This window comes from Phocoena phocoena, chromosome 1 (genome assembly GCF_963924675.1).
Source record: "Phocoena phocoena chromosome 1, mPhoPho1.1, whole genome shotgun sequence".
In the NCBI taxonomy this organism is placed as follows: Eukaryota; Metazoa; Chordata; class Mammalia; order Artiodactyla; family Phocoenidae; genus Phocoena; species Phocoena phocoena.
This window is the reverse complement of record NC_089219.1, coordinates 163,484,980-163,628,327: the sequence shown is the minus strand read 5'-3', so window position 1 is coordinate 163,628,327 and position 143,348 is coordinate 163,484,980. Positions and strand designations below refer to the sequence as shown.

At 48.7% G+C, this 143,348-nt stretch overlaps 1 protein-coding gene and 1 pseudogene across 2 annotated transcripts; one reads left to right on the top strand and one right to left on the bottom strand.

Annotated features, from left to right (window-relative positions):
- Window positions 1-17,988: 17,988 nt before the first annotated feature.
- Window positions 17,989-18,351, bottom strand: LOC136118439 (cytochrome c oxidase subunit NDUFA4 pseudogene; annotated as a pseudogene).
- Window positions 18,352-71,323: 52,972 nt separating this feature from the next.
- STUM (stum, mechanosensory transduction mediator homolog) lies at window positions 71,324-132,335 on the top strand. 2 transcript variants are annotated; one of them, XM_065894666.1, is made up of 4 exons: window positions 71,324-71,792; window positions 127,100-127,279; window positions 130,640-130,648; window positions 131,949-132,335. In XM_065894666.1, exons 1-4 carry the CDS (start codon window positions 71,585-71,587, stop codon window positions 131,981-131,983), a joined length of 432 nt encoding a protein of 143 aa, XP_065750738.1. In that variant the 5' UTR covers window positions 71,324-71,584; the 3' UTR covers window positions 131,984-132,335. The 2 variants fall into 2 exon arrangements, with proteins under 2 accessions (XP_065750738.1, XP_065750746.1); XM_065894674.1 differs by lacking the exon at window positions 130,640-130,648 and having other exon boundaries at window positions 71,585-71,792; window positions 131,949-131,983.
- Window positions 132,336-143,348: the final 11,013 nt, after the last annotated feature.

Here is a 143,348-nt window from a genome sequence, read left to right as displayed (position 1 = left end):
AGTCCATATGGGCTTCTGGTAGGGGACAAGTTTTGCCATTACCATCCAAAATCCTTTTGCATCCCTGTGCAGTTGTTTGCAGGGGATATCATGCTAGGGATGTAGGAAGCCTGACAGTGTAGGAGACTGCATTCCAGATGTTTACAAGCTCTGTCCTTGGCTGCGGGGAGGGGAGAACTGACTAGCATCCGGATTCATTTCCCACTCATTGAGGAGCTTGCTGGGAAGGGGCAGCTTGAGAAGAACTAATGGGACTGACCTTAGAATTTTGGTTCTGTGCTAAGGGAGACTAAAGCCCATCTGTGTAGAGTGTATGAATTATGACTCAGTACCAGCTCATGAGGGCTGCAGGCCATCTTATCCTATCTACATTAATATATTTGGTTGCCTAATTCGCAGGTACATAAAACCTACAACCAGCTTGGGGTAGGGGATGACCCGCCGTCCCAGACACCCACCTAGAAGTTAAGGTACGTGTGGCCTTTTACCCCAACTCCAAAGAAAGGTGTGTGTTTTACATAAAAAGAGTTTAGATAATTTTATACTGGGTAATCTTTGTTGAGTTGAATAATCCTGTAACAAATATAAGTAATTTGAAAAGCTGCCTCTGGTTGGTTTCCACTAATGACATCAAAGCTGGTGACTGTAACGGGGTTCCTGTAGGTTGGCCTACGCCAGGCTCACCCCATTTTGCCTCAGGTTGGGGCCCACATTACAACCACTTGGCCCCTTGAGGGAGTGCAGAGGAGGAGAAAGGTCCCCTCAGCAGGGCTGGAGTTCATCCCCAGCACTGCTGGTGCCCACGCTCCCCTCCCAGGAGGGCCAGCTGCACAAAGGCCAGGATTGTCTCTCTGGTTTTCCTGGAGGCTGAGGGCAAAGCTCCTCCCACACCTGCTTCCATACAACTGGCTGAGGACAGTCTGTAATTCCAACAGTTTTTTATTACTCTGCAATTGTTGCTCAGAAGAGTGGGAGGCATTTAGAACACCTGCCCCGTTTGGCTTCAAGGCAGTCCTTAAAGGAGGGTGGAAGGGCTGTCATTTCAGATCTGAGACACTGAGGGCGGGGACAGAGCCACCGTCCCACAGGCAAGTCTGGGCTGTGGCTGCACTGGATCCCTGAGCCATCCCAGGCTCATTACCGCCCAACCACCAGGGCGGGAGAAGTCCCACCTGCAGCAGACAGCCTTTTGCAGAAGGATCTTAGCTGAGAGAAGTTTTTGAAAAGTAGAAAGTAGCCTCCGGGCCTTGGCTTTGGCTGTGCACCGCTCAGCATAGGGGCCCAGGCAGGGGGTCTCCTTGAGATTACTAGGATCACTTCTGGCGCTGGACCCCATTAGCTCGTCCTAAAGAGTGCGAATAGCAGCTGGTGAATTGCAGAGGGCCAGAGACATTTCAGCTCCGAGAATCCCTTTTTCTGTTTTCAGTACTGTTAGGACTTCCAGAAGAGGGCAGCACACTTTAGGGCTTATTGCATCAACTATTTTTGCTTCTCCCTTGCTAGCTTTTAGGGCTGCAGAGCATTTACCTTAATAATAGTCATAATAATCCTAATGCCAGCAGTTTGCCTGTGCGAGGGGCCTGTGTTTTTCGAGCAGGCTCACATCCATCATCTTGTTTGAACAATCCTGGTAATCCTCTCTGAAGAGTCTCCAGGGCATCTGGAGCCAGCACTTCTGAGGCCCTTTGAGGCCCAGAAACCTGGGGGTGAGGTGGGGAGCGGGTGTGTAATTTGATGAGGGTAGAATCTTCCCTGGAACTCTCAACCCCAGCCCCCAGTGCAGGGCCTTCTGGCTGACTGATGGCAGCTTAACAGGCCAAGATGTATCTTTCTTCTTAGGCCCTGCAATCCTTCAGAGCAAGGGTTGTGCGGTTTCTGCTCCACATTTTGTTAGATGATGTATCTGCTCTGGGGGCTGGGTGCTATCAGCATGGAAGGCTGGCTGTGCAGCGCCTACTGGGACAGTGTCGGTAAGGACTCCGGGCTGGTGGGGAAGAGAAGGCGAGGGGTCAGGGCTGCCCACCCACCTGCCTACTGTCACTCTGCACTGCAGACTGGGCAACACTGGAGATGGGTGGAATACTCTTTTTTGGGGGCTGTGCCACGTGGCTTGTAGGATCTCAGTTCCCCAACCAGAGATTGAACCCAAGGCCAGGACAGTGAAAGTGCGGAATCCTAACCACTAGGCCGCCAGGGAGCTCCCAAATTGGAATACTGTTGAGCCAGGCCTGGGCCAGGCCCTGACTCTGGGGCCACCAGGCTCTTAAAGATAAGTCAAATAAACAAGTTCAATTAGAAGGAGTAGAGGAGATTGGTGGAGAAATTCTTTAAGTGCATTTTTAAAAAGCAGGTGAGTGTAGGTGGTTAGGCGGGCGAGTGAGCAGGAAACAGTGACAGGTTCAAATAAGGTGGCACTCCCCCCAGTGACAGTTGGAATTCGTGCTTAGCAATCACAAAAGGAGGCTGTCAGGCAGTGGGGACAAAGGCATGCTTTCCCTGGGAGGGGAAGGGCAAGATTCCACGGTGGGTGGGGATGAAATACAAGTGATTCTCAAAGCCTGTGCAGAGATGCCCCCGTTGTATGTATCCGGTGCAAATGAACTTGAGACCTTGTTTCCCACCTGTCCTGGACCCTATGGAAAGTCCTGGAGGTAATCAGGAGCTTCTTTGGAGCAGAGCCTGGCTGGGAGGGGGAGTAACTTTTAAGGAGTGTGTGTGGGGGTAACCCTGTGTCTGTCCAGGGGCCGGTAGCAGCTCATGCAACCTGTCAGTGCAAACTGAGCAGCCAGCTGGGCTGAGAAGTTTCCCCACAGAATTCCTCTGCTGGGTCAGCCAGGGCCCCATCCAGGTTCTGTTCTGGTTTCCCATTTGACAGAACAGCCCCCGCAGGTAGAGAGGCAGATGACCATAGGCTTGGTTTACTAACAGTTACACCCCTGTATCTACAGCTCTGGTGCCCCCTCATCAGCTCATCAGGTGTAGCTGAATGGCGCCAGGAGCGCTCACTTAGGAGTCCAACTAGGTGGGCTGAAGCCTCAGCCCCACCACTCCCGAGGCTGGTCCCTCCTCTCTGGACCTTGGCGGTCCAGGCAGAGCTAGAGAGCAGTGAGTCATCCCTCCCTCTCTCTGCAGCACCTTTAAGGGAGACGGACTAAAAATGTCTCCCTGTCCAACTCCCTTTCCCGGCATTAGAGCTTTGGGAAAGGTGTAAAATACCTGAAGTTTCTTGGACAAGCTGTTATTACATTTCCTTCATCAAGTTCAGGCCTGTAAAGCATGTGAAATTAAAGACAGCAGTAACAACGTGCACTGAGAGAGGTTTTTTGCTTTCAGGGCACCCCTATTATTTCATTTGAAACAGTCACGTGATTCCACAGGTATTTATGGGGGAGGGAGTAGGCGGCTCTGGAGCTTTACTTGGTCCCAGGCAATTGTGCTGGTGCCTCACCTGTGTTCTCGTTGCATCTTTGCAGCCTCACACCTGGTCACCTGGACACCTGGACCCTTGGCATCAGGAGCCCAATCTGTTAGATGAAGAAAATGAGATTCAGGGAGATTAAATGTACTTGCTTACTTCACCTCTGGTCCTTTTTTCTGGTGCTCTTGTTGCAAAGAGGCAGATAGAAATGAATCAATGCTAAATTAAGGCCATCTGCCCATGGCAACCCTGTAGACTCCTTGACCCCTGCGATTCTGACCTGAAGCTGCGGCACGTGCGAAGAATCACAACAGGCTGTAAATAATTTAAGAGGATTGCACCCTGTACTCAAATCTCCTGAAGGGCATTGAGGAGGGGCCAATTTGTAATTCCCAGCTGTACCTCTAGTGATTCCTTTCTTGGTTCCCTAATTCCATCCCGGGTTCTCCTGGGCTCCACCTTCAACACCCGCTCCCGGCCCTCTACTCTCACCCAGCCCAGTGAGAGTAGCCCAGTGGCTTTTTCTCCCCTCTTCTCTTCTCTGTTTTGTACTCTTCTTATCACTTAGACTTTTAAATTTTATACTCGCTGAAAGAGGTCGTTCGGATTTAAATTTATGGCCTGTGTAACTGTGCATATATAAAAAGGAAAATATAAGTGAAAAAAATGTATTAAGGCATGTTCCAGGCATTGGGACTCCCCTGGCGGTCCAGTGGTTAAGACTCTGTGCTTCCACTGCAAGGGGCACGGGTTCGATCCCTGGTCGGAGAACTGAGATCCCCATGCTGCACGGCACAGCTGAAAAATTAAAATTTGAAAAAGAATAAAGGTATGTTCCAGGCAACGACAGCTATGTCATCATTGCCATCTGCTGACAGCAATTGTAAGACATTCTCATGTCAGAGTTACACCCCTGTGACCCACCATCTTGCTGAAGAAACAGAATCATTGCCAACACTATTGGAGGCCTCTGGGCCCACCTCCGTGACCACGCCTCGGTCCTTTCCACCCCAGAGGCAGCCATTCTCCTGGATTTTGTGTTTATCATCCCCTTGTTTTCCCTCCCTACAGTTTTACCAAATATGTAACCTACACAATACATTGTTTGGTCTTGTTTTTGATGTGCTTCATAAATGGAATCATATTATATATATTCTTCTGTGACTTGCTTTTTCATTTTATTTTATTTTTAAAATATTTGTTTGTTTTGGCTGTGCCGGGTCTTAGTTGCGGCACGCGGGATCTTCCTTGTGGCATGCAGGATCTTTAGTTGTGGCATGCGGAGGTCTTTTAGTTGCGGCATGTTGACTTCTTAGTTGCGGCATGCAGACTCTTAGTTGCAGCATGCGTGTGGGATCTAGTTCCCTGACCAGGGATTGAACCCAGGCCCCCTGCATTGGGAGCGTGGAGTCTTACCCACAGTACCACCAGGGAAGTCCCTTCATTTTATTTTAAGACAGCCATATTGAGATATAATTCACATACCATATACACAATTCACCCATTTAAAGTATACATTTTAATGGTTTTAGTATATTCACAGATATATGCATCCATCACCACAGTCAATTTTAGAGCATTTTCATCACCCCAAAAATAAACTCTAGTTATCACTCTCCTTTCTCCCCAGCCCCAGCCCCAGTCTCAGTTCTAAGCAACCACTAATCTACTTCCTGTCTCTAGGACAGAAAAAATAGGACTTGCCTATTCTGGCCTTTCATAATATGTGGTCTTTTGTGACTGGCTTCTTTCCCTTAGTGTGATGTTTTCAAGATTCAGCCATATCACAGCATGTATCAGTACTTCATTCCTTTTTATCACGAAATAATATTTCATGGTATCGATATGCCACATTTTGTTTATCTATTTGTCCGTTGATGGAGACTTGCTTTTTTTTTTTTAATAAATTTATTTATTTTTACTTTTGGCTGAGTTGGGTCTTCATTGCTGCACACAGGCTTTCTCTAGTTGCGGTGAGCGGAGGCTTCTCTTCGTTGCAGTGCACGGGCTTTAGGTGCGTGGGCTCAGTAGTTGTGGCGCACGGGCTTTGTTGCTCCGTGGCATGTGGGATCATCCTGGACCAGGGCTCGAACCTGTGTCCCCTGCATTGGCAGGCGGATTCTTAATCACTGCGCCACCAGGGAAGGCTGACTTGCTCTTTTATTTTATTATTTATTTATTTTATAAGTTTATTTATTTTTGGCTGCGTTGTTGGGTCTTTGTTCCTGCGCACGGGCTTTCTCTAGTTGCGGCGAGCAGGGGCTACTCTTCGTTGCGGTGCGCGGGCTTCTCATCGCGGTGGCTTCTCTTTTTTTGCAGAGCACAGGCTCTAGGCACGCAGGCTTCAGGAGTTGTGGCACACGGGCTTAGTCGTTCCATGGCATGTGGAATCTTCCCGGCCCAGGGATCGAACCCGTGTCCCCTGCATCGGCAGGCGGACTCTCAACCACTGCGCCACCAGGGAAGCCCCCTGACTTGCTCTTTTAAATTGAACATTATGTGAGATTTATCCACACAGATGTGTAACGATGTTATTAATTTCCATTGTAGTCCATATAGTCTGTGCATAAGATGAACATTGAAGCTGTTTCTAATGTTTTGCTGTTATAGATTATTTTGCTATAAAGATTCTCGTGGTTTCTCCTGGAACACATATGTGAAGGTTTCTCTAGGGTATAACACTAGGAGTGGAACTGCTGGCTGATAGAACCTTCTATGATGATGGAAATGTTCAATTCTGTGTTACACACTGTCCGGCTCAGTGACTAGTAGCCACATGTGGCTCCTTGAACACTTGAAATGTGGCTCATGTAGCTGAGGGGTTGAAATTTAAACTTTTTAAACTCATTTAAATTTAAATAGCCATTTATGGCTCGTGACTGCTGTATTGGAGGAGCAGCTGTCTAGATAGACTTTCTTATTCTATTGCCAGCAAAGGCTGCTGGTCTTTCCTTTCTACCCTGAATATACTGAGGGAATGAACATGAGTTTTGTTCTTGCTAATCTGTGGACTGGACTGAATATCTAGGTTCAGGGACATTCAAGGGGAAGGAAAGGAGGAGGAGGGAGAGGAGGGGTCGTGGTGGCAGTCCCTAACCTTCAGACTGCGACTTCAGCCCTAGCCCTGGGGAGCCAAAGCCAGAAAGCAGTTGAGGCCGGGGACACTCACGTGGTTCTGCCGAGCAGGGGTGTGAGGTGGGCTCCGCTTCACTGGACATTGGGGTCTCAGACACGGCTGACGTCACAGAATCCACTCCAAGGTCATACTAGGCTGTGGAGCATGGGATTTCAAACATCCCACTCTGAGACTGCAGGCTTCTCTTGTTATTTAGTTAAGCTGGGATGACAGAGCTGGAAAGTGTTCTTTAGGGACAAATGCTTGAGACCTGATACCCTTTGCAGCTTCCTGTTCTGGCACCAGAGGTCACTGTGTCCTTGGTCTCAGATGTCACGGTACCGAGATCTCCAGCCCTCGTCACTGTGTCTCCCTGACTGTATCAGGGTTGCTCTTTCCACCACCTTAGACATGATGTCACCTCTGTATCACGTGCTGGGGACACTGTTTGGCTTTGAAGTTCCTAAGAAAGAGCCAACCCTGATGGATCTCTCTTTTTATTTTATTTTTATTATTATTTTTTGGATCTCTCCTTTTAAAAAAAATTTTATTGGAGTGTAGTTGATTTACAATGTTGTGTTAGTTTCTTCTGTACAGCACAGTAAATCAGTTATACACATACATATATCCACTCTTCCTTAGATTCTTTTCCCATACAGGTCATTACAGAGTATTGAATAGACTTCCCTGTTGGTGGGAGTGTAAATTGGTGCAGTCACTATGGAGAACAGTAAGAAATTCCTTAAAAAACTAAAAATAGAGCTACAATATGGTCCAGCAATTCCACTCCTGGGCATATATCCTGAGAAAACCATAATTCGAAAGGGTACGTGCACCCCAATGTTCATTAAAGCACTATTTACAATAGCCAGGACGTGCAAGCAACCTGATGGATCTCTTTCTTGCAGAACTTGAGCGAACTGTAGACAGTCTCCTTGTGATTGTGTAACGTCCCAGATGCCTCTGTGGAAGGACCACGGTGGCTGCTTTCTTGAGGGGGTGGCTGTGTTCTCTGTCTCCTGTGCTGCTCCAGCCTTTTTTCTTTTTGTTACCTTGAGTGGGTCCACCCCACTGGCTAAGGGCTGGAGGGAAGATGATTTGGGGGTTGACTTGTCCCTCTCCTACTCCCTCTTTTTCTCTATCTATCTGTTTATTTATATTGAATTATAGTTGATTTACAATGTTGTGTTAGTTTCAGGTGTACAGAAAAGTGACTCAGTTACATATATATATATTTTTTTTCCTTTTTCGTATTCTTTTCTATTATGGTTTATTACAGGATACCGAATATAGTTCCCTGTGCTGAACTCCCCTTCTCCCTTTCACATCATCTGCCCTGTCCTGGGGATGGCAGATGCGCCTCCTCCTGGGGGTTCTGTCCTTCCCGCTTCTTTCCCTTCTTTCCTTCCAAGCCTGTGGCTGTGAGGAGTGGCCTGTGGTCGCCATCCAGACACGGTTATCCACATGTCACATCAACTTAGAGTGGCCCTCAAACACAGGTGTCCTTGATAGTCACCCTCTGACATTGTGGTCGCTGCGTCTTCCTGGACATACTGGTCACGCCCACTGCACGACCGCATTCATCCTCTGTGGCCCTCGGAGACCTGCTGTGATACACATCCCTTATCCCTCAGCCCCCAACAGCTGCTGTCCAGGGCAGGGTAAGGATCCCCCCCACAAGGCCTCCACTGCAGGGAACAGGCCAACCCTTGGAGGGCAAATGGGTATTTTTCCTTCTCTTTCTGCAGGTTGACTTGATCTCTCTCTTCCCATCTGCCCCATCTCCCAGGGCCTCTCTGGGCTGTCTTTCTGGTCCCTTCTCAGATTTCTTCTGCAGCACAGAAAGCCTAGGAGTCAGTCTCGAGTCAGACCCTTCATAGAGGATGATGATTTCAATTAGCAACCCCAAGGCTCTCTCTGGGGCTTGGGGAGAGTCTCTGTGAAGACTCCCATCAATTTCAGTGGAAATTTATTCACACCCAGGTGACTCTGACCTAAAACTGAAGGTCTCTTCATTGCCCTCACTGTCCCTGTACTTATGGAGCCCTGCAGTATGCTCAGGGCCAGGCTGAGAGGGAAGAAAGGGAGAGGGAGCTTGAGGGAAAAAAAGATCGTTTCTGATCTTGAGAACTTTCCATGCAGCTGGGGACCCTAGACTAACACACAGTAAAAGAATATGAATAAGAATAACCTCCTCTGTTTGCTAGCGCTTAGTGGTTTGCTGAGTGTATTCACACGATTCAGCTCGTCTCAGCCATTCCCCAGGACGTGCCCCTAACGGCCCAAGCGCAGGAGGGCAGAAGGTGGTGGTTTGTTCTCAGGGGTCTGTGGTGTAGCCCCGTGTGGCTTGTGTGAAGCTTTAAAATCTGAAGTCTGGTGCCCTCTTAAATCATCATGAGGACTTCTCATTCTACTCCATACTAAGTCTGTGTTGACACAGATGTAAAAACAACACGCTAAATGATGTTCTTGGAGTAAAACAGAGGCACCTGTTGATCCTGCAGTCAGAGAGACAGGGACGCCTCCAACTAACCTCAGCCCAGCCCGGGGGGGGATGCTTACTACTGTTGAGATGCCAGGGAGATAGTGCAAGTGATCCCTAGGGGCTCCCTGGGTGAAGTACGATCCCTCTCCTGTGAACAGTGAGGAGGGACCAGCCTAGTTCCCTGGCTCCGGAGTGGTAGGGCTGCCGCTTCATTCCAGCTCTTTGGACTCTCCTGATCCAAGGCTTGTGCAACTGGCCTGACCAGCAGGGAGCCATGGGTACGAAACAGAAACACTCTTCCTCTTTCTGCCCAGCCTTGGGAGTACAGCAGGGAGGTTTTTTTGCCGAGAGATGGGCAGTAAGTGGCTTTTTCTTCCATGGTTAGAGCAAGTTGCAAAGACAAAGAACAAACCCTCAGTAATTTAGTTTTGATCATCTTGGGAGTTGCCAGTGGACTTCTGGAGGCCTGAGTGACAGCTGCAGAAGGGCACCCTGCCCCACTTCCCTCCCACCAGCTCTGGTCTTCTGATTTTATCCATTTTAGTTAACCCCCAGCCTCCAAAACACCTTGGGAGAGCCTTCTGTGGGGCCTGCAGGCCCTGATGCCCCAGCTACACTGGCTTGGACCCAGGACTTCTTTGGGTATGCTCTCATGCCAAGGATCTGTAGAGGCCCTCTTACCATCCTCTGCTTAGCCCACTCACCTAACTCACCTTCACTCCCCATGCCCTCCATAAAGCATTTTCGACCAGGGATCGAACCTGCACCCCCTGCAGTGGTCTTAACCACTGGCCCTCCAGGGAAGTCTCGTGCCCTCTGTAAAGCGTAACCACCCAGAACCCACCAGAACCCTGCACACTTTTGCCTCCATACTTGACATGTTTTTTTAAAAATATTTGTTTATTTATTTGGCTGCATCAGGTCTTAGCTGTGCACGCAGGACCTTCGTTGCGGCATGCGGGATCTTTCGTTGCGGTGCGTGGGCTTCTCTCCAGTTGTGGCATGTGGGCTCAGTAGTTGTGACACGTGGGCCCTAGATAGAGCGCGCAGGCTTAGCTGCCCCACGGCATGTGGGATCTTAGTTCCCCGACCAGGGATCAAACCCTTGTCCCCTGCATTGGAAGGAGGATTCTTAACCACTGGACCACCAGGGAAGTCCCGACCTGTATTTCTTACCCAGAATCAGTTGTTCCAAAACCTGATTGTGATTTGTTATTGCACTTAACGTAATTTAATTAATATCATGTAAACTGGTAAAATCTGAGTGCAAAAGGTTTTTTTGGAAAATTAACCTAAATGCTTTGGAAAGATTTAATAAAGGCAAATCATACAAAAAAATTTTTAGATGTAGATGAGAGGAAAAGATAGGGGGAAAGATACTGAAGAGCCAGGATTCTGAACTCAGATTGCCTCACAAGCGTCTTTACCACTTCCCCTCACTTTAAAGAAATGGAGACTGGAAATCCTCAGGGATAAATTACGGACATGCTTCCTGTGAGAAGAGGACTCATAACTCCCAATGGCAGATCTACAAGCACAGCCTTGACTCCACAGTAAAGGAATGGAGGAATATTTATGTGATTTACATAAAAATAAAATGTTTAAGGGACACTTCATTTTAAGTAATTTCGCTCTTTGTTTTGATTAACACAACGGCTTCCAGGTTTGAAAGTGTTGGATAAGAGGGCTCTGACACACTGCATTATGGGAGGATGGCGGAGTGCTGCCTTGCCAGACCGCTGGAATTCAGAGAATGAGGCCCATGGGAGCCTGTGGAGTCAGTGGTACTTGGACTAAGTCTTAAAGGAAGGTCAGCTCTGGGGGCCACCATTTTCATAGAGCCACGTTCCTTTTCTTACTGGTCCTCATTGTGCAGGGTCTACTCCTCCCATTCAGGCATGAGCAACATCAAAGCAGGGACTAGATGTGGTTTTGCCCCCCATTGTGTCTCCATAGCGCCTGGCACACAGGCTCTCAGCTAACATCGGCCCATGAATGAATAAATGAAAGGGTCTCATGAACACCAGAGAGGTTCCTAGGTCACCTGTGTGTGTTTTAAGAGGGACTTGATTTTTTTTTAGAGCAGTCTTAGGTTCACAGCAAAATTGAGAGGAAGATACGGAGAGTTCCCACATACACCTGCCACCACACAGGCTTGGCCTCCCCATTACCTACATCCCCAGCACAGTGATGCATGTGTCACAACTGATGAACCTCTATCGACACATTATCATCACCCAAAGTCCATAGTTTACATCAGGGTTCATTCCTGATGTTGTATATTCTATGGGTTTGGACAAATGTATAATGACATGTATCCATCTGTAGAGTACCATACAGAGTGTTTTCACTGCCTTAAAAATTCTCTGTGCTCTGCCTATTTATCCCTCCTTCCCCCAACTCCTGACCACCAGTGATCTTTTTACTGTCTCCATAGTTTTGCCTTTCCCAGCACGTCATAGAGTTCGAATCACACAGTATGCAGCCTCTTCAGATCGTCTCTTTAACTTAGTAATAGACAGTTAAGATTCCTCCCTGTCCTTTCATAGCTTGATAGCTCCTTTTTTTTAAGCATTGAATAATATTCCATTGTCTAGATGTACTACAGTTTAGTTATCCATTCACCTACTGAAGTTTTGTTGCTTCTAAGTTTTGACAATTATAAATAAACAGCTTTACAGTGCTATAAACAGTGTACAGGTTTTTGTGTGGACGTAAGTTTTCAACTCATTTGTGTAAATACCAAGGAGCGCGATTGCTGGATCATATGGTGAGAGAATGTTTAGTTTTGTAAGAAACTGGCAAGCTGTCTTCCAAAGTGGCTGTACCACTTTGCGTTCCCACCAGCAGTGAATGAGAGAGTTCCTGTTATTTTTACATTCTCGCCAGCATTTGATGTTGTCAGTGTTCCAGGTATTGGCCATTCTAACAGGTATGTAGTACTGTCTCATTATTGCTTTAATTTACACTTCCCTGATGGCATGTGATGTAGAGCATCTTTTCACATGCCCGTTTGCCATCTGAATATCTTCTTTGGTGAGGTGTGGTTACCTGTGTTTTAATGAGTCCAAATCTTAATCTTCTGATGGTAGAACAAGAAGGAATGTTCTGAGAACTCTCCCTTGGAGCTACCTGGAAACTGCCTGATGAAGTGGCATCGTCACTGATGTTTACTTTACCTGTCCTGTTTCACTTATCACATCGGGCACCCACACTGCCCCCGACTTAGCATGTAGAGCATAGGAGCTAATATAGACCAAAGTCTCTTGGTCAATATGAAGTGTTAAACAAAAAGGTAGAACAGATATTAGGTATTAGTATATTATAGTACCAGTGGAGTCCCTGATTTTAAAAAAAACCTCATTAAAAAGTCAGCGTTAAGGTACAGCTAGACTAGGGAGCAGTTATTTGCATTATAAGAACGTCTTCTCTTTGCAAATAAAACCTAAAGAGGTGGATTAAAAAGTAGTCTTCTCTAGCAACTTTAAAAATGCAGTGTAATTTACAGTTAAAAAAATATTTTCTGAATTTAGGAGTAATTATTGTAAGGCCAAATCTGTCGGATCAATCTATGTTTGTGTGTGCTTGTATGTGTGTGGTGAGTGCGGGGTTGTTCCTGAACAGGCTTTTGGTTCCTCTGATAGGGGTCATAGACTTGACCATACACATCCAGAGCTCAGATCATGTCCCTCAGAGCTGGGTATATCTGTAAAATAGGCATAATAAAACTGTGAGCAGTGTTGGGAAGATATATGTGAAGTGGGCTGAATAATGGCCTCCAAAGATATTAGACCATAATCCCTGGAACCTGTAAATTTTAAATTATTTGGGAAAAGGATCTTTGCAGTTATGATTAAGTAAAAGATCTTGAGCTGGGGAGACTATTTTGAATTACCTGAGCGAGCTCTAACTATGATCACATATGTCCTTATTAGGGGGAGACAGAGGGAGATTTGATCACACACAAAGGAGAAGGTGATGTGAAGATGGAGGAAAGAGATTCGAAGATGCTGGCCTTGAAGATTGGAATGATGTGGCCACAAGCCAAGGAATGTTGACTTGTGGATTCTCTCCTAGAGCCTCTGGAAGGAGCGTGGCCCTGCTGACACCTTGATTTTGGCCCAGGGACACTGATTTCAGATGTCTGTTCTCCAGAACCCTGAGAGAATACATTTCTGTTGATTTAAGCCACCAAGTTTGTGTCGTTTTTGATAGTAGCCATAGGAAACTTTATACAATATATAAATCAAATAGCACAGTGCCTGGATGCAGAAAGTGTTTAGGAATCCAACAGATCTTGGTTTGAATTATCTCCTCATCCACTTGCTATGTAACTTTGGAGAAATTATTTAATCTCCGTCTAAACCTTAGTTTTTTCACCTGTAAAATGGGAATAACAGCAACTGTTTCACAGGATTATTATGATGATTAAAGCAAAAAATGTACAGTGTTTAGGATAGAGCAGAATTTCCCAGCCTTGGCACTATTTTGGGCTGGATAATTCTGTGTTGTGCTGGGCATTGTAGGATGTTTAGCAGCATCCCTGTCCTTGACACACTCAGTGCCACGGTACACCTCACCACAGTGGTGATACGCAAAAATGTTCCCAGACATCGCCACATATTCCCTGGGGGGAAAAATTGCCCTAGTTGAGAGCCACTGGTGTGGAGCCTGACTCATAGAAAGTGCTCAACAGACAGTAAATATTATTATTTGCTGAATGAGTGGGTCTTTTAGGAGGGAAGTGGAGCATGGTGCTTAAGAGCATGGGCTCTGGTCTCAGACTGTCCGGGTTCTGATCCCAGCTGTTCCACTTACCAGCTCTGTGACCTCAGGCACATTACTTAACATCTCTATGCCTCTGTTTCTCATCTGTAAAAAGGGAAAAGAATATCTACTTCATAGGGCTACTGTAAGGATTCGATGAGATGATCCAGATCCAGCATTTAGAATGGAGTCTGTCATGTTGTAAACGTCAATAATAATAATAATAACAATTGCTACCGTTATTTGCTATCTCTGAACAAGCAGTTGGGAATCAGAATGTGAGCACAGCTTGGGTTGGTCTTGCCCAAGAATGTGGCAGCCCTTCCTAACTTTACCCTCAATCCCAGCTCTGCAGTAAGTCTGTGCAGCTTGCCTCCTGTCCCAGCAGCTTCTTGGGGGCCTGGTCATGGCAATTAATTGATCACTGCATTTAGAAGGAGTCCGTGTCATGGGTAGAATTTGCCCATACTACTGTTTTCATACTGGCCTGGTCAGCCCTCTGCAGAGGTAGTGCATGGGCAGAGGGCAGTCCTGTCCTCCAGGCTTCTCATATAGAGGTGGCTCTGAGGATGCTTGAGGCCAGACATATGGCCAAGGGGGCCAGGATTCCATGTTTAATAGTAAAGATAGGGACACTAACGTTCCTTGCGGGGTACTGACCCAGGCACTATATGTGTGCTGGGAACTTAAATTCCTGCTGTCTTGTACCTCAGAGCCAAATAGGAATACAGACAAAAAAACATGTACAAGTGCTCGCAGGACCGTGATCTAAATATGCTGATGGCGGAGGCACAGGTGCCTGGCATGCATGTAGGGCAGTAGGTAACCCCATTCTGGGGTGCTGGATTAATCAGGGTCTGGTTCAGCTGCATAAAACAATAATATACAAAATAACAGAGGCTAAGAAAATTTATTTCTCTCTTACTGCAAAAGCAGTCTTGAGTTAGGCAGCCCAGGGTGACAGGATGCACCGTCAGCTGTTAAGCCCTAGTCCACACCTTAATGTTCCTTAACCCCAGGCATTGTTTAAAAACTAAACATTGTTTTTAATTGGTAGCTATATTCTTTTTTTGTTGTTATTTTCTTTTTTTTTTTGAATTTTATTTATTTTATACAGCAGGTTCTTATTAGTTATCAATTTTATACATATTGGTGTATATATGTCCATCCCAATCTCCCAATTCATCCTAAAAACTAAACTTAATTTTAACTGACTTGATCCCTATCCTAAACTTAACCCTAACTCTAACCCTAACTTCAACCCAACCCTAATCCTAACCCTACTCTAACCTGATTCCTAACCTTACCCTTCATGCTAACCCTACCCCTACCTCAAACTCAACCTGAATGCCAACTCTAGCCCCGATCTCCCTCTAATATTAACCCTAACTGTAACCCTGCCCTAATGTTAACCTTAACTTTAACCCTAAATCCAGTCACAACTCCAACCTTGTATTAGTCAGGTTCTCCAGAGAAACAGAACCAATTAGATGTATATATATAAAGAAAGATGTATTTTCAGGAATTGGCTTACATGATTATGGAGGATGGCAAGTCCAACATCTGCAGGAAGAGCTGGTGCTGCAGCTCAAGTCCAAAGGTTGTCTGCTGGCAGAATTCCCTCTTGCTCAGGAAAGGTCAGTCTTATTCTATTCAGACTGTCAACTGATTGGATGAGGCCCACCCACAGTATGGAGGGCAATCTGTTTCACTCAAAGTCACTGCTTTAAACATTAATCTCATGCAAAAACACCCTCACTGGGACTTCCCTGGTAGCACAGTGGTTAAGAATCTGCCTGCCAATGCAGGGGGCATGGGTTGCATTCCTGGTCCAGGAAGATCCCACATGCCACAGAGCAACTAAGCCTGTGCACCACAACTACTGAGTCTGTGCTCTAGAGCCCACGAGCCACAACAACTGAGCCCACATGCTGCAACTACTGAAGACCACATGCTCTAAGGCCCATGTGCTGCAACTGTTGAAGCCTGCACTCCTAGAGCCTGTGCTCCACAACAGGAGAAGCCACCACAATGAGAAGTCCATGCACCACAACAAAGAGTATCACCTGCTCGATGCAACTAGAGAAAGCCTGCATGCAGCAACGAAGACCCAATGCAGCCAAAAATAAATAAATAAAACAAATAAAAAATTATATAAAAAAACAAAACCAGAAACACCCTTACAGACGCAGACACATTCAGAGTAATGTTTAATCACATATCTGGCCCACCATGGCCCAGCCAAGTTGACACATAAAATTAACCTTCACAAACCTCAACCCAAATCCCAGCCCTAATCCTAATCTTCTCCACAAAGAGTCCATTCTCCCTACCAAGCTGATACCTCTGCAGATAGGCTGGTTGACATGACGAAAGAGGTCCACTTGGTGGGTGAAGTGAGTGTGGATACAATGGGTCTCATGAAGCCAGCCTGCCTTGGCACAGAGGGTTAACAGCCAGCGGGGAGGGGAGTGCAGAACCACAGCAGGAATGTTATGTTCTCAGACCCAGGCCCACCAGGCAGCATGAACACTGGTGGTATTGCTGTATAAAGTGGTGTAACTTCAGAATGCTATGTTACCATTTGGCCTTCATGTTGAGTTTAAGTACAATCGTAGCAAACTCTGCTGATTTTTATTTCACAGGCTTAGATTTAATGGCTTTTGAATTCATCTTCTCAACCTATGTAAATTATCTACTGTGGCCTCAAATCCAGCAATTTTTATAAGAGGACTGTGGTGTTTTTTGTTTTTTTTTTTCTTTTGAGGACTGTAATTTTTGTAGGAGGATTTTATACCAGCTTCTGTTAGCACTGGCTCACTGGGCATGGACCCAATAGAAGATTCAAATGAAGAATGAAAGAGCATTAGTGAAATTCATAGGAACAAGGAACACTTTTTAGAGAGCAGAAGAAAAGCAATAGATGGCCCTGTTTTGGTACAATTCAACAAATGCTTTTTTGGATACATGCAAAGAACTGGGATTGGCACTGCTAGAAATCAAATACAAGAGAAATGGTTACCAGGCATGGGGATGGGGAAACTGGAGAGGAGGTGGCAGGATCAACACACGAATCACTTCCCACACCCTCATTCTGTGCTTCAGTGTTACAGTATCAGAAAGGCCTTCCTGTGCACTCTACGGAAAAAGACAACCCTCCTGTATGAGTCCGGGTCCCACGGGAAACAGAAGGTACATTCCACAAGGATTTTGAAGAACATTAATGAAGAGCTGGGAGTAGGGAAAAGAAACTAGGGATAGTGAGGCACCCAGGGACCAGCTTCACTGAGAAGCTGTTCCCAATCCCAGGCCTGAAGAGGTAGGAGGAGGGAATGGGAGTCTCAGCATCTCGTTGGAGCTGGAGTGGCCTGAGAGGCACTGTTGTCTAGAGCTGCAGTCCTGAAGGGATGCAGCCCCTACCAGGACCGAGGACAAGAGGAAGCTGAGAAGACATTCCCTCTCCTCTCACCAATGGTGTGTTGAAACTGGCTTATCCTGATTCATCAGGGCCCACGGTAAGCATCTCTTTCCAACTCCGACATCAAGATGGCTGTTTGAAATCTCTCAAGGTGGAGTATTTACACCACAGAAATGGGCAAATGCTACAAATCAGGTTGCTTTTCCTTGGACAGCTGGTTGATAAACATTTACTACCACACCACTGCCCCCCACTCTCACATCTCCTCTTTCTGCCTAAGCCAATAGGAAGGCAGAGGGCGAGGGAGCTTGGGTGAAAGAAGCCTTGTAGGCCAGTCCCTGGGGCATGACACAGGGCTGAGAGGGAGGACGATGGGTGAATTGTATGGGAGGGAGGGACAGTAAGCAGAGAATAACCGGCACAGCCCACTGTCACTTTTGATCCCTTTTTACCCTGCTCTAATTGTTTTAAGGAACTCATCACCGCCAGCCATATTGCAGGTTCATGGTTGACCACCTGGCTCTCTCCCTAGAAGGGAAGCTCTTGGAGAAAAGGGACTTTGTTTTCTTTTCTAACATGTCTTTAGTACTTCCAACAGCAGCAGATTCTCAGTAACTTTTTTTTTTTTAAGTTTCAGATTATTTATTAATCAGTGTAAACCCCAACACAATACACCAGCATGATCACGCATTGAGAGGGGAACTATTTCCTGGTCAAGTGCAAAACTGTGCAGATGGCTTCTGGAAGGCCTTCATTCTAAGCAGCTTTATAGTGAAACGTTTCATTTAGAAGTCTGGACCTTCTTTCTTCACTTTGCTGTAATCTACATTCACTGGGTAGAACTTGTATTAATCATCGGGGCCCACTTTGTTCCAGGGTCCTGGGTTATTCTTTCTGTCCCAACTGACATCTGGGTTGAACAATGCCAGGCTCCAGACATACAGTGCTCCTCCAGTACCTCCTGCTCCAATAAATACGAAGAGGGGGATCAAGCTAGGCTGATTCTTGGCCTGACCAATGATCTGGCGGAGCACGGTTGTGACACAGGCCTCGAGTAAATAATTTTGTTGAATGAAAGAGTATAAGGCAGAATTTAAGTGGCTTAAGAGAAGTGCTGGGTTATGCAGAGGAGAGATTCCATCTAGCATGGAGTGTGAGGCACCCGTCCAACACCCAGGGAGAAAGGTCTAGCAGGCAGGTGGAGAAACAGAGGTTAGGGTTGAAGATACAACCTGATTGAGGGTTGTGTCAGATTGAGGGCCTGATCATGGAGGATACCAGTCTGCTGGATATCACTGGAAGAACGTCAAAGGAGGGGACAAAGGCCAAAGACAAGCCAAAGGAGAGGGGAAGGGAGAACCAAGGAAGCAGACAGAGAAGGTCCAGACAGAGAAACAGGCAAATAAGCATGAGGTGTGGAATTTAAGGAAGGAGCGTGTCAGAGAGAAGGAAGTGAGTGATGCCAGTAAAAATTGGCATTTAGTGAACACTCAACCCATATTTGTACTGAATGAGGTTGAAATGAAGCCTGAGATATGTCCACTGGACTGTATAATGAGGAAATTACTTGTGACCTACATGAGTCATTTTAATAAAGAGGTGGATTCAGAAGTCAGATTCCTCTGAGTTGAGAAGTGAATGGATCACTTTCAAAATTAAGTATAATGCTACAACACAGATGAAACTTGAAAACACGCTAAGTAAGAAAAGCCAGTCACAAAAGACCATGTATTGTGTGATTGTGCAACTCTGTGAATATACTAAAAACCATTGAATTGTATAATTTAAATGGGTGAATGTATCGTATGTGAATTACATGTCAATAGAACTGTTATTTTAAAATCTGTTATGCTCACACAATTCAATATCAAAACCCAAACAACCCAATCAAAAAATGGGCAGAAGACCTAAATAGACATTTCTCCAAAGAAGACATACAGATGGTCAGTAGGCATATGAAAAGATGCTCAACGTCACTATTAGAGAAATGCAAATCAAAACTACAATGAGGTATCACTCACACTGGTCGGAACGGCCATCATCAAAATGCCTACAAATAATAAATGCTGGAGAGGGTGTGGAGAAAAGGGAAAAACTAGAGAAAGCCTGCGCGCAGCAACGAAGACCCAGTGCACCCCCCCCCCCAAAAAAAGAAACAATGCCAAATGCAGCAACATGGACGGACCTAGAGATTATGATACTAAGTGAAGTCAGACAGAAAAACACAAATATCATCTGATATCACTTACACGTAGAATTTAAAATATGATATAAATGATGAATCTATTTACAAAACAGAAACATACTCACAGAGATTGGCTTATGGTTACCAGAGGGGAAAGGGGGCAGGGAGTGATAAATTAGGAGTTTGGGATTAGCAGATACAAACTACTATATATAAAATAAACAACAAGGTCCTACTGTATAGTATACGGAACTATACTCAGTATCTTGTAATAAACTATAATGGAAAAGAATATGAAAAAGAATCACTGAATCACTTTGTTGTACACCTGAAACTAACACAACATTGTAAATCAACTATACGTCAATAGAAATAAATAAAAATTTATTATGAAATATTTTTACTTACAAATACATACCCTGTATTTCATCTGCTCTTAGACACCATCGTCAGAAGCATCTTTTTTTTTTTTTTGGCATGCTGCTTGGCATGCAGGATCTTAGTTCCCTGACCAGGGATCGAACCCACGGAGTCTTAACCACTGGACACTTCCCTTAACTACAGGGAAGTCCCAGAAGCAGCATTGTTTTATGTACCACAGAGAAAGATAATAGCCTACCACCTAAACTATGGCACAAGGCTATTCTTACCACATTGGTTGTGAGATGCATCCCAGTTTCAGAGAGATTACATTTTTAACACGTGAGCTTTAGAATCCATGAAATTAGGTACATAGCATACATGTGTGGTTGCAGAGGGGGCAGGTGTGGCTGGATATAGGCAATGTACTAAACAAGTATAAGAGTCTGAGTACCCGAAGACTCACCCTCAGTACAGTTATAGCCCTTTCTTTTTCCCCCTCCCTCCCACTGCAGTGACCACCATCTTGATTTTTTGGTTTTGTTTTTTTAATGTGGTACAATATATGTAACAGAAAACTTGCCATTCTAATAATTTTTAAGTGTACAATTCAGTGGCATTAAGAACATTTACATTGCTGTGCAACTACTACCAGTGTCCACCTCCAGAACTTTTTCATCATCCCAGACTAAAGTTAAATAAACTGAGTTAAACAATACCTCCTCATTCCTCCCTTCCCCAGACCTCGTAACCACTGTTTTTACCTTCTTCCTCTATGAATTTGGCTGCTCTGGGTACTTCATGGAAGTAGATAAGGGCAATATTCGTCCTTTGGTGATTGGCTTATTTTACTCACCATAATGTTTTCCAGGTCCATTCATGTTGTAGCCTGTGTCCGAATTTTCTTCCTTTTAAAGGCTGAATAATATTCTACTGTAGGTATGTATATACCACATCTTACTGATCCATTCATCTGTTGATGGACATTTGGGTTGTTTCCACCTTTTGGCTACCGTGAATAGGGCTACTGCGAACACTGGTGCACAAATAGCTGTGTCCCAGCTTTCTTTTGTGTATATACCCAGAAGTGGGAATTGCTGGGTCAAATGTAATGCTATGTTGAATATTTTGAGGAATTGCCAGATTGTTTTCCACAGTGGCTGCACCATTTTACATTTTCACCAGCAATGTACAAGGGTCTCAATTTCTCCACAGCCAGCATTTGTTTTTCTCTCTCTCTCTCTGTGTGTGTGTGTGTGTGTGTGTGTTTAAATAGCCATCCTAATGGGTATGACTTCCATCCTTATCTTGAGTATGTAATTCTTTTGCTTTTCTTTATAGTGTTACTGAATATATGTACCTCTAAATAATACATTGTTCACTCTTGCAAGTATAAAAACCTTATTTCAAGAAATCACGTATTCACTGAGCATTTGTTGGGCGCAGGCACTGTGCTGGGTGCTGCAGAAACCACAGCGATGGACTGGGGAAGCCCTGCCACGTGGTGCTGGCAGCCTAATGGGCATGATGTTTTCCAACAGGGAATCACAGGTAGGATGCGCGCTCCCAAAGGCACTCATTGGAGAGGATTGTTAGGGAGGTCAACCTAGTTCCTTCTGAAGGCTGAATCATATTCTACTGTATGTATATACATACAGTTCCAGGGAGTGGGGAGGTCTTCGGAGGAGATAACTTAGGAAGTTTGGTAACGTGAAGGGGAAGCAGAATCAAGAGAAGGATTTTGATTTGGGTAAAGGAAGTCTGCCCCAAAGAAGGTGCAAGGAGAGAGGGGCAGATTGAAGATGCCAGGCCCGGACCATGCAAAGTCCCAGAAGAGGCAGGTGGGGTGAGATGTAAATCATTGAACACAGGCCCCAGCTACAGTGATTCCCGCCCTTCTGCAGGGCACTTGGAGACGTGGTGTCCGGAAACACGAGGGAGGAGCTTGCTCTCGGGATTCGCAGGTGCGGCCCTGAGGCCCTGGTGCTCATCCGCCCGTCGGCCTCGCTCCCAGAGGCCTTTGCAGGATCTCCGGGAACCCGGAAAAGGCGGATTGTGACGGAAGAAGCTCAGCTGCAGGGGGCTGAAGGGATGGAGGAGAAGGGAAGTGCCGGTGCCCGCAGTCGGGAATCTCTCACCACCACGGAACACGACAGAGGAGCCGCTCCACCCACCCGTGCCATCTGCCGCGTGGTCACCCTTCTGCCTCGTTCTATTGATAGGCTCGGGGAGCGTGTTCCACCTCAGCTCAAAACAAGTTGACTCCAGTAAAAATCTTCTTCTGCAAACAGGAGGGGGGGGGTGCTGTGGGCAGAAGGGGTTCAGGCCTTCAGGTGCTCGGGCCCCTTTCTTTTGACCTTCTCCCCTCCACGGGAAATGTGCCCAGAGTGTCACGGTCGCGGGAGGAAGTGGGACCAAGGCGGCCGGGCCAGTCCGCTGTGCTCCCGGGCCCGTGGGGTGGAGCTAGGAGGGAAGGTCAAAGGCATCCCGCTGCTGAGCAGCCCGGGACACCTGGGATGGCCAGGTGCTCAGAGGGAAAACTGCACAGGCAGTATAGCTCAGTGCAGGGAGACAAATTCATATCCTGAATGTTACACTTCCCTGCTGTGTGACCTGTGGGAAGTTTTCTTAACTTCTCTGAGCCTTGCTTGCCTCAACTGTAAAGTGGAGATTACTGTTCTTATCTGCGGATCAGTTTGAGGACTGAAAACGATAATGTATGTGAACACACTAGTAGGGTTCCTGGCATATAGGAAGTACTTAATATAAAGTAATTATATATATAAGTAATTATGCTCATATAATGGAATGCCACTCAGTAACAGAGAGGAATGAACTACTGATACAAGCAGCAACGCAGCAACGTGGATGGATCTCAGAACAGTTATGCCGAGTGAAAGAAGCCAGACAGAAAGAGCATACATACTGTAAGATTCCATTTATGTAAAACTGCAGAAAACGCAAACTAATCTCTGGTGACAGAAAGATCAGTGGTTGCCTGTGGATGAAGGGAGGGGAGGGGAGGGATGACAAAGGACACCAAGGAAACTTTGGGGTATGTTCACTATCTTGATTGTGTTGAACGTTTCATGGGTGTGTACATGTGTCAAAACTTACCAAACTGAATATTTTAACTATGGATTGTATGTCAGTAATACCTCAATAAAGTTGTTAAAAGCAACAAAAATGTGACTACGATGATGATGGTATTGAGTTGTTTCCCATCCCCACCCTTCCCATTCCTAGATGATCACCTTTCTCAAAAACAGGAGAAATTCTGCAAAGAGGGGCTGACGGGATATCCCCTTACATGAAAGCATCAATAGAACTCCTCCAGGGTCTTGCAGAGAAGAGCTTTGGAGGGAAAAGACCCCAGAGAAGGTTCTAGAGGCTGCTCTGATGCACCCCCTCTCGCTGAGAACTATGGACAAAGGGAGCTGAGGGAAAGGACAACCACAGCTCCTGGGAGACGGTCCCCCCCAGCCCACCCACAGTTCAGGGACAGGCTACCCACCCACAGGGCATCACTCCACCCTTTTGGTTTGGCGGTTACGGGCAGACCACAGCTTTGGGAGTCCTCTGGTCTTCTTTACAGCCGTGCTTCGCTTTCTTTGTTTATGCTCTGACATATCTGTTGTGACAGCGGGCACCCCACATTCATAGTGGCAGCCACTGCAGTCACAACTCTAAGGCAGGAGGGCATCAGAGAAGGTGGGCAGCAGAAGGGACCTAATCCAGCTCAAGCCCATTTTTGCTCAGGGGAGATGTTCTCAGCGCCCAGGAAGCAGGGAGCCTCTCATGGTCCATGGCTGGTTCCTTCTGCTCCCTCAGCCAAGCAGAGGCTGAGCTGCCCAGTGCTGTGGGCTGTGCAGGGACCCTGGGCTTCTTCCTTGAAGAGGGCTGCGTGAGCCCTTCTCTTCCCGGCTGGCCACCGTTCTCCCTTCGCCGCTCTCCTTGCCAGGCTGGAAGTGCAGCTGGCTCCTTGTCAGGCTCAAGGGCTCAGCTGGGGATGCCACGTCCCTGGAGTGCTTCTGGTGTGTGTGTGTGTGTGTGTGTGTGTGTGTGTGTGTGTGTGTGTAGGGGTGTGGGACACAAGGAGGCTTGGAAGACTGTCACGGCCACGTCCCTAATCCCCAGAGATTGTGGGATCCTGGGCACAGAGCTTCTGCCGCAGGCTCCAGGACTGAGCACACAGGCCTGAGGGTGGCCCACAGGCTGATTTCGTCTGGTCCACACAGGCACTGTTTTTTGTTCTAATTGCATTAGTTGCCAAATGGAAAAATGGAGAGATTTTAAACAAAAATCCAGATTCCCAGCTTCTTTGACATATTGGGAAATCTGGCATCACTACATCCACCTTGCTGAAGGACAATAGTTGTGTCTGGGGTTGAGTCACAGCTGCTTCTCTAATAATAGTGATATAATGATGATGATGATGATAATAACAACTGATAATAACAATGAACACTTAGGGAGTTCTGACATGTGCCAGGCATACTTTACATGCAATTCATTTATCACTTCCCCCAGGACCAACTTCCCCTATTTAGGGTCTTGGCCTGGTGGCTGCAGGCTTCAGTTTGCAAGCCCTGCTCCAGAAAAGAAGGAAGAGCTTGTAGGGAGGACCTTGGCCCCAGTGCATCTTTCAGGCTGCTGCCCCAGACTGATGGAAGGCCACGTCTCCTCACCGCTGCGCCAGCCACTTTTTGAATCCATTTTAATCTCACTTCTGCCACTTGGCAGCCGCTGTCACACTTCACCCTCTACTTCCTCCCACTGCCCGCTATCACTTCCAAACACCACCAGTCTTTTTGATCTTGCTTTCAGGAGGTCAGAGGAGCGCCTTGATCCGGGCCAGGCCAGATATAACAGCACAGAAAGACTTGGGGAGGGTTGGGGGAGCTTGTTGGGTGCTGGTTTATTACTTCAGGGAGCCTTGGGAGGGAGGTAAAGTCTTGATGAAATTTCATGTTGGAATGTAGACTTGATTTCAGCAAATGGTTTGATGAAATGCCTCAAGTCCTTGCAGCCAAGCTGAAGAAATGTGGGCCCGTTGTTGGTGGATTAAGTGGATTTTTAAAAAAATTTTATTGGAGTATAGTTGATTTACACATTGTGTTAGTTTCAGGTGTACAGCAAAGTGAATCAGTTATGCATATACATATATCCACTCTTTTTAGATTCTTTTCCCATACAGGTCATTACAGAGTATTGAGTTCCCTGTGCTATATGGTAGGTCCTTATTAGTTATCTATTTTATATATAGTGGTGTGTATATGTCAGTCCCAATCTCCCAATTTATCCCTTTCCCCCTGGTAACCATAGGTTTGTTTTCTGGATTAAGTGGATTTTTAACTAATGGAAAACTGCACCCACACAGTCATGATTATTGGGTTGATGTCCGTGTGGGTCGTTGATGAAGCCATTGCTCACTAGAAAGGAAACAGAAAATACGTTTGCCACATGTGTAGAGGATGAAGCCCACAACACTGAGATTAAGAGCCTTGGTTCTGGAAACAAGCAGATGCAGGTTTAGATACCGGCTCTGCCACTTTTAGCTGTGTGACCGCAGGCAGATTAGTTACATCTCCCAGAGATGTAACTAATTTTGTTCCCTCATTTATAAAGCAGGGATCATAGCAATACCGTCTTGTGCAGTTGCTGTGAGGATGAAATGGTCTGATGCCCAGGAGACTGCTCAGTAACTGTCACTCTGTTGGAGATCAAGTTCATCACAGTGCATTGCTATGGGAAATGAGGCATGAAGGCGTAATTTTCTCCCCCAGTTAAAACAGGTGTGTACCCACCTCACTGGGAAAATGCTAGACTCTGTTGTCCACTGGGTCAAAGGGAGATGGCAGGGGTAGGGTCACAGGGTCTCGGCCCCCCTTGGACACTGAGGGACACAGCTGAAGCCAAGGATAATCAATAGGGGAGGAGAAGAAAAGGAGAAGCAATTGTAAGGAAGGAAAACAAATTGGAGTTACAGGAGGAAGGGGGCAGAGAAAGATGAGGGGGAGGGAAGGAGGGAGACACAGAGGGTCTCTCTAGTCCTGCCCTTTTATGGGGGAGAGTCTTACAATGTGACAAATGGGGACCTCAAGGGGGCTGGCAGTGTTCCAAAAGCTGCTGCTGGGGCTGCAGAGGAAGGAGTGGATGACTGCAATAAGGGAAGCTGCCCCTCAGATCCACTGGAGAGCAGAACTTTAAGCTCCCCACCTTGGAGGTAGCCACTGCTTGTGCACTTCCTGCACCCTGGAGGGGCCTCTGGCTCCAGCTGAGGCCGCTGGAAGCCCATTTCTCTCCTGAGAGCCCAGGAGAGCTGTGTGCATGTTTGCTCTCATATATTACAAGGGATATTACAAAGTAGAATCTTTGGCCTGAAGTGAGAAGTATAATTTTTCTCTGAAGCTCCAGTCTCCAAGTTCCTGACACACAGCAGATGCCCAATAAATGCTGAGAAAGGAGAAGAATAAAGCCTGAGTGGGAGTGGGCGGCTAGCAGCTCAGAGGAGCTTGGAAGCCTGTTCTGATGGTGGCGAGGATGAGAGAGGTTCCCCATGTAGCCAGCCTCACCCCCTGAACAGATCACACAGCCCTCTTACAATTATCAAAGTAATATGTGTGCATGGTTAAAAAAAAAATCAAGTGGTGCACAAGGCTTATAATGAAAGCAGTAGATCCTGCCCTTTCCCGTCCCACTCCCCAGAGGCAACACTATTAGTAAAATAATCTCCCCTCAGAGATACTTATTGAAGCGTTAGAAATATCTAACTTCACAATAGAAAAGGGTTGGAAATGACCTAACTGTCCATCAAATGGTCAATGAATGCTAGACCACGGCAGAAAAACAGTGAAGAATCTCTTTATGTACCAATTTTAAATCATCTCAGGATATATGAAGTGCAAATAGTGAGATGCATATGTGTTTACATAACATGGTACCAGTTATGCACAAAAGGGGAAAAATATGTATGTATCATCATTGTTATAGAGGGCTCAGTTAAGGCCTGGCACATTTGAGCAGAGAGCTAAGGGAGTGAGGAGTAACATGTGTATGTCCACATGTATTATATACACAGAATCATTTGTTAAGTTACGAGAGAAACTGGTTATATTTGTTGCCTCCCAGGGAAGAGAACGTGTTGGCTAGGAAATGGGTGGGAGGGATCCATTAATACTCTTTTATGTATTTTGCGTGATTTCTTTATGAAAAAACATTTAAGAACCTCTTTGTGGTGGATAGAATTTAGGGTGATCTCAGTGGTCCCAGCCTCTTGGCGTTCACATCTCCCATCTCCCCTCCCACGGCAAGGTGATGGGATATTACTGCCATGATTATGCTGTGTTATATAAGACTTCCTTTGTAGCAAACTGGAGCCAGAGGCTCTCCCTGTGGGCTTGATAAAGTCAGTGGCCATGTTGGAGAAGCTCCCATGGCAAGGAACCGTGAGTGGCTTCTAGGAACTTCAGGAGGCCTATAGGCCTGAGGGTGGCCGCCAGCTAACAGCCAGTAAAAAGCTGGGGCTTTCAGTCATACAACCACAAGGAAATTAATCCTGCCAGTGACCTGAATGAGTTTGGAAGATGATTTTTTTCTCAGTTAAGCTTTCAGATGAGAACACAGTCCCAGCTGATGCCTTGATTTCAACCCTCTGTAGAAGATCCATGCCCAGACTCCTGACCCAGGGAAACCATGAGAAAATAAATGTGTTGTTTTAAACTGTTAAGTTTATGGTGATGCAACAATAGAAAACAAGCACACTCTTTGAGCTGTTTCTTCTAGTATTTATCTCTATATTTCTAAGTAATGTGCTTATATTTCTCTCCTTGATTTACCAAATTTAGAATTTATCTCTTGAGGTCCTGATATGGCAGACAAGGATTTGTCCTCTTCCCATTCCCTTCCTTTCTCTTACCCTCCCAGGATAATGGCTCCGATACTTTTAGTTAATATAAGCAGTTGGTGTATAATTATTATACTTCTGTGAATATTATTTATGGTAGAGCAAGTAATATGCAGTGATTATATTTCCTACCTTCCTTTGTTTATCCTGGGATTAATAATTATCTCATTTAAAAATTCACCTAGTGCTTTTTTTTGTTTTTTGTTTTTCTGCGGTATGTGGGCCTCTCACGGTTGTGACCTCTCCCGTTGCGGGGCACAGTCTCCAGACGCGCAGGCTCAGCGGCCATGGCTCACGGGCCCAGCCGCTCCGCGGCACGTGGGATCCTCCCCGACCGGGGCACGAACCCGTGTCCCCTGCATCGGCAGGCAGACTCTCAACTACTGCACCACCAGGGAAGACCACACCTAGTGCTGTTTTGATGGTGTGCCTGCTCTGAGCACTACAGCCAGAAGTGTCTTGGCTCGGCTGCCTTAGGTGCCCAGGGCTGTGGCCCTGACTGCTCTGTGGGCTGCTTGGAGGCAAGAAACTACTTTTAATCAATGCTCATTCATCATGGCTTAGAAAGATGGGATGTTTTCAGGCCATTCTTATTGGAAAATGGCAGTGAACCTTCAGAGTCAACAGAATAAGACAACAGTTTCAGGAGGTACTGCAGCTCTCTTTTTTTCCTAAATGTGATTTGACAAAGCAAGGTTGCTAAAGAAATTTAAAAGTATGTTTTAAAACAGAAGAACAGCAAAAATGTGTAACCCTAACTCAAGAAAACCCTGTCTCCTGTCACTGGCCTGCCCTGCTGCATTTGGCTATAGTTAGTCCCCGAATATAGCTGCATCCTGCCAGCCCAACTGCTGCCATTGGGATCAATTGAGATTTATCTCTGGGACGCTAGGATCGTTTAACATACATAAATTAACCAATGTGACACACCATGTTAACAAATTGAAGAATAAAAATCTTATGAACATATCAAGAGATGTATGATAAGCTTTTGATAAAATCAACGTCTATTTATGATAAAAATTCTCAACAAAATGCATTAGATGGAACATACTTCAACATAATAAAGCCCATATAAGACAAGCCCACATCAACCATCATACTCAATGGTGAACAGCTGAAAGCATTTTCTCTAAGATCAGGAACAAGAAAGGCACAGATGCCTGGGCTCACCACTTTTATTTAACATAGTATTGGAAGTCCTAGCCATAGCAATCAGACAAGAAAAAGAAATAAAAGGAATCCAAAGTGGAAGGGAAGAAGTAGAACTGTCACTGTTTGTAGGTGGCATGATACTATAAAAAGAAAATCCTAAAGACACCACCAAAAAACTACTAGGACTCCTCAATGAATTTGGTAAAGTTACAGGATACAAAATTAATATACAGAAATGTGTCATAGTTTTATACACTAACAATGAACTATCAGAAAGAGAAATTAAGAAAACAATCCCATTTATAATCATAAAGTACCATACTTTTAAAATTACTTTATTTTTATAATATATTTTGAAATCAAGGAGTGTGATGCCTCCTGCTATCTTCTTCTTTCTGAGTATCACATTGTCTATTCTGGGTCTTTTGTGGTCTCAAATGAATTTTAGCATTCATTTTTAAATTTCTGTAAAAAATGCCAGTGGGATTTTGATGGAGATAGCGTTGAATCACTTTGAGGAGTATGGACATTTTAACAACATGGAATTTTTCAATCCATGAACACAGAATGTCTTTCCATTTATTTCTGTCTCTTTACATTGCAGGGGAGGTTGAAGCTGTAATTCTAAGGAAAAAAATCTGGACTTTGAGGTGACATAAGTCTTACTTCAATCCCCACTCCACCAACTAGCATTTGTCAGAGCTTGGGCAATTACTTCTCCTCTTAGCCTCAATTCTCTATTTGTAAAATGAGGATAATGATAATAAGGATTTTGAGGAGTAAATTGAGATAATGCATGCAAAACAGTATAGTGCTTGGCATACAGTAGGCACTAGATAAATGGCAAATGTTATTATCATAGCTCAACAGATGTTTTCATTGCCATTTATCTCTGTATAAATACTTGCTACTCAAAGTATGACACACAGACCAGCAGCATCCACCTGGGGACTTGTTTGTAATGCAGTATCTTAGGTCCCACTCCAGAACTACTGAATCAGAGGCTACATCTTATGCTGTGTTTCATAGGCATATTAAACTTTGATAAGCGCTAGTCTAAACAATCTTAGATTACAAACGGGGTTCATGTTTGTACGTTTATCTTTTACTTAAAAAAAAATGTCCATTTACATTACTTCTTCCTCCCATTCTGGAAATGTAAATGGTTAGGACAATATTATTGGGTAAAAATGTTCATTTTGGTGAAGAAGCATTTGCCATGGCTATGAAGAAACTTGAACCAGTGGAATGAAATTGGATGGAAAATGTATAAAATGTATAAATGAATAATTGAGTGCAAATTAGCTGCCTGCCCCTATTTTTGGCTTTATTGCCAAAAAGAAAAAAAAGAAAAAAGAAAAAAGAATTCACCTAGTTTTCTATGTAACTTGCTCCTTCGGTTCTGGCAAAGGCCTAACAGTATAATTTCTGAATGGTGAGACCTATCATTTGATGTATCTATCCCATTTTCCCCCAGTGGTCTCCCTCCTGGAGCAGCTCTCCCTCCTTCTCCTAACCATAAGCTTGCTCTCTAGGCCTGCTACACATCTGTCATCCAGGGACTTGCATTCACTGCTCTGTCCAATCCCAGCTCTGCTGTTTCCTCAGGCCCATATCTTCTTTCTTGATTTACAGCCTAGTTTTGGTGGAGCACATCCTTCAGCAGTTTTTTAAGACAGGGTACATGGTTGGTCAATTTGGTTGAGTCTGTTTACATGGAAAAACTGTCTTTTTTCTACCCTCACACTCACTGAGAGTGGCTGAATATAGAATCCAGTTTGAAAATAACATTTTCCCCCTGAGGATGCTGAAGGCATTGTTTCCTCATCTCCTGGCTTCCAGTGTTGCTGCTGAGAAATTGGTGCCATTTTGATTCCTGCTCCTCTTCTTGTGCCCTGTTTCAGCTTTCAGACCCAAGTTTTTTGGATCTTCTCTTTATCTTTGGTGTTCTGACATTTCAAAATTGGTGTAGGTATTTTTTTTTTCATCTCTAATGACAGACTCTCAATTGGCCCTTTCAATATGGAAATTCACACCCTTCTATTCCAGGAATATTTATATAAATATTTAAAAATTATTTCCTCCCACCTGTTTTCTCTTTGATTCTTGAAATTTTTAAAAAATTTCATCTGTCCTGTTTTCCCTCTTTGTGTTTTAATTTTCTTTTCTGGCAGGTTTCCCTTTATTGAATTTTAATTTCAACTGTTATGTATATTTTTTATCTCCAAGAGTTCTTTCTTGTTTTCTGATTATTTCCTTTCCCATAAAGGGCAATGTCTGCTCTTGATTCTCAGAATTTTCACTAGAATTCGTTTTGAAACTGTCCTCTGCTCCTTGCCCTGTCTCTGAGATGCTAGGTGCTCTGACACCTACTCCAGAGCTGCCTTTTTTTAGGTCTCTTTTTCACGTTGGAGTCTTTCCTCAAATATCTGTTAATCCTTGACTATCTGATCACATTTCCAAGAGGCTCTGTAAAGTGGATTGAAAGTTCTGAATGCTTGGGTGGAGCGTGAGGACAGGTGGGGCTTTTTACATTGGAAATTGTCAAATGCCAGTATTTAGAGATCTTTTTCTCTGGGGTAGTTCAGCTACTCAAGAGGAGAATCCCCTCTTGCTTGGGGGCAGGATGCCTGTAGCAGGACCAGAAAATGGGACTCAGAAACTCACTGTGCAGTTTTTTGTTTTATTTATTTAGTTTTAATTTCCTTTTCTTTTTTTTTTTTTGCGGTAAGCGGGCCTCTCACTGTTGTGGCCTCTCCCGTTGAGGAGCACAGGCTCCAGATGCACAGGCTCAGCGGCCATGGCTCACGGGCCCACCCGCTCCGTGTCATGTGGGATCCTCCCGGACCGGGGCACGAACCTGCGTCCCCTGCATCGGCAGGCGGACTCTCAACCACTGCGCCACCAGGGAAGCCCCACTGTGCAGGTTTTAGAATGCAGTCCTGAGCCTTACCCCTCACTTTGCCTGGTATCCCCAAATTTGGAGCTTCCTCTCTGCTTCACCAGAGAACAAGCCTTGGGCATCTTGCCCAGGTGGGGGTGGAGGAAGCATGTGAGCAGCCCAGTTGTGCAGGGCAAAGGGGGGATCTGGGGGGTGGGGTGTCACTCAGTGTAGATGCCCGCACAAACCTCCTTTTCCCAGCCCCACTCCTGCCCACAACTTTCTGTACCTGTTGCTTCTACGTCCTGAGCATCCCATTTTTTCTGCCGGGCAAATGGGTTCGCTTCTCATCTGGAACCTCCTTTGCAGGCATTTCAGCTTATATCTTCCTCTGCTAATTTTCCTCCTCCATCTGCTTTTCCTCTTCTAAACTTTGTCAAAATCTCTTATCTATAATTGTCTCCTCTCCTAGAGGAGAAATTCTCCTAGTCTTTGGGCTTATACTTTCAAAAATGCCTTTGCTTTCATTTCAGTGGGGTTTTTGGAGAAAGACAGGATAAAAACCTGTAGTAATGTTTGGGAGGGGAAGCGCATTTCTTGTCCTTCAGCCTGGGTACCAGGGTCTCTTCTCCATTTCCTGATGGCTCTGAGCAGCTGTCACAGGGAGGCGGAGGTCCCAGATAGCAGGCATTTGGCACTCAGAGTCAGGTACGTATGATGGCAGGCGGAGCCAGTAGGCTGGGCTGACAGCCAGTTGTCCCCGGGGAGGTCCAGCCTCTGGGAGCTGGGTTTAGCTGGAGTACTGAGGTTAGATTTGGGGGAAGGTGGGATGCCTGCTCCCAGGGGATGGCTCAAGGCATGGATATTGAGGCAGATAGTGGTAATACAGGGGACAGTTCTTGAGGCTGAAGTATAGGAGGGGGAGGGACAAGGGGACAAGGCAAGTGTCCTGGAATCTGAGCCGAAATAACAGCAAGTAAGTCAGGCCTCCCGTGACAGCCTTGGGACAGATCATTCCCAAGCACGGGTCAGCCATGACCCGGGACGGGGGTGGGGGTGGGCGGATGACGTCAGGTGGGTACAAGGCGTGGAAGCCGGTAATTACAGAGGAGTCTTATACACCAGCAGGACCTGGGCGCAAGCGAATTTGCTCCTTGCAGAGGACTTTCCCCAGGTGGGATCTGACTTTGACCTCTCACTAGCTCTGCAGCAGAGTGAACAGGAGGGAGATGCACCGTCCTCTGCTGGGATCTGATATATTTGCTGGCAACTCTCCCAGTCTTGATCTGGAATAAGGGGAGAGAATGAGCTTCTGTTGAATAGGCACTTTACAGGCCTATTTAATCTTCTTATGAGCCCTTGGACATGGTCTTGTCACCCCATTATGCAGACGAGGAACCAAGGGTCAGAGAGGTCAAGCTGGCTGACTAGGATCACACAGCTAGTGAGTGGCAGACCCAGGACTCAACTCGGGTCTGCATGAAGCCAAACACAACGTCCCCCGACTCCCTTTGCTGCCTCCGGAGAGGTGATTCCTATTCCTTCAAGGCATGTGTGGAGTCCCAAGCTTTGATTTTAGGACCTCCTGTGGAAAGCCCCAAAGCTGCTGTTGAAATTGATCGAGGCCTGGAATCAGCTGATGGGGTTACTTCTCTGGTAATGCAGCAACCCTGAAACCCTGGTGTGTCCGAGCAGCTAAGCAGAAGCCCTGAGTCTGCCTCTCCCCGGCACACAGAGGGGTGTGTATGTGAAGGGAGCAGCTCCCTTTGGAGCCAATAACAGGATTTAATTTGCAAGCCTGTTCTGATCTCTCCTAAGTTGGCCAAGATAATTAGGTTGGGGGCATCTGTGGGCTGTGATGAAGCATCTATGTAATCTAGGAAGGGCTGGTCCTGCCGGTCTCGTTAGTATTTGTCCAAATATTCACAAACCCAAACCTCCTCCAGCTGCTGCTGGAGTGTCAGAGCTCAGAGCTCAGGCTCTGAGGGAGATTTAGAGGGAGGGAAACAATATGGAGGTAGAGACATTGGGATCTAGAGGTAGAAATAGAAATGGATGTAGTTATATAGTTGTAGGTAAGATAGATGGATGGATACATATAGATACATAGATATCACCAAAGACAGTCCAGGCAAAGGCACACATTTGGAAGAAAAAAGCTACCACTTCTTGAGTTCATTTAATCCTCATAGCAACCTGTGAGGCAGGAATTTTTATCCCCATTTTACGAATGAGAAACAAGGGCTCCCCGAGGTTGAGTGACTGCCTGGGTCTCAGTGATGGAGAACCGGACCACGTCTTGTTCCTGGGGCCTGAGTCCCATCACTGTGAGTGGCCCAGGCTGGGGGTCCCTGGATTTGGTCCTTCCTTGCTCCTGGCAGACTCCACACCCCTGGGACTGGAGTCCTGCTGGCTCCTGGAAGCCCTCCCTGCCCTGGCCTCCATCCCCTTACCTGCTCTGCCTTGTCTTGGAACCTTCCTAACACCTACAGGTAAGGTCTGACTCAAGTCCTTTATTTTTTAATGTTGTTGAGCCATTTCTACAGGCCAGACACTTCAACGGGCACTGGGGAGAAAGTGGAGAATAAAACGAGATGGCCCAGGCCCAGGGGGAGCTCATAGGCGGCAAGACAGAAAGATACTAACATAACATGGTAATGGTGGTCAGCGCCATGGAGACCCTAAGGGCTGTGGAGTGTTTCATAGGGGAGGCTGAGCCGGTCTGAAGGGGTCAGGGAGGGCTTCCCTGAGGAAGCGACGTGTGAAGGTTCTGAGGCAGGAAGATGCCTGGGGGAACCTCTGAGTGTTGAGCAGTGGATGAGAGGGAGAAGGGGCACAGAGAGGCTGGCAATGCGGGTAGGGGCTTTCTAAACCGGCGGCTGCCTGTCAGTCCCCTGAGCAGGCTCAATCAGGTCTCCCCTGGGGTGGGCCTGAGCCCTGCCCCTGCCCATTGCACCTTCCAGGAAGGTCCCATCCAGGTCCTGCCACCCGCCAGCTGCCCCAGTTACAGGGCCACGCCCAGCTGGGTTCCAAGATCTCACGCTTTGTCTCCTCCTCCTCATATAACCTTTCCTGTTGCCACATGAGTCCTGGAAACAGCCAAGACTACAGGACCCCAACAGCATTTATGATCCCTTTCAGCAGGGTTTGCTGCCCGTAGAACCTCAGAGCAAGAGAAAAGTGAAAGGATAATCCCCTTCAGCAATACTTTGATGCTGTGATGGAGGCCCTGGGTTTGATCTTTCCTGAGCTTGTGGTGGCCCTGAGAGCCTGGCCCTGGTCCCACCCACTGAGTCTCCTACCTGTAGGGGGTGGGTGACCTCTGAAGCCCCCTCATGGGCACAAGCTGGGGGAGGAAGCCTCAAAGGGAAAGTCTGAGAGAGGCCATCGTCACCAGGCCCTGCTGGGTGCTTCAGGACATCCTGCATTTCTAGAACCAGGCCAACTCTGTTATTTCCTTTGATTAAACTTCTGTTTTCCCTAAGCCCACTGGATCCATCTTTCAGTTATTTAATTCCAGCTGTAATAAAAAAACCTATTGGACTGTACACAAACACAATATGAAGCAGACAGCAGGCCTGGGAGGGGGGAACTGAGCAGAGAGGAATCCACAGGGCTTTGTTGTTTTTATGTGCTCTGGTACATAAAGTCTGATCACATTTGGACTCAGAACGTGGGGATGGGAGACGCACTAAGTACAAGCTGGGGGCTTGGGGCGGGGGGCAGGAGGAGGGACCTGTGCTGTCCTTGTTGATAGCAAAATGTTGTCCTTTTCCTCAGTCACAGCTCCCCTCCTTACAGCTTTTCATGCGTTCAGGTCCTGGGCCTCCACCCAACCAGTCTTAAGAGACTGCAGTCCACGTACCAGCACCACGTGAAACAGGCCTCAAGCCGCCTTATGGTATTTGCATCTTTAGGCTGAAATCACATGCTCTGACCCACCTCCAAAGCCTCTAACCAAATTGTCCTTGCTCTTCCAGCTTCTGTCTTTGAGGCTTGTTTCTTTCTCTGGCTTTGCCCCACCCCACAGATCCACACTCACAGCTTTGACTTCCTGAGAATTTAGTCTCTTCTGGGCCACCGCAGACCCCCTCCCTGGACCATTCTTCCAGCCCTCCTGGCTCACCAGGGTCCCGCAATTGGTTCAGGCGTGCTTTGGAGTTGCCCATTCTGGTTATGGGGGGCTCTGAAGGAGAGATGGCTGCCCTGGCCAATTCCCTGCCTTGGGGACCACCCCTCTGTGCTGGCGGAGCCTGACCCACCAGATGCAGCTTCCCTAGGGGGTCGGGTAAGGAGGACTATTTCATCCCTGGGGCCCAGCGGCTGCTGGAGATGCCCTTTCAGACCAGCAGTTCCCATGAGAGGGTGGGACCCGAAGGAGAATTTCAAAATTATGAAAAAGTGGTCTGCACAGGAATGGACCCAGCGTTGACTAAGCCCCAGCCCTTCCCTGGAGCAGGGGCCTGGAGGTTCCATGCAGGGCCAGGCATTAACCCTCGAGGTATGGGATCAGGGGAAGCTCCAGGGTTCCTATGGGAGCTCCTGAGCCATCAGGGTGATGGGGTCCAGGAGGAAGACATTAGGACAGCAGCTGTTTGTCAACGTGCACGAATGTATTTCAAAGTTTTACCAACAGGTACAACTGTACCGGTGCACACCAACTGGTTAGCAGTCCCGGTGGCTCCGCTGAATGACAGTCGGGTAGAAAAACAAGCCTCAATTATAGGGTTCCTTTGTGGAGGCAGCTGCTTTGTCTGAAGGCTCCATTGAAGCCACATTCCCTCAAGGCTTCCCCAGGGGGTGGTCAGGTTACTGACCTCAGATTCCTGGTCCTGCCCTCATTTGCTTTTTCTGAGAGGAGGGGAGGGGAGGGAATGGGAGAAGTACATAGTGGTCAAAAACACAGGCTCTGGGGTCAGACTATCCCGGGTTTGACAGCTATGTCATAAGCTGTGTGACCTTGGGAAAGTTGCTTAACCTCTCTGAGCCTCAGTTTTCTCATCTGAAACATGAGGCTCATAACACCTTTCTCCCTGGGAGGCTGTAAATGTTCATTATGTTAAAAGTCAGTAAAGTACCTGGCATAGAGTAAGCTTAATAAATGGTAACTAATATTGTTGTAATTAATTTGACTCTGATGGCTCAAGCTGACCATCTTCCCTTTGCCAACCTGACTAAGCCTATATTCCGCCCCAGCAACACCTGGGAGCTTGCCACATGCCACACACTCTGCTAGACCCTGGGCTTCAGAGACGAACACCACAAACTACATACTAAGTGCTATGTAGAGCTTCAATAAATGAATGAGGTACTGGCCGTTCACCACCTCCCTCCCCTTACACCAACCCCTCCGCTATCTTGCGTGGAGACACCCCTACCTATAATAGTCTATGGCCCTGAGTTCCCACAGAGAGGCCAAGAGGGAGGAGGATCCATGTCACACAGGGCCAGTGCCTACACAAAGGCAAGGGGCTGTTGACACAGAGGGGCCTTTGACCCTCCTTGAAACTGATCAGTCCTCGGGGAAGAGAGTTCTTCATGGCTGATGCAGCGTGTGGTATAGCAGGGTCCTGAGCACAGGCCAAGGGCAGGCCTCTAGTGTTCAGGGCAGGGTGGGGACCAGCCTGGGGAAGGGGGCGGGACAGGTTCTCTCCACCCTGAGGACAAGATGCTTGTGGCTCTTTCCGGGGGAGAACCAGACATTCACTGCCTGGAACGAGGTCTGTTTCAAATGGGCACTTAACATTAGAGTTGATGTGTTTGTTTTAAGAGTTTTTCAAATGTGTGTACTTAAATAGGCCATCTAATCTGTCTTCTCATCTACCTACCTATCTGGGGTTCAATTAGGGATCACAACTCAGATCTGATCTCCCTGCTAAAACTGAAAGGGTAAAATCTGCCATGCCTGGAAGAATAGAAACCATATTCCTGGCAGCATTGCACTTATAAACTCGAGGCTGCTGGTAATAATAGCTATGAGAAGAGTTCTCATACCTTTGAAATGGAGATAATTGCTTGATTTTCTAATATTGATAATTTGAAAACAATATTTGTACCCATTGCCTGCGGCAGATGCCACCAGTCGACCGCATCCTTTTAAAGATACCCTCATCATGGCCTGCACATCCACCTGTGCCCTTGGCATGACGTACCTACAGGAAGGCAAGCAAGATGGCCCAGATGTACACGGAGCCCATGTGCTTCTCACACGAGGAACGCAGAGGTGAGGCTGCATTTCCTACTTGTCAAGCACTAAAGCTTAATTGGGCCAGAAATACTCCCTGGTTCCTGCTTCTGGAAGACAGATCTCAGCTGTCACTAAGCATCTGTGGTACCCAGAAGGGACGAGTGGAGTTCTGTGGGTTGGAGGCTTTGAGAAGATTTTTTTCCCTCTGTGCCAATTACGTGCATGGTATTTGGTTTTTTTTTGTCTAAGCCATCACGTCGGAACCTCTGGCCCTGGGGCTGACATTCTGAGCACGGCTTAGTCCCCAGCACTGCTTACTGCCGTGACCCTCAGGGAAGCCTGGTACTGTAGGCATTAGAGCGAAGGGGGCCTCAGAGCTGGAGAGGCTTCCAGAGGCAGGTGAGGGGAGACATGAGGTGGTGATGATCTTGGATCTTGGAGGGAGGTGGCGGGGAACAGCGGAGCTGTGGGCGCAAAGGCACGGAGTTATTTGTTGAGGACTCACCGTGTTGCAGCGATCATGGCGGACCCTGTTCCTGCCGTCGAGGAGGGGAGAAAGGCGACGAGCAAACTCATAGATTTGATGGTATCTGGTGGTGAAGTGGGCTTTGAAGAAAAATGAAACAAGGTAAAGGGAGAGAGAAGGAGTAGGGGGCTGGTTGGGAGGGGGCAGAAGGAGCAGAAGTTATGAAGGGCGCTGCCAGACCAGCAAGGTGTTTGGAGGACTGGGGAGGGGCGTGGCTAGGGTGGGTGGCACGCCACTGGGCATGTGATGTAGCCTGGAGAGTTTTGTTGGGCCTGATGGGCAGTGTGGGGTCCTTAGTGACGTTACCCACAGGGCCAGGGAGGGGGACTGCCAGGTGTTTGGGCTGAGCCCTCTACTCTGTGAAGGAAGTGTCACCTTATTCCACCCGAGCCTTCCAAACCAGCCCAGAGGTGTCCGTACGTGAGAGTATCCAATGAGCCCACCACCATTAATGGAGGAGGGAACTGAGCCCAGAGGAGGGAAGTGACTCACCCAAGGCCACTGGCCCACACAGCTGCCTCAGAAAGGCTGTGTTGGTCCGGCTCATCTTCTGAGGAAGGTGGAGAGTGAGGGGAACAGCTGTCCCGGGGCCTCGGGGCAGTTTTGGGGAAGTATGGCTAGGCATTGCTGCGGTGAGCTTCCCCCATTTGACCAGAGGACCTTCCCTGGTTCCCTACCCCCTGCCCTTTGCCTTCCTCAATTCTTGCCCTTTCCTCTTCTCTCTAAAGCTCCTTCCTCCATTTCCCACCCAGGGGCTGTGGTGTGGTGTGTCCAAGACCCGACTGGATTCCTTTAGCACCTCTGTGCAGAAACCCCCAGATGCTATGACTTCCAAGGGAGAATCTGCCTGCAAACGCCAGCCCCACCCTGGGCCAAGGAGGAGCCTGTGCCTGGCCAGTCTGCAGACCCTGTGCGCGTGGTGCAGAGCTCCAGGGCTGTGTATATTCCAGGCGGGTGCGGGATCTGACCTTTTCTGTTTATTAACTCCCACGGGGGCCGCTGAGCAAAGGACCGGCTCTGGTAGAAATTACCCGTGTCTTGAAGGGCCTGTTAATGCTGTCACGGGCCAAAGGCAGGCCGTCACTGGCATTCTAGCTGCCACGGGAGTGATCCTTCAATCCACATGAAGGTCTCAAAGCCTCTCCTTCGAGACATTCATTAGCCCCCAGTTAATGTAAGACAGAAGCTCACCCTGGAGAGAGAGCTGGATTCACTTCAGCTCCGGAGTCTGCCCCTCATTTGTCCGCAAATGGCCCAGCAAATCATAATGATTTAGTCCTTTCTTATCAAAACAGCTAAGTGAGAAAAGTAAAGGGCCTTTGGAGGTTCATTTATTTCTTGGGCCTGTCATTGAAGAGTCCCCCAGTGCGGGCCCAGCCATGCCTCCAGCTTTTTTTTTTTTTTTGCAGTAAGCGGGCCTCTCACTCTTGTGGCCTCTCCCATTGCGGAGCACAGGTTCCGGACGCGCAGACTCAGCGGCCATGGCTCACAAGCCCAGCTGCTCCGCGGCATGTGGGATCTTCCCGGACGGGGGCATGAACCCGTGTCCCCTGCATCGGCAGGCGGACTCTCAACCACTGCGCCACCAGGGAAGCCCCAAGCCTCCAGCTTTATCTCCCGCTTCTCACTGTGGCCTCAGCCCAGCGCACAGAGAACCCTTGGACGCAGCAGCTTGGGCCTTTAATTAGCAACTCTGGAACGAATTAGTATCTCCATGGAATGGAAATGCCAGGGTTTCTCTAAGAATTATCCTTAGCGGGTTGCATAGGGGTTTCTGAAGCGAGTGGCGCTGTCACGGTGACCCCTCTGTCTCCAAGAAGAGGACTTTGCTGTCCAGTGCAGGCAGCTGGGGTGTGAGTCAGGGAAGAGAAACCAGGATGTGGTTCCTAAGTGGGCTTTTGTTCACACTCCAGGCAGCTCTCGGGCACCCACACTACTGCCTGAGCGCTTAGGGGAAAAAGCAATGAATAAAGTCGCAGCTGAGGAGGGCAGTCAGCCCTGCTCACAAAAAAAAAAAAACGACATAAGGGAAGGCGGAGCCCAATGGCAGAGGCTCAGGCCACATCTGCTCTGGGAGGACAGTTTGAAGTCGGCCAGCTCACTCAGTCCGTCTTTATCTCCCAGGACACCAGTCTCCCAGAGCGCAGGGAAGAGGGAGCAGGAGGCTGAGAGGCCATCTTCATCGTGGGCGGAGGTGCACCTGACATTCTCTTTCCCACCCACTCCTGCCCAAGCAACCCAGACCCGGAAGAGGCTTTGGTGCGGGGACAGGGGCAGTGCCTCTTAATATATTGAAAGGCATGGAAGTGGGGATGGGAAAAAAGAAAAGGTCAGGACGTTGAATAGACAGGGTATGCATGAGACCAACATCCTTCCTCCCCCGACTCTCACCAGCATTCCACCACGTGCACGCACCCACCTGTGCATACACACGTGTGCACACACATACTCAGATGCAGGGGGGGGAAGGGAGGAGTGTGAGAAAAGAGAGAGAGACAGGAGGAGGATGGAAGGCTATATGATGCGATAAACCCCCATTCCTTAACCATCACTCAGGCTCTAATAACAAAGCGAATTGTGGCCCCCTTATCAGTGCCTCTGAAATATGACTGTAGTTGGCAAACATCAAGAGTCTTCTAGGCTGGCTGTTCTGCTAAGTGCTGGGCAAGAGAGCTGCCCGGAGGCTATTTGCAGTCTCTTTCCATGGAGAACTATATACAAGCCAGCCCATGGTGAACGCTGAACAAGTGAGGAGTTATACAACTAAGAACATGACTTGCATTGGGAAGTAGCTTGTCTATTTGTATTTTAATATTTTGGCATTTATTTTTGAAATAGAAGTTTATTTTCCAACGGAATTCTGAAGAAAGGTTTAGGTAGTTTTCTTGGGCTGGGAGGGCCTGGGTCATTTCCCTCATTATCATGACTCTACAGGTGACCCAAGGCAAGGACCTGAGGGGGCTGGGCTGGGCATTCCCTGTCACCACCTTTAGGGTTCAGGTCATTGGCGGCCTCGGGATTTGAACAGGGAAGCGGAGCCACCTCATTTAAAATTACCTACACTTGCAGCCAGGCGATCTAATTCCCCCAATTATTTTCTCTCTTAGAATATTGTCAGCACGGGAGGCAAGTCCAAAATAGCTTCTCATCTTACAGATCCAGGTCCCCCAACACTTAGGCGACGAGCCTGATTGCTCAGATGAGGGGTGCTGAGCCTCTTTTCCTGGCTGGCTGGAGGGCATTTCTACTGTTAAAAAATCTGACAGTATATAGTGATGCTACATGTGTGAGAAGCTATGCGAACAAATCGTAAGAGACAGCAGACTACAAATGTAATAGAAACTGTGGAATTAATTAAAGAAATCTCAGCTAAAACTAGAGTCGAGACAGGCCTGTAGGGGAGGCTCTCACGCCCCACCACGCATCCTCAGTTACTCTAAACAGGAAGAGATGTACACTCACATCTGAGACAGGAAGGTGCTGCCTACTTTACTTTCTAGCCGAAAGAAGAAAGCTTCTCTTCACTGGAGGACAGCCCAGCCAATCAAAGCAGCTCAACCAATGAGAAGCCTCTATACTTTGGGCTCCTGGCTCTTCCAATGGATTATTTGATTATTACGAGCTCTTCTAACCTCCCCCCCCCACCCCCGGCCGCACTTTCCCTATAAAAGCAAGTTCCCCTTCCTTGTTCTGTGGATTTGTCTGTGGCTCGCCGTATTTTGTTTATGGGAGTTGCGGTTCCTCTGGCTATTCCTGAATAAACTCACTTTTCCTGGTAAAATAACTGGCGATTGCATTATTAAAGGGGACAAAAGCAATACAACAAAATTATTCTAATATGTATTCAATCATATAAAGCAATGTGTGTGTGTATGTGTGTATAATAGAAAACTTAACGTGACTAGTTCAGTACTTGAACCCTCACCCTATGGGTCGGTTAGTCTCCTTCACAGGCTCCTGCCATGCCCTGTCCTCTGGGGTTGGTCCATCTTGCCCTGGGTTGGGGGATATCCAGAGCTTAGCCCACGCGCCACAACTACTGAAGCTTGTGCGCCTAGAGCCCGTGCTCTGCAACGAAAAGCCACGGCAAGGAAAAGCCCGTGCACCGCAATGCAGAGTAGGCCCTGCTCGCCACAACTAGAGAAAGCCCGTTCACAGCATTGAAGACTCAACGCGGCCAAAAATAAATAAATAAAATTTTTTTAAAAATTGATTATTAGCACCTGGAAGGCCGCTTTATGGCTCCTCCCAGGCACTACCACTTCACAAAGAAAACTACTCTCCTAATCTCTAACATCCTAAGTTTTGCTTGGTTTTGAAGTTTGCATAATTGTGCTGTTTGTACTCTCATATTTTTTAAAGAGGAAACAATCCTGAGTTCATACTAATACTTCCAATTCAAATGTAAGATTACAGAGTTTTCACTTAACTTGGTTGAATTTACACTTTCTCTTTGCTGAAAAACTTGGTTTTTAACGACTTTAATAACACAATTGCTTGTTTGCCTGTTCCACAATACAAGTATAATAATTTCAAAATAGCTATATGCATATCGCTGCTGACAATGAGATGACTTAATGCAGTATAAGATATCTTTGTTTTTGTCCTTAGAATATTTCCCACTAGGACTGTATAATCAATTCTATATTTTAAAATTATTTGAAGCAATTATTTTGTGTGTGTGTTGTTATGCCACTGTCTTGATAGGCAGTTAGGTGCATTTCTCTCCGTTTGTTTTCAATTTTTAAGACTTGCTTTTTGGATTTTTTAAAAAAAATATGGATTCAAAGTCAAAACTATATAACAAAATATATTCAGAGAAATCTAGCTTTCACCCCTATCTCCCCCATTCTGTTCTCTCTCTGCATGGGTAACTTTTATTAACATAAGTAATATGTATTAGCATTTGGTTTAATCCACTCATCAATTTAAAAAAATATAAACAGATACGTACATATTCACATTATCCCCTCCCATTTTGTGGTGGATTACTGAGGTAACCTATTCTTTGTTACTCTCCCTGCTGAGGGATGAAGTTTCTCCCCCCTTCCCTTGAACCTGGGTTGGTCCTGGGACTGCCTTAACCAATAGAATGTGGAGGAAGTGACCCCTCTGCTACTTCTAGGCCTATGAGGACGGGCAGCTTTCATTTCCTCCTCGGTACATTCACCCTTGGGATTTAGGATTCAGCTGCCAAATATAAAAGCCCCAGCTAGCCATCGGGAGATAGAGACGTCCTAGCCTCTCATCCATCCCGCCAACACACAAGACACGTGAGTGAGTCATCCTGGACCATCAGCCCAGCAGCCATCTGATTGCAGCAGCATGAGAACCACCTCCCAAAAAAAACCTCCAGAAGAATCGCTCAGTGAACTTACAGATTCATGAGAGATAAGTTAATGTTTGTTGATGTGTTAAGCCATTAAGTTTTGGGATGTTTTTTTATGCAGTGGTAGATAACCAAAACATAGATATATATATATTTTTATACAGAAGGAAGCATTCTAGCTATGCCACTCTTCACCTTGATTTAACCACTTAATGAATGCTGGAGAGCACTACGTATCACATATGTTGATTCGTAACCTTTGTGATGACCCAGGTTATATATGGAGATCTGAGGTTCAGAAAGGTTGAGTGACTTGTCCAAGGCTGCACAGCTATTTTATTAGTTTGCTAGGGCTGCCATTACAAAATACCACAGACTGGGTAAGCTAAACAACAGCAATTTATTTTCTTACAGTTCCAGAGGCTGGAAGACCAAGACCGAGGTGTCAGCAAATTTGCTTTCTCCTGAGGACTCTCCCCTTGCCTTGCAGATGGCCACTTTCACCCATGGTCTTTCCTCTGTTTGGGTACATCCCTGGTGTCTCTGTGTGTGTCCAAATTTCCTCTCCTTATAAGGACGTGAGCCATATTGGATTAGGGCTCACCCTAATGACCTCATTTTACCTTAATCACCTCTTTAAAGCTCTGTCTTCAAAACAGTTACCTTCTAGGGAACTGGGGGTTAGGACTTCAACATGTGAATTTGGCGGGGGCGCGGGGACACAAAAATTTGCCCAAGAATTTGTGACCATCTTCAATCTGCCACATTGGGTTTAGACTTGTACATATGCATAAGATCTTCTGTTTCTGAGGCTGTTGGAGATATTGGAGAATAAATTTGTAATCTCTCAAAGTAACATGAATGTGATGGATAAGAATTCAAATAATAAATAAAGAACTGATTTGGAAAGCATGAGAAGAGAGAGTAAGAGACTCTCCCCACCACCACATTATAATACTTCAGGAGAATGATTTTTAGGGAAAACTTAGCTAGGAAGTTAAAGAGGACAGTTCTTTTACTAAGAATATCTCTGTTGTGAGATATCATTTTGTTTAATACCTATTTACCTCTATCTTCTTAAATTGGAAAAAAATTAAAAGGTGTTATGTGGGGCATAAGTGTTCCCCAAAATATTAATGTCGGTTGTCTCTGGGTAGTGGAACTATGGGTAAATTCTTTCTTTTTAAAACTTTCCTGTACTTTTCCATACTTCCTCTGGCTACTTCTTTTATAATGGAAAAAATAAACATCACAGAAGTGTTTTGAGACAGACAGGGCCATTCTCTTTCTCATTCTTTTGTCCTGATGAAAGCTGGTTAGTGACAAACAAACAGCGACTGGAAAGAAACAGAGGCCCGCAGGGTATCATAAAACTGGTGAGGGTAAGGGGTGGCTGGGGTGACGGGGAAAGTATCTGCCAGGGGCTGGGCAGGAAACCAGGGCCATGACAGATACTTCCATGGAGGGAGCTAGTCCAGCTCATCAAGCACAGAGCAGCCTCGGGGCTCCAGGTTTGGCCATCCCAGGGAGGGTGTACAGGGCTCATCTCTTCGTGGCAGCTCAGTGCAGCCCCCCGCCAGGGCATGGCGTTTCCACTGAGCTGCCAAAGGGTACTGGCATCAACCCTCACGGCCAGCTTGCCCTCCCACCCTCAGAGCTGCCTCGGTTACCTCCCACTACCCTGACTAATGAATCCACTTCCTGTGTTCATAGAAATTCAAGACGTGGGGTTTTATTTGCCTGAAGTTTTCTCCCACTTTCCCTCCCTTTCCTCCTTCTTTCCTTCCTCTCTCCCTCCCTCGCTCCTCTTTTCCTTCCTTCCTCCCTGTTCCTACTTTCCTTTCTCCCTTTCTTCTTTCCTTCTAGAGGGGAAGGAGGGAAAGGGTATAAGAGAATGGGCAAGGGGACAAAGCACAAACCCTTTGTCTTTAGGGAACTGGCCACCTTATCTTATGATCTCAGTGTTCAGAACCCCCTTAGGTCTTATGGAGAGGATGCCTTGTCTTTAATCCAGAGTAGAGCCTGGCTTGGCCTGTCCAGCAGAAGGGGCCTCCGTGACTTTCCACACAGGAGCCAGGAGGGGCCCCATGTGGTGATGACGTGGCCTGTCTGCAGCCAGAACACTAAAGGAGCAAAGGCAGGGATGCTGTGCTGGGAGACGCCAGGTGCAGGTGTTTCCTTCCTTTGGCACTTCACAGCTGGACCTTGCTCCACCCTGAGGGGCTCCTGGAGCCCAGCTGCTTGCCGTGGGGTGTGGAGAGGATGAGCAAAGCATGCTGATGCAGGCGAGGCCCTGCCGGAGCCGAAAGCTGGCCCCGAGATGCTCCTGCTGGCGATGACAGTGATGCCTTGCTCCTGAGTGGCACTGCCTGGCCACGAAGTGCTCTCACATTGGGCTGCCTGCCCAGAAGCAGATCTAGAAAGTTCTGTTTGAAGGATAACATTAGTGTACTCGCCAAGAGTCCACAACCTAATGATGTCTTTGATGTAAAGTTACTTCTTTTCTGAGAAACTTGGGGGGCCTCCCGCGCTGTGCCCAAAGCACACGTCACGTACCAGCTGGCTCTTGGGTTTCTCGGGAGCCACGTCCAGGTGGTGAGGCGCTCTCGGGGTTGCACAGGTGTGCTGGAGGCACAGTGGCCGGTCGACTCCAAGGAATGACAGCAAGGGGGAGAGGTGCTGCGGAGTGGAGCCGGGAAAACCCATCCAGATCTTTTTAGAGGGAACAAGACAGGTTTTAGCATCTACACGTTGGTGAATATGATGTCAATCCACAAGAAATTGCTACAGAAAATTGTTAAGTTCGTTGGTTTTTTGAGTACTTAGGGGAAAAAACTAGTCCTCACTAGGTGCCATTGATTGCTAGTTGTTTTTTTAAAATAAATTAAAAAAAATATTTTTTTGGCCGCATTGGGTCTTCGTTGCTGCACGCGGGTTTTCTCTAGTTGCAGCGAGCAGGGACCACTCTTCGCTGCGGTGTGTGGGCCTCTCGTTGCGGTGGCTTCTCTTGTTGCAGAGTACGGGCTCTAGACGTGGAGGCTTCAGTAGTTGTGGCACGTGGGCTCAGTAGTTGTGGCTCGCAGGCTCTAGAGTGCAGGCTCAGCAGATATGGTGCACGGGCTTAGTTGCTCCACAGCATGTGAAATCTTCCTGGACCGGGGATCAAACCCATGTCCCCTGCATTGGTAGGCGGACTCTAAACCACTGTGCCACCAGGGAAGTCCCTGATTGTTTATTAAAAATGAGCTTTCAAAGATTTCTGTGTAAAGATATTAAAGCCGGATTACAGCATCTTCCTCTCCCTGTACTGACACCAAAACCACAGATTTTATCAGAAAGGAAAATCATGGACCCATTTCACTCATGAATATAGATGCAAAAACACTAAACAAAATATTGGCAAATAAAATACCAACATGACATTAAAAAATATATATACCACATTTAATTGGGTATATCCCAGCTGTCTGGGATGCCCTAGTAATAGAAAACTGCAAATATAACATCATATTAACAGATTAAAAGAGAAAAACCATCTAACCATTTCAAGGGGGGCAGTAGATTTAACTTTGATAAATTTGAACACTTTCATGCTAAAAACTGTTTCTAAATTAAAGATTTTTTTTGAAAACGAGTATCCATAAAAAACCAAACAAATAAAATCCTAATAGGGGAAATATAAGAAGCATTTCCTTTAAAATCAAGGATGAGACAAGAATCCCTGCTGTCATATGTTCTATTGTATTGGAAGACCTGGGCAGTTCAGTAAGACAAGAAAAAGAAAAAGAGATTAGAGACATGAAACTGGAAAGGGGGTCATAAAACTCAGTACTTGCTGGTGACATGATTGCTACATAGGAAAGCCAAAAGAATTCATATGCTATTATTGACATGCATCATACCAGAGTTTAGCAAAATTGCTGGATATAAGATTCCGGTATATTTTTGTATACCAGCAGCAAATGATTAGGAATGTAATTACTATTGAAGACAGTGGAGAATATCAAGTGTCTAATAAAAGCATCAGAGAATATCAACAGTCTACAGGACCTCTATGGAGAATATTATAAAATTTTGTTAGCGATGCTAACAACCTAACTAAGTGGATACACCAAACTCCTGGACAGGAAGTTTCAAGATCGTGAAGATGCCAATTCTGCCCAATTTGATCTGTAGATTCAATGCAATTTCTATCAAAATCTGAACAATGTTTTTCATAGAACTTGATAAAATCATTTAAAAATTCATATGGAAGAAATAAAAGGCTAAGAATAGCAGAGTATTTCTGAAGAGGAATAGCAGGAAGGTGGGGAACGCCCCACACACACCAGGACTTATGAACCTACGATAACTAAGGCAATGGGGGATTAGTGTAGGGACGGCAAATGGACCAATGCAGCAGAGCAGAGAGCCTCCTAAAAGACCTTACGCAGATGATGTAGTCAGCTCAGGCTGTCAACAAAATACCGTTGGTTGCGTGGCTTAGACAATATTTATTTCTCACAATCCTGAAGGCTGGGAAGTTCCAGGTCAAGGTGCAGAGTCAGTTCGTGACATGCAGAGAGCTACCTTCTTGCTGTGTTCTCACATAGCAGAGAGCGAGTGAGCTCTGGTCTCCCTGGCCGGCTGAGCTCGAGTTCTCTTCATTACACCATGCCGCCTTCTGCAATCATCTGTCATGTTCTGCTGAGTCCAATTCTTTTATATATAATATATATATTTTATTGAAATATAGTTGATTTACAGCGTTGTGTTAATTTCCGCTGTACAGCCAAGCCACTGAGTCTACTTCGTAAATATCTCTCAGGGCTGTCCTCCCCAGCTTCTTCTCATTGCCTCCTCCTTTTCAGGGCCTTATCATCTTTTACCTGGATTGTTGCATGATCCCTCACCAGGCTTCCTGGTTTCTAGTTTTTACCTTTACAATCTATTCCCTGCATTGCCATCTGAACTTTTTATTTTTTTATGTTTATTTATTTATTTGGCTGCGCCGGGTCTTAGTTGAGGCATGCGGGACCTTTAGCTGCAGCCTGCGGGATCTAGTTCCCTGACCAGGGATCGAACGCAGGCCCCTTGCATTGGGAGTGCGGAGTCTTAACTGCTGGACCACCAGGGAAGTCCCACCATCTGAACTTTGTAAAAACGTGCATCTGGTTAAGGACCAGCTGCGTCTACAGAGTGAGGATGCATTGTCCTCAAAGGGGACAGGAAAACATGCTGGGAGAACACTTCGGTTCACAGCAGAAGGAAAGAGTCCTCAGTGTATGGGAGAGGACCCATACACATAAGTGTATAACACATATGACTGTAATATATAGAAGTATATTCAGGTAGCTGTTACTGGGATCACAGTTTAAGCGGTACGTACATTAATTTTTTTTTAAACGTACCATTTATTGATCACGTACTTTGCACCTGGTGTTTGGCCTATACTATTTTATTGCATTCTCCCAATAATTCTTTGAGGCAGGCGATTCTGATTCCATTTTATGGATGAGCACACCAAGGCTCAGAGAGGTTAGGGAGGTGCCTGAAGTCACACAGCTAGTGAACAGTGGAGTTAGGATTCCCTACTCCCACCCCACCATTGATCCAAAGCCTCCTACTCACAAATAAGTGTATCCAGAAGAACATGTTCATGGCACATAAGGACACGTCGGAGGAAATGGGTCTTCTGCACCTGGAAAACAAAGACATGACACTATAGAGAACAGACGACTGGCTTAAGAAGATACACACACACACACACACACACACACAATGGAATATTACTCATCCGTAAAAAGAATGAAATAATACTATTTGCAGCAACATGGATGGACCTAGAGATTATCATACTAAGTGAAGTCAGACAGAGAAAGACAAATGTCATATGATGTCACTTATATGTGGAATCTAAAAAAATGATACAAATGAACTTATTTACAAAACAGAAACAGACTCACAGACATAGAAAACAAATTCATGGTAACCAAAGGGGAATGGTAGGGGGGAGGGATAAATTGGGAATATGGGGTTAGCGGACATACACTGTTATATATAAAGCAGATAAACTACAAGGACCTACTGTATAGCACATGGAACTACACTCAGTATCTTGTAATAACCTATAATAAAAAAAAAGACAGACAGAGACCAGCAATTGTGAGCTCCTGGACACTGGGAGACCCACGTGGAGGTGGCAAAGCCAAGGAGAAGGCTCCTGCCTTGCATGAGAAGTTTGGAGAATGACTTATGATTTCATAGCCCTTTCTTTTCCACCTCCCTCTTTGCTGTTTGCTTCTGAGTCAGTCAAATCTAGTTAGCCTTTCTGTTGAGTGGAGGGAGGGTAAGAAAAGGGTGGAAGAAAAAAATAGTTAACTTAATTAAGACCAGTTAACTAGGATAGCTGTCATCAGAGGGACAGAGTTGCTGAAGTGGCCATTGCTGGGCAAGGAGAGCTGGAGGGTTCCAGTCCCTGCTTTGCGGGGACTCTGTGGTCTTAGGAGGGTGCCCATCACTCCCATGTCACCTGTGGGACGTGGGGGTCCAGGTCAGAGACTCGGCACTTCCCTGCATCATCAGTGAGTCTGCGAGAAATGAGCATAAGAACATTCCTATGAGAATGTTCTTACAGGAAATGAACATTCTTCTCCTATAAAAATGTTTTCGAAGCTCTATTTTCAAAAGCAAAGCATTTGGAAAAAAAATTTGACTCATATTTTTTAGTAAAAATATGATAAAATGCCTGGGGCTGGGAATAGGATCAGAGAGCGACTGCAACTGCACATAGGGATCTTTTTGGGGTGACGAAAACGTCCTAAAATGCAACTGTGGTGATGGTTGCACAACTGTAAACTCACTTGAAACCACTGAATACTATGCAAATACTATGCAAATGACACTTCAATAAGGCAGTTAAAAATGATCACTGAACTCTGGGAAAATCGACAGCAGATAACCCCCAGTTGCCTTACAGATAGGTCACTCTGTGGCAGGCAGTGTGAGTAGGCTGTGCCCAGGTATTTGACAGAGCCCGTAAGTTATCCTGGGGAGGAAAGGCGCACAAATACAAATTGCTCTGGCCCATGAAAGCACGTGGTTAAATGGTACCAAAGAGGCAGAAAACAGAATCAGGAGGAGGGCCTTTAGGAGGTTCTGATGGGATCCAAGCCAGATGAGAATCCCAGGCAGGCTCTGTGAAGGGCGGAAAAAGGAAGACAGTGCAGGCCACGGAGAATCAGGAAAGGCAGGACTGGGGGACACGTGTGGGTAAGACAGTCCCTCTTCCTAGGCCCCTAGGGACCCAGCTGGACCAGACAGGCCCAGAGTGGCCATGGGAGGGTCACACGGTCATTTGACTGTGCGGACTGCCTGCGAGGCTGGGCTTCAAAACTGGGGAGGATGAGGTCATCAGCTAGTAAATGGCAAAACTAGGATTTGGACTCCAGAAGTATGATTCTGACCCTTGGCCCTCAACGACAACCCCGTGTTGTTTGTCTTACTAGACAGGAAACCAAAGCTCAGAGAGGCTGATTGAGCTACCCAAGGTCACACAGCAGAAAGTGGTAGGGCTGGGATTCAAACGAAGGTCTTCTGGTGCCGAGGCTGAGGCCGATCCCACTAGTCTCCTCTTTCCGGTGCAAAGGAGGGCATGAGGACTCAGCTAGTCCTGCTTTTTTCCTTGTAGGACTCTAGCTGCCAGAAGGGGTTCGTGGCACTGAGGGGGCGGCTTCTTCCAGATGCGGTCAGGGGGCTGGGGAGGGGATGAGTATACTCTTATCAACCTGGCTCTCGATAAAGAGGGGACTCGAATCTCCTTTAAACACTCCTTTTGGGGTGCTTGTTATTCACCCCAGCAGGAAATGGCTTGACAGGTGCCTGCTCAGCATCTGAAAAGGCTGCCAGCCCCCCATGGCCAAGGAGAGAACGCCAGGCTATTTTAACCTGGGAAACGCCTTCAACTTACCTCCTTCAGGCTGTCCTTTTCTCTCTTATTTGCTTGAAGAACTCTCATTCCTTTATTTAATGTGATAACACGCATTGAATGCAGTCTAGAACCAAGGTTCAGTCGTGGCTCAATGTCCATACTTAGCCCGGAGCTGGCGAGGGTTCCGAGCCGGGTGTACCCGCGTGGCACAGAGCGCTCCACTCTCCCGAGTGATCTGGGGAAGTAAACGGGGCAGTGCGGGAAGAAGGAAGGGCACACTACGTGCCCAGCCTTGGACGCCCCAACAGGGATCCAGAGAGCAGTGTTATCACCCCTGCTTCACATGAGGGAACAGAGAGAGGGATCCAATTCCCTGAGTGGCTGGGCTGCGGCGTCCATCTTCTCCATCCCACTCCTGCCACCATCCCTTCCATCCCAGGAGATGGCAGTGTCTGTGGACACAGCCGGTCCTACAACAGGATGGAATGCCTGTACCTCTGCAACTCCCGTGGCTCTTCTCCACTCCTGGGTGCCATCCACTGGCAGGGCCCACCCTGGACCTGGCCTTTATGTCCACAGCTACTCCTCTGCTTAAATCTTTACTTCCAACCAATGTTTCACTCTCTGGCTGCAGCCTCTGCAACACACCTTCTTAGCTAAGCCCTGCTGGAGAAAAATCACATGGCCTGTACATTGGCCTGTGATCCAACCGTCCATCGCCACTTGACCTGGTCCCCTGATCTCCCTTAATGACTGTGCAAACCTTCACCACTTCCTTCCAGTCCTCCGTCCTCCCATTGCCCCTCTTTCACCTACTTTACTGAGCAAATCGCTCTGGGCTGCGTGCACGTGCCCCATGGGGTTGTAATGACTTATTTATGTATTTGTTTCCCCAACTCAGCTGTGCCCTTCCTTGGGTCAGGATTTGTCCCTTACTCATCTTCCTGTCCTCGGTACCTGACGCAGCACCTGGAAACTGTATGAGTAAAGCAGAGTGGCCAATGGCAGAGGCTGGCTCAAGGAGATGCCCTCGCTCCGTACACACGCCAGAGCAGCTCATCGGCTGCCTCCTGGGCTCCGTATGCTGCTCAGCTGGCATTGAAACAAGAGAAAACCCATCCCTGTCTCTGCCTTCTGCGTTCTACTGATAAACTCCTAGTTGATAAAATCCTATGTCGGGAGATGAAACTCAAAATGCAGGTCATTCAGTCCTTTACGGGGAGGTTTCCACGGTGACTGTGGTCCATGCCTGGTGGGGACAGCCTGCCTCGCTGGAGCAGGCCTGAGGCCCACCTGTGTGTGTATAAAAAGGGCCACCTTGTCCTCTCTCCACCGGGCAGGTGTTCATATGTCTCCAAGTCTCTTGTCTCCTACTTCACACACTGAATAGCAGTTAAGCCCACGAACTTCCCTGCAGAGTTGAGAGCTTCGGGAAAGGGCGGCACTAACCCTGAAGGACGGGCCTGCACCCATGCACCCTAGACTCCTGGGCCCTCCCTCAAGCACCACCCTCCAGAGTCACCTGACCCGGGCAGAGCCAGGGATCTTTTGGCCTTTTTTTCTGCGATGGGGTCTCCGGGAGAGGTGTCGACCTAGTTTTCGCGTGTTTCTCACCTCTGTCCTTCCCCTTTGGGGTACAGATGAGCTTTGTGGTCAAGAACTGGCCCTTTGGGGTCTCAATTGTCTCACCTGAACAATGAAAGTGTCAGATGCAATGGTAGCCACTTCCAATTATACTGCATTTCCGTGTCTGCCAGCTCCCTCTCTACCTCCCTTCCCAGCCCACCCTCCTCTTCACTCTCCCCACACTCACCAACATCCCTTCCCGCGCCCCCCCTTCCCTGTCCCATTGGCTCCAGGTGGCCTAGACCTTCCAGCACTGTCCACTGACCTCCCGGTCTCTTGGGAACGAGGCCCTTGGAACCTCTTCGTATTTCTCTTGGGTGTTTGGACCCCTGTCCATCCTCGAATGAAGAAGAGGTTAAGGGAGGAAAGTGAACAGACCAGGCTGGTACACGGCAAAGTTGCTCACCGAAACTAGAAAGAGATCTCTCAAGGTGTCCGCCTCCCGGCCCCAACTCAACCATGTCTCTTTCTCTCGCCTTTCCCTGTCATTTCCTGTCACTACCTGCCCTGCATGCAGGCTTTCACGCTGGTCACTAACGCCACAGGAGTCGGCTCAGCACTGCTGTCTCAGAGATGTTTGTCCTGTGAGTCTGGTTGTTTTCAGTTCCCGCCTCTTGCGGGCTGAGAAGTTTAAATGAGATGATGCTTATCGCTGCCAGCTCAGGCCTAAGTGATTGAGCCCGGGGAAGACCAGGACAGTCACCAACCTGAAAATTCACGGTCTCCCTCTCATGTCATGACTGCTCTGCCGTCCTCTTGTCCGTGTCTTGTCCACTCTGTAATGCTTGGCTGCTCCAGCATCTCCCACTATTATATCCCATTTTACAGCTGAGGAAACTGAGGCACAGGGAAATGAAGTAACTTGCCCAAGGTTGCGCGGCTAGTAATTGGCAGAGCTGGGATTCAGCCGAGGCTGTCTGATTCTACAATTGATGATCTTAACCACTACGGTATTTTGCCTCTGCTTTAAAAAAAAAAAAAAGGATAAAAAGAAGTTCCCTTATCCCTGCTTCATCCTCAAGTCAACCTTCCATCTCTGACTTTCCTGCTGGGCTGGCTGACCCTTCCCACTGTAGTCTGGGGACAACTCGTGACTTTCCTGAGTCGATTCCCTTGAAGGATCTTCAGAGTCTGCAAACTGCCAGACTCGATGGTTTTGCTCGGTTCTCATCCTTCCCACAGAGGGGCCATCTTCTTTACATCACTCAGCATTGTGTAAAATAGCTTGTTTTGGACTCTGGGAAAATGCCCACAGGCTTTCTGGAATATTCTCGCTGCTCTCCCATCCCAAGAGCACCCCGCTGTCTTTGGCAGGACGTTTTCTCTGGGGGACCATATTCTAGGAAGCCCTGCCTGCTCCAGCCCACAGAGATCTCCCGCTGACCAGCGAGGTACAGAGAAATTGCGGTCCCCAGTTCCCCTGTGGAAAGCTGCTGCTTTTCCTGTTTCCATGACATCAGAGTCATTACAGGCTAAACTCCTTCCTCTTCTTCCTCCTCCTCCTTCTTCTTCTTTAGCATCTTGGGATATATTTACTCAGAACAGAGTGGTTTCTTTCTATCCTTGTCTCTTGCTTGAGTTTTTCCTTTTATTTGTCAGTTTGGAAGTAATGAAATAGTTTATTAGCGTCCTCAACTGATGATCAATTAGTTTCTGTTTTTCTTAAAACTATCATTACAGACTCACAGACTCAAATATATTTGACCTGTTTCAATCTCTTGAAGTTACTGTCCTCACTGATACATACTGTTGTCTCTCTTGCCAGGGAGAGCCTCTTCAGCCTGGCTCCTGAGTCCTTCGGCCCTGGCCCTAGCTGTCTTTTTTTTTTGCTTCTCACTTCCGTGGCCTCTCCCGCCGCGGAGCACAGGCTCCGGATGCGCAGGCCCAGCGGCCATGGCTCCCGGGCCCAGCCGCTCCGCGGCATGTGGGATCCTCCCGGACCGGGGCACGAACCCGCGTCCCCTGCATCGGCAGGCGGACTCCCAAACGCTGCGCCACCAGGGAAGCCCCCTAGCTGTCTTTGATTGCTTCCTCGCTGTCTGGTGTGACAAGTTGCTCTCGGCCCGCATCATTTTCAGGGGCCTCTTCTGTCAGTGTTGGTGGGAGACGTCTAATTGAGTTTTCAAAAGAGTTCCTTATAGCATCCTTTTCCCCATGGCAGGGAGAAAGGATAAAAAGGTGGGAGGTAAATCTCTTTTGTGTTTGAGGCCTCAGGAGACTCAAGCTGAATTCCTTTGGGTTGGAGGAGGGGCCAGGGCTGGTGCTGGGAGGGGCTGATCCAGAAGCAGGTGAAGAAGTTTCCCCAAGGAAGGTGAGGGGCTGCGTTTGGGGGTTTCTGAGGGTGGCAGGGAGCAAGCCCTGCTTCTCTTGGAGCCTGGGAGCTGTCAGACCTCTGCAGGGGTGGCCCATGGATGCAGGAGGCCATTTACAGTGAGCTGTGGACTTAGGCTCCTCCACGGGGATCCCTTTTCCCAGCCTTAGCTGGACAGAAACAAAGCTGCCCGTGGACCATGCCAGCCTGGCAATGGGCATCTCAGATACGATCCCGTGATGGAAGGCTAGAATCCTTTCCTGGTTTCTGCAAGTTCTGCTCTCTAATGTTGCGCAGCTCTCGGGAGGGGGAGGCTGAGTGGCACCACCTGGGAAAGGGGCTCAGAGACTCATTTAATTTAGTTTAGGAGAAGTCATGAGGGCAGTCATCTGTGACCAGGTGTCCAGTTTTGAGACACACTCTTCGACTTAGACACTTTGTTTCCTAGTCCTAAGTCTCTGGGGGAACAGGAAGTCATCCTTTCTCCAGATGTGGAGAAGAGGAAGAGGAGAACCACTTCTTAAAAACCCTTCCCCAGGGCCGGCAATTACGATTTCCCTCTGCACTGCATCATCCCAAGAACTCCAGTCTGCTTCCCTTTCCAGGCCCTGCCACCACGCCTTCTCCCATCACACACCATGATTGACTTCCAGCCACTTGGAACTACTTGCAGCGTGTGGAACACGCCATGTGCTCTCTTACCTCTGGACCTTGGCACGTGCAGTTGTATCTGTTAGGACCAGGCATGCTGCAACAACAACACAACTGATAAGTAGTTTGAATATGGTGTTTATTTCTCTTGTGTGGGAAAGTAGCTAGGTGGGAGGCTCTCCAGGGCTGGCCCAGCTGCTTCATTGTTGTCAGGGACCCAGGGTCCTTTTGACTTTCTGCTCTACCATTCTTAGCAGTTGGTTTTTATCCTCAAATTTGCTTCATGGTATAAAATGGCTGCTGGAATTCCAGCCTTCAGGTACAGATTCTAGACATGTCCTAGGTGAGACAGAATTCCTTCCAAAGAATCTATATAAACTTTCATTTATATCTCATTATTCATTATTAGAAACAAGGGAGTGTTTTAGCTGGGTGTGTTGCACACCGGGCTAAGAAGATATTCTAATCGTAAGGAAGTGATGGATAGATATTGGGTAGGAACTAGTAATCTCTGCCATTCAACGTCCGTTCCCTTTGTTCAGCTGTTCTATTGACCCTTTGTTCTCAGCTTAGATACAGCTTCTTTAGGAGTCAGCCTTCTTCTGGGTGCTTCTCTAACCCCAAATTTACCCATTATCACACCACATTGCACCTGCTGGTTCACCTGTCAGTCTTTCCCCTTGAACGGTGAGCTCCGGGAAGGCAGGGATTGTAGGTGCTCAAATAACGCTTATGGAGTGAATGCGTGGAGTCTGGGGCAGCGTTCATTCTAGAACATTTCACATTAATTCTCCCTATTCAGGATGTTGTTATAATCCCCAACAGATCTTGCTGTTTTTCCACTTGTAAGTCATTACCACACGTGTACCCAAATTGCTTTTTTTTTTTTTTGGAAAGAAAAGGCATCTCTTCCCAAACCACTGGGGATGACACATGATTTGCGCCTTCACAGCTTTGGAAAGCAACTGGCATATCCAAACCAGCCTCCAAGTCTGTCTGGATGGCAGTTTGGAGGGTAATAAAATAAAAAGTAATTTATAAGTGGCAAAAAATTTGAACCAAAGCATAATTCCATTTTGTGCAGAAAGCCAAGCTGTTCTGCATGATTTGTCATCCAGCCAGGGCTCTCCGACTCGCTCCAGCCAAAGGCTCCTACCTACCCCCCATCTCCTACTGGCTCCTTCTAATTTAATTCCAAGTGGCAGGGCTCCCAGTATCCCCAGTGAAGATGTTTGTTATCTCACAGCTGAGCCAGCTGGTCTATGCTCTTCGTAAATGTCTGACCTGGGATGAAAAGTCTTGGCTATAACTAATCCCAGAAACTTGCTCCCAGGAAAATCCTATCAGTGGTTTTCGGTTATCTGTCACCGCATAACAACCACTGCAAGATGTAGTGGCTTAAAATAACCATTTATTATTTCTCACGATTCTGTGGGTTGGCTGAGCTCCCCGGGCAGTGCCGTTCCATGTGAATCTTTTAGGTCACTCATGTCGGGGCACGCGGCTGGGCGCCCACCTGTGGCTGGTACGTCTAAAATGGCCTGCCGTCCTCCAGAGCTTCTCTTCACACGGCCTTGTAGCATTCGATAGCCTAACTTGTGCTCCTTCAGTGTGGTAGCTGTCTCCTAAGAGGGGACTCTGTAAGAGGGCAAGCCCCAATTTGCAAGTGTTAATCCAGCCTCATGTGGCTAATATCTCAATTGGTCAAAGCAAGTCACATGGCCAATCCCAGAGTCAATGAGACAGGAGGATAGACAGATATATCTCCACGGATACTGGGAGGCGTGGTTCCTTGGGCCACCAATGTACCAGTCTACATAAGAGGCCTCTGAGGAGAGTGGCAAAGGGAAGGAGCAGACTGGCCTGGAGTGAGCCGTGTTCCTCTTAGTATAGGTTACATAACTTATTGTTTGAGCTCCAGAAGCAGGGCCAGTGGGGGAATGTTACAGGGAGACAGATTAGAGTTTTAATAGGGAGACACTACTTTGTGAGACAGTGAGTTCCCCGTCATGGACGGTGTCCAAAGAGAGCCTGGTGGGGATGTATAGGGAATGCTTCCCTGCCTTAGGAGATGGATTAAGTAACCATAAGCTTCCTTTCAACTCTGAGTCTATTTAAAGCTCTCCTAGGCAGGCCAGGAAGAACATTTGTCTCACAGGTGGCAAGTTCACGTCAGGGCATTTGAGAGGTGGGTCGGGGGACAGGGATCGTAGCCTTCCAGGTGGAAAATATCTTAGTGGCTGTATATTTAGGGACTCAGTATGGATTGGGAACATTCTTTTTTGCTCTCATTGATTGACAGCTGTGCTGGGGATGAGAGGGTGGGACTTCCTGTCCTGGCCAGCCCTGAGGGAGACAAACAGGAAGTCCTGACTGGGCCGTGGGCAGGAAGGTCTAAACATTCCAAGAAGCACTTCAGCTGAAGCCGGGGAGGGGGCAGGCAGGGGTCTGCTGGGTAGAGGGCAGGCAGGGGTCTGCTGGGTAGAGGCCACTCACCTCCCTCCACTCAGTCAGAGCTGCTCCACTTTTGTGTCCTTGCAGACTGAGTTTTCTTGTATGATTTTTGTGCGAAGAAAGGGTTCTAAGAAAATAAAAGTTAAGAAGTCACTCAGAGAGATTTTATCCATAAGAAACATGAAGTCAGCTCAAGGGCTGTGCTGCAGGTGGAGACACGGGATGGGGGATGTCACACACAGGGTCAGAGATGGGAAGCAGGCCCACAGGCCTTTGCCATGGAGGGAGGGAGGGAAGCAGCTGAGGTGCGCAGGGTCCAGCATCGGCTGCAGGACCAACGCTGAGGCTACAGTCTCGGCACGCTTGCCTACTTACCCAAGGGTGGCCCCGTGTCTAACTAAAGGTGGTGTGAGGTCTCAGGTGACAGAGTCAGGGCCAGGGATGCTCAGATGACCACTCCCTGGGAGCACAGAAAGAGAGGGAGGGCACTGGTCTTGGACCAGATCTGACTGGAGAACCTGGAGCTCCCCCTGAACTCCCAGCAGCCCCCTCCCTGGATGAGCCTGGGAGCCAGGGCCCTTTTGCTACAGAGCACTTGGCTTTCTCTCAGGGTAAGGGGTCTTGGCGGTGTGACTCAAGGGTGCCACTCTCCTCATAGCAGCTTCAGGCAAGGGTTCTTCGGGGAGCAGGACCCACAGACATGGCCCCTCTCCACCTCAGGACAAAAATAGAGTGGGACCAGCAAGGTGATCAGGGTTGAATATTTTGGCCCAAGCAGGTGCCTCCCGGAGACAGAAGCAGGCTAACGCGTTACAGTTGGAGGCTGTCTTCAGCTCCAGGACGTTTCCCTCCATAATATTAGTTTTCTGTCACCGTCACAGATCACACGTGTTTAGCAACATGAAGCAACACACTTCATTCTATCCCAGTGTTTGTGGCTCAGGAGTCTAGGCGTGGCCTAACCAGGTTCTCTGCTCTGGGGCTCACTGGGCTGCAACCCAGGTGTCGGCTGGCCTCCTTCTCCTGAGGAGGCTCGACTGGGGAAGAACCCACTTCCAAGTTCATTCGAGTTATTGGCAAGGTTTATTTCCTTGCACTGATATGACTGACGCTTCTGGCTTTTTGCTGTCTTTGGGCCGGAAGCTGCCTTCAGGTATTAAGCTGTCAGCTCCCGCCTTGTGGGCTTCCTCAGTACGGCTGCTGACTTCACCCAGGCTGCAAGGAGAGCTGCTTACCGCAAGGGGGACCCAGTCCCATTTTAAGTGGTTTCACCTGATTAAGTCAGGCCCACCCAGAACAATTTCCTTTTAAATTAACTCAAAATCAACTGATTTGGGACCTTAGTTCCATCTGCAAAATCCCTTCACCTTTACGATATGCCATTGGCTAGAATAAGTCACAGTTCCCAGCCAGGCTCAAAGGGTGTGAACAGCAGGGGATAGGAATCATGGAGGCCACCCTGGGGTATGTCCCACACACCTCCTTTTAGAAACCCCAGGCTCCAGTGCCCTAATCTATGTGACCTTGCTTGCTGAGATCCATACTCTCCCCACCCTCACTCCCCCACAAACCTCATGCCCAACTCCAGACCGGCTCTTCTCAGCTGGTAATCAGAGACTCAGCCTTCCATCTTACCCCAACGCAACTTTTCTCTCTGTTGTCCAACAAGGCCGAAATGATCAGATCAAAGAAGTAAGTCTCCCAAAGAGGACTCAATGCATTTTTTTTTTGTCTGGGGCCTCTGCCTTATCCCAAATAAGTGACCAGAGGTGGACGTTTTAGGGATTCGGGACTCATTTGTGGTAAAGATGGTTAATTGAGATGCTGGGAAGGTCACTCTTAATTACTCTGCTTAGATAACCACGTAGTTTGCTACTTTATAGGGTCATCTCTTATAGGGTTCTAGGGTCAAGCCTCCCTCCTCTCACCACCCCAGAGGACAACTGGCCCAGTAAATCACCTGGACTTTGTGTGCTTGTGTCTGGCAAATGGGATGACTAGAGCTACCTGGTACCAAGGGAATTGTCTCGGTCTCCTCTAGGAAGTGTCAGTAATGATAATGGTAATGGAGCACTTGCCATGTGCCAGGCGTCGTGCTCAGCACTCTCTATGCAGCCCTCAGGGCAATGTTATGAGGTGGGCACTATTATTGGCCCCGTTTACAAGTGTGGGAACAGAGTCTCTGAGAGTCTGTCCCTTGCCCCAGCTTGCACAGTTGGTGAGTGACAGAAGTAGGATGGCACCCCCTGGAATGTCTGACTCCAGAGCCCATGCAACGGCCTCTCGAGAGCCTGAGTGTATACCCTTGTGTCCTGGGTACTGAGCACGCATGTGCACACCTCCCAGGGCGCGGCCCCCCTGGGGCTCTCTGAGGCTCCCCTGGGACCCTGGGCGAGTGGGGATGGGGACAGGGTGCAGGCCTGAGAGGCCTCCTTCAGCCCCTCTGAAGCCCCTCTGACATCTGTGCTGGGTGGTTACCAGAGAGACAAACCAACCTACGCCCAGGGACTAAGGGCCGACAGAACCCAGTGTGTGGTGCCTGCCAGAACGACAGAGCTTCGTGTCCGCATGCGTCATCACAGGAAGCAGGAGACCGGCACCTGTGCAAAAGCAGCCTGGGACCCAGGGCGGGCCCCCGGAAGGCGGAAGGAGGGGCCAGGAAGCAGGAGCCAGCCAGCCAGGCTGCTGGTGAGTGGCCGCAGGGCTAAGCCTCCCAGTTTAGGGCCAGAGGGAGTTCAGCTGACGGGCTAGGAACCAGGTCAGTAAGAAGACACTGGGTCTCAGCTCTGACCCACCTTCAGTGATTTGAGGGTGTCCAGGGCTGACAGTGCCTGCCTGCTAGGTTGGATGGGCTTTGTGGTTGCCTTTCTTTGTTTTGTTTTCTAGTCTGTTACTCTCTTAGTTAAATGCCAGGGTTGTGGGTGTATTGGCACACGATCCACCCTTGTGCCCTGGTTCAGATTACCTTTAAGGTGAAAGGCAAGCTCCCTCTGTCTCTGTCTCACCTTTCCTCTCCCATACCCTCCTCTCTCTCTCCTTCTCTCTCATCTTCGCTATTTCTCTTTTGATTCCTCCTGGTTTCTCTCATCCTCTAGCGAGTCATCAGTTCTAGGACTCCCACTGTTTCCGAAAAGACATCAGCGAATTGGGGGATGTCTGGGACAGCCGGATAATAAAAATTGCATGTGGAGATATATGAATTGATTGGCACCTGAATGAGTAGGCGAACTCAATTCACATTGATCGAACACACGGGATGTGCCAGCCGCTGTGCTCAGGCCGGTGTGGGAGGGTATTGCAGGGAAGAGGAGTTGCCCGTGTGGGCGTGAAGGCTACAGAATCCCAAGCCGGACGGTAAGGAATCTCCATAGGAGGGCGGGAAGAAAGGTCAGCATCCCGGCCTGGATGGAGCACACTTGCTTCAACCCCACTTGGGTTCCTGGAGAGAAAGGAGAGGCAGGTTGATTTTCAGTTTCCAAGGCATCTTCCCCAGCTGTCCTTCTTAGCACCCCTGCCCCATCTTTGGTCCCCACAGTTTTCAGGGCATCTTCACCCTCTGGCCTTAGCACCCCTCTCCATCTTTGGTCCCCACCAAAGGCTCACTGCTGCCGGCCGTCCCCTTCTGTTTCTGTCAGAAACAGCCAAAGTCAAGTGCAGGGTTTCCAGACTACTTAGGGGACTGACACTTCTCAGAAAGTCCCACTCCCTCCCACTTCTGTACCCCAGTGGAGGGAGAGAAACCCCAGGAAACCAAAGGAGAAAGAAATTACCCAAGACCCAGAGGAGGAGGGGTATCTGTGAACAGGAGGGTGAGTGCTCTGGAAGATTCTTGCCTATCTTGGAGATCCCCTTTTTCTGTGACCTTCAGGATCTTGACCTCCAGCCTGAGGTCAGAGGTCTGGTCTGGCCCCCATATCCTCAGCATTGGGGACAGGTGGGGAGGGGCACAGCGGCGAGCCAGGTCATCTGTGGTCAGGCCCTGGCCGGACAGGCCACAGGAGAGAAGACATAAGGTGTCTGAGGTCACCCCATTTTTTTCTGTCAGTCATTTTGATTCATTGCTCAGCTCCTCAGCTGTAATTACAGGGAAATGCAAACCTAATCCCTACCAGGTTTTCTCAGGAGAGTTGATTTATAGGTTGATTACAACTTAATAAATTTATTAGAAGCTGAGTGGAAGCAGTGAGTAATCGGCTGAGTGAGGCCATGCCGTTACATTGGGAGACAGAAAAGAATAAAAGCCAAAAAACCGGGGGAGGAAGGGAGAGGGTTAGGATGTGAGGAGAGAGACAGGCAGTGGAGAGAATCCAAGGAGAAGGAGAGGCGGGCCTGGGCCGGGGAGAGAGGAAGAAACAGGTGGAATTTAGTGAGCGGGGGAGAAAGCTTTCGGGACCTAACTAGTCCGGCTCATCACTGAACTTTTCTGAGTCACGCTGTCTTCATCTGTCAAATAGGCACAATTACTACCGCCCTCACTAGGTGGCTGTGATGGTAAAATGAGACTGTGTATGTGAAACTGGGGAGCGTGGGGCCTGCTGCATAGAAGGGGGTGCAGTGGGGAGTGGGGTAACAGGAAGAGGGAGGAAATAGGAAATTAGGAAGATAGAGGACAGAGAGAAAGGTTACAAGAGAGAAAACTTGGCAGAAATGGATTCCAGGGCTACCCACATAACTGCCATGGAAGAGATTGCGACATGCCCCCAACGTCCGTGCTCCCTTTCTCCCATAGGAATAAACTTTTTTTTAAAAAATTAATTAATTATTTATTTTTGGCTGCGTTGGGTCTTCGTTGCTGCACGCGGGCTTTCTCTAGTTGCGGTGAGCGGGGGCTACTCTTCGTTGTGGTGCACGGGCTTCTCATTGGGTGAATTCTCTTGTTGTGGAGCACGGGCTCTAGGCATGCAGGCTTCAGTAGTTGCAGCACATGGGCTCAGTAGTTGTGGCTCGTGGGCTCTAGAGTGCAGGCTCAGTAGTTGTGGCGCACGGGCTTAGTTGCTCCACGGCATGTGGGATCTTCCCGGACCAGGGATCGAACCCATGTCCCCTGCATTGGCAGGCAGCTTCTTAACCACTGCACCGCCAGGGAAATCCAGGAATAAAGTTTTAATTTTTCACCAGAATAAAGTTTCCCAGCTTCCCTTGTAGTTAGGTGAGGCCATGAGACAAAATGGGGCCAATGGATGAAGTGGAAGGGATTGATGCAGGTCTAGGTGGTGCCTTTAAAAGGAGCTGCGATGCTTCCTCTTTCCCTCTTCCCTCAGCTGGGGCACCGTTCTCAATCATGTGGACCAGGAAACACTCTCGCAGTGGCAGAGTGTCAAGATGGAAGGAACCTGGGTCCCTGACTCTGTGGACACCACATGAGCATAACTGGTCTTGATGACTTTGGGGAATTGAGGTACTTTACTGACGTGGAATTTTATAAAAGAGGGAAATAAACTAATACCTTGGTTAAGCCACTCGGTGTTGCATCTTTTTAACATGCAGCTCAATCCTATTCTAATTCAGTGCTGTCCAATCAAATTTTCTGCGACGAGGAAAATGTTCTCTAATTGCACCATCCAATATGGTAGCCACAAGCCACAGGTGGACATTGAGCACTTGAAATGTGGCTGGTGCAGGTGAACTGAAGTTTAAGTTTTGCTGAATTTTTTTGTTTGTTTGTTTTTGTTTTTTTTTTCTGCGGTTTTTTGTTTGTTTGTTTTTGTTCTTTTTTCTGCGGATGATTGCCTCTCACTGTTGTGGCCTCTCCCGTTACGGAGCACAGGCTCCGGACGTGCAGGCTCAGTGACCATGGCTCACGGGCCCAGCCGCTCCGTGGCATGTGGGATCCTCCCGGACCGGGGCACGAACCCATGTCCTCTGCATCGGCAGGTGGACTCTCAACCACTGCGCCCCAACCAGGGAAGCCCCTGCCTGCTTTTAGATCAGAAAGGGCTTTGCTAGCTCTCCTGGTCTCCCTCTTAACAGCATTCCATATTTTTCTTAGTAATTGCAGCCTGACCAACTTTAGAAAACTGTAAAACTGTTTGCACAAGAAGTAGGACTTGGTCAGATAAAGCTCTGGCTGAGTGTCTGCTGAGGACTCTTAAAGAGATGGCAGTCTCCCCCCGAGGCCTTGCTCGTCACCTTAACGTGTTTTTCTCAGGTCATCAAGACTCTAAATTCAGTGTGATAATAATTCTTCCCTTGATCCTTAAATACTGTGCAGGGCAAGGAGCAATATTGTTTAACAGTAACTCTGGGTCTCAGGTCCTTCTTCCCCTGGGGTGGAGATGCTTTGTCCAAGCTCACCTTCCCACTTGGGGGATAGGTAACTTCTGCTAAGCTTCACCCTTCCCTGTGAGGGGTGACTTCCTATGAGCAATAGGTTTCCAAATTCTCTAAACAGTTAGTGTCCAAATCTAGACAGCCTGGTCTGATTATGGCCCAGGTTTCTACCATGCTTACCTATTAAATATAAAAAAGAATACCCACAAAGGGGAGTGTCCCTCCACTAGAACAGGGACCCACACTGAGTCCAGTAGAACACTCTGGCTCCGGCATGGGAAGATGGGAGAGTGGGGGGCGCAGGCCTCCACTTCTCTGTTTGATCTTGGCCTTATAAACATTCCTTTTCTCTCATTTTGTTCCTCTGCAAACCTCATACCATTATGGCTTTGGGGGAGGCGTAGGGAGGGCAAATGTCACTTTAGGAAGGAAGATGAGAAGTTCCATCCACAGAGGAAGCAGGGAAGTGATCCACCTGATCCCAAGACCTGAAATAATACTACTGTTCTAATTTATGATCTAAATCCACATCCCTGGTCTTTTAGTGTGAGAAGGCTGGGCATGAAAATTCCTATTCAACAAATGGATAAATGGAGACACAGAGAGATGGCTTGCTCTGACTGAGATCACACAGTTGGGTAGAAGTGCAGATGTGAAGAGAAGCCAGGTTGGGCTCTGTCTTTAAGACCACAATTCACATGAGTGTGTTGTGTCTGGGAAAGGCAACCACAAGATGTGTCAGTGGAAGTCAGCATGTGGACGGAAGTCGGAACACATGACTCGTGTAGATCAAGATCAGTGACTTAGAAGGCCCATCACCAAGAAGCCCACTAACAGTCTTTGCAGTAGACTGTGGTCACTACGCTATGTCTGTCTAGCATACATCCCCAGACACCTGTTCTGGTTACAGTAGCACCTCTTTTTTGGGGGGTGCTTCTACCCACTCCTTGAGGTTTGATGGGGGCTGTCAATCACAGAATCCCACTCATGACAAGCCTGGTCAAACTTAACATAGTATTCTGGCAAAAGTGATTGATCCAAAATGTGGACCAGTCAGAACCCCTTCTCTGTGGGAAAGAAAGAAGTCTCTTTCTGCTTGATTTGATTGGGAAGATGTGAACCTAGTGTTCAGAGGCCATCTCCCTCACCACATGGGGAGAACCAGTGTACAGAATGAAGCCACTACACAGAGAGGGAAGCAGAGCTGAGAGATGGAGAGAGAGAGAGAGAGAGAGAGAGAGAGAGAGAGAGGAAAAAAGAGAGAGAGAGAGAGAGAGAATTGATTAGATGACTCATTGTTATAATTTGAGCCCTTCTCTGGACTTCCCAGCCATGTGAGCCCATTGTATCAGTTGGGATTCAATCAGAGAAGTAGAGCCAGCAGAATCACAGATGATTGACAGATAGATAAGGATACAGATATGGATTTATTACAAGGGATTGGCTTGCACCGCTGTGGGGGTTGGCTAAGCAAATCTGAGGTCCAGGCAGATAGGGAGAGAAGATCACAAGCAAGTGGGAAGCCCCTGGTAAGATTTGAAACTTGACGTTCACAGGTTTGGGTCACAAAGGAAGATCTAGAAGGAAGGGAAAGCAACAGCTGACCTAACAGTCTCTTGGAGTTGCTCCCTCAGAGAAGGCCTAAGCCTGCTTTTAAAAGCACTTCTAACTGATTAAGTCAGGCCCAGCCAGGACACTCATAGATTAACTTAAGGTTGACTGATTAGGGACTCCAATCACATATGCAGAATTGCTTCGCCACAGCACCTAGATTAGTATTTGATTAAACGCCTCAGAGAAGGTGCACGTATGGTATAAAGTGGCCACCGCCTCCATCTGTCCTTCAGCTCTTGAGAGCCATCATCGTCTGTAGCCCACGCTAAATGGAAACAGATTAGAAAGGGAATTCTGGGAACTGAAATTCAGCTTTGCCACGTTCATACATCAAAAAGCCATCACATCCATAAATTCCTTTTTTCCCCTCTAAGCTAAATTGGAGTCGGGTTTTTCTATCACTTGGGGTGGAAAGGCTCCTGACTCAGTTGCCACTTATTGAGTATCTTGCACATGTTTTTCTCCCTTAAACCCGACACATACACAAATGAGATAAGTATTATTTACAGTTTTGGAAACTGAGGCTCAGAGAAGTTAAGAAATTGTTTAAATACGGGGAACTCCAAATAAAGTCTGTCTTTCTACTGCCAAGGCTACGATGTAGTCTTTTCCAAAAGGAGCCATCCTGGTTGATATATGAATTCCGTGTACAATTTGGAAGCTGACTTAAGCAAAAAAAAAAATTTTCAGCTAAAAAGAGGTTCAAAGCTGAGGTACTTTATTCAGCCGACGACAGAACAAAGCCAAACAACAGATTTTATCTTCATGACCCAATGCATGGCCTAGATGTATTTGGCTGAGGTAATCAACTGTTTGCTCTGTTTCCTCTGCTGTATTTGTGTCTGATTTGGGGGGTGAGATTATTTTTTAAGGTTTCAACTTTTTTGGAGACCTCTTACTACCTGAAGTAGCTTAGATCTTAAACTCACCTTCAAACATGTCACGGTCACCATGTCAAATAGATATAAACCCCTTGCAAGAGGGATTAAGAAAAAAGAGAAAGCACAAATGACCAATATCAGGACTGAAAGAGGAGACATCACTACAGATTTCACAGACATTAAAAAGATAATAAAAAGATATTATGAATAATTTTATGCTAACACATTCAACAATTTAGGTGACATGGGACAAATTTCTTGAAAATGGACACAGTAGGTGAGATTTTTGAGCTGGGATTCCAGTGAGCTGAACCTCCTAACAGCCAAATCTAATAGGCACTTTTGGGGTCTTACTTGACCTTTCTATGGCATTTGACACGGCTGACCGCTCCTCCTTAAAAATCTTCCTCTTTGGCTCCCATGAAACACTCTTAGTGTTTCTTCTTTAAAACCTCCTTCTCCCTCCTCTCTTTCTGCTTGGTTTCAGTAGCCTTTGGTGAGTTTCCTGGAAACTCTAGTCTTCTTATTCCACATTTGCGTTACTCCACAGGGCTTTAAGTATTATTTGTATGCTGAGGGCTCCAAAGTCTGCAGCCCAAATAGCTTTACTGAGACTCACACTGACTGACAGTCAAGACAGCTGGTTATATAATCAACAAGTGCCCACCACCCCTTGGCTGTCCTCAGTCCCTCAAACTCAACTTTCCGCTTTGTCTGCTAATAATATCACTATTATTTGTTCATTGGGGAACTATCCCTTCCCTATTCCCCATCCATGGAGGTCAGGAAGAGTCCTTCCTCTCACGAGCCCTAATTTTACACTGTCAACTGAGGAACAAAAACAAACAAACAAACAAAAAACCCCACAAAAAATGCACAACCTAAAAGTTGTCGGTTATGTTTTATTAGGGGACCTTACTGGTGACTACAGCCTGGGAAATAGCCTCTCAGATAGCTCTGAAGGACTCTTTTAAAGAGGTAAGGGAGGAGCTGGGATGTATAGGAATTTTCGTTGAAAAACAAACAAACATGGAGTCCAGCATCAAAAGATTACTGCTACTCACAAGAAACAGACATCTCAAGTTAATAATTTTAGTGCTTTCCTATGTCTGGGAAGATGCAAGAGTCTGAGTTCATTGAAATTATACCTTTGATACGCATCTTAACGGGCCAGTATCCCGTTTCCCTCCATCCTGAATTCCCCTCAGGGCGCACCATCAGGGTGGCTACAGTAACAGATGACTTGATGGAGGGCAACATTCGTTGTTTACTGATATAACGGAAACTTTTTTTTTGTCTACAACCCCCTCGAATCCATCCTCCACACTGTTGACTGAGTGGTCCTTCCCCCAGACCGTATCTCATTAGGGTAGTTTTAAAACCAGGGCTCAAATTCTTTGACATTATTCCATTGAGAGGTATGGTGTCCTCCATTTGAATCTAAGCAGGTTTGCGACGGCTTCGACCAACAGAGCCCACAGAACTGACACTGTGTGACTTCTGAGGTTAGGGCAGAAGGTCCACACAGCTTCCACTGGTCCTGTGATGCCCCTTCTGGGGAAGTTTCTCCCAGAACGCAGCCACCACATTGTGAAAAGGCCACGTCACGTGGAACGACCATGTGTAGATGCTCTACGGAATGGTCCCAGCTGAGCCATCTGTCAAGTTATCCCAGTCAAGGTATCAGAGTTGAGAATCCTTTAGGAAGTGGACCCTCTAGCCACAGCTGCCACCATTGGAGTCCTCTCAGCTCCAGACATAATAAAGCAAAGAAGACCTGTCTGAGCTACACTCTGTCCAGTTTCCTGATCCACAGAATTTGTGATCATAACAAAATAGCTGTGTCTGTGGGTAGTTTGTTACATAGTAATAGTGACTAGAATATTCAAGTCATGCCACATGCCTGCTTAAAATGTTGCAGTGATTCCATATAATCCAAATTCCTTTGCCAGTCCTCACCTGCCCACCCCACCAGAGCCATCTTTAGCCCCTGCCCATACCAGCCTTAGTTCTGCCACACTTGAATTCCTGAAATGTTCCTACTTTTCTAGGTTTCCATGCCTTCATATATGCTGTTGCTCTGCCTAGATGTCTTTCTGACATCCATTCTAGACATTAAGCAAATCATCTAGAAAACTGGAGGACGTAAATCCATTTCCTTCCCTGAAACCGTTTTAGTGGCCCTAAAACCATTCAGGTGCTTTGCAAAAGAATGTTCAAAGAATGTTTACTTAACCTCTCTGTGCTCCAATTTTCCCATTGGTAAAATGGGGTAATAAACAATACTTACTTCACAGAGTGTGGTAAGGATTAACTGAGTTAAAATATGTAAAGTGCTTATTGCCCGGCAGACTGCTTGGATAAATAAATGTTTGTTTAAAATAAAATAAATCTCCTGCAAGTAGTTAACTGTAGTCTTTGCTCAAATCTCATCTACTATCACCTTCTTTGGGAAACCTCCTGACGCCTCTCCTCTGTAGCTGTTTTCACAGATGGTTCCATGTTTTCCCAGCACCTTCAGCTTACCCAGCTACAGCATTCATCGCCGTCTGTAATTCTGTCCCTTGTAGTTGTTAGTATCTATCAGTTACTCTATTAGACTCTTGAAGTCAGGGGCTGGGTTTTACCCCTTTCCCTCTCCCCAGAATCCAAGTCATATTAGGTCTTCAATAAGCAAGTATTAAACTGAATATTGCTTTGATTTTACAGTCACAAGCCCATAAGAGGTTAAATGAGTTCTTTTAAGTCATACAGGTAATTAGCGGCCGAACAGAGCGAACATTTCGGTCCTGTTCACTTCTGACTGCCAGGCCTAACTAGTTACTGTGTGTGTGCGCATATCACCACTACCCCCTGCTGACCATCTGCTTTTAAAATTATTTTATTCAGATACCCATAAAATAATACCGATGGTTCTTTTTAGCATCCTTCCTCGGAGTCCCTGGGGATTATTCAATCACCATTTTTCCTGGAGAAAGAGGGTTACTGAAAAGGAAGGGGATTTATGCAGACAATTTGCTGAATATCTGGATAATTCTGATGCCTTGAATCCCTCCCTAACATAAGAGGCAGTTGCTTTCGTTCACTTTTTCCAGGTGTGGAGGTGAAGGTGGCGTTATTCAGGAAATCTGATTAAATATGGGGCCTCCTGGTGCCGGCTTGGACACGGCCCGGCCACATCCTTCTGCTTCTACCAATTGCTGCATTATCAACACCAGGCGGCGCTGTGTCTTCGCTGGCTATTTAAACACCAGGTCCAGCTCACAAAAGCCCCAGGTTTCTCCCAGAACTGTTCAGGGGATGGTCCCCAACACCACCACCCCCCCCAACCCCAGTTCCGAGCAACAGGCTCATTTCTTTTAGCTTTTCGCATCTGTGTGTGTGTGCGTGTGTGTGTGTGTGTGTGTATGTAAGGAAGGGTCCCATTTAAACTAGTCTCATGGACCTGTTTGAAAAGCTGCGTCTCCTGCTTTCAGCTCGATTATCGATCCTAAAATCGCTTTTTCTCTGACTCAAGTCCATTTAAATCAGAACGAATTTAAAGCGTACTAGATACCAGGCGCGGCACGTTCCTTGCCTCCATCTCCCTAGCGTTAAATGCATCCTCCGGAGTAAAGGACTCAACCTCGAAGCCTTTCCCCGCCGTGCCAGCCGAGCGCACACGCCCAATTCGCTGTGTCCTTGGCTGAGGTTCCCTCCTGGTTCACCTGTCTGGGGAGCGAGACGTGTGTCCATTCCTCCCAATACCTGGACACCAGCTCCCTCTGCGCTCCTCTTCTACTTTCTTCCCTCCTCCCTGATTTGTAAGTGGTATTTTGGGGGGTGGGGGCAGCGGAGGGGAGGGCGGGGAAGGGGCCCCGCGGGGAGGGGCGTCGGAGCGCTGTCACTGAGTGTCACGCAGCCCTCCCCGCCCCTCCGCCGGGGCTGTGGGAGCGCAGCGGAGAGCGCGGCAGAGGGCCGGGCGCTTGGGGACGCGGGAGTGCGGGGTTCTGGGCTAGCCGCGCGGCACACCGAGCACGCTGGACGCCTGAGCTCGGCGTGGAGCCCGGAGCCCGGAGCCGGCCGCCACCCGCCTCCTGTGCACTGGGCGGCAGTCCCGGCCGCGGCAGCCCGGCTCCCGGGGAGCGCGCCCCGCCATGGAGCCTTCGCACAAAGACTCCGAGACGGCGGCAGCGGCGGCAGCGGTGGCTGCGGTGGCGGCGGCGGACCGGGGGACGTCCTCGTCCAGCGGTGTGGTGGTGCAGGTCCGCGAGAAGAAGGGCCCCCTGCGCGCCGCCATCCCCTACATGCCCTTCCCCGTGGCCGTCATCTGTCTCTTCCTCAACACTTTCGTGCCTGGACTGGGTAAGACGCGGCGGCCGCGACCCCTGCGCCCCGGGCACCGGCGCGGGAGGGCGGCAGGGGAGGCGCCGGGGAGGGACCCTCGGGCGGCAACCACGGGCGGCGTGTGCTGCGCCGGCGCTCCCAGCGCCCTCTGGCAGGTGGCAGAAGCGCCTGGAGTGGGCGCCCGGAGGGAGGCGCGGCGAAGGGCTCCTGACACACCTTTCACCTTCTCCGACCTGGGAGCCAGGTGATACGGGCCCAAAGAGCCAGAAACTTTGCCGGGAATGTTGGATCACGCGGGCGGCGGCCCGGGCGGCTCTCTCGGCACTGGCTAGGTTCCCCTCCAGGCGCCCCCAAATCCTGTCTTTTCCCTCCGCCGCGCTCGCCCCCCTACGAGCTCCTGTCTCGGAGGGGCGCGGGCCCCCAGCCGGAAGAGCGTTGGGGCCGCGGGTGGGGGTGACCAAGGTCTCGGGCATTCGAGAAGTCTGCCGAGCTATGGAAAAGCGGGGCGAGCCCGGATAGAAGGCTCCTCGCAGCCCCGCCTGCGTTCGCGCGGTGCTGGGCGTGTGTGGGCGAGAGCTCTTTAGCCAGAGTCTCCCCCACCTCCTTCCCGAGTGCCCGCGATTCCGCCGGCAGCCCCGCAGGACGCCGAGGGGAAGGGGGATGATTTTGTTAGTTTAGATGCCTGTGGGTTTGAACCGCACTTGGCCAGAGGTGACCTCATAACTCCATCCCATCACTTCCGTTCCTGAGAAAGTGGAGAGAGCGCGGTTGTAATTCGGTGTCGGACTTTGGCTGCCTGAAGGGTCCTTGATGGCACCAGTGTCCCAAATTTTAAAACAGAGGCCCATCACAGAGATGGGAGTGCCGAAGAGGGCATAAAGGGAGGAAATGCTAGGTTTTCTTGACCCTCCCTCTCCTAAACCCACCCCCAAGTCTGTCTGCACGCCCTCCCCCCACTCCCAGCTTGCCAGCTTGGCACCGGCTGTTCTTCCGTGCTAAGAGCACCCCCCCCCCCAATTCCGTGCGGGACTGGAGAGGCAGGCACCTCTGTGCCCAGGAGAAAGCTTGCCACTGTAAGGCTCCAAGTTCCCAAGAACAGAGGTCAGCTAGGAGTGGTTTTCTGTTTTGCTTTGGCCTTTCTCACGGCCCCGCTCTCAGCCAGCTCTGCAGGGTCCTCTGCAGCGCTGATAGCGAAGATCACACCCACCCACGCAGGTCGCGTTCACTTTCCCCTTCGTGCTCACCTTTCTGCCCCCTGGGGGGAGGTGGGGGGCTGTGGCCAGAGCAGCGTATCTGTCTGAGCAGGAAGTTAGGTGGTCTTTAGTTGGGCATCCGCCTTGTTGGTGCCTTCATCAGCCTGGTTGGTGTCATCAGGGCGGCTCTCTTAGTACATTTAGACACGGTGGGGACGCAAGCGACGTTAATTTAAGTTGTCAGAAATCCCCACCTGCTGGAGTAAAAACACACTGCCTGTCCATCTCTCCGGGGATGTGAAGATCACGAGCAGGGATGTGTCTCGATTCCACTTTTCTTGAAGTGGTGAAGCAAATGCCATCTTATGGTCTTTGAGGAAAGAAGCACATTGGGGCCTGGTGGGAGGAGCTACGTCAAGTCTCTGCTGGCTGAGGCCACAGCGCCTGTGCACCTGCGCCCGCCCTCCTGGGTCTGCCTCACTAGGTCCCTTTCCCACCCTTAGCCCTGCTGCCACGCCCCCTGCCCTTCTGCCCCCCTGCCCTGGGCATCCAGCTCTTCTCTCTTTACACTTCCCTTTGTTAGATCAGAATCCTATGGGATTTTTGTAAGAAACCTTTCTAAGAAGCCAGAAGAAAATAAAGAGGAAATAAAGCAAACTACAAAAGTAATAAAACAGGCTGAGATGAGCCATGGGTGTACAGACTTAGGAATTTTCAATGACGAAATCCAGGCCTTTTATCATTTTGTTTTGACTGTCATTGTACAGTGGACTGAGTGCACAGGCCCCTGCCCCCTCCACCCTGAAGGGGTTCCAGATCTTTGTTGGTGTTTCATATCTGTGAGTCAGGGATGCGTGTCTCTCCAGGTTGCTGGGAGGATGAAATGAGATTACGTAAAGCTCAGGGTCTGGCCGTTAGAGAGTGTTCCGGAGACCGTGGGTCCCTGTGGCTCTTTGCCCTTCTACAGAGCTGAGTGCTGCTCTCATCTCTGGACCTTTCTTCTGAGTACTTATTGATGTCTCTGTTCCCCTCGACCTGCAGTAGAGTCCTGGACAGCAAAGCAGCCCAGGCAAAACTTGCAGGCTTTTTTTTTTTTTTTTTTTGCACTGCCCCCTCCCCAGTGGTTTGAATGGTCCCAGCTCTCAGAAATTTTTCCCTCAACCCAGATCTACCTCTCCAGGTCCTCCTGGCTCATCTGATGCTCCTGCAAAAACTGATTATTCGTGTCTGGCTCTGCCCTTTGGGGAAGCGAAGCTTCTTTTAATGCATTCACTCATTCATTCGACAAACACAGAGCACCCACCACATGCCCAGCACTGGGGATGTGATGATGAATAAATCAGTCAAGATGTCATAGATAGTTGAGGGAAATTGATGCAAACTTTGTTTACATTTGGAAGTGCCATGATGGCAGCAGGAAGAGTATTTGAGCAGTAATTGATTCTTCCAGGGTTGGGGTGGGTGTTCAGAGAAAGCCTCCCAGGGGAGTAGTATTGGGTTAGACTTTGCTGACCGTATCCATCACGAGGCCCCAAGCACTTGCCAGCCTCACTTCACTCCCACTCTCTGGAAACTGGTCACAGAATTGGCCCAAAGAGCTCTTCTTTTTTCTGGAAGCTTCCTTACCTGCAAGTCCTCTCCTCATTTGCAAAATTGGATGAGAGTGCCAGTGTTGGGCTAAACGAAGGCACGGTTTTTCTCTGGTAGAGTGTCTCAGGTCCATCCAGTCTGCAGGACCTGCCATGGAGAAGCCCAGTCCTTACAGTTCCCTGTTGCCTTCTCTACCCAAGCAACAGTGCTGTTGGGATAACATACATAAGAGGGATGTTTCCTTTCCTGGGAGTGGATGGGAAGGAGAAGTCATTTATGATCGTTCTGACACCTCATTGGAACAATGCAAAATAAATCTGAAAAATGGATGATGGTAATTTCCTATTCAGTGAAAGTCTACTAATAAAGACCATGGACCTTCATAGTCCAACTGGTAGGGCATTTATAAGTACACACAATTACTCATACATGTAATGGAAGTTCACCGTTATGCCCCCAAATGGCCAGAGGGTTTATCTATTGGTTAGGATCCAAATGATACTTTCATATTTGAAAACTGTTATTTATCTTGATTGACTTGGTGAAATGAAAATGTTGATAACTCAGATAGTGGCAGGGAAAGTTGGACAGAGGAGAACTTCCAGTGACTGTTGACCGTTTCATTAGATTAATGGTGGATATTAATCTACTGTTGAATATTCATAAATATTTAATCTGTCCCTAATATATTGCCTACTCCTTGACACTCAGCTAAGGTCTTGCTTCCCTGGTCAGAGCACCACAGCTTGGCTCAGCTTCTCTCTCTCTTTCTTTTAAGCCTGAGCCTTTAGTTGATGATGAACCATGCCCTACCCTGTGGCATCTTTTGTATTGTTGCCTTTTTATTATTGCTTCAAGAGTTTATTATTTGTCTATCTAGATAGACTGTAAGTTCCTTGAGAGCAGGAACCATTTAAAGTTTCTCCTTGATATACTATCAACATGCTATTTATAGAATGCATACTGACCAGAATTTTACTCCTTGAATAGGCATTAGAGATCATCTTGCCCAATGCCTTTATTTTATATAGAAGTGAGGCAGGCCGGAGCATGAAAGGACCAAGGAAGTTTACATCCTACTCAACCTTTTTAAGAAAGTCATTTGAGGGTGTATTTCAGCAAAACAACAGAGTAAACCAAGAAAGAAGATACGAGATCCAGGGAATAATGTATCCAATTCAGGGCAGACATGAAAAGCAATGCAGGATATAATTGTTCAGCAAGCCTGGAGAGCAGTCAGTCTTCATTAGAGTGGGAGGGTAGAAGGCTCCAGGAAAGAGGTTTCTGAGGATGATGTGAGGAGGGGACATTCCACAGAGTAGAGAATATTATTGGTATACTGCAAGAGATTAAAGTTGTGATACAAAACAGAAAGCAAGCAAGAAAAACAGAAGGCAATTAGTAACTGCAGCAAAGACAAAAAGCTATGCAAAAGCATTAATAGGCTCAAATGAAGCAACCTACCCAATTATATCAGGAGGCCAGTAGGCTTCAAAAAGAATAGAAGATTCCAAACAATAAATGAGAAAGAATTTGAGGATACTAGGGATATGATGTAGAAAGCACACGTTTCTTCTACCAACAATAAAAAAGAGAGGTAATAACAACTTCAGGAAAAACAACAACAAAAAATTATTAAAGGTACAGCTCAACTAGGAAGCAAATCAAAATGTGGCCTGATTTTAAGCAAGTGGTGGATTGTAAGGAAAGCTCTTTTAAGTGCATAGAATCTGTCATTGGAACAGTGGTGCACTCTATGGGCTCTTAGCTTCCCTTTGATTCTGTAGTGAAGAATATTTGCTTAGTCATAATGATATAAATGCTCCTCAGTTTTGTGGGGTTTTCCCCACATCTTTATTGGAGTATAAATGCTTTACAATGTTGTGTTGGTTTCTGCTGTACAACAAAGTGAATCAGCTATATGTATATATATATATATCCCCATAACCCCTCCCTCTTGAGCCTCCCTCCCACCTTCCCTACCCCATCCCTCTAAGTGGGCACAAAGCACCTAGCTGATCTCCCTGTGCTATGCAGCAGCTTCCCACTAGCCATCCATTTCACATTTGGTAATGTTTATACGTCAATGCTACTCTCTCACTTTATCTCAGTTTCCCCTTCCCCCTTGTGCTTTCAAGTTTGCTCTCTACGTCTGCGTCTTTATTCCTGCCCTGCCACTAGGTTCATCGGTACTGCTTTTTAAAATTTCATATATATGCGTTAGCACATGGTATTTGTTTTTCTCTTTCTGACTTACTTCACTCTGTATGACAGATGCTAGGTCCATCACTACAAATAAATCAATTTCATTCCTTTTTATGGCTGAGTAATATTCCATTGTATATATGTGCCACGCTTCTTTATCCAGTCATCTGTTGATGGACATTTAGGTTGCTTCCATGTCCTGGCTATTGTAAATAGTGCTGCAGTGAACATTGGGGTGTATGTCTCTCTTTTTTTTTTTTTTTTTTGCGGTATACGGGCCCCTCACTGCTGTGGCCTCTCCCGCTGCAGAGCACAGGCTCTGGACGCGCAAGCTCAGCGGCCATGGCTCATGGGCCTAGCTGCTCCACAGCATGTGGGATCTTCCCAGACCGGGGCATGAACCCGTGTCCCCTGCATCGGCAGGCAGACTCTCAACCACTGCGCCACCAGGGAAGCCCCTGTTCATAGATTTTTTGATGATGGCCATTCTGACTGCTGTGAGGTGATACCTCATTGTGGTGTTGATTTGCTTTTCTCTAATAATTAGTGATGCTGAGCATCTTTTCATGCATTTGTTGGCCATCTGTAGGTCTTCTTTGGAGAAATGTCTATTTAGGTCTTTTGCCCATTTTTGGATTGGGCTGTTTGCTTTTGTGATGTTGAGCTGCATGAGCTGCTTGTATATTTTGGAGATTAATCATTTGTCAGCTGCTTCATTTGCAAATATTTTCTCCCATTCTGAGTGTTGTCTTTTCGTCTTGTTTATGGTTTCCCTTGCTGTGCAAAAGCTTTTAAGTTTCATTAGGTCCCATTTGTTTATTTTTGTTTTTATTTCCCTTACTCTAGGAGGTGGGTCAAAAAGGATCTTACTGTGACTTATGCCATAGAGTGTTCTGCCTATGGTTTCCTCTAAGAGTTTTATAGTGTCTAGCCTTACACTTAGGTCTTTAATCCATTTTGAGTTTATTTTTGTGTATGGTGTTAGGGTGTGTTCTAATTTCATTCTTTTACATGTAGCTGTCCATTTTTCCCGGCACCACCTTATTGAAGAGGCTGTCTTTTCTCCATTGTATATTCTTGCCTCCTTTATCAAAGATAAGGTGACCATATGTGCATGGGTTTATCTCTAGGCTTTCTATCTTGTTCCATTGATCTATATTTCTGTTTTTGTGCCAGTACCATATTGTCTTGATTACTGTAGTTTTGCAGTATAGTCTGAAGTCAGGGAGCCTGATTCCTCCAGCTTTGTTTCTCTTTCTCAAGATTGCTTTGGCTATTCGGGGTCTTTTGTGCTTTCATACAAATTGTAAAATTTCTTTTTTTTTAATTAATTAATTTTTATTTTAATTTATTTTTGGCTGCGTTGGGTCTTCATCGCCGTGTGCGGGCTTTCTCTAGATGCAGCGAGTGGGGACTACTCTTCATTGTGGTGCATGGCCTTCTCATCGTGGTGGCTTCTCTTGTGGAGCATGGGCTCTAGGCACACGGGCTTCAGTAGTTGTAGCATGTGGGCTCAGTAGTTGTGGCTCACAGGCTCTAGAGCACAGGCTCAGTAGTTGTGGTGCATGGGCTTAGTTGCTCCACGGCATGTGGGATCTTCCTGGACCAGGGCTTGAACCCGTGTCCCCTGTATTGGCAGGCAGATTCTTAATCACTGTGCCACCAGGGAAGCCCACAAATTGTAAAATTTCTTGTTCTAGTTCTGTGAAAAATGGCTTTGGTAATTTGATGGGGATTGCATTGAACTTGTAGATTGCTTTGGGTAGTATAGTCATTTTCACAATACTGATTCTTCCAATCCAGGAGCATGGTCTATCTCTCCCTCTGTTTATGTTATCTTTGAGTTCTTTCATCAGTGTTTTATAGTTTTCTGTGTACAGGTCTTTTGCCTCCTTGGGTAGGTTAATTCCCAGGTATTTTATTCTTTTGTTGTGATGGTAAATGGGATTGTTTCCTTAATTTCTCTTTCTGATCTTTCATTGTTAGTGTATAGGAATGCAAGAGATTTCTGTTCATTAATTTTGTATCCTGCAACCTTACCAAATTCATTGATTAGTTCTAGTAGTTTTCTGGTGGCATCTTCAGGACTTTCTGTATATAGTATCATGTCATTGGCAAACAGTGACAGTTTTACTTCTTCTTTTCCAATTTGTATTCCTTTTATTTCTTTTTCTTCTCTGATTGCTGTGGCTAGGACTTCCAATACTATGTTGAATAACAGTGGCGAGAGTGGACATCCTTGTCTTGTTCCTGATCTTAGAGGAAATGCTTTCAGTTTTTCACAATTGAGAATGATGTTTGGTGTGGGTTTGTCATATATGGCTTTTATTATGTTGAGGTAGGTTCCCTCTATGCCCACTTTCTGGAGAGTTTTTACCATAAATGGGTGTTGAATTTTGTCAAAAGCTTTTTCTGCATCTGTTGAGATGACATATGGTGTTTATTCTTTAATTTGTTAATATGGTGTATCACATTGATTGTTTTGTGTATATTGAAGAATCCTTGAATCCCTGGGATAAATCCCACTTGGTCATGTTGTATCATCCTTTTAATGTGTTGTTGGATTCTGTTTGCTAGTATTTTGTTGAGGATTTTTGCATCTGTGTTCATCAGTGATATTGGTCTGTAATTTTCTTTTTTTGTGATATCTTTGTCTGGTTTTGGTATCAGGGTGATGGTAGCCTCGTAGAATGACTTTGGGAGTATTCCTTTCTCCACAATTTTTTGGAAGAGTTTGAGAAGGATAAGTGACACTCTTCTCTAAAAGTTTGATAGGAGTCACCTGTGAAGCCATCTGGTCCTGGACTTTTGTTTGTTGGAAGATTTTTAACTACAGTTTCAATTTCATTACCTGTGATTGTTCTGTTTATATTTTCTAATTCTTCCTGGTTCAGTTTTGGAAGGTTGTACTTTTCCAAGAATTTGTCCATTTCTTTCAGGTTGTCCATTTTATTGGCGTATAGTTGCTTGTAGTAGTCTCTTGTGATCTTCTGTATTTCTGTGGTGTCAGTTGTAATCTCTCCTTTTTCATTTCTAATTTTATTGATTTGTGTCCTCTCCCTCTTTTGTTTTAGATCATTCTGGCTAAAGGTTTATCAATTCTGTTTATCTTCTCAAAGAACCAGCTTTTAGTTTTATTGATCTTTGCTATTTTCTTTGTTTCTTTTCCATTTATTTCTACTCTGATCTTTATGTTTTCTTTCCTTCCACTAATTTTGGGTTTTCTTTTTCTTCTTTTTCTAGTTGCTTTAGGTGTAAGGTTAGGTTGTTTATTTGAGATCTTTCTTGTTTCTTGAGGTGAGCTTGAATTGCTATGAACTTCCCTCTTAGAACTGCTTTTGTTGCATCCCATAGGTTTTGGATCATCGTGTTTTTGTTATCATTTGTTTCTAGGTATTTTTTGATTTCCTCTTTGATTTCTTGAGTGATCTCTTGGTTATTTAACAGTGCACTGTTTAGCCTCCATGTATTTGTGTTTTTTCCTCTTTTTTTCCTGTAACTGATTTCTAATCTCATAGCGTTGTGGTCGGAAAAGATGCCTGATACAATTTCAATTTTCTTAAATTTTCCAAGGTTTGATTTGTGACCCAAAATGTGATCTATTCTGGAGAACTTTCTGTGTGCACTTGAGAAGAAAGTGTATTCTTCCACTTTCGGGTGGAATGTCCTAAAAATATCAATTAAGTCTATCTGGTCCATTGTGTCATTTAAAGCTTGTGTTTCCTTATTTATTTTCTGTCTAGATGACCTGTCTATTGGTGTAAGTGGGGTGTTAAAGTCCCCTACTATTATTGTCTTACTGTTGATTTCTCCTTTTATGGCTGTTAGCATTTGCCTTATGTATTGAGGTGGTCCTATGTTGGGTGCATAAAAATTTATAATTGTTATGTTTTCTTCTTGGATGGATCCCTTGATCATTATTGTAGTGTCCTTCCTTATCTCTTGTAACAGTCTTTATTTTAAAGTCTATTTTATCTGATATGAGTATTGCTACTCCAGCTTTCTTGTGATTTTGATTTGCATGGATTTCTTTTTCCATCCCCTCACTTTCAGTCTGTATGCGTCCCTAGGTCTGAAGTGCGTCTCTTGTAGACAGCATATATAAGGGTCTTGTTTTTGTATCCATTCAGCCAGTCTATGTCTTTTGGTTGGAGCATTTAATCCATTGACATTCAAGGTGATTATCAATATGTATGTTCCTATTACCATTTTCTTAATTGATTTGGGTTTGTTTTTGTGGGTCCTTTTCTTCTCTGGTGTTTCTCGCTTAGAGAAGTTCCTTTAGCATTTGCTGTAAAGATGGTTCGGTGGTGCTGAATTCTCATAGCTTTTGCTTGTCTGTAAAGCTTTTGATATCTCCATTGAATCTGAATGAGATCCTTGCTGGGTAGAGTAATCTTGGTTGTAGGTTTTTGCCCTTCATCACTTTAAATATGTCCTGCCACTCCCTTCTGGCTTGCAGAGTTTCTGCTGAAAGATCAGCTCTTAACCTTATGGGGATTCCCTTGTGTGTTGTTTGTTACTTTTCCCTTGCTACTTTTAATTTTTTTCCTTTGTATTTCATTTTTGATAGTTTGATTAATATGTGTCTCAGCATGTTTCTCTTTGGGTTTATCCTGTATGGGACTCTTTGAGCTTCCTGGATTTGATTGACTATTTCCTTTCCCATGTTAGGGAAGTTTTTGACTATAATCTCTTCAAATATTTTCTCAGTCCCTTTCTTTTTCTCTTCTTCTTCTGGGACCCCTATAATTTGAATGTTGGTGCATTTAGTGTTGTCCCAGCGTCTCTGAGACTGTCCTCAGTTCTTTTCATTCTTTTTTCTTTATTCTGCTCTGCAGCAGTTATTTCCACTATTTTATCTTCCAGCTCACTTATCCGTTCTTCTGCCTCGGTTTCTGCTACTCATTCCTTCCAGTGTATTTTTTTTTTTTTTTTTTGTGGTACGCGGGCCTCTCACTGTTGTAGCCTCTCCCGTTGCGGAGCACAGGCTCAGCGGCCATGGTTCACAGGCCCAGCCACTCCGCGGCACGTGGGATCTTCCCGGACTGGGGCACGAACCCGTGTCCCCTGCATCGGCAGGCAGACTCTCAACCACTGCGCCACCAGGGAAGCCCTCCAGTGTATTTTTAATTTCAGTTATTGTGTTGTTCATCACTGTTTGCTCTTTAGTTCTTCTAGATTGGTGTTGAATGTTTCTGTTGTATTTTCTCCATTCTGTTTCTGAGATTTTGGATCATCTTTACCATCATTACTCTGAATTCTTTTTCAGGTAGGTTGCCTATTTCATCTTCATTTATTTGGTCTTGTAGGTTTTTACCTTACTTCTTCATCTGTAACATTTTTTTGTCGTTTCTATTTTTTTTTTTTTTTTTGATGGGTGTGGCTGTATTCTTGTTTTACTGGTTGTTTGGCCTGAGGCGTCCAGCACTGGAGTTTGCAGGCAGTTGGATAGCACTGGGTCTTGGTGCTGAGATGAGGACCTCCAGGAGGCCTCACTCTGATTAATATTCCCTGGGGTCCGAGGTTCTCTGTTAGTCCAGTGGTTTGGACTCAGAGCTCCCACCACAGGAGTTCAGGCCTGACCTCTGGCCTGGGAACCAAGATCCCGCAAGCTGTGTGGCATGGCAAAAAAAAAAAAAAAAAAAAAAGAGCAATAAAATAATAAAGAATAAAAAACAAAATAAAATTAGGAAGATAAAAAATATATTAGGAAAAATAAAAATATAATTGAAACAACTGCAACAAGGTAAAATAAAACCGCAACAGAAAAAAAAGCCTTGGCTGTGGAGGTGGAGTTTAGGCAGGGGTGGAACTTAGGCAGGGGTGGGGTTTAGGGTGGCACAGGACCTGGGGGGGGGGGTGACGTTTGAGTGTGGGGCGGGGCATCTGCTTAGGACCTGCCCAGAAGGGCAGAGGCAGCATGTGGAAAGGAGGGCCTCTGGAGTGTGGAGCTCCGGATTTTGGAGGTGAGGCCCTGGGTAAGGGTGTGTGGGTGGGGTTTAGGCCCAGCGCGATGGAGGGGGTCTCCGAGTGTAGAGGTGGGGCCCTGGGTGGGGGTGCAGGGGCGGGGCTTGGGCCCTGCACGGGAGGAGGGAGGCTCCGAGATCAGAGGATTGGTCTCGGAACCCAACAGGCTCCCTGGTGCCCAAGTGGACAGGGAAAGCACTGGCTGCTTTCCCTTCTGTTCCTCCATGCCCCTCCACCCATGGTCTCCCCCAGGGCCTCCTCTGTCCCTGCTGGACCTCTAACGGTGGGTGGGTCCTGCTGGGTGTAGGAACTCCTCCCCTCCCCCAGCCACCCCTCAGGGGTGCCGGTCCTGTAGGTCCAGCCTGTACTTTTGCTCCCCCTTCCCTCCCTCCCACTCCCTCAAGACCCACATAGCTGGAGGGGGCCTAGGTGGGCAGAGGATCAGGCCCGGGATCTCAGCAGGTTCCTGGGGGTCCAAGTGGGCAGGGGAAACCTGGCCACCCTCCCTTTTGATCCTTCACCCTCCCAGTGGTCCCCCAATGTTCCCTTCGGATGTGGGATCCCTTCTCCCCCAGCCATCCCTCAGGGGCGCCAGTTCCGTCTGGCTTCCACTACTCCTCCCCCTTCACTCCCGCCATGCCCCACGGCCTACCCGGTCACTGGGGGTTCCTCCCGTCCCCTTAGGTGTCTGTGGTCCCCCACAGGTGCCTGGTGTGTGCCTTAGTTGTGCAGAGACGCGAATTCCACGTGCTCCTAGTCCGCCATCTTGACTCCGCCCTCCTCAGTGGTTTTCAACTTTTAAAACCAACCACAGGCAAAGCACTGAAGAGTACTTAATAATAGCTATAAAGGAGTGTGAAAGATTTTTTTTTACCTTGGCAATATAAAATTTAAAAAAAAACAGCTTGTAGAAGTTGGCAGGTAGATTGTGACAGATTATTGTTCCCACTTATCCGCTGAAAGATGATGGCACATCTCCACTTAATGCCCTGTGGCTCGCCACGATTCCTGTGGGAGGGGACTACTTCGTTTCCTGCCCATTGATATCAGGATTGGCCATGTGACTTGCTTTGGCCAGTTGAGTGAGTGGAAGTGACATATGCCATGCCTGAGCAGACATTTTCGGAGGTATTGTGAGGTTCTGCCACTGTTCTTTTCCCTTTCTCACGAGAATGGCAGGTCTCAGATGGGGGCTGCTCTTTAACCTGGCCCCCAGAATAAAGAGGGTATCAGAAGCAGAGCATGACATGTCACATGAGTGAGTAATAAGCCTGAGTTACTGAGATTTTTCTGTTGTTGTGTTAGTGTTGTTATTGTCCCAGCACAGCCTACCAAAGCTGACTAATGTGTGGAGGGTAGAGTAGAGATGTGAATACCCTCCTCATGTGGAGTGAGTGATCAAGACATACTGTCTGTAGTTGCTAGACCAAGAAATAAAGACTACCAAGGAAATCAACAGATGCACTGAAATACAGAAGCGATGTTTTGGGACAATGGGATAATGTGGGAACAGGAGTAGAAGGGAGATGAGGAATGGCTAAGTAAGCTAACTCTTATGTATCATAGCAGAAAGTCAATAAATGATGTCTGAAGTTGATAAAACAGAAAAAGCAATATAAGCATACTCTGGAGATTAGGAAAACACCAGAAGAATTCCCACTCTTTCAGACGTCATCAATTTTCCTTTGTCTAGTGACTCATTATTAGCACATATACATACTGAAATTGTCTCCCATCATTTTGAAATAGGATCTCTTGATCCCACACCCACCTCTGCCCATTGCCCATCTCTCTGTTCCCCTTTGTGGCTCAGTCCCCTGAAAGAGTTCTCGAGATTTGTTGTCATCAATCCCTCTTCCCTCATTTTCTCTTGAACCCACTCTAAGCGTGTTTTTACCTCCATCAGTCACCTCAATTGCACTTATCAGCGTCACCAGTCTCCTCCAGATTTTCTGAATCCAGTGGTCAATTCTGCTGTCAACTTCCCGGACCTCTCAGTCGCATTGGACACAATTGCTCACTCCCTCCTCCAAACACTGTCTTCACTCGGCTTCTGGAACACCACCCTCTCCTAGTTTTCTTTATACTCGTGACTCCTTCTCTGTTTCCTTTGCTCATCTCATCAACTTCTAAGCTTGGGAGTTCCCCAGGGCACTTGATCTCGATCTTCTCTTTGATCTTGATCTCTTTTCTGCCTACACCACCGCCCTCCCCCGATGTTCATGCTGAGTCTCTTGGCTTTACATTGCATCCTTGTGATGATGACTCCCAGACCCAGATCTCCAGCTCAGACCTCTCCCCTGACCTCCGGAGTTTTATATGCAACTGACTTCTCAATATCTCCCCTTGGAAAGCAAAAGGCATCATAGACTTAACTTATCCAAAACCAAATTTCTGATTTTCTTCTCCAAACTTACTTCTCCCTCGTCTTTCCCCATCGCAGCAAATGGCATCCTTCCAGTAGCTCAGGCCAAAAGCTGGGATTCATCCTTGACTCCTCTTTTTCTCACACCCCACGCCCAGTCTGTCAGGAAACACTTGGCTCTGCTTTCGTAATGTAGTCAGTATCTGACCACTTCTCACCATCTTGTGTCTACTTCACTGGTCCAAGCCTCCATCTTCTCCAGAGTGCAGTGGCCTCTTAACACGCTGCTTGCCCATACTGACCTCCCTTATAGTCTGTCCTCAACATGGCAATAAGAGGGATCCTTTTAAAACACAAGTGAATCAGATAATGTTACTTTTGGGCTGGAAACCCTCCAATGGCTCACGTCACTCAAGTAGAAGCTCAAGTCCTCATGATGACCCACGTGGCCCTAGGCCAGAACTGTTAAAGAGAAATATAACATGAGCCACGGGTGTAATCTTAAAATTTCTGGTACCTATATTATAAAAAAAGTAAAAAGGAACAGGTGAAATTAACTTTATTAGTATATTGTACTTAACCCAGTATATCCAAAATTTCATCATTCAATGCATTTTTTTTTTTTTTTTTTGCTGCGTTGGGTCTTCGTTGCTGCTTGCGGGCTTTCTCTACTTGCGGTGAGCGGAGGCTACTCTTGGTTGTGGTGCACGGGCTTCTCGTTGCAATGGCTTCTCTTGTTACAGAGCATAGGTTCTAGGCGCACGGACTTCAGTAGTTGTGGTATGTGGGCTCAGTAGTTGTGGCTCGGGGGCTTAGTTGCTCCGCGGCATGTAGGATCTTCCCGGACCAGGGCTCAAACCCGTGTCCCCTGCATTGGCAGGTGGATTCTTAACCACTGCACCACCAGGAAAGCCCTCAATGCATTTCAGTATGAGAAATTTATTTTCTCACAGTTCTGGAGGCCGGAAGCCCAAGGTCAGGGTATTAGCAGGGTTGGTTTCTCCTGAGTTCTGTCTCCTTGGCTGGTAGACAACCACTTTCGCCCATGTGTCTTTACATGGTCTTCTGTTCGTGTGTCTCTGTGTCCAGGTCTCCTCTTCTTATAAGGACAACAGTCATATGGGGTTAGGGCCCATCCTCAAGACCTCATTTTAAGTTATTTACCTCTTTAAAGACCTTATCTCCAAACACAGTCGCATTCTGAGGCACTGGGAGTTAGGACTTCAACATAGGAGTTTTGAGGGGACACAGCTCAGCCCATAACACCTTCCAGACGATCTTACTTAAAATTGTGGCTCTCCTCCTCCTCCCCAGACTCCCTATCTTTCCCTAGTTCATTTTCCTTAAGAGCGCTCTCACTATCAAACACACGGTCTACTGCAGGGACCCTGTCCCCTTTGACCTTGCATCTCAGCAGGAGCACGGTGCACATCTGGGGAGTGATGTGCTCTGTGGTAGGCACTGAGTCAACTGTCCTCTGATCAGCACGCCCCTGGGTCTACACTTGACCTCAGCACAGACTTCCTTAGTATCACCTGCTCATTGACCACGCCCACTCGCCACAGCAGCTCCGTTTCTTGCGACATCTGGGAAGAAATGTGGATGCTATTTACATTATTGAACCGGACCTGGTCACCTCTCAAAGTATCGCTGCCCAGGCTGTGACCCAACTCACTACGGGATACGTCCCATGGGAGACTCACTGAGCGAGTGTCGCTTGGCACGGTGACATTTATACATTGGCTTTTAAGTGATGCTGCAATATATAGGTAGGCAGGTAGGGTAAATACAGTGGGGTGACCTGGAGGGCACTGGACTAAATCACATCTCCAGTTGCGCATCAGATTCATGAAGCCATGAGGTGTTGTGGAAAGGGGGTGAACTAGAAGTTAGGAGGCCCCAGGGCTAGTTCTGATATTTCAGATGCGTGCAGCCCTGAGCCCCTTCACCTCTCTGAGCCCATTTCCCCATCCGTGAAACGGAAATAATCCCCGCTCTGCCACCTCGCAGGGTCGTTTATGTTCTGTTTAACCGCAAAGCACTCCATGGTCAGAAAGGGGGTTATCACTACCAGTTAACGTTAACAAAATGTCCTTTGTTCCCAAGCTCATCCTGGGCTTTTCCTCACAGTGGCACGAGGGCGAGCGGGAGAGCTGTAAGCAGGGCAGCTTTTTCAGCATCTGGTCCCATGTGGCTCAGAGCCGAGACCTGGGACCTCCTGCTGGGCACTGCTGGGACCTCCCATACCCAACACACTGGGGGCAAGGGGGCAACAGCGCACATTCTCTAGGGCTTGGTTTACCATTTACCAGAAAGTTCTGCCATTATAACCCCCAAACCCTGGGCCTCTGAGAGGGACATGTCTCTGAGGCCGATTCTACCGTTTGGTAAAAGGCTGTGGGAGCATCAAACTGGAGAATGAATGTGTGCCTGTGTATCTGGACACGCAGACACATGCGCAAATGCCCCGCAAGATTTACCTGTAGTTATCTTACTGTAAAAGTTAGACAGGTCCTAGATTTGTGTTTGAACTTCCCAGCTCATGATTCCAGGGAAACTGTTTATTCATCCTGGAGGCCATGTAGGTGGTTTGTAGCCCTGAAGCCCTATCACCTGGGCAAGGGGCAGAGGTCGGCCTTGGGAGGATGTATTTTTATTGAAGTTTAGTAGATTTACAACATTACATTAGTTTCAGGTGTACAACATAGTAATTCAGTGTTTTTATAGATTTAAAGTTATTACAAAGTTTTGACTATATTCCCTGTGCTGTATAATATATCCTTGTTGCTTATTGATTCTATACATAGTTTGTATCTCTAACAGACTTGCCCCTAACTTGCCCCTCCGCCTTTGCCTCTCTCCAGTGGTAACCACTAGTTTGTTCTCTCTGTGTTTCTGCTTTGTTATATTCATTCATTTGTTTCATTTTTTTTAGATTCCACATATAAGTGATATCGTACAGTATTTGTCTTTGTCTGATGTATTTCACTAAGCATAATACCCTCCAGGTCCACCCACGTTGTTGCAAATAGCAGAATTTCATTTTTAAAAATTTATTTTATGGAAGTATAGTTGATTTACAGTGTTGTGTTAATTTCTGCTGTACAGCGAAGTGATTCAGTTATGCATAAATATATATTCTTTTTCATATTCTTTTCCATTATGGTTTATCACAGGATATTGAATGTAGCTCCCTGTGCTATACAGTTAAGACCTTGTTGTTTATCCATCCTATATATAGTAGTTTGCCTCTGCTAATCCCAAACTCGCAATCCTTCCCTCTCCCCCCTTCCCCCTCCTTGGCAACCACAATGCTGTTCTCTATTTCTGTGAGCCTATTTTTGTTCTGTAGATAGGTTCATTTGTATCGTATTTTAGATTCATATAAGTGATATCATAGGGTATTAGCCTTTCTCTTTCTGACTTACTTCACGTAGTATGATAATCTCTAGGTCCACCCATGTTGCTGCAAATGGCATTATTTCATTCTTTCTTATGGCTGAGTAATATTCCATTGTGTATATATACCACATCATCCATTTGTCTATTGATGGATACTTAAAAGCATTTATTTTATGAAAGGTCTTAAATTCATTGAAGAAGTCATTTTTCTTGAAAAGAAAAAAATGACATGAGACCAGGGCTGTTCTGGAACCTGGACTGTGTAGGGGCCACGGCCAGGTCTTCTGTAGGCTTTGGTCTTCACTGACTGAGAAGTTTGACCCCAAAGACAAGAATAATTTGGTGTTTGTGGACAAGAGCCTGTCAGCTGTCCTAAAATCTCAACAAAGAAAATGGTCCCCTTTTCCCAGGGCCAGGCAGCTTTAGGGCTGTCCAACCCCTTCACTTTACAGAGAAGAGGTCTCCTCCCGGACCGAAGGCTCTTACCCACAATCTCACGTCATTTACCCCAGCCCAAGGTCTTCCTGCCCACTCCAGTGCCTGGCTCGTACTGGAGGGTTAATTACTATTTGTCGAATTAAATGAGTGTGTGGCTATCATAAAGACCTGATGAGGGCTGCAGGAGACAATACATGACTTGTCAGTGAACACATCCGATCCCACCACCTGAACCTTCTTTTTCTCACTGCCCCAGCCTTTTTCCCTTCATAACAACTTCATTGAGATATAGCTACATAAAATAAACGTCACTCTTTCAATGTGTACAACTCAGTGGTTTGTAGTCTATTCAGAGCCTTTTGTTCCTTCCCCTGTCCTGCTTTCCAATTCCACCATTTGGCCCGTCTCCTTTGAGAACCTCGGAAGCTTAATGTGACAAGAACACCTTCAAGCAGGTGGTTTTGAGGAAGAGTGATTGTCTGGGTACCTTTTTCTCAGAGTTCTGCTAGTCAGCAATCCGCATCTCAGAAGGCGAGGCCCAGATGGGCGAGACGCGAGCCGCTTGGAGGCATTCGGAAGAAACATTTTTTGGGAGGTTGTCATGTTTTATTTTCTGTTTTGTTTTAAAAAGAAGCGTCTCACCAAGAGGGAAAACTTTCTCAATGAAAAACGTAAAAGCATGGCACCAGTGGCATAAGTTGAAACGTGGGCCATTTCCGAGGTGGAGTGAGCCCCTCCCTCTGGAGACAGATGGTCTCTGGCCCTGGTTGTGGGTGTTGCATTGGCCCGAGAAGAGTCCCCCTTAGTCCAGGTGGCAGAAGGGAGTGCCCACAGCACCTCAGGTGGACGTGGGTCTTCCTGGGCAACAGCTCAGTGCACCTATGGTTTTAGTAGAATTTCTATGCTAGCAGATTAAGCCCGTGTCTGCCCATGGCTCAGCTCTGCCCATTTCATTCTTCTGCTCTGAAACCTTCAATAGCTCCCTCTTGTCCACAGACTTAAGTTCACATTCCACGTTAGACCCACCAGGATTCAATGAACTTCACCTATTCTTTCCCTCCCTTTTACTGAATCAAACCGGACAACTTGCTTTTATGGTTCTGCCCACGCCTTTGTGCTCCTCTGTACCCCCGCCTGGAACACCCTTCTCCACCATCGTGTCCAAATCCTGCCCAGCTTCCAGGCCCACCTCCAGCGCCCTGCCACTCCAAGCTTTTCTTGACCGTTTCCGTGTGGGGAGCTCCTCCTTCCTGGGGCTGTCAGGCCACTTAGGACATTTCTCTTGCTCCCCTTAAATTCTGTTCTGCTGTTAGTGTCTTAATCTTCTCATATGAATCATCTCCTTGAGGGGAGGGGCCGTGCTTTATCACTTCAACCTCGCACAGCACCTAGCACGGCCCAGTAGGCATTTGTTGAAGGAAAAATGTGTGTGCAGACTGACTTCTGGTTGTGAAGGTAGAGTCAAGAGCGTGTCCTGGCCCCGTTAACCTAGTGAGTGTGTCTCTTACCCAAGGGACATAGGCTCTCGTGTCACTTCTCAGCCTTCCCGGCTCAGAGGGAAGGATGGGATCCAGTTCTCAGGGCTGAGGCAGGACTGGAGGACTGTGGTACACGCTGTACCACAACATGTGTGTCTCTGGTGGGTCCTTGGTGTTCCAGCCACTCAGGGGAGGGACGTGGGGCAGGGGAGGGATGTTGGCCACCCCCGTCGCTGGACCAGAGGGCTTGCTCTGTGGGGAATTCACTGAGGACGGCCACCATGTGACTGGGAAGAGCTGGGTCAGAACCCATCCTTTCAAGTTGCTCAGCCAACAACTGATAAGCGTGGGCGGGGAGGGGGAGGGGGAGGGCGGAGCAGCGGAGGCGATCAAGCTTCGTAAGCCATTTTAATAAAGATTGCTTTGGGCGATAGCCATCAAATTAAACCTAAGGGGACATTTTGATGAGAAGCAGGATATCTGCATGATCTTCAAGTGTCTCTCCACAGAATGCTCATTGCTTGCGAGGGGAAAAAAAATCATAGAGCAGAGAAAGCAGACTGCATCTTGACTGGGTGAACAAAATAACATTACCTGGACCTTGAGAACGTCATGCTAGGTGAAAGAAGCCAGTCACAAAGGACCCTATATTGTATGATTCCATTTATGTGAAATGTCCAGAATGGGCCAATCCGCAGAGATAGAGAATAGCTGTCGGGGGAGGAGTGGCATGGCTGGGAGGACGTGGGGAATGATTGCTAATGAGTATGGGGTTTCTCTTTCAGGTGATAAAAAATGTTCTGAAATTGATTGTGGTGATAGTGGCACAACCTGAATATACTAAAAGCCACTGAATGATTAAATGGGTGAATGCTATGGTATATGAATTATATCTCAATAAAGCCGTTAAAAAAATTAGCATCACCAAGGAGGATCGCATGCCTCCTGATGTGACATCCTGAGAGGGACACATCACTACTTTTAGCCAGGGGTGCATAATCTGGTCTTCTAGCCTTCTAGCCAGGGGTGCATAATCTGAATCCATTCGTGAGGAAATATCAGAAAAGCCCCAAATCAAGGGGCATTCTACAAAATACCTGGGATGTATTCTTCAAAAATATCATCGTTATGAAAGATTAAAGGAGACAGAAAACCATGACCACTAAATACAAAGCATAATCTTCGGGGTATTGGATTCTGTACTGGAGGGAAAAAGAATACCAATAAGGACATTACTGAGACAGTTGATAAAATCGAAATATGGACTGTAGATTAGAAAGAATATTGTATCCACGTTATGTTTCCTAAAATCAGTAACTGTGCTGGGGATACATAAGAGAATACCTTTGTCTTTGGAAACACGCTGAAGTATTAAGGGATAAAAAGCCAAGATGTATGCAGCCTTGTTTACAAATAGTTCAGAAAAAAAGATAACACTATGTAAAGAGAAAGGGAGAGAAAAACAAAACAAATATAGTCAAGTGTTAAAATCTGGTAATCTGGGCAAAGGGTAGACACGATTTTTCTATATTATTCTTGAAACTTTTCTGTAAGTTTGAAAGTATTTTCTAATAGGTTAAAAATTATATGGTTAAAAGCCGAACGTTCTGAACTCACGTAGTTCAGATATAGCAATTGCACCTAAATTTAAACTACTGTACCCTATGTAAGTGCTTTCCTATCACTTCAAGTCTACCAGCTCTAATTCACTCAGGGGCTGCCTGGGGCCATGGGAACAAAGTCATGGTACAAGGTGGCATTGGCTTGCAGGGTCCAGATGCCCAAAAGAGATTCTCTCAGGGATGCCAACCATTAAAATCCCAAGGAGGCACAGAAGCTTCTTGCAGACATTTGGGAGCGTGAACCGTTCCTCTGTTCCATCAGCACATCAATCAAGTACAACAGGCTTGATCATAACTAAAGTGAGTTTCCGGGGAGGCTGGGGCCCGTGGGCAGTGCACACAGCTAGCCCGCCTTGCAGTGGCTGGTTGGGACTGACCCGGCTACATTCCCAGCCTTCCTTTGGGGCCGGTCAGGCATCTGAATGCTTCAGCCAGAGCTGGAGCAGGTCCCGATGCTGCAGAGCTATTTTGGAGAAGTCTTTCTTGTCTTGGTAATTCCTCTTTTTGACATCTCAGTGTGGAGTCCAAGTATCATTTGTGGACCTCAAAGAAACCAGCCTCAAGCCGACAACCAATGACCACACCATGCCGGGAGGGCATGGGAGAGCCTACCCTTGGCCTCGGCCACTCTGAGGGGTCATGTGGATAGAATACACAAGTGGAATCTTTTCAGGGATCATCTGTGGCCTGACTCAGGAAGGAGAAAAATAAACATAACCATCTTAGGCCCTAAAGCTGGGGTTCTGAGGCTTAAGGCAGAAGGGGGGCGGGTAGTGGCTGATGCACCAAAGCTCACAAGTTGGGCGTGGCCAGGTTTCCGAAGTCTAGGACCTCAGTGTCTGTGGCTGGACTCTGAGTCCATCCTGAAGAGAGGGGCCTCACTCTGGGGCTTAGGAATTGATTTGGGCTAAAGGAAAGCAGAGAAAGCAATGGCCTGGACAAGATCCCCAATTGCTTGGGCCCACAGTTGGGTAGGATGGCTGTGTGTCTTGTTTTTGGTTTTCTTGTACATTTTTTTTTTTTTTGGCCACGCAGCTTGTGGGAACTTAGTTCGCCGACCAGGGCTGGAACTCGCGCCCCCTGCATGGGAAGCGTGAAGTCTTAACCACTGGACCACCAGGGAACTCCCATGGCTGTGTGTTTTATTTTCCCCGCTGGCGTCTCTGAGCCCAATGTAGAGCCTGCCACAGGGTGCCGTCAATGATCCTGTGCGGGTTCCCCTGAGGACAAGAGCTGGTCTACCCTATGTCAGGATGTAGGTACTTGGAGATGGACCCACGCACTCCTTAAAGGTAGACCTGGGAAGGAAGGAGTGAGCAGTTATGTCTCCCCTGTGCTGTTTGCGTCCCATCATTTCATATTCTGCATGGGATTCCTCACCCACCACCCCCAGGCATGAGGGGATCGGCCATGGGAGAAATGCATGTGGTTCTTAGCATAAGTCTGAAGACAATGAAAACTGACTGGTGGTAGGGGATAGGGTGATGGGTAGAATATGCCTTAAAACTGAGCATTTATTTACTCTTTTGGATTACCTGGCCTACCTGCTGCTCTAACTTGGGGTTTTCTAATCTATCACATGGGTTCGACTTGTCTCTTCAGCTACACCTCTTTTGTGTCGTCCCCTAGAGTGTGGTCCAGCGCAGAGCACAGAGCAGGATCCCAGCCACACTTGCTGACTGATAATAAGCTGGGAAGGAGTGTGGCCCCCCCTGGGCTGAGATCTGGCATCCCAGCTTCTCATTCCAGATCTGTCGCTAACAGTATGCTCGGCCCGTTGGCGCTCACCTCCCTGATGGGCCCTGCTCTGTACTCCTCCCAAGCAAGAGTGATTATTATTCTTGCCTCCTTGCTTGCGCTGAGATAGTTAACGACATAAGATCAAGGTCACATGCACCCTGCCCCTTTAAGTCAGGAAGTGAATGGGGGCTCTGCTCCAGCAGCTTGTCTGGCTCGTCCCACCCACGCAGTCCGGCTGATCTGCTTTCATGCTCTGAGGGCACGAGGCTTGCCCTTGCAGAGGTGGGCAGGAGCGGAGGCTTCCACAGCCTTCCTCCTGTCCCCCATCCATTCTCAACTCATCCCTGGCCTTGAGGCTGACCTCTCTGTGACCTCACCTGCTCCAGGCGCGTTGGCCAATGGGAGGCACCGGCAGGGGATGGAGCAAAGGAACAGAGAGGTGGGATGTTGCCTCTCGGGCTCCCTTCGGCTTGTGTATTGACCGTGGTTTCTATCCTGCACCCCCCTTCCTCCACCCAGCCCTCGGGAGACTCAGACAGCACCCCGTTCCTGCCCCTTCCGCTGCTAAACATCGGCATTTCACTGGTTGGTTCTCCTGGTCCTGCCCAGACCTCCGTCAACAGTCACTGCCTTAAGACCCTGACCCCCACTGGCAGAGACACCTGTGTTTCTAGCGCCCCCAGCTGGGCTGTGGGATCCTGAACCACCGGCTTGGCACTATTACCGCCGCCCGGCCGCCAACCCGGCAGTCACGCCCCTCCCCGACCCAGCCCGGTTTTCCTAAAGAAGTTGGTTTCCAACAGTCTTCCTCCTGGAAGCTCTGGAACAGCCAGTACACAGAGCCAGAAAAGCGTGGGCGTCCACCTTCCAAATGGCTCTCGTGCTCGTGAGATGCCACATTCCCAAGAGTGCCCGGGGGAGGGGGCGGCGCAGGGAGGGGGGGCCTGACACGGTGCTGAGCGGCGCCCCCGGGCCCCAGGGATCTTCTTCCTGTGTTTTCCTTTATGGTTTTTCACGTTCTTGTTTAACGGCAGGCGCCAGCCCCAGCTCCTCCCTGGGCAGTTCTGGCCCCTGGCGCCTGGCTCAGAGATCTGTGCGCCGCCCCTCTTTCCCCAGCGGCAGAAGCCAGGTTCTGCCCTCCCACCCCGTCCGCTCTGCAGATTTGGGTCGCCGGAAGCGTGGCTGCCCCAGGAGGCGCTGCTCTCTCATCCTGGAGCCCTCGTCTTTACTTGCCCATTGGCCGCTCGGCCCCCTCTCGCCCTCTTCCCCTGACATGAATCCGAACACCGTCCACCTTTTCAGAACTAACTCACCATTCACAAGCAACTTTTTGCTTGTGATCTTTATGATCATTTTGCAAGATGCGGCATCAGCCCAGGCTGTTGTACTTGTAACAGCTATTCCTCTTCACGCTTCCTGCTATAAATGGAAGACACTGAAAGCAAATCACCACCTCCATCCAGCGTGTGTTCCTCTCTGGAGGACCTATCATTTTGCATTTTGCCCCCCATTTCCTTTGGTTGTACCCACCACCAGCCCTCCCCGTTGTGGAGACTGAGACCAGTTAGAGAACGAAGTCGTCAGGTGCACGGTTTGATTTTTCTCCCTCCACTCTCAAAAAGAACCCCCACCGTTTGAGTTGTTAAAACCCTCAAAGGTTCCTTGTTATGAGAAGAGTCATCAAAATACGCCTATTACGTTTAAAGTCTTTACAAAAAACACCAAAAATGAGTGCATCAGCTACTTAAAAGGATCCCCTTTGATAGCCATACCAATTAACATTTCTAGAAAGCAAAAAGATTCCGGTTGGGTACCTCTGATCTGTTTTTTTCCTCCTCCTGTGTGATTTGTGTGCAGACTTCTGAGAAGCAGATTTTATAATAGAGATTCAGCCAGGCTAAATCACAGCGGCAGAAGCTTATGCAACTGTTAAAAACCTATGAGTTAAAAATGGAATAGTCTTACAGAGTGGGGAAGGTAATAATATCAGTGATGTGAAAATAGAAAGTAAGAAATTAGTATTTCAGCAATTCAGGTCTCTTATCCACATTTTTCTGCACTAGGAGATCTTGGTGTCATTTTCCAGAATAAATCCAAGGTGCAACCTCTTATTAGAAAAAGAAGACTTTGCTTTCACAAATTCAGCCCTCTGTCCCCAGTTAATCTAGGGTCAGGAGCCCTTTTTACTGACTTTCGGGCATCATGTCATGAAACGTATTTTGTATTTGTTCGAATCTGTGTGTTCACTAATGCCCATAAAGGAACAGATTTTAGATTTTTATAAGTGGGTTTTGTTAATTTGCTATTTTAAAAATACTTGTGAGACCTTTACCGTTGCCATGGTGATATCATTTCCATAAACATGCTTTTTGTCGGGATTTTTGCACATTGAAGGCTGAGGTTGATGTGGTTGGGGGAAAGTAGGGAAAGTAGGAAATTTGTCAGCCACCAATTGCTGCTCCCTCAAGTGCCAGAAATCTGATTCCAAGAATCCATGTTATGACAGAGACCTGGATCTCTAAACAATGCAATCGACACGAGAGGCTTCTGGGAAGTGGAGCTGGTCAGGGGAGAAGGAGTCCAGCCTGCTCTCCGGATGAGACCAATGGGGTGGTGGACTGTGGGCGTGGTCTCAGCTAATCAATGATCCTCTCCAGGTTTCAGTGACCTGCAGTCTCTTTAAACCTGGCTTTCAGAAAGCCTTTGAGGACCAGACACCCTGGAGCTACCCAAGGTGTGGTGAAGAGCCTGAGGGCTCTTTTATTCCTTTTAACCAGATTTGTCAAAAAAAAAAAAAAAAAAATCCCATTTAATGCACAATACTGCTAAAATGCTGAAATCTATAATGGAAAATAACAGGAAATCAAAATGTAACAATATTAACTGCTAAACAAAACAAGAAGACATTGAATCAGAAAGAGTTTTATAGTCATCTTCAATGCCAGCAGTTAAGGAAAAGCAGATTTAATTAGAAGAAGAGGTAGATGGTCCCAGTGGCACCAGACTTTTTATCAATGATGCTAGATATTTCTTTGGCTCATAAACAGAGGGGCTTCACAGTGAAACTTCATTTCCCAGAAAATGGAATATACAAAGCCATCGAGGGAGAAGCAGAACGCATAAGAGAGAGGATTTTCTAGTAACTAAAAATGTTTTGGAAAAGAAATGACCAGTAAAAGGAGTTAAAAGAGGAAGTGTGTCAGCATGAGATAAATTCCACCGAGGGCTCTCCAGTGAGCAGGGCAGGCATTCAGTGCCAGGAGTTGCTAATTGAGCACCTGGGCCCAGCCGAGGGGTTTGAATCATACAGAATTATGAATCATAAGGAATTATGAATTACTAGAAAGCCATTGTGTTGACTGTTATTATTTATGTAGTGCTGGAAATTTGAACAGGACCACCCAGAGGATGTGCCAGACTCCCTGTCTGGCGGAGTGCTGATCTCTGTTCCTTGAAAGCCAAACTGCGATGCCCGGGAGAGGCTGTATGTGCACACCCGGTGTGTGCACGTGTGAGCCTGCACACTGGTGCCCCCGGTGTGCACAGGACAAGGGCATGTTCAGAGTTTGCACAAGTTAGAAAGGTGCAGAGCCCCAGCCCTACTACCCACAGTCTCACCCTCACACAGTGGGCTATCCAGTCTACAGACTCGAGACAGCAGCTGCTACTGACTTGTTATTTGTTAAGTGAGTTTATTGAAAAAGAAAAAGAGTGTGAAAGAGAGGCGTGAGGCTCCCTTCTAGAGTAGGTGAAGCTTGGGGCAAGGCTCATTGTGGGGGTGACCTGGGCTGGGTCCCACTGTGGATGCCCGGTGGAGAGCTGGCAGGGCTGGGTCCCACTGTGGATGCCCGGTGGAGAGCTGGCACCTTTGCTGCTGGGGCTTCCCTGCCTGGGGCATAGGATGTTCCTGGCTGTCAACGCTGGGTGGAGTGACTTGATTATGACCTGGTGACTAGTTTGTAGTGATGCCTTCCAGGGCTGCTCAGAGGGCTTCCCAGGCATTTTTATTTGCCCTGAAATAGCCCAGAGGAATTTGGCATAGAGGGCTGCTGGAAAGTGGCTCACTGCCCCGTCCAGAGTGGGAATCAGAACCAGAACAGTGCCTGGAGCACTGCTCCAGCCTCTTCCCTGAATACGTATTTAATTTAGAGTTTTTTTTAAATAATGCACCAGTAGCAGGCAGCACGGCTGCGGCCGTTGGGCAGCTGGGAGAGGGAAGGAGCCTGGAACCTTTTTTCCTGTTGCCCACTCTGGCGGCCGCTGCAGGGTGGAGGCCCAGGTGTGCACTGCAGTGGAGAGCTTTGCCCTGGGGTGTTGCCTTCTGAGATGCTTCTCAATGCTCAGGGTGCAGGAAGGCCAGGCTGGCCCTTGCTCCCCCTGCCAGGAATGGGAAGCTTTCATTCTCAGGGTGGGAAAAATAAGTAGAAGCAGAACCACCTGCTACACTGCCCAGAGATGTGGGCGTGGGAGGGAGAGGTCCCCTGTGGGGTCGGGAGCAAAAGGGCATTTGATGTGGGGAGTCAGGGATCCCCAATTTTCTGTGTGTGCTTCAATGAATCCTGGTGATCCTTTTCTGGGTATAACTTCTTTATTTTGCTGAGGACCTGGATTCTACTCTACCATGTGATAGCTGTGTGACTTGGGCAAGTTACTTAACCTCTTGTGCCTCAGTTTCTTCATCTGCAAAATGGGGATAATAATAGTACCCACTTCACAGGACTCTTTTGAAGACGAAATGAGCTATTTACACATAAAGTGTTAAATTGTGCTTTGAACACAGTGAAGACTACATTTTTTCCCAAGCTCTAAAGGAATTTATTTTTTTACCTCTTCTTTTCCCTTACACCCCAGCCTTTGCTAACCACCATTCTACTCTCTGTTACTAGGAATTTGGCTTTTTTTTTTTAAAGATTCCACTCGTAAGTGAGATCATGCAATATTTACCGTTCTGTGTCTGGCTTATTTCATTTAGTATAATGCCTTTAAGTCCCATCCATGTTGTCACAAATGGCAGGATTTCCTTCTTTTTTAAAGGCTGAATAACATTTATGTGTGTGTGTGTGTGTGTGTGTGTGTGTATATACACGGCAGTTTTTTCATCTGTTCATCCATTGACAGACATTTAGTCTGTTTCCATATCTTGAAGTTAATGCTGTGATGAATATGAAAGTGCAAATATCTCATCAAGATAATGATTTTATTTCCTTCAGATAAATACCCAGAAGTGGAATTGCTGGGTCATATGGTAGCTCTATTTTTAATGTTTTGAGGAACCTCCATACCATTTTCCACAGTGGCTGCACCAATGTACATTCCCACCAAGAGTTCTCGAAGGTTTCCTTTTCTCCACACCCTCTCCAACACTAGTTAGCTCTTGTCTTTTTGATAATAGACATTCTGACAGTTGTGAGGTGATAGCTCATTGATTTGCATTTTCCTGATGATTAAGGATGTAGAGCATTTTTTCCTGTACCTGTTGGCCATTTGTCTTCTTTGGAAAAATGTCTATTCAGGTTTTTTGCCTATCTTTAAACTGCTTTTTTGAAAAATTAAATATTATTCTTATCGTCCTTGGAATTTGTATGGGGGTGAAGCTAGCCCTCCCATTCCAGCGCTGAGAGCACGGATGCTGTATAAACCAGCAGGGCCTCTAGACTATGGGCCAGTTGAGCACAGGACCAGTCCTCACACTCAGCTCTGCCCCTCCGAGGCTGGTACAATGCCTGGCTCATAGCAGATCCTCAGTAATTTGGGATCACAATAGCCATTTGGGGACATGGCTGATGTGTGGTCCTACACCGTGGTTCTTCAGCCTCAGGGTGTATTAGAATCCCCTGGGAAGCTTGTTAAATGTCAAATCCCAGCTTTCGTCCCCTGAGAGTTTGGTTTAGTATTAGTAGGAGTGGGGGGCGGGCACAGCCTCAGCCTGTGGCACTCTGTGGTGTCCCCAGAGCCAGGCCTGGAGGAGAAGGGAACCAGGGGCGACTGCTACCTGCAGGGCCTGCCCCAGGAGTTTCTCAAATGGGGTTCTTTTTTAAAAATGCAAGTTCCTCAGCCCCACCTCACTCCTACTAATAGGAGTAAGCGTGGGGTAGGGCTGCGAGGGGAAGGTGGTGTCCCTCACAGGAGCCCTTGCTCTGTGCTGTCTGGTGGACACACCGAGGAAGACTGGAGCCTTCCGGGGAGAGAGGTTGTGGTTGAATTCGGTCTAAAGCATGATTAACTTGGAACCGCTCTACAGGGAATGGTGAGGTCAGTGGTTCCTAGAAACCCTCAAAGGAGCCCCCAGGATGGGGTGGGGGGTCCCTTGAGGCATCTCTGCACATCAGGGCCCTGCTCGTCCCCTCAGCCTGCGCTGGTCCCTCCTAGGAGGCCCTCCTTCACCAGCCACCTGCTCAGAGCCTGCAGGCAACTTTGGCCAGGGTGGTGCCCTTCTTTCTGTCCAAGGCCACCACCCCAAGCTCTGAAAGTAGCTCCCCTGTTTGCATCATTGGAGCAGTTCATTGGATTTTCCTCCAGGCTCAAACTGAGGCCTTTGCAAAACAGCTATTAGTTTAACCTAAGCAGCCAGAGAAAAGACACGCTGGAGTTGAGTGAGGAGGAATGTGCTTTTATGGAGCTGTGTGTTTAAAGATACCTCTGGGATTCGTTTCTTAGCAACAGGGCTCATCCAGAGCACGCTGGCAGTGTCAGAACATCCAATGATGCCCGCAGGCACCATCGCAAATACAATAAAAATCTGTAGAGTACGAGAGAAAAGTCTGAGCGTAGTGCCTCCAACAGGCAGAAAAACTCAGAACCCCGAACAGATGCAGCAGCTGTGGGTTTAGATGAGAGAGCTCCGCGGGAGAAAAATTCCTACCCAGGGACGCCAAGCCACTTCCCTCCACGAGGCTTCCCTCTGGCCGGTGGAAAAAGCATCACTTGGAGGGCTTTCCTCTCCTCATGGCTCCCTCCTTCCCCGGCACCTGGAGACCCAGCGTCCAATTAAATGGCCTTCCATGGTTTGTAATTGAAGAGTGGCAGGTTTGAGCCCTCGAGGAGATATTAGACCCAAATCCAGGGGTTCTGAAACTTGTTTGGTGCCATTGGACCCTTTAACAGTCTAGTAAAGCCTTGGATCCCCTTTCAAAATAATTTTAATGCATTTTTAATGTATTTACTACATAGACTTATAAAGAAAATGAATGATTTTAAAAAACAGTTATCAAGGGGGCTTCCCTGGTGGTGCAGTGGTTGAGAGTCCGCCTGCCGATGCAGGGGACGCGGGTTCGTGCCCCGGTCCGGGAAGATCCCACATGCCGCGGAGCGGCTGGGCCCGTGAGCCATGGCCGCTGAGCCTGCACGTCCGGAGCCTGTGCTCCGCAACAGGAGAGGCCACAACAGTGAGAGGCCCGTGTACCGCAAAAAAAAAAAAAACCCCAAAACAAACAAAAGAAACAGTTATCAAAATATTAAAAACAAATTTGTATATAGAAACACCAGGCTCCTGTATTAATATACTAAATAAGAAGATCCAGCCGTGAGTCTAGTTAAGTACCATAACTTTGAAACAGTAATAAGTGTCAATGGTATTTTGAGAAATCTACTTCTCAGCTTCATTGTGGTATGGAAATATGTTATTGGTGATGAAGACCAGGTTCTGCTAATATTATGGTGGCTGTTGCCTACATCTATAATGAAAGGAAATGCTGAAATTGAGTTAAAGGTTAGTGAAAATAAAGAAGTAAATTTTTTCCAGTCCTAGTTCGTGGATCCCCAGGGGGTTTGTGGCCCCCCGTTTACCCCTTAGAACCTCTTCCCTTCCTAATCCTCCTACTTCACACTTCTGTGTACCCAGCCCTGTTAACCAAAGTTGCTTAAAAACCTACGTTGTCAGAGCTGCTCCACGGGCATGGACAGACAGACAGACAGACGGAGAGGCAGCAAGACACTGTGGAACAAACATAGCGAATACGTGTTGACGGGCGTGGCGGCGCTGGGGCTGCCATGAGAACCCGTGACCTATGTCGTCAAGGAGGCCTCTGCCCTCACCCTCCTCCACAGAGAGGGGCATTCTCAACACAGGCGTCCCGGACCAAGGTCACTGAGATGTGATTTGACCTCGGAAACCTCGGAAACATGAGAGCTTCTGACTATGAGGGACAGCTACGGGGCTTGTTTTCAGTCTGTTTCTCTAATATTTACTACATCCATGTAACAGCTCTCAACAAGTATGTATCAAGTGCCTAAAATTTAGTCACTCGACTAGATCCTGGGTCTGCAGTGCTGTTCTCATGAAGCCGGGCTTCAGTGGAAACCAGGAAAACCCAGGTGGGGAGGTTGACAGCCCTGCGCGGCCAGGTGCCCGCGGGAGACAGAAAGCGAAGCCGATCAGGTGGCACCGGGAGCAGACCCTGCCTCACTGCAGAGCACCCGAGACCTCTGGGTCAGAGGAGGGGATGCCCTGCACGAGCCGCACCCACCGGGCAGGCCTGCAGGGGGGTTAGGTGGGCAGGGAAACCTCCACGTGTTCCCAGAGTCCCGGAGTCAGCTACTGGGCAGGGTTCCTGGGGCCCGGGAGTTCTCTGCCTGCCACAGGGCAAGCCTACGTGTAGGGGGCCCCACCAGCCTCTGAGCAAATGCTCAAATCCTCCCTCCCCCGCCCACCACTGATTCTGCTCCATCACCGAGCAGGAAAGTTGTGGGTCCCATGGTGCTGGTTCTGCCAGAATGTCTTTCTTCTGTTTCACAGGACCAGGGCCACAAAGAGTGAGACCTGGAAGGGTCCTTGGGGAACATGCCATCCAAGCCTCTCAATTTACAGACTTGGACACCAGGGGGTCAGAGTAAGAGGGACTCTCCCAGGTCGTGGGGCAGTGGCAAGAGGCAGGGAGAGAGCCCTGGTCCCCTGGTCCCCTGACCACGAGTCCTGAGCAGTGTGCTGTGACCACACCTTCCTCCTCTCGCCCCAGGCAGGATGGAGGTCGCTCCTGAGTCCTGGGCCTGTTGCAGTTTATGGAGTTTGGCTTGTTGTTTTAATACAACTATCCGAGAGTCAGTTCAGCACGCACAGCGTGTTACCTGGGCAATTCTGATAAGGTGATGTGGATCCCCACCTTGGTTAGTTACCACATACTAAGGTTTTCCAAAGTGGTACATCAGCCCTGCCATCCCTGGCTCTACTTTTTCTAACCTTGGGCAGGTCAATGAAGCTCTTTGTGCCTGTGTTCAAACAACCTGATGTTACTAGTACCTACTTCACAGGCTTGTTGTCATATGAGTTCATACACATAGAGCTCTTGGAACACATGGTGATGGGTTACTGTCTTTAAGTTAGAAGTGTCAGGAAACCAATTCAACTGGCTTAAACAAAAGAGAGATTGTATTGCCTTACAGAACTGTGGAATCTAGTGGCACAGTGGATTTCAGGTTTTGCTGGATCCAGGTGCTCAAATATGTCCTCAGGACTCAGTTTCTCTTCCCAGCTGTTGTCCCTAATTCCATTCCTCTACGTTTGATTTTTAGATGGGCTCTTTCTACACAATAGCTCCCAGGTGCTTCATGTTGACAATGTCGTTTAAACGAGCAATTCCAGTGTAAAGAGGGCTTTTTCTCCCAATTGGTCCAGCAAACTCCTGGAACTGAATCTCAAGGGCCTGCCTTGAGTCATGTGCCCATCTCTGAGCCAGTCACTGTGGCCTGGGGAGTGGAATGTCTGGATCGTCCAGGTCTGTATCATTCATCTGCCTTGGGAGTTGGGGGCCAAGGTCATTCCCACCCAAACTTCATGGCCTGAGCATGGGAGAGAGGGAGTCCCCAAAGGAAGCTATGGGCACTGTTTCCAGAAGAAGGGGAACTGATATGAAGTAGGTAAAAATTACAGGTGAGCAGACAGGTGAGGGATGTGGTGACCTCACAGAAACCTGTGCATCTAGGGGAGCTGACGGTGGGGATGTTACCACTGCCAACTCTCAGAATGGAGAGAGCTGAGTGGAGGAAGGGGCCATGGTGGCTACAACTGGTTTGCAGCACAAGCAAATGGACAAAGTATTAGAGAAATTGTCCCTGATATAAACCCGAGGCAGGATTGAGGGTTAATATTGGTTAATAGATTTGGGTCAATAAGTCTGGTTCCTGTCTACCAGTCTTTGCCCTGTGTGGACAGAAAGCACCTTTCTGAAGGAGCTATGGGGCGGGCTTCAGAAATCTGTTACAGAGTCCAGAATCTAAACATCTCCAGGAGTCCACCTGAACTGGGGCTGTGAGAGGACTCCTGAAGCCCAGAAGAGGATAGGAGCCAGGTTCTGGCAGTGAATGAACTGGAGAGATGGAAGGGGGCACCAGGCTGGGTGTCAGGGGACCCCAGGGATGCAGACCTCATAACCCTCCAGGGAGAGTCCTGCCTAGCACTCACAGGGGACAAGCAACCAGAGCAGGTGTGGATTGTCACCCCCATCCTGTGTTATGAGCAGGGTGGAGAGTGTCACAGCGTCAGGGTGAAGAGTACAAGTCTGGGTCACGCACCTAGACTCTCCCTGTAGGTGTGACCATGTGCCTGGCTGTGTTGCAGGAGGTCTGTGTGTACTCACTTATTCATCACACCAGGCCTGTTGCTGTGGACTGAATTGTGTCTGCCCCACAGCCACCCCATTCCTATGCCGAAGCTCTAATCCTCAGTGTGTCTGTATGTGGGAGGGCTTTTAGGAGGTAACTGAGGTTAAATAGGGTCATAAGGGTGGGGCCTTCTTGGTGCAATTAGTGTCCTTATAAGAGGAGACCCCAGAGGCTAACTCTCTCTCGCTCCCTCTGCCACCTGAGAACACAGTGAGACGGCAGCCACCTGAAGAGCTGGAAGAGAGCTCTCACCAGAAACTGAAGTCAGTCGGTACCTTAATCTCAGACTTCCCAGCCTCCAGAGCTGTGAGAAATAAATTTCCGTTAAGCCACCCAGACTGTGGCACTTTGTTATGGCGGCCCAAGCTGCCTGAAACACCTGTGCAGCAGGTACAGTTAACATCAGCCCTGTGGGGCAGAAGGAGGCCGGAGGCACAGAGAGCCTACCTGACCTGCCCAAGGTTGGAAGGAGGCAGAGCCAGGTTGACGTGGGCACCCTGGCACCATCAGCAGCCCGTGACCAACGTCCCACCCCCTCCCTTGCCAGGAGCGCCCACCTCAGGGCTTTTGTGGGGACGGAAGGAGTCTTTGCAGGCGGAGCACTTGAACAGGCCTGGCACAGAGCGAGCCCCAGGTGAAGCTGAGCGCTGTCGCCCTGCCCCATTGCACACACAGGATGGGGAGCAGAAAGTTAGGAAGCACCCCAGCTGGGAGCTGAAGGTTCCCAGAGAGATAGGTTGGCCTGGCCTAGTTCTCCGGCAGGCCACTCTCTGGCCCCCACCCCAGCAGAGCACCCAGGGTGGGTAGCCAGGGAAAGAGGCCGGACGGAAGCGGCTGGTCGCTGAACTGGGCAGCCAGGCCTGGCTGGCCCCTGGGTCGCGGGGAGCAGCAGAGCGGGGGCTGGCTAAGTGGCAACAGGGAAGTCTGGGGCAGGGGCAACGGGCCAGTCTCCACCTACGCTGTCCCTGCTGGGGAGATCGGGGCGGGGATTTCTGGGAGTCCATCAGAGGGCAAGATTTTCCAAAGTGCCATTTCCGAGAGGAAAGAAACAACCAACTGTTTCTACAGAAAGGCATGCCTTACTCACTTGCCCAGTTTCCAGCCCCCTTTTAGGCGATTGGGACCTATAGTGACGAGTCTGAACTTCTAAAATATTGAAGGGAACTACACTCTGATCACAAATTCTGCTTTTCACATCTGCAGAGCCTTCTTGCAATGTCTGGTGGTGAGCTGCTCCCCAGAGCCTGCCTGGGCGTCTGGACTGGGGCCAAGTCCCACCTCCCAGCTCCCGGGCTGCCACCTTCGTTATTTTCCTGCTTGTTTAGATCTCTGTAAAGAGAACATCCTACCGAGGTCGCAAAGCCCCAGATAAGTCTCCTTCTACCTAATGAGTTCTGCTCCAAGAAGTCTATCAGCCGCGGAAGCGGCTCTATCTGACTCTGTGCTTCTCCCCTTGGCTCGGTAGTCAGATCACAGGAAGGAACACGACTCGTCTCCCGGCCGCTCCCTGGCAGGTGGATTGATGGTCTGTCCTTACTCCAGGTCTCAGAAGCTCCTCATTAAAGTGAGTGACACACAGTCTCCTGGAGCTGCTGACCAGGGTGGCTGCAGGAGCAGAGTTAGAGGGACTGAGCTATACTAGGGGCAGGGGATGGGGTGGCAGGCTGTGTCTTCTGGGGTCCCCAGCTGTGAGTGCCCCTGGGGGGGGTCAGTGGCCCTGATTTTGGCGTTCACACACTGCCTCCCTATAGGTTGGACCTCTTTAATCAAAATGGCATTCAAGGGGGCTTCCCTGGTGGTGCAGTGGTTGGGAGTCCGCCTGCCGATGCAGGGGACACGGGTTCGTGCCCCGGTCCGGGAAGATCCCACGTGCCGCGGATCGGCTGGGCCCGTGAGCCATGGCCGCTGAGCCTGCGCGTCCGGAGCCTGTGCTCTGCAACGGGAGAGGCCGCAACAGGCCCGCGTACCGCCAAAAAAAGGCATTCAAGTCAGAGAAGAAAAAAAAAATTCTTTCCATATGCCAGAAGCCATGATGAAATTAAATTGAGACATGGCGAGATTACACAGGATCAAGGCTCCCGAGTGGCTGCCGTGTGGGGTGTGTACGTCCCTGGTAAAGGCTCACCTCTCACTGAGGCTGCCAACTAGTAGAGATCCAAAAGTGACTTTTGTTATTGTGGTAAAATATACATCACATAGAATTGACCATATTAACTATTTTTAAGCGTACAATTCTGTGGCATTAAGTATATTCACATTGTTGTGTACCCATCACCACTCTCCAGAACTTTATCATCTGAAACGGAAACCCTGTATCCATTAAACGGTAACTCCTCACTGCCCCTCCCTTAGCCGCTGGTAACCTCAATTCTACTTTCTGTCTCTATGTGGAATCCCGTATTTGTCCTTTTTTGACTGGCTTATTCAACTTAGCATAATGTCTTCAAGTTCTCTCCATGTCGTATCACTTGTCAGAATTTCCTTCCTTGTTAAGACTGAATAATATTCCATTGTATGTATTCCACATTTTGTGTATCCATTCATCAGTGACGCATACTTGGGTAGGGCATTTCTGAAATGCAGTGATTGTTCTGAGGGTCTCTCTAGATGTCTAGCTGTGATATCTCACCGTAGTAGTCTCTGGGATTGATTTGTTTGCCTGGGAAGAGGTGTGCCCAGGAGGAGAAAGGAGAGAGGCCAACTGCTCCCAGGTAAAGGCTGTGTGTGGTGGGCGGGAGGTTGACTCCCAGCATCCTTTCCACCAAGATGACTAGTCCAAGCCAGTCTTATAATTCCAACTCTCTTATGGGTAACCGGCTCAGGAACTGACAGGCGACTCAATGATCATTAATTAGGGAAATGTTTCCTCGAGCGTGAAAGAGGGCCACGGGAAGAGGTTATCTTTATTCTTGCAGACAGTGTCATGTCTGGATTGAGATCTGTGGAACTGCCACAGCCATCTGTGTACAGCCTGAGGTTGAAGCCAGCTCTCAGAGTGGCCGTGCAAGTACGGAAAGAGCCTGGGCCCTTGGGGACACAATCGAGCTGCTTTAGACTTCCTATCATTTGAGATGATACACACTTCACATCACTCAAGCTCGTTTGAGTTGGCTTTGTGTCACATTCAGCCCAAAGCATACCAAGAGATACCATCTCCAAGCACCTATGTTCCTCGATTAGACCCTCGAAGTGCTTTGGAGAAAAAGCATAACAACAGGGCAATTTACCAGCCTCAAGAATGACATGAACCTGCCATTAACTGTAAATATAGATATAATGTCACAAATCCAGTTGCACTATCCATGCGCCCTGACTAGCCCCAGGACCTTGGCTGGTGTACCTGCCTTTCCACCAGGGTGTCTGCATAAGTGCCGATGCCTCTCTCCATCTGCACCTACTTCTTCCAGCCCTGTGGAGGTGGTGTGCAACACTGCAGCAGGTGATGTGCTGAGTCTGAGTGCAGGGTAGGCCTGACTCTGCTCTAATCTCACCTCTAGAGATGAGGTTGGTGATGCTGAAGGTGGCAACTGCCCTCCAGCATCCAAATCTCCCGTTGCCCGTCCCCACTGGTGAAGCACTGGAAAGGGACATAAGGGAACGGGCTTTTGTGTTTAACCAACGCTGTGTGCTCTGCCTTTGGACGCCATCGCCTTTGAGGGGGTGACTGGGACATGAAATAAGTCCTCACCTACAAGACGCACATTTATGGGCGATCCTCTTGTCCTGCGTGTCACCGGTCTTAGCAGGGCTGCCGCTGCTCAGAAAAAGCTCATGCCCTGGGGATCTGCTCTCAAGGTCGGCAGCACATTTTTTGGAAAATTCTAAATCATTCCCAGAAAGCACACCCAAGGAAGGTGAAATTAATTTCTGGAAAGAGCCAATTTGCAGCCAAGCGAGGTGAACAAAGTGAGCGATTGAACCAAGTATTCTGACTTCCATCAGGGTGAACTGTGACCAAGACCCCTGAGTCTGAATCCTGGTGTGGGTTCTGAGGGTCTGCTGCAGTGTTCCTGTCCTGACGGTGTGGGTGCAAAACAGTCACAGCGTCTCAGGGAATGAAGCGTGTACTTTGGGGCGACTATCTGTGTGGAATAATGGTTCACATATCTTGAAATGTTCCTGCCATTTCATTGCGGGGGAGGGGGCTATGGTCCCCCAAACTCTTTAAGGACATGTTCCTTGATGTGCGCTTGGGTCTGTTTGTGTCCACTTTTAGGGTGTGGGACGCTCTGGGACATAAAGTCCTTATGCTGTTCATGTAGCTCCTTCTCAACAGGGCTTTGGTCTCTTGTTGTCAGGCTGTCCCCCGAGGGCTTCTGTCCCTTTCCTGTCTCCTTCTCGGACCCTGCCAGGCCTGCAGGGAGGGTGGGGAGCTACTTCCTGGACTGCAGAGCCCCCAAGAAGCTACGTCATTTCCATTTCAGAAGGCGAAGTGGTGCCCAGATCGAACATCCTGGGGACTGAATACTGCTGGGTGCCGATAATAATAACATCAGTAGGGCTTCCCTGGTGGCGCAGTGGTTGAGAGTCCGCCTGCCGACGCAGGGGACACGGGTTCGTGCCCCGGTCCGGGAGGATCCCACATGCTGCAGAGCGGCTGGGCCTGTGAGCCGTGGCCGCTGAGCCTGCGCACCCGGAGCCTGTGCTCCGCAACGGGAGAGGCCACAGCAGTGAGAGGCCCGTGTACCGCAAATAATAATAATAATAATAACATCAGTAATAATAACCATCCCGGGAGTAGGAGGATGCTGAGAGAGGGGAAGTGATGGCCGAGGTCCTGCCGTGAGCGATGAGTGTCCAAGTAGGGCTGGAGGCCGCGATGTGACTCTGCTCTCCTTTACCATGCAGCCTTTCCTAAACAGCCCAAGGGTTTGGAGCATGTGCAGGCAGTCGGTTTGTCTTCCCAGGACCTCAGGCCATCTCTCATCTGTAGGGACCAGAAAGAGTGGATCTGGCTCCTTGGCTTGCGTAACCTTCAGCTTCTCAGCGAAGATGGTCCCGCGAGGGCACTGCTCTAATGTGAGCTGTGTGCCGAACACAGAAGCGGGTCAGGGTGTGGGATGGGAACCCAGTGGAGACGTAGAAACTCACAAACACATCTTGCCCAGTTCTGTAGACACACAGATCTTCAGGCCTTAGCTGATGCCTCTGTGGAGATCCATTCATTTAATAAACCCTTACTAAAGGTCTGCCACGTGCCAGGCATTGCACCAGTGCCTGGAAGATAAAGGGGAGTAAAATGCAAACCCTATTTCTAGTGTCCTAATAGTTAAAGCACACACTTCCATCACACTTATTGGGTGCCCTGTACTGTTCTAAGCACCAAACACCTCCTATAATGTTGATGACAGCACAGAGCAGTAGAGATTATTGCTCTCATCCTCAGATGAGGAAACTGAGGCCCAGAGAGGTTAAGTGACTTGTCCAAGGTCACCCAGGTGGTAAGGGGCAGAGCCAGGGCTCAGACCCAAGTAGACTGGGTTCAGAGTCAGCTTCCTTACCTTTTGGCTGTACCCCTCGAAGGGCTCGTAGCTTGTGTGGGGGGCAGAGTGTAACTTCTTGGGACCACTCTCCAGCCAGGGCTTGTCCTCACTGTACTCCATTCAGATTCATTAGACACTTGAGTACCTTCTATGTGCCAATTATGCTTCTAGGCAATGTAGGGGCCTCAAAGGTGGACCAGACAAGGCCAGGGCCCTCGAAAGCCTTGCACCGTGGTGAGCGATCTACCTGCCAATAGTACAAAGCGGTGATCGGAGGTCCGTGGTGCCCGGGTGGAGCGTGGGCTGCTCGTGGCACCACCTGGGCTCCGAGCTGGAGCGTTCAGGTGGGTTGTACAGCGGGAGGGAGTGTAAGTGGAGAAGATGGTGGGGGCGGATGGACGGACAGCCAGCTTGTGGGCGGGGAGAAGAATAGGAAACTAGCAAAATCGGCTGAGAAGAGTTGGCTGGTGGGTAGGAGCCCGGGCGATCGGGGAGGAGCTGGTGCTGGGAGACTTACCACCCGTTAGCGAGTTCCCTCCTGAGCCTAGCCTGGCGCCCTCGGGTCACCGAGAAGCTGCAATGGCTCGGGCAGAGCCATTCTCTGGACTGACCGTGGCCAGTCACCTTGGGTAGTAATGTAGATGTCCCCTTCGCAACTGGGATTCCACTGAAATCTTCTTTTTTTCCATTTCCAACTGCAGACCGCCCAGCTTCTGCCCTCCCCTCCCTCCCCACTCATGTATCTGCCCCGTTGAGCATCACAGCTTCCGTGTCCCTCCCATGTGGGCCCCTCGGCGGAGTCACCCTGCAGCCACGGTGGAAGTTCCCAGCCTCCTCTTGGAAGCTCTCGTCCCAGGGGTGCTGCCCCAGCTCCACCAATACTGAGGCTGGAGCTGGGAGAGCTGTGTGGCCCCTGTCCTATAGAGATCAGGTCCCAGCCTCCCGGACCTGAGGGAAGGCCTCCATCAGGACAGCTGGCTTAATTCTTGGTCCTTTCCTGAAATAAGTAGGTTTATCAAATCCATTCTCCTCTTGGCCCCTGTAAGAAATCAGCAAGTAGGTGCTGCCGCAGAGGTGGTCCCTCTAGAGGGCAACCCACGGGGAACCAGACCAATTTTGTTTGGCTATTTTCTGAAAAGGCTTTCTCGGGTCCCAGGATAGGTTCTGCAGCCAAAGCCTGAGTGCACCCCTCCCTCCTGTTCTCTTGATGGAGCTGAGGACCTCCAGTCTTCTGGCCTCTCGTTCCCCTTTCCTGGCGTCCGCTGAGTTCTGAAAACAGGCACAGTTGGTGTTTAGTTAGCTTTTGCTGCATAGCAAACCTCCCCAAGATGTAGTGGCTTAAAACAGCGGCCGTTTACTTAGTCCGTGGGTTGCACTGTGGGCTTGGCTCAGGAGGGCTAGGTGTGGTTGTTCTCAGCCACGATGGCCGGGTGGCTGGAGTCTCCTCCATGTGGCCTCATCCCCCAGCGGACAGGCTGGACTTGTTCACATGGCGGCTGGCCGGAGCTCCACGAGAGCAGGTGAAGGAACACGTTGCCCTGTGGCCTCGGCCCAGAACTGCCACGATGCCACTTCTAGCACATGTACTGGCCCATGAAAGTCACAAGGCCAGTCTGGATTCAAAGGGTGGGGAAACATTCTTTTCATGGGAGGAGGTGCAGAGTCACATGGCGAAGGACATGGGTACAGGGAATAGAGAATTGGAGCCACTTCTGCAATCGACTACAGTTGGTTAATGCACCTTTTATTCCAGGTCTTGTCTGTTAAATGAGGATAAAGACGTGGCTTGCTGTGGGAACCGGGTGAGGTAATATAATAAAATGTTAACCTCTAACGAATGCTCGATACATTATAGATCCATAACCAGAATCATAATAACGGTTATACACGTGGCCGTTGGAAGGTCGGGAAAGGACCTTTCTGTAGACATCAAGCACACGTATCTGGCAGAAAGGGCAGTGGAAGCAGTTCTCCTTCCTTCTCAGTGAATTATTAGTCTGTCCCTGTCCACCTGGCACGGTCCTCAGGGACCCCTTCCTCATTGGCCCCTTCCTCTCTCTTTCCCCATAGCCCCTGGGTCCACTGTACTGCTCCTCGATGGAGTGGGGGGTTGGAGGGGGAGGCGAGGGCATCAGTTCACTGTCCAGGAGACACAGAAGTCAGGGTGGCCCAGCTACAGGGCAGATGAGCCTCTCTTTTCCCCGGCTGCTGCCTCCAGTTGTGTGGGTCAAAGGTCATACCATACGTGTCCGGCAGCCCTATGTTTTGACAGTATTGAGTACTTCTAGTAACATTGCTCCAGTGTGGTATTGTCCTAACTGAATCCCTGACTGTCGGCAGCTGTCCTAGCTCGGTGTGGAGGATGGGACTAGGCACCCAGTGCCCAGGGGGCAAGCAGAACTGGCCCTCTAGGATTGGAGTCAGGTGGTAAATGAGCGCTGTAAGAACCAAACAGCCTGGCCCACTTCCTGCTACCCTTCCTTCCCCACCACTGACATGTTGCTCAGTGACACCCCTGTTCCAACGATCTATTGCTGTCCAGCAAAACCTCCCAAAATTTAGTGGTGTGAGAAAAGCCTTGTAGGAGGCTCATCAATTCTGTGGGTCAGGAATTTGGACAGGACACACAGGATATTTCATCTTTGCTCCATGATGTCTGGAGCTTCAGCTGCGAAGACTCAAAGACCAAGGTGACTTGATGGCTGGCGACTGGACTTATCTGGAAGCATCTTCACTCACATGTCTGGTGGCTGATACTGGCCATCAGCTGAGATCTCACCTGGGCTGTTGGCTGGGCACCTACACACCTCTCCACGTGGCTTCTTCAGGAGGCTAGTTTGGGCTTCCTTACAGCATGCCCGCTGGGTTTAAGAGTGGGAAGGTAGAGATTCAGGAAGTGGAAGTACCAGTTGGTTACGGCCTGACCTGGGAAACTAGCACAGTGTTACTTCTCTTATATCCTGTGGCCAGCCGCAGAGCACAGTTTAAGAGGAAGGAATTTAGACCCCACCTCTTGATGGAAGAGTGTCAAAGAATTTGGGGTGATCTTTTAAAATCACCACACCTCCATTTAGAAAATGATGGTCCAGTGTGTCATTTCTCTGCTGGACTTTGTAACACATTTCCGTTAGCAAACATCAAAGACCACTTACCAGCCTCATTTCACCCTCTTCTCACTTCCCCCCCAAACTAAGATTTCCACTCAGAAATCGACACCTCCTTCGCGCAATCTGGGTGTTGTAGGGAAATCTGACCCTATTTCTAGCTCCAGGGGTGGGCCCAATTGCTTAAGCCAGTAAGTACCTTCCACTTTCTTTGCCAAATCGTTGGTTCAAGGGTCGGTATGTGACCTACACGGTCCGATCTAGGTAGATCTCAGGACTCCTGCTTGGAACACTGGGACAGAAATGTTCTGTCTTCTCTGGACAAGTGGTATGTAGATGTGAAAACTGGAGTTGCTGCAATCATTTTGTCACCATGAGGGAAGTTGGTCTTGCGATACAGTTGATACCATGGAAGACAAAGCAGAGATGGAAGATGTTGGGTCCCTGCTGAATCACCGAGTCATGGAATCAAACCAATCCTGAATTCTTATTAATAATAAGACAGCATACAGCGGTTAAGGACTTAGTATGTGCCAAGCACTTTAAATGCGTAATCTCTTTTAAGCCTTACAAAGAGCCCTGGATAAGGGTATTATTATAACTCCTACTTTACAGATGAGGCAATAGGTGTACAAATGTTTGATGAGGGGACAGGCCTCCAGAGGCAGAGTAATTTGCCCACGTTCCCACAGTATCCCAGTAAATGATAGTCAGGAGTCACACTCAGCAGTCTACATGCCTAACCACTGCCCCACACCGCCTTCCTGGACTTTTCCAATTATGTGAACCAACAAATCCCTGTGTCGTTTGAGCCTGTTTGAGTTGCTTACTACCAAAATAAAGACCACAACTGACAACCCCTCTCCGCCAGCGTGGCATGCTTCTGTGCCATGAGCTGCAACGTCAGCCCTGCTTGGAGAGAGCCAACAGGAGCCTAGTCCCAGGAGCCCCGGCAGGAAGTTGTCCCTGTCACGGAAGCACACACACACGGGCCACCCTGCAGGGCACGGCTCCAGGAAGGAGCAGGTGTGCCTGCTGGGCCAGCAGGGAGTCCCAGGCCAGACAGGGAGCATCTGAGCACGAGCCCCACACAGGCCTCCTGCCGCCCTCCCTCCTTCCTCCCCAGTCCTCCGGGAGGCTGGGGTACCCGCTCAGCCCAGCCCCCTCCTTTCCTGCTCTTGCAGTCGTGTGGCCTCCTAAATGAACCCACCGTGGCTCCTCCAGGTCTCTTGGGACTGGAGTCCTTTCCTGGCTTCCAGACAGGAACCTGGAGCATCCTCCCTCTCATCCCACCTCCAGCAGGTGAGCCCAAGCCTCCCATTTAGCTTGATAGCCTAGCTTTCCCTGCTTAAGTGGGAAAGACGCCATAGGATTGGGGGCTGCATTCCAGAGGTGTTCCTGGAAGTTCCGGGGATTTTGTCACGGCCCTTACGTGGTCACATGACATCATTTGTTTTCTGTGTCAGGTGTCTGCATGCCACCTGTCCCCTAGCTGGCTCGACTGCCACACGGTTTTCTCTGTAAGAGGCTGTTTGGCGGACAGCAGAGTTGGATCTTGACAGGTGTCTGAAACTTTTTTTAACTGGAAAGAGAATTTGTTTCTGAAAAAAGAGAAAAAGCTACCTCTAATTCTGCCATGGCAAAACAATTCTCATTTTGCTTTAATACACTCCAATCCTGTCCACAGCGTAAATATTTTTTAAATGGTCCTCTGCACAGTATACATACTATTTTTGTAATTTCACTTAAAGCACTGGCCTGGCTTGCTGTGTAGTTATCATAACTATAACTTTTACTGGCTGCATGGCACCGTGGCATATGGATGCGTGCCGAGCCTCTGGCTCCACGAGGCTGACATAGTGAACTCGGCAATTGTAGTAAACTTTGTTTTAAGGTAGAGTGAAGAGTAGTACCATTGGCTACAAGCCGCTAGGAGAGCAGGATTTATGGAGATCTTCAGTTTCACTCATGTTCACTGAGAATAACTCCTTTGTCTTCAGGGTTCTGCTCCAAGATTGCCTCCTGGGGAAGACTCTGGGTCTCCCTGGTCGGGGTGAGGGCCCTCCCCTTGCTCCCATGAGGGTGTTCCAAGTACTTTACATGCATGAATTGAGTCCTTACATCCCTATGAGGCAGGCTACTATCATTACCTTAACTTCATAGATGGGGAAACTGAGGTCTAGAGAGGTTAGGTCACGTGTCTAGGCTTCTGAGGGGGGCAGCCGGAATTCTGACGCCAGAGCCCCCATTTGTAACATGGGGTCACCCTGCCTCTGCCCTGTCCCCCAGGACTGACCACACAGGTTGTGTTCCGTGGCTTCCTCTCTCTCCCCATCCTGTGAGATTCTTGAGGGCCGGGACACTCCTAGCCCTGGTCATTACATAGCCGCCCTCCTGGTCCTATCCCCACTTCCTCAGTTTACCCTCTGCCGTTTAAGCCAGAATCTGTCCTGACAAGGCTCAGAACTGGGGAACTGAGAAATTCCACGTGGTTGCATTTCTGCTCAGACTTAAGATCCCGGGGAGATCTTGGGGCCTCTCTGGGGCCCCCGAGAGACCTAAGGTGTCCAGTTCTGTCCTGCAACTCGTCTAGGGCTGGGGGCACATCTTGAAGCGCATCAAGGATGTGGCAGGGGAGGCTGAGGGCAGAGGAGATGTGCTAACAACCACAGGGAGGCTGATGCAATGCCCAGCGCCATTAAAATTAATTATCTGCTCCAGTCAACCTGCCCCTCTGCGGGATAATCAGCCTGATGATGGTGGAGGCAGTAAGAGGGATGGAGGAGGGAGCTGGTCTCATTTTCTCTGCCCTCCAAGGAAAGATGACAGATTTATTAGTGGCAGCCAGAGGGGCTCCTGTCCTCCTTCCTTTAAGCCACAGAGGCTTTTCAGTTGGAAAATCTAAGGCCCCTCCATGGCTGTGGTGTCGACCCAGGACTGTTACCGGCCGAGGTCTCCCTTGCAAGCCCCCTTATCCATCTGAAGGCCTCTTCCTGGCTGCCTTTCTCCAAGTTCCTCGATCCTCGGGTCCCCATGTGACTCCTCAGCATTTGCCTGAGGGCCAGGGAGGAATACAGAGAGGATACCCGAGCTGGTACTTTCTGACTAAGGAGAGTGGAGAGGAGAGGGGGCACCGGGTGTGGGGTAGCAGCTGGGGCTAATGGTGAAGTGGTCCTGGGTACCATACACCTTCTCTTTACTGGGAGCACAGAAGGCCCATCTGTCCACCCTTCATTATTTTTCTTCCATGAAATTGATGCTTGGAAAGGTTTAAGTCGTAATAAATTCACTTTCTTGCCTCTAATTGATCAGAGGTGGATAGAACAGCCCCTAGGAGATGCTAACAGCAGGAGAGAACCCCAGTTACTGCACTGAAATGATGAGCTTCCAACCAAACACTTCTAAGCCGCCTTCTGATGGGCTGCTGCGACCTCATTAGGGATCTTTGTGCTGTTTGGAATGGAGAGAACAGTTCACAAACCCTTTTGCCACTGGTCCGGGATCTATGGGGCAAAGACACTAGCAGATTTTTTTAATATATTTTTATTCCAGTTTTATTGAGATATAATTGGCATACAGTACTATATAAGTTTAAGGTATACAGCATAATGGTTTGACTTATACACATCATAAAATGATCGCCTTGGTAGGTTTGGTGAACATCCGTCATCTCATGTAGGTACAAAATGAAAGAAATAGAAAAAACTGTTTCCCTTGTGATGAGAACTCTTAGGATTTACTCTCTCAACAGCTTTCATATATAACATAGAGCAGTGTTTATCATATTTATCATGTTGTACATTACATTACATAAGTAGTACTTATTTAGCTTACAACTAACCTCAAGTTGGTACATTTTGACCCCCTTCATCCAGTTGCCCTTCCCCGTAGCCCCTGACTCTGGTAACCACAAATCTGATCACTTTTTCTGCAACTGTGTTTGTTTTTGAAGTATAATAGTCCTGTGACACTATTTTAGTTACTGTTACACCATGTAGTGATTCGATATTTCTGTACCTTTCAAAACGATCATCCTGATAAGTCTAGTTACCATCTGTCACCGTACAAAGATATTACATAATTATCGACTGTATTACCCACAGTGTACATTTCATACCCATGACTCATGTATTTTGTAACTGGAAGTTTGTCACTCTTAATCTCCCTCACCTATTTCTTTCCTCGCCCACCCCTTCCCCTCTGGCAACCACCAGACTCTGTTTTATGTGTTTATGACTCTGTTTCTGTTTTGTTATGTTTTTTCATTTGTTTTGGGTTTTTTTTAGATTCTACATATTACTGAAATCATACGGTATTTGTCTTTCTCTGTCTGACTTATTTCACTTAGCATAATTCCCTCTAGGTTTATCCATGTTGTTGCAAATGGCATACTTCATTCTTTTTTTGAGTACCATTCCACTGTGTGTGTGTGTGTGTGTGTGTTATATATATATATACACACACACACACACACACATACCACATCTTCTTTATCCTTTTATCTATTGATGGACACAGGTTGCTTCTCTACCTTGGCTCCTGAAAATAATGCTGCAATGAACATAGCATATACCTTTTCAAGTTACTGTTTTCATTTTCTTCAGATAAATACCCAGAAGTGGGATTGCTGGATCGTATGGTAGTTCTGTTTGTAATTTTTTGAGGAACCTCCATAGTGTTTTTCACAGTAGCTGCATTTACATTCCCATCAATAGCGCGGGAGGGTTTCCTTTTCTCCACATCCTCGCCCACACTTGTTATTTGTTGCCTTTTACTGACGGCCACTCTGACAGGTGTGAGGTGATACCTCACTGTGGTTTTGATTTGCGTTTCCCTGATGACTGTTGATGTTGAGCATCTTTGCATGTGTCATCTGTATGTCTTCTCTGGAAAATTGTCATCTGTGTATCTTCTTTGGAAAAATGTCTATTCAGCTCCTCTGTGCATTTTAAATCGGGTCGTTTGTGTTCTTGTTTTTGTTTTGATGTAGAATTGTATGAGTTCTTTGTATATTTTGGATATTAACCCCTTGTCGGATGTATCATTTGCAAATATCTTCTCCCATTAAGTATGTGGCCTTTTTGTTTTGTTCTTGAGGGATGCAGTTAGCTTTGTTTTGAAGAAACAAGGCAGATTTGTTTTGAAGACGTTGAGGGTGGTCAGGATGACAAAAATACTAGAACTGTCCATGTTTTGCCTACACTGTTCTCTCTTGCTTTTATAATTTGTCTCCTCTGCAAGTTCCTTGCTGGCCAGGACATGAGAAGCACGGTGTTGGGTCTACGAAACACTTTCTGGACAAGGACACAGTTGTCCTCACAGACCTCCACAGCCTTGGACCTTGGGCTGACTGTCCCTCGGCTCACAGCAATACCCTTCGTCCTCTGAGATGCACGAGGTCCCGCTTGTACTGGTCTGGCATGCATTCCTTGCCCGCCTAGCACAGCCTTCTCAGACTCTGTTCGAGTTATCAAGCTGAAAAAACAGACCGTGCCTTCCCACAAGCACATGTGAACACACAGTGTCCAAAAGCCTCTCCCCTTTCTGCCCCGTCTGTTAAGAAATCAGAACCAGAGGAGCCGGGATGACAGAAGGAACATGCAGGACCCTATCCAGGACCAAGACCTTATCTTCTGCAGACCGACCCTGGCTTACTTAGGCCACGGACACTTTTATTTTATGTTTAATTAATTTTTACTGGAGTATAAAAATTTTGACTGGAGCATAATTTTTATTGGAGTATTGCTTTGCAATTGTGTGTTAGTTTCCACTGTACAGCAAAGTGCATCAGCTATAGGTATACATATATCCCCTATCTTTTGGATTTCCTTCCCATTTAGGTACCACAGAGCACTGAGTAGAGTTCCCCAAGCTATACAGTAGGTTCTCATTGGTTATCTATTTTATACGTGGTGTCAGTAGTGTATATATGTCAATCCCAATTCATCCCACCCCCTCCCCTTTCACCTGTTGGTGTCCATGTTTGTTCTCTACGTCTGTGTCTCTATTTCTGCTTTGCAAATAAGATCATCTATACCATTTATTCTAGATTCCGCATATATGTGTTAATATACAACATCTGTTTTTCTCTTTCTGATTTACTTCACTCTGTATGACAGTCTCTAGGTCCATCCACGTCTCTACAAATGACCCAATTTCATTCCTTTTTATGGCTGAGTAATATTCCATTGTATATATGTACCACATCTTCTTTATCCGTTTGTCTGTTGATGGACATTTACGTTGCTTCCATGTCCTGGCCATTGTAAATAGTCTTGCAATGAACATTGGGGTGCATGTGTCTTTTAGAATTAATGATTTTCTCTGGGTATATGCCCAGTAGTGGGATTGCTGGGTCAAATGTTAGTTCTATTTTTATTTTTTTAAGTAACTTCCATACTGTTCTCCATAGTGGCTGTCACAGGCACTTTTAAACCCTCCTGATTCTGTCTTCCTAGGGCTTTTGTCCAGAATCATTTGTGAACTTGTCGTCATTTCTTTTTCCTTTCCTTTTCCATTTCCCATTGAAATGATTGCACAATGATGAAAAGATGATGACCGAACCCACTGAATTACAATCTTAGGTTGGTGTAGCCCAGGAAGGTGTAATTTTAGCACAATCTCCACTGCTTCTTATGCCCCCACCTCCAGGTTTGAGAAATGAAATCTCAGAGGGCTGAGTTTGACCCTGAATGTGGTCTCCCATTTATCTTATTCTGGCTGTGAACTGGAACACGCAGGCAGCAGTGGGACGTGTTTTGTACGGTGTGGCTTGTCCTTCCAAATCGGCTGTGAAGTCCGGGCCAAGCCTTCCCTTACATTTCCTTCCCGTCCCCCGAAGCTCACGTTCAAGGTTGTGCTGGTAAGAGAGCTGTGCTCAACCAGCCCTCCCTGGAGGAATGATGGAGGGGGTCCAGGTGTAAGTCTCGGCCACTGACGAGTAGCACATCTTAATGACCACAGAGCCAGCTGCAGGTGATGGCTGGGATCCAGCTGGACTTACTGGTCTCTGTCCCAGGGGAGCACATTTTCTGGGGAGCAGCTTCTTCAGAGGACAGCTCTGCCCTTCTCCCCCTGAGTTCAAGAGGCCTTGAGAGCCCCCCTTGAGCCCAGAATCTTCTACTTCTCTCACGTGAGTCATTTGACAAGCTGAACCTGACGGGGCTCATGAAGGACGATTTCAGCCCCCAGGCTCCATCTTATAGAGCAGAGCCAGCCCCTCTGCTGATGGGAAACTGTCAGCCCACTTCTGGCACCTGACAGAAGGGTGGCGGGGGAGCGGGGGAACCAGGAGCCCTCCCCCAGGATGCTTTGGGATATCCAGGATGGAAGTGGAGGGATGCTTTCCCCTCCCCACTGCCTGCGCCTGGGGCCTGAGCCCTGAGCTCCTCGGGGAAGCCAGTGACCTCGGCAGATCCATGGTGGCCAGAGAGGGCTATGGCTGCAAAGTCCTTGGGGGTCTTTGCTGTAAATCTCTGTGCGGTAAGGGTGGGGTCCTCCTCAGTCTTCTCCCACCCTCCTCTCTCCCTCAGGATCCTGTAGGACACGCAAAGCACATGTCCATGCCTAAGTTGCAGGTGTCTTAGAGCATACTGATTTTGGGGGTTGACAGTTCAGTTCATTACCATCCTTTTCCTTTGTGCCAATTAGTGTTGGCCGGGCCTTGACACCCCCAGAAACATTATGGCCAGGCCCCTGCCTCTGCTGCAGAGGGTAACCTCCACTGACTCAGCGCCGGGTCACGTGGCGGATGCTGTGGGATAGAGTGAAAGGTCGGAATCACGGGACTAATTTCCTACAAGGTTCTGTTTTCCGGTTCTGTATCCAGGAAGCCAGTCTCTCCGCCCCTCGGAGAAGGATTCTCAAACCTGATTGTGAGTTAGAATCAGCTGGGGGACTGTTTCTTTCGTCCTTTCAAACAAGCAATCTCTGGACCCATCCCTGGATGTGTCACTGTGCCCTTGGCGGTCTGGAGGTGCAGCTCTGCGACCTGCATTTGCATGAACGTCAGTTGGAGAATTCTAATGCACAAACCGGTTCGGGAAATCTGCTGTAGACTCCCGCCCTCACCCCTCACCTTCTCACCTTATCGAGAACCTCGCCACCCACTTACCCTCTATCTGGTTATGTCCTCATCCTCTCCCCTCTCTGGCGGCTTCTCAGCAGACAGACAAGCTGAAGTTTCTCCCAAGTACTTCTGAGATAGTGGTCCTCGCCTGTGTTCTGAAACCCTCACCTCATTCTCCCCTCAAACCTCTGACATTCTCTTCTCTCCTCATCATCCTCTCAGCCCCCCTCTGAGGCTGCTCGTGACCTAATCAGACCCGGGACCCCGCTGTCCCTTCTCCATCTCTGCGGTAAGTGACCCTGTCCACCAGCTTCTCTTCCCTGAGACTCTGTTTCTGGGACACTCTCCCTCACCTCTCGGATCGGCCCCGCTCTGTCCCCTTTGTGGTCTTAATGTCCCCCTGGGTCTTTTCATGACCCCCGGGTGACATCATTCGCTTTGGTGACTTGTGCTACCCTCAGCCTCTGTCTCCAGCTCGGCTCTGCTCAGCCCATGGACACAACACTCGCTGGGCTCCATACCTGGTTCGTGGCTCCAACCTCATCACATAGTGTGGGAAACCAGACACCCAGACCCACCTGTGCCCCGTTCTCCCTTCCCCGACATGGAGCAGGTCCCCCAGTCCCCATCCTGGACACCATCCCCTCCTGGGGTTCCTTCTCTGCTTCCCCTCCCCGCTGCCATGCCTCCCTGCCCACCTCACCTCATCTCATCTCCTAGCCTCTGCCTCACCCCTTCTGCCCCATCCTCCCCTTGGGAGTCAAAACCCTGGTCTGTGATTCCCCACTGAAACCCTTCCCGGGGCCGCGTGTTGACTAGAAGAGGAAGTCGGGCCCCACAGCAAGTCCCTCAGGGCCCTCTGCAGTCTGACCCCTGCCCGCCTCCAGCCCCGTTTTTCATCCCTGCCCCGAATGCCGCACCCTATGCTCAGCTCCCTGTGCCCTCAAAGTCCCCTGCCACCCTCTGAGCTTCCGGATGGGCACACTGGGTCATCTCTGGGATGCGCTTCCCCTCTTCCTCCCCTTGAATGTTTCCCGTCAGCTTTCCAGACCTCTCCCCACTTCAGGTTCTCTTCTGTGAAGCCTTTTCTGATAAACCAAATAAGATTCGTCACTGTTCCTTCTGTGACCCAGTGTCCCCACCAGAATGTGAGCTCCCGGAGTAGGACCCGGCCGAGCCCCATCTCCTGCTGCACTCTGTATTCCCAGGGCCCAGCACGGGCTCGTGGTTGGTGCTCATGCAATAAGTTAGAACTAACCCGTCGCTGTTGGAGAGGGTCCGTTCTTTAGCGGGTAAGACTCATTTAAAGTAATTAACACCTCTTCATATGAAAGGGTGCTAAAATCATTTTTAAAAACTTCTGGTTGAATAGGTTAAAATGATGTTTTTATATTATAAATCCATTCACGGGACTTCCACAGGGTGCAGTGGTTAAGAATCCGCCTGTCAATGCAGGGGACACGAGTTCGAGCCCTGGTCCGGGAAGATCCCACATGCCGCGGAGCAACTAAACCCGTGCGCCACAACTACTGAGCCTGTGCTCTAGAGCCCGCGAGCCACAACTACTGAGCCTGCACGCCTAGAGCCCGAGCTCTGCAACAAGAGAAGCCCCCACACCACAGCGAAGAGTAGCCCCCGCTCTCCGCAACTAGAGAAAGCCCGTGCGCAGCAACAAAGACCCAACACAGCCAAAAATAAATAAATAAAATACATAAATTTTAAAAAACAAAACGAAAAAAAGTGTACAGTTCAGTGGCATTAAGCACAGTCACATTGTTATACAACCATCACTACCATCCATCTCCAGAACTCTTTCATCTTGCAAAACTGAAACTCTGTGCCCATTAAATAATAACTCCTCATCTCTTCCTCCCCCAGCCCCTGGCAACCACCATTCTATTTTCTCTTCCTGTGATCTGACTACTCTAGGTACCTCATACAAGTGAAATCAGACAACATTTGTCTTTTTGTGACTCGCTTATTTCACTTAGCATAATATCTTCAAAGTTCATCCATGTTGTAGCCTGTGTCAGAACTTCCTTCCTTTTTAAAGATGAATAATATTCCAGTGTATGTATATATCACATTTTGCTTGTCTGTTCATCCATCTGTAGACACTTGGGTTGCCTCCACGTTTCAGCTATTGTGGATAATGCTGCACTGAACATGGGTGTACAAATATCTCTTTGAGACTCTGCTTTCAGCTCTTTTGGGTATATACCCAGAAGTGGAATTGCTGGGTTATATGGTGACTCTAGTTTTAATTTTTTGAGGAAGGGCCATACTGTTTTCCATAATTTTCCTTAATTTTTAATGTAAGGATGCAACCTCCTAGACTGAAAAGAGCTCAGGCTTCCACACTAGACAGATGTGGGTTTCAATCTGCACTCTGCTATGTGGGCAAGTTACTTAGCCTTTCTGAGCTTTGGTTTCCCCTTCTATAAGGTGGGAACCGCTATCCACCTGTCGTAAGGATTAGAGGTAGTGTGGTTAGGAGGAGGTAGCATGCTACAGCACGCGGTAGGTGTGCGGTAGATGATATCTGTGTTAATTTTACTTAATATTTCCCCCACGTGCTTGTGTTCACCTTCCACCATCTTTCTACTTCAGTGGTGTTCTCTTTTTTAATGGTGTCAGCTTGTGTTCATCTCATATCCCACAGCATGATACACGAGCAGAGGCGAAGGATGGTGGCACACACTTTCTCATGGTCCCTGTGTCCTGTTTCCTCCTGTGCCCGCTACCAAGCCCTGAATTCGTGTCTCCATCATTTTTCAGCTCTGCTTTCTTCGTCTGTCTTAGTCATCTCAGACACTTTCAGTCTCCGCAACGCCCTGCTGACAAAACGGACTGTCCGTCTTCCCTGGTGGTGTAGTGGTTGGGAGTCTGCCTGCCGATGCAGGGGACAGGGGTTCGATCCCTGGTCCGGGAAGATGCCACATGCCATGGAGCAACTAAGCCCGCGTGCCACAGCTACTGAAGCCCGCGCGCCTAGACCCCGTGCCCCGCAACAAGAGAAGCCACCCAATGAGAAGCCTGTACACCACAACGAAGAGTACCCCCCGCTCGCCGCGGCTAGAGAAAGCCCGTGCACAGCAACGAAGACCCAACACAGCCAAAAATAAATAAATAAATAAATTTTTAGAAACCAAAAAAAACCGGACTGTCCGTTTGGTGAGAGTGGGAGAACAGCATTTGCCTCCCCAAATCTCCCAGAGGGCCACCCCTGGCGCTGCGTCAGGAACACAGAGGGGCTGTTTAGACTTGAATCCTGATCTTGAATCTGTCTGGTTGACCTTGAACCCTTGGTAATTACACTTCAGTGAGCATTATCATTATTTGAGTGGAAGGAGAAACTTGCTTAGAAATGCAGATTCCTGGGCCGCCCCTTAGACCTCCAGCTCTCAGACGGACACCCAGGCATCTGCATTTTAAACAAATACTGCAGGCGATGATACAGGTGGTCTGAGGATGAACTTCACACTGGCTGCATTTCTTTGGGTCCCCGTATCCCACCTGCTGTTCACCAGGCGCTGTGCTGAGCTGGGGGCAGAAAGGTGGATGGGATGCCACCTGGGACCTCAGAGGAGTTCTCAGTAACTCAGGAGGCAGAAATACTCACAAACAGTGGCAGTTGTTCGGATGAAGAGGAGGACGGGGCAGGGTTGGGATCAGAAATCAGCCTGGTGGACTCAGGGGTCGGCCTTGGATCTGAGGCACGAGTGTGTGGGCTGAGGGAAAGGCCACATTAAGAAGCCAGTAGGAGCCACCAAGTTGGAGCAAAGAAGGGCCAGCAGCCAGGGTGCAGAGAGGGAGGGGAATCAAAGCTCCCCCAACTCCGTCCACCCCAATCCCCACCTGCAGAGCAGCTTCCTCAAGGAGCAGGAAGTATGAGACGTAGGAACGTGAGAGTCATGGGGTGATTTCCCAAGTGGCTTGCATTCTCGTCTGGACCTGCTCTCTCAGGTCACTCCACCTGTGAGGTCAGGGTGACAGAGCATGGCCATCCACGTCAGACAGCGGTGGGGTCAATGCCCACCTGTGAGTGTGACCTTGGACAAGATACTTAACTCTTGATTGTGTGTGTGCGTGCGTGCTTTAAAATGTAGATTTTATTATTAGTTAGATATGGTGAGGCCAACAGATCAGGAAATCATGGCCACTGAAAAGATGGGTTTTTTTCTCTTTAACATTCCTCTTTTAAAAAAAGTTTTATTGAAGTATAATTGATTTACAGTGTTGTATTAATTTCTGGTGTACAGCAAAGTGATTCAGTTATACATATATATGTTCTTTTTCATAGTCTTTTCCATTATAGTTTATCACAGGGTACTGAATACAGTTTTCTGTGCTATACAGTAGGACCTTGTTGTTTATCCATTCTATATATAATAGTTTGCAGGAAAGATAGTTTGTTACTCACAGTTCCTAAGAGGAGGGGGCACACCGCACTTTGGGGGTGGCAAATAAGAAAGCACAGTTAGGAGGCAGAGGGAGTGAGGGGAAAATGTGGGGAGGAGCCTTTACTGTGGTTTCCATGGGAAGGAACAGCAAGACAGGGTAAGCAGGTTTAGGATTGACTAGTTTGAATCATTTCAGTGGTCTCTGGGGTGTAGGGGCTGCCCTAGTGGTCTGGTACCTGGCTCTGGGTGATTAGGGTAGCGGGGAGTGACCCAGAGTGTGAGAGTCTATAAAGGAGGAGTTTGGGTGTGGGCTGTGGATTGGTTGGCTTGTGTAAGAAAGTCATTTATTATCTCTAGGACTTGGCTAGCTCTGGGAGGGGTTCTCTCCAGGGTCAGCAAGGCCCCAGATATCAAAGCATCAGAAACACCTGGTTAATACAATATGTAAGCTAGTGTGGTGGGCAGAAGGATGCCCCCCCCCAAAGATGTCCATACCCTGGTCCCCAGAACCTGCAAATATGGTACCTTACATGGTAAAAAGGACCTTGCAGATGTAACTAAGTTAAGGATCCTAAAATGTGGGGATTACCCTGGATTATCCAGTGGGCCCAATGGAATCACAAGGGGCCTTATAAGAGGGAGACAGGAGGATCAGAGTCAGAGAGAGAAGATGTAAGGATGGAAGCTGAGGTCAGAGAGGAGAGAAGTGCAGCTCCTGGCTTTGATGACACAGCCACGAGCCAAGGAATGCAGGCAGCCTCAAGAAGCTGGAAAAGGCCAGGGAACCACCGGTCCCCCAGAGCCTCCAGAAAGACCCCAGCCCTGACGACCCACTTCAGACTTCTCGTATCCAGAATTGCGTTGTTTTAAGCCACTAAGTTTGTGGTAACTTGTTACAACAGCCATAGGAAACTCATACAAATAGAAGGAAGGCCAGCTGCCTTGCAGGGTCATTGAGGGGCTCCGAGCCCGTGTAGAAAAAAGCCTGGCTGGAGAGAAATGTCAGTAAATGCAGCAATAGTACCCGCAGGGCTCTGGGAAGTTTGGGACGAGGTAAAGACCATGGACACACCCACCACGTTGCTCTGTGCTTTGTGTCTGCTCAGTAAATCTCGGGCTCTCTGTCCTTCCCCTTTCAGGTCTGGGGTGCTTGGGGGAGCCCCCTCAGGATATGCCCTGGCCTGTGTTCTCTCCCCTCTGCTGGCACCTGCAATCAGCCTGTGTGCTGGGGGTCATTTCCTGAATTTACCCTGTGGGTGGCTTCTGTGTCACCTCAGCGGCACCAGCTCCTACCTCTGAACTGCTAGGCCCTAAGGATCTTTGCCACACGAGGTCGGTGCCCTTTCCACCCGCTGTCTGTTGTCCTTGCAAGTGGCTGCACCATTGTTCTTTAATGGCAGGGGCCAATTGTCATGTGACCTCTGTGTTCCCCCAGAGGCCTCAGGACTGTGCTGGGTCCTTGGCATCCCCAGGCCATGCCTCCTCCAGGCTGGGACATTGGCATCTCTAGTATGGGCAGCAGAGGTGGCCTGAGCTGGAAGGTGCCACACAGGCCGCTCTCTCGGAGCTCCCGGAGGGCGAACCGCTGGGCCCCAGGCTAGTGATGAGCCCACGTGCCGCTGTGTCTCCCAGCGCCCTCAGAAGGCTGTCCCCTCCGGCCTCTCACAGGGACGTTCGTCTCGGCCTTCACCGTGCTGTGTGGCGCCCGCACTGACCTCCCGGACAGGCACGTGTGCTGCGTCTTCTGGCTGAACATCGCTGCGGCCCTCATCCAGATGCTCACGGCCATCGTCATGGTGGGCTGGATTATGAGCATCTTCTGGGGCATGGACATGGTCATCCTCGCCAGTGAGTAACCGCTGGCACCACACCTCCCCGAGGGGCTGGAGCGGGGCCGGCATGGGGGGAGCAGGCCTGGGCCAGGGTGGTCTGGGTGTTTGCGATGCTTCGGGGCATGGGGGCTTCGCAGGGCAATCTGCCTCCGGGACCCTCCCCGCACGCCCAGCCCCGAGGCCTGCAGGGAATCTGAGGGACCTGAGCCGGAGGGGAAGGGCGTGAATAAGGGAGGGAGGGAGCCCCCGTTCAGCTCAGAAACAGTCCTGCTGACGACTGCGGTAGCAGGGGTGTGGCCCGCGTCAGCTCAGGTCCCCTGTGCCTCCATCGTGCCGTTTCCAGAAAGAAGGAAAAGCCCACTGGGTATGTTTGCCCTCAGGAAACACTGTAACTTTTTCTACAACTAGAACAGCATAATTTCAACTTCTTTTAAACTAAGCTCTTTGTTCCTTGATGCTAAAGCCTTACTCTTCCTAATTTGTATGCAGTGGACCTTCACCAGTCACTTACAAACTTGATCCCGACACAAAACTACCAGAGAAGACTTGATTAACATTTTAAAAATAACCTAGTGAGATCTTAAAACAGACACATATTTTAAGCAGCCGTACTTGTCACCCTGTGCCCCTGTGCATGTCCCTGTATTGTCACACGTTCCGTCTACCTCATTAGGCCTCATGTCCTAACAAGGACCACGTCTCCTCAGGCACTTCGCCCTTCTCCCCACACCCCACGCTCCTACTGTGTCCTACACCTGACAAAACCATTGACAGGTGGAATGTCAATGCCAGATGTGAGCTGTGCCAGGTAAGGACAGCAGAAGCAGGAGGGGAAGCCCAGGGGCCAGGGGCTCTAGAACGATCTAGAATGATTCCTAGTTGACCCAGTCTGAGTTCAGGATCCTGTGAGGACCCAAGATTCAGGACACACACAGATGCCGGGTCAGTGACCAATTAAGCCACCAGGCCAGAGAAAATGCAGGCCCCTGAGCATGAGTGAGCTCGGCAGAGCCCGTAGATCGGTCAGACAGGCTGCTTGGAAGCAGCTCCTCCCCTGCCTGGGATGCTGGACTGCCAGGGCATCCCAAAGTTAGAGCTGGGAGACAGCCAGAGAAGAGGGAGGGGGACACTGGGCAGGGAGAAGCTGAGGAGCCGTCAGAAGACAGTCCTTCCTTGCTGCGCGGAGAGCTGCTCTCAGGGCAGGGGCTGCTGTCAGGGAGGACGTCGGAGAGTGGGCAGAGCAGGCAGAGACCAAGGCAGGCCCCTCATGGGAGCCCCGCCCCATGGGCCTGTCCACGGGCCACTTGCATTTGTGTGGAGGGGTGCAGAACATCGCTAATTGGACAGAAGTGCTGCCTGTCATCCTGTGAGTCCTGAGAAGCCAAGTCTGACAATTTCCCAGGGAGAGTTGGGTGCTTCCCGAGAGGCCTGTGTAAGCTCCTGACCTTGGTCCCAGTTGGAAACTGGAAGGGGCCTCTGCTCTCAGAGTCTTCCTCAGCGGCAGATGGAAAGCCTGTGACGGCTGCCCCATCTCCACCCAATAGGAGCCCCGACCCCTCTTACTATATCATCTCCTCATCACACAACTGTCTGGCCAGGCACTGGGGCATGTTAGTAAGGAAATTTCCTGTTCCAGCGGCGCAGGCCTGTGTCACAGGGTGGGTCTCAATAAATGTGTTGATGCCTAATCTGATCCCGAGAGCTTTCTGGTTTTCTTTTTTTGGTCATGCTTGATACCAGGACCCACAGGGGTCTGGATCTTAGAGACAGCTTCAAGAACTCCCCTTATCACCTCCTAAAGGAGGAAACAGAGACCCGAGAAGGGCAGATGGGGGTCTGTCACTTCCTCACCTTCCACCACCCTAGCTGTTTTCTCAGCAGAAATCCCTCTTCTGTGGCTGGTGTCAGGGCCGTATTTGGCGCCAGGTTAACCAAGTGCTGGAACCCACCTCCCCACCCTTCCTACCCTCTCCCCCCGCTTTCCTACCCTCTCCCCCCCCCCACCGCCCCAATCCGAGCTTTCACTGTGGGTCACCTCCTTGGTTCCAGGGATGCTGTCTTTGTGTCAGACTTTTTAGAACACTGTTTGGGGAATGGACTTGAGGGCTGCACCAGAAAACCCAACACGCCTCACCGCTACCCACTTACCCTGCCTGTCCACCAGACTTGCTCACCCATCTCAGCAAGGGGTGCCTTTGCCCTTACTCCTAAAAGTAAGCCCACCCTCAAAGGATGAGTAATTGCCACTGTTGAGATGGTGCTGTGGGCTGGAACTGCCCCGAGCAACAATGCAGTGTGAGTATCCCAGGATGACTACGTAGAAGAGAATAGCCACAATTGACTTATTTGTCCTGGTAGATAGTTGGATAAGGGGCTGTTCTTTCCGGTGTCACTCCAGCCCCATCCTGTGAAAATGAAGGGAACTTTTCAATGATAACAATACAGGGTGATTTTTTTAATGTGGCATTGTCTGGGGTGTCATCAAGAAATGTACCATCAAGAAAAACCTCCTAAGAGGGGAAACAGAGAAATATAGATCAAAGTAGAAGTTAAAATCAGGAACGTATAAGGCCGCTGCTCTATTTATATGAATAATAACAAATAACACTCAACAACAGCCTGTATTGGTTGTGGGTCAATAAATATTTGGTAGTTGTACGAGAGCCTCTCTCTACTGCCATACCCATGACACACATTGCTAATCAATCATTACACTTTCTGCTGAATAGTCTTACATGTTCTTAACACAGGACTTCAGGCAGTCACTATCAATGGATCCAAGATGTCTGCAAGATAAAGTCTGTTTGCCATCCCCCACCTGGGTCTTTCCCAAAGCAATAGGTTTTATATATGTGGCTCCTGTCCACATAAAAGGAGAACCCCGTGGCTCAGACAGAGCTGGGCTGGAGCCAGGATGGGTCACTTCAACATCTTTAGGTTGTCACAGTTAAACCTGTCCTGTACCCATCCCTCCTGGGGTCCATCCAGAATTCCATCTCAAGACAAACATGGGTTGGGGGTGGGAGAAGAGTGAGGGGCAGGAGATGAGCAGAAGAGCGGCCTTGGCTGATATACGGAGGGAACGGGAGAGAGCTTCTTGGCAGTGTCTCACCGAGTGTGACCCCCAGGGAGGGGAGGATGCTCTCTGTGCGCTCCTGCAGCCAAGTCCACACGCCTGCTGGGGCTGGCCACTGGCCGCAGGGGCTGGTCACTGTGAATACTGGCCACAGCCCGCTTCCATCTCCTGGGCCGCACTGTGCATCCTCCCTCTTTTTATATTTCAGGCAGTCCCTCCGGCCTCTGTTTTCAGACTGTTTTCTCTTTCTCTTTTTCTTCTCTTCCTTATGCTGCCTCATAACCCTGTGTTGCTCCAAAGTTTCCCAAGGTGAGTCTGTTGGGGGATGACAGGCCACATGCCTGGGCTGCCTTGGGCCTCCCCTTCACTGTCCTGCCCTGCACCCCCAATGCACACAAACACCCCCTCTCCCAGTTGGTCAACAAGCTTCTATTTTCAGAAGCTTCTTTTTTTTTTATTTTGGAAAATGTTTAAACATAGACACAAGTAGAAGGCCTAGTACAATGAGTCCCTAAACGCACATATTGGCTTTAACCATCATCCACTCATGGCCACTCTGGTTTCATCGGTTACTCCCTACATCTTCCTCTACCCCGAACAACTAAATTTGATGAATATCTGGTAAATAAAGAGAAGAACTACATGTAAGTCCACTGATGCTTCTCTGTGGGCTGAGTTACCAGCTAATAGGGGTAACCACTCAGCAAATTCCAGACTTATAATTTCACCCTTAAATATTTCAGTAGATGTCTTTTTTTTTTTTTGTGGTACGCGGGCCTCTCACCGTTGTGGCCTCTCCCGCTGCGGAGCACAGGCTCCGGACGCTCAGGCTCAGCGGCCGTGGCTCACGGGCCCAGCTGCTCCACGGCATGTGCGATCCTCCCGGACCGGGGCACGAACCCGTGTCCCCCGCAATGGCAGGCGGACTCTCAACCACTGTGCCACCAGGGAAGCCCAGTAGATGTCTTAAAAAAAAAAAAAACCCACAATACCCTTTCATGCTCAAATAAACCAGCATCAGTTCCTTAATATCAACAGTGGTCAATTTCTTCCCATGTCCTAGTAATCATCACCAAGGCTTTAAAGGCTCGAAGCCATCAGTCGCCTTGGCCTGTGTCCGAGGCGTCCAGCTGATGGAGCACGCACGCTCGGCTTCTGCCTTGTGTACGCTGTCTTCCTTTTTAATTCTTTCCTCCTCTCGGTCCACATGAACCAGATGCCCATCACTTGGGGAAGCCTGCCCGGTACCTTCTCCCAAGGCTCCGCGTTGGGAAATCACAGCAGGCCAGTCTGCTGGGGCCACTTTTGTGCAGTAGCTTCAGGGGTGGGGATTCAGGAGCACAGTGATAACCTTCCAAGCCCCACCAGATCTGCAGCAGACACCCTCCTCTCATATATCCCCCACTAAACCCAAAGATCCACTGTTCCCCGTTCATCCCTTTGTTTCCCATTAAAAGCCAATGAAAAAAAAAAAAAAGCCAATGACCTTGGCAGTCATTTACACCTCTGTGTGAATAAGTTCTAGCATATTCTAGTCTGGGGGCACCGCCTGGAGAAGTGCTGCGGGAACCGGGTGTCTGACCATCTCTCCTCTGCTTCTTCCTTACAGGCTACAAGGAGCAGGGCATCCCACAGCAGCTGTGAGCCCGGGCGAGCCACTGAGAAGCCCGGTGTCCCGGAGGGCCACGTCAGGCAGAGGCGGGCACGGGGTCTTCACATGTTGTCTTCTGCCGCTTCCCGGGTTTGGAGTGGAAAGAGGGGACTTAAAAATATTATTTATTTTGAAAACGCATCTGCTTCTCTCAGCAGGCTCTAAGGGCTACCAGCTCCTCCCGCTGCTCCAGAAAGCCCTGTAGTGCAGACACGCAGAGCATCTGGGTTGGGTGGGGAGTGGGATGGAGATGGGAATGCCTAGAGAGAGGCAGGAGCGCCCCGGCTCGGCCCGCTTCGCGTCACCCACCGCCCACTGCGAGGGCGCGAGGGGCCGCCAGTCCAGGCAGCAGTGGCCCTGTCCAGACGAGCAGGGCTCGTCAAGGGGCAGGACTGCAGTGGACACCTCCTCCAGGTCCCCAGCCCCTGCCAGATTGGTCTCCTGGGGGCAGCGGGAGTGAGGATGGACAGACTCCAGCCCAGTGTGGAAAGGCCTGCTGTGCCCTCAGCTGTCAGGGGGACAGATCTCCGCAGGTGTCTGCTGAACCTAATCGCAGCCCTCACCTCCTTGCCCCTGAAATCTCCAGGCCTGGGTGTGTTTGACCTTTGTTTCCCTGGGAAGGAGGGCAGTGGCTCCATTCCCGGGGCGAAACTGCTGGAATTGCCCGATGTTCACACACTAATTTACCAACCCAGGTTTGCATGGGCAGCCTTTCCCGTTATACTCAACACCATTTGGGGTCCACACTCCTTTTTCTGAAATCCTTGGGGCCGAATGGGTCTCTGACATGACAAATTTTGGATCTGAGGAGGAGAATAAGAGATATTTGCCATACATTTCCTTACAGCCCGGCAGAGTCTGGAACAGCTCACCACCATCAAACACGTGACCATTTCTGCAAAGAAACATGTGAATAGTCAGACTAATTAGGATCAATAAAACTGTAAAGAGTCTTACCTCAGTACAGGTCAGATTTTGCCACTAAATAAGCTATGGGAGAAAAGTCACCATTTGAGAGCTTTGGCGGTTTTAGGATTGCAAAAAACAGAAAGAAAAAACAAAATTGTATGGGGTGCTGGCCCTCTCTCTGAAAATCCTTCTTGCGAACAGATGCATTCAGGTGATACTGTTGGTGTTACACAGGGATTTCTCCTGTTGCAAAGGGACGGTCAGGCCCTTTAAGACACCTCTGTAAGTGATTGTTACAGAGCTGGGAGCCAACAGAAGCTGTCTGATTCAAGATCCATCAGAGATTAAGAGAAGGGAGACCTTCGTGACAGTGACAAGATGGACATTTACATGTCTGTTTTCTTTGCATTTTCATTCTAATGTAGGAATCGCTAAAATGTGGGACTGGCCCAAAGCCAAGTTTTTGGCCTGACTGGACTTTGTGCCATTGGGTGTGTTTCTCTCCAAGGGGCATTTCCTATCCATCAGGGGCTCAGTCAGAATTTGGCCAGAGCTGGACGAGTGGCCTGTCTGGCCTTTTTCCCCAAAGGCTTGGGGAGCCGGCCACAGGACAAGTCCCTCGCTCCACCGTGAGCCCCTTTGCGAGCCGCTGCTTGCATAGTCTCTGTTCCTACGACCCTCCACCTGGGGCAGTGGCCCGCCTACCCCATCCGCTGGGCTTTCTAATTACAGTCCTGCTGGGAAGTGGGCCTCAGGGTCCCTGTGGCCCGGAGAGCAAACCGGCATCCTGGGAGAGACAGAATTCCTTCCAGCTACTTGCTCGCCTAGCCCACCCTGGCCCTGACTCAGGGGTGGGTTCTCTCCTTGGCCTGATCCTACCCTGCTGTCCACTCCTTAGCTCTGATGAGCTGCCTGGGGCTGGGTTGCACTTTCTGGACACCTGGCAGTGTCTATCTCTTCCCCCTCCTTCTTCCTGGCCCCAACCTGGGCCTTTGCTGCTCCTTTCACGTTTGGCAGCCTCTGTGTTTTCAAGGTGTGGGCTCAGATCTGGTTTTATCCAGAAAGTCAGAACCTTCTGCTGTGTGAAGACAGCATCCTCCAGGCCAAGAGGAGAACAGGCTGGTGGCTGGCTGCTCTCGAGGAAGCGGCATCAGAGCACGGAGCCTCCCCTAGAATCAGATAAAAACAGCTCCAGCTGAGGGAAGTAACTCCAGCCCACGGCCCGTCACCCCAAACAGCTCCCCCGAGTTTGCTTGACTCCCCGGAGAGATGACAGGTGTCAGGAGGGGACTGCCCCCACAGGGAGAGGGGGGATCTTATTTTCCTGGCGTGGCCGGGGGTGGCTGCTAAGGAGATAGAGAAGAGAGAGCAATTTCTGTCTCGTGTTTAGTGACACATTCAGACACGGGTGGAGTTTTCTTGAGTGACAAGTGTCACCATGTGTCCCAGTGTGGGATGGCTTCATGCCAGGGTTTGTGTGCTTGGAAGGACATCTCCCCTCCTATCCCCCGGTCCCCGGACCCTCCCCTCCCCTGCGGCTGCTTCTCCAAACTTGAGAAGGCACCAGCCTCAAGAGGCAGCCCCTTTCCAGGTAACTGACGTGCAGAAGAAACCAAGAGGACCCCAGCCCGTCTTCTGAACAATGAGTCTATGAGGATTGCCAGGCGGGTGGAACAGCTCAAAATAGCTTCTCTCTGAGTGAGACCATGGTCTCAGCATCGTCGTCATCGTTAGAGAAGGAACAGTGGCTGGTGTACTGTTAGTCCCCTGAGCTGGCCGCTCAGGCTTTTAGATGGCCAAAGTTAATTTCTGAAACACCAGCCGGCTGAAAAGCTTGGTTCTCTGGCCAGCAAGAGCTTGGTTGACACACAGCCCTTTGCTGACAGATCTGGGCTTACCTCGGTGGTACAGCACAAGGGTAATGGTCCAGAAACCCCAGGGTGCATTTCAGGTCCAGCCATTTATCAGTCAGAATTCCGTAGGACATTCCTAGGCCACGGGTGTTCAGGGCAGGGATCACAGGCACACAGAGAACTGCACAGTGAATGAGATACTCCCAGAGCCCAATTATGACACTTGGAACACAGTGGCAATTCCCTTGGGCCAGAGCAGGATCCCGGAGCAAGAATCAGCCACATGGCGGCCTGGGAGTGTCTTGCGGACAGTGGACACAGCTGACCTGGATCTTAAGATCTGAGCCTAAGCCAAGACTTCGGGCCGGGAAGGCCGGGGTCCCCGTGGGGAGCAAAGGGGCGGATGGCTCCCGGCTCCAGTCCGGCACCCCTCCCGCCTGCCGTGGCGCTGAGGCCGCAAGCAGGAGCCCTCCCGCGGCCCCTGCCTGACGAGCAGCAGGCCTGGCCTTGGAGCCAGCCTCGGGCTGCGCTTGAGGGAATGTAAGGAAGGGACACGAGGCCCTCTCTCTGCTGCCTCGGACCCACGTGTCAGCCCCAACGACAAAGGCAGACTCTAGATGCTGAGCCCTTGCCAGGCACTGTGGGGTGCATTTCATCTCCTGTGACCCTTACTGATAGCCTGCCGGGGAATCGGAGGGGGGGATATCAGTGTGCAGGGATGGGAGGGGGTGGGGTGTTTTTCAGATGTCAGAACTGAGGCGACAAGAGAGGGTCCTCTCGGGGGGCAGTGCCCGGCCCACTCAGAAGTAATAGGGTGCCACCCTGCTGCCACCATCCTGGGCGGCCCTCAAACCTGCGCTCCCTTGATGAAGGAAGGCAGACCTGCCTGGTCCCAACACGCAGGACCCCGCCCAGGGGCTCCAGTCCCTGACCCACCGTGTCTCAGAGGCACAGCAGTGATTTCAGCCTCCTCTGGGCGCCACCGGGGCTGAGGAGCTGTAGGGGGCACGCAAACGGGAAGGACAGAAAGAAAGAAAGCCACACGGCAACGTTTCCCCCTGGAGGAATGGGGACCCAGATCTCAGAAAGAAAAACCAAGCACCAAGCCCTGAGGCCAGCGAAAGGAGGGACCGAATCCACAGGACCAGGAGGATGGCTTCCAAAGGCCTGGGGCTCCTGAGGAGGGAAGCAAGGGGCTGGCTGACAGGGGTCTTTCTGGGCCATCTTGGCTCTCTAAAATTCAAAAAAAACAAAGACCTGACATGTTTTCTTTAGTGAGCCCCCATCCCTGCCCAGACAGGTGAGTTTGTGAGGGTTACTTCAGTTCTGCCTGGATCCACCTCCCTCTGGGCCGCTGGGCCCCAGCCAGGGCGGATCCTACCCTGGGAGAAGCTGGGCCATGGGCTCCAGGCCCACCTCAGGATTTAATGACACCCACTGTTTTTATCCTGTTAGTGATGCTGACAGAGAAAGCCTCCTCCATTGTGTAAACGGCCTGGGGATATGTAATTGAGATGTAAATCCTCCAGTTGTTGGCTGCAGGGGCTGTTCACTGTTACTGCTACTCCCTCTGGCCCGCTTGCTTAGAGGGCTTTCCACAGGGGCATCGGAGGTGGGTGAACACTTTTAAAGCACCAACCACCACTTCAGCCACACTGACCCTCCCCAGAGACCATGACCTTGGCTGTGGGACGAGCAGTCTGAAGCAGTTGCTAACCCTCTGCTGACACAACTCCCCCGTGGAGCCCGGCCTTTGTCTCTATGGGCTCCCCGTGCTGGCCTCTAGCAGGCCCACCAGGGGAGGCTCCCTGTTTTGCTCTTATGCATTCAGCAAGCGCTCAGTGGGCACTGAGTGGGCCAGGCAGGTCCTGGGCATGGCCTCGGAGGAGCAGCTCAAAGATACCACTTACCTGGTGAGCAGCGTCTCTAGCATCCCCACCTCCACAGGTGGAATAGCAAGGTGAGTGGAGGTCCAAGAGAGGAGATGCTCTCCAGGGCCTGGGGCTGGAGCCTCTCCCCTGCAGAGTTCTGTCCGTATTGGAGGAGACAGGAGTCCAGGCTGTCAGGGGAAGGGAGGCTGAGGTCAGCCTGAGCAGGTGGCGATGCCCGGGGTCCTGTATTTTTCATCACTTTTCTTCCCGTTGGATTCTTAGAACTTCAGAACGCTCTCGGGCTCAACAGAGGTGTGGAGGCTTATGCTCAGATTCTCATGGATCCACCCCAGATCCCACGTGGAGACAGGATGAGCCACTCTGCTGACGGATGGGGGAAATCCCAACCAGAGTGACCCCGAATGTCCCCCGAAACCCGGGGGGTGAGTTCCAGCCTCAGCGCTATTCGTCTCTCCCAGGGTCTTGTGCGTCAGTTTAAAATCTATAGCTTGGGTACAAGGAGGGGCTTGGGCAACCGTCATTCTTCCCACTTCTCTCAGAGCAAAGGGCTTGGAGGATGAGCCTTGTCAGGCGAGGGCCAGGGCCAGGGAGTAGCCGGCCCCATGGACTTAGAGGCCAGGACTTTTCCTAGTAAAACAGAAACACTGCCCCCCCGCCCCCAATTCTGCTCTCCCTTCCTGATTCTGCTCCAGAGAGGGGAGGTTGACCACAGGGTCCCACTCGTGTGTCCTAATTTCTGGTACAAGTTGTCTCTCGCTTTTGATTTAGCTGTGGAATCTCTGTTCCTAACCCCTCTTCCTCCCTGTCTGGATTTGCCAAAATGCCAACCACCCAGGCTGCTCCGGACTCCACGGTCATCCCCGAGCCCGCACTTTCACCCTGGAGTGAGCAGAAGCACAGACACATGCGTACCCCTGCCTGTGCACACCCACAGTCCCTTTGATGCTGGGAGAAGTCAGGCCAGGGTCTGTCTGGAGACTCAGGATTGGTACTTAACGTCTCCAGAGGAGCCCCGTGCCCCATCCAGGAGCCATCTCCCTTCAGCAGGGCCTCTGGCTGGTGCCACTTTTGCCGTCATCACCCCCATCCCAGGCCCAGATGCCCACACTGTTTCCTCTCCCTCCAGGGCCCCTGGTCTTGGGCCTCTTCCTCCCAGGGTCCACGGGCTTAGCACCCACACCTCACCAAACCTGGCTGTGCTCAGCCCCACGCCCCAGCTTGGCCTTCTGTGGGAGGGGCAAGAGGAGTCTGCCCAGAGAAGAGGGGACAGTGGTCTCTTTCTGGGCTCTTGTAGGACTGCAGACAACCCTGTCCTCTGAGGTCCTTTTCTGTTCCTACAACCCTCCCACCGGCCCCGGTATAGGAACCAGTGAGGAGAGAAGGGGGACAGACGTCACGTCCACCCCACTTTTTGGGTTAGCGCTTGGCTCATGTTCCAAGCAGGGAGAGGGTGACGGTGGCTATAAGTGGCCTGGGCGCCCTGAGGGAGTCCTTGGCCGGCCCCCTTCACAGGCTAAGCTCCATGCTGCTGTACATGGTGCCATTTTTTAAGAAAACAACATACATAGAAAGAGGACTGGTTCTGTAGCTTATCAGTTGAATTTATATATGGATGGGTGTTGTGATCTACAGTTTTTGGTTCCGTGATTGGCTTTGTCTGGGTCGCTCTTCTTTATGTTAAATGAATCGCCGTACAGTTCTATTGTTCTCTGGCAAGACCTACTCCCTGATCTCCAGGGCCTTTTTTTGTCTCACTTCTACCCCAACCATTGAGAGCCCACCCTACCTCCACAAGCTTCCCCTGGGATCCAATCCAGCCAAGGGGCTTTTCCAGCCCATGGCAATGACTGGAGCCTTCCTGGGTTCCAAGAGAGGAAGAAACTTCTAACGTCACAGACTAGGGAAGCTTCCAGACTTGCCCTGGCCCAAACCTTGCAGCCTGGGGCCCAGGCCTGCCTGCAGCTTAGCTCCCACAGACCCTCAAAACCCAGCCCCCACTGGCGGACCTGCCCACTGCTGCTGGGTCTCTACAGCGCCCTCTAGGCACTGAGCAGGGTTCCAGTTTCTCCAGCCTTCTGCCAGCTTTCAGATGCATAATTCAAACACCTTTACTGTACATGTACTGAAAAATACCATGTATGACAATAAAAACTTGTGTACATATCTCCATGTACATATTTATATATTCCTATTATAAATATAGAAAGCATGGCATCTCTCCGACATTCCAAGTTTGTGTTTTTTTAAATCCCAGAACTATGGCTTTGGAAACCTTTTCTTCCTTTCCCTCTTTTCTATGTAATAAACACCCATGTGACCTTTCTGGTGGCTTCTCAAATCCCTGTGTCCTCTCGTTTTCAGAATTGGGCAGATCTCTGACTGGTCCTCGATGCCTCCCTCCTTCTCCCTCGGCAGTATCTGCTGTCGGTGTCCTTCCTGTTACGAAGGTTGCCCTTCTCCAAGGCGGGCCTTGCCTTCCTTCACACTGCTTCCTCGCATCCCCCTTCTCCTGGGAGGCTTGTACAAGTTACTCCTCAAAGGCCCACATGTTTGGTAATCTGATCCCTTCTCAACCTGGAGTTTGCGGGCTAAATCGAGTGTTGGGCCCAGACTGGGTTTTCCAAAAATAAGTGTACAGATGAAACTCATTTTCTTCTCTTGATTGCCAGACGGGTTGATGAGGGACGTGTGTATAGAGTACTTATTTGTCCAAGTCTCCGGTGTAAATGAGAAGCTGGGTAAGGGTGGTTAGGAGAACTTATAACTAGCGGTTCAGTTGTAACAAGGGACTGGTTGAACTGATGTTACCTTGGAGGGAATTTCAAGGCATGGCCCGTGGCCCAGTCGGTGTTCTCTTTAATAACTGAATGAAGACGTAGAGAGCTTATCAAATGTGTTGCTGAAGGGAACTAAATATATTAGACCAATCAGAATTCAAAGAGCTCTTGAGAGGCAGAGGCCATCTAACAAGATGAAATCTAATAGCGTGAAATGAACAAGTCGTGCTTGGAATTAAGAAGGCTCCAGGCTCTCCCTCGTGCCAGGGAAGCGTCTGACAGGCGGCTTGGCACTCAGCGGCAGTGCGGTGTAGGTGACAGAACAGAACGTCTGATTTCCGATGCCTTAGGAGCAGCAACCTGGGGTCCAGAAAGAGGCCACATCTGCAGTGCTGCATTCAACACCGGGGGCTGTGGGAGGTGAATCCCCACGTGTCACCCCAATAGTCACACCCCAAGGGAAAAGCCTTGCCGCTCGCTGTTTCCTCAGGTCAGCCTGGGACCCCTGGGGCCCGCCATCCTCGTCCACTTGTCGGGGGCGTTTTGGTGTGTCTACTGAGAGATGCTGCCGTCTCGAGACCTCGATGCTGCTGTGGCCCCAAAGAATGAATCTGCTGCAAGGTCCACCTTCCAGGGAGACTTCAGGCTCAACCTCAGGGACTGCTTCGAGGCCCCAGAAATGCCATCTGTGCCTAAAGGCTGACTTTAGTCACTGCTAAAACCAGGACGCAAAGCTCGAGGTAACATAATGACCGAAGACACATCACGGTTGCCCAGACACCCCAGGGAGCATTTCTTGATGATGTGCGTCTTCCAAGTACTTACCGTGCTCAGGTTATTCCAGGAATGCTTTTGGCCAGAGACTTCTTCCTGCAGAGGGTTCCGGCTTCAGGGGGCTGGTGGGAAGGCACAGTGGGAAATGAAGTCAGCAGCATCCTCCAGCCCTGCTACGTGACGGAAAAGAACCCTGGGGGGGCACTGACATCTCCTCTCCCCTCCCCACCGCCATCTGCTCATCCTGAGGGAGGTGACATGGTTGAACCTTCTAGTGCCTCTCCTGGAGGGTGAGGAACAGTGTCCCCCAAAGAGACGGAGAGTTCTCAGACCCAGAGGGAAGGGGCTGTGAGAAACACAGAGCCATCTGCTGTCCAGAAATCCCTGCACTCCCAGAGCCCAGGCTCTGAGGGAGATTTGTGGTCACCTGTGGTCAGTCACAGGAGGGGGTGCGGGAGGATACATGGGGGGCAGGGGGCGGGGGGGCCGTGGTTGGGCTGTGGATCTATTCTGAAGATGCATGGCCTCCAGAGCAGAAAGAGAGCTGGGGCAGAGAGCATGCTGGGAGCGAGGACTTAACTAGGATTTGTTGTCACTAGTGAGAGGGACTCAACTTGAATCAGTTTATGGAAAGGAGGAATGGAATGGAGGGAGGGAGGGCAGAGGTGCTGAGGAAGCAGCGGGCCCAGGCAGCTCCTTGAGCAGGAAGCTGCGTCCTATACGCGTGGCTCCTCTCCCCCAGCCCCGTGACCTGTCCTCAGCCCCCAGCTGGCCAGTGGCCCAAAGTGCTGGAGGATGGCCGCCAGCTAGGTCACTGAGACCTCCTCACACAGCGACATAAATTAGGAATTACTGAGATGGTCACTTGGCAGGTAGCAGGGGGCGAAGGGGGACCCCCCGCAGAAAAAGAGGAGACAGAGCAATGTCTGGCCACGTGAGTGGGGTACACTTTCATGGCTCCGGGGGCAGCCCCACGTCCTGGGCCCAGGGTGCCTCGGGTACTTCCGGTGCCCACCCTCTTCCCAATTTCTGTGGGGCGCAGCTGTGTGGCCACTCCTGTGGCCTTGGCCCTGAGTGTCCTTGTGGAAAACCTGGAGACCTGAATGGCCCCTGGGTTAGTGCCCCCTCCACCCACGATGCTGAGTCCAGGCCCCGCGACGGGCTCTGGCTCTGTGGAGGGTAATCAGAGGAGGGGCTCACAGCGGGAGCCTGCAGCTGTCTCTCCAGTCAGGCCGCTGATTATTTATATTTTTGTCAAAAATAGCTATGTTTAAAAAAAAAAGAAAGAAAAAAGCTCTAGAAAGCAAAGAAACTTTTAAAACTAGGAATGTCTTCAGTGAAAGAAATAAGCACTTTCCAAACCTTAGAAGCTGTCCCCATCTCCTGAGGTTCCGGGCCAGGAGGGGAACCCAGCAGTCAGGGGACAGAGGATTTACCTCCGCTGTTGCTTTTAAGTTTCTGGGGAAAGTTGAAACACATCCAGAATCTTCTGAAAAAGCCGAGGTGGTGATGTATAGATTTTTATTACAAAGAGGTCAGAGTGGTGGCTTTGAGCATCCTGTCCCCCCAGCATGGGGGTGCCCCCAGAGTCGGCCGCCTGTTCCCTCTTCCTGAGCGGAGGCAGCCCGCCTCCCCTCTCCACTCAGATCCTCGCTGGCTCCCAGGCCCAGCTCAGGAACCGCACCCACCAGGGCGAGACAAGACTGGAATCTTCTTTGCTCTGCTCTCCACCTGCATTTCCCAGGGGCCAGCTCCTCCCCTGCTCAGCGCATGGGATTCTGGGGGAGGAAGCCACTCCCAGACCTCTCCCCACCCCAGACAGGCCCATAGCATGTCCCTCTTGCTGGGCTAGCCTGCAAAGACCCGGCTTCTTCCTGAGATCCTTCTAACAGGAGTACGGGAAAGCAAGTTTTCCTCCTTGGTCCTGAGGCGGTGGTTCGTCAGCCCAAATCTGCCAATGGCCAAGGTCCCCCCACTCGTGGAGACATGAGGATGGAGCAAGATGTCAGCACATGGGGAAGAGTAGAGGTGAAAGAGGGAGGGAGGATGCCACCCATCACCCCCAAGGCAGTACCAGCCCTGCCCATCCCACAGTTTAAATGCACGAGCCATCTGTGCGCCTCTGCCCTCTCTCCCTCCCCTTCTCCCTGCCTTTTATTCTTTCTTCCTTTTCATGAACTTGTTCAAGTTGAGATTCTTTCACTCACACGAAAAAATCCGAAGTAAATATTTGCTCCCAAAGCCTCATCTGACTCATCCTATCTTCACTGTTCTTCCCACCTATGAACAATAGCCACCATCTACCGAGCTTCTACAGTGTGTCAGACACAGACTCGATCCTTATGTACATGACATGTACACATACACATACATATATGCACACACTCACACACACGTGTGCATGTGCCAGGCCTGGGCACACGTGTGATTGTTTTCCACCTGTGACAAGTGATGGGTCTGGCTCCTACGTGTTTCAGGTTTTCAGCTCTTCCAGCCCCGTTCTCCCAGCTTCCCACTCCACCTGAACCCTCCTGTCTCACCTGACAGTAGTGGAGAACACTATTTAGAAGAAAAAATGTAGGTGTATATATGCACAGTGATTTCAATGAAAACTTTTTTTTTTATATTAAAAAGTTCCTGGAGGGCTTCCCTGGTGGCACAGTGGTTGAGAGTCTGCCCGCCGATGCAGGGGACACGGGTTTGTGCCCCGGTCTGGGAGGATCCCACATGCCGTGGAGCGGCTGGGCCCGTGAGCCATGCCCACTGAGCCTGAGCGTCCGGAGCCTGTGCTCCACAGCGGGAGAGACCACAATGGTGAGAGGCCCACGTACCTCAAAAAAAAAAGTTCCTGGGAATTCCCTGGTGGTCCAGTGGTTAGGGCTCCGTGCTTTCACTGCCTGGGATCGATCCCTGATTGGGGAACTAAGATCCCACAAGCCTCATGGCATGGCCAAAAAATAATAATAATAATAAAATAAATAAACAAAGAAGAAGTTCCAGAAAAGGTTAACATACATACAAAACCCCTTTCTTTTCCCACCAATAAAAGACTGTAAGTATGGACCCTCCAGGTGGGTGCAGGGCCTTTGAGCACGTGGTGCGGCACCAAAAGCATGCTGGGAGTTGTTAGCTGGTTAATAAGGAGCCAGTTAA

Coding starts and splice junctions, on each gene's coding strand:
- STUM (XM_065894666.1), top strand. CDS start 71,585: ATGGAGCCTTCGCACAAAGACTCCGAGACGGCGGCAGCGGCGGCAGCG. Junction 71,793..127,099: donor CACTTTCGTGCCTGGACTGG/GTAAGACGCGGC, acceptor GGCCTCTCACAG/GGACGTTCGTCTCGGCCTTC.